At 41.4% G+C, this 139,708-nt stretch overlaps 2 protein-coding genes and 1 long non-coding RNA gene across 11 annotated transcripts; 2 read left to right on the top strand and 1 right to left on the bottom strand.

The window, feature by feature from the left end:
- The first annotated feature begins 43,874 nt into the window (after positions 1-43,874).
- LOC101167986 (uncharacterized) lies at positions 43,875-44,591 on the top strand. The gene is made up of 2 exons (XR_002875112.2): positions 43,875-44,149; positions 44,233-44,591. It is a non-coding gene; the product is annotated as an uncharacterized LOC101167986 (long non-coding RNA).
- A 14,108-nt stretch (positions 44,592-58,699) lies between these two features.
- Positions 58,700-105,270, bottom strand: glis1a (GLIS family zinc finger 1a). 3 transcript variants are annotated; one of them, XM_011485979.4, is made up of 9 exons: positions 105,181-105,270; positions 80,711-81,779; positions 74,477-74,638; positions 70,541-70,657; positions 68,788-68,908; positions 66,450-66,606; positions 60,625-60,752; positions 60,461-60,538; positions 58,700-60,374 (listed from the first exon to the last, which is right to left on the bottom strand). In XM_011485979.4, the coding sequence occupies exons 2-9, from the start codon at positions 81,590-81,592 to the stop codon at positions 60,235-60,237; spliced, it is 1,785 nt and encodes a 594-aa protein (XP_011484281.1). In that variant the 5' UTR covers positions 81,593-81,779; positions 105,181-105,270; the 3' UTR covers positions 58,700-60,234. The 3 variants fall into 3 exon arrangements, with proteins under 3 accessions (XP_011484281.1, XP_011484282.1, NP_001158351.1); XM_011485980.4 differs by having other exon boundaries at positions 60,625-60,749; NM_001164879.1 differs by lacking the exons at positions 58,700-60,374; positions 60,461-60,538; positions 60,625-60,752; positions 70,541-70,657; positions 105,181-105,270 and having other exon boundaries at positions 66,064-66,606; positions 80,711-81,744.
- Positions 105,271-108,683: 3,413 nt separating this feature from the next.
- Positions 108,684-117,932, top strand: hnrnpca (heterogeneous nuclear ribonucleoprotein C a). Of its 7 annotated transcripts, none has more exons than XM_078935622.1 (9): positions 108,684-108,866; positions 111,594-111,697; positions 112,751-113,019; positions 114,045-114,117; positions 114,205-114,258; positions 114,340-114,509; positions 116,891-117,004; positions 117,094-117,254; positions 117,386-117,932. In XM_078935622.1, exons 2-9 carry the CDS (start codon positions 111,693-111,695, stop codon positions 117,509-117,511), a joined length of 972 nt encoding a protein of 323 aa, XP_078791748.1. In that variant the 5' UTR covers positions 108,684-108,866; positions 111,594-111,692; the 3' UTR covers positions 117,512-117,932. The 7 variants fall into 7 exon arrangements, with proteins under 7 accessions (XP_078791748.1, XP_004078643.1, XP_078791749.1 ...); XM_004078595.5 differs by having other exon boundaries at positions 117,091-117,254; XM_078935623.1 differs by having other exon boundaries at positions 108,726-108,866; positions 114,208-114,258.
- The last annotated feature ends 21,776 nt before the right edge of the window (positions 117,933-139,708 follow it).

Below are 139,708 nucleotides of genomic sequence, written 5' to 3'. Positions count from 1 at the left end.
GGATGCTGTTCAATCCCTGGACCCAGAAGTCATGGCTGCCATATCAGCCATCCCAGCCACATCCCAATTGCTTCTGAATGCAGTCCAAACCCCAGGAGCGTTCTTTTCTGAATCTGAAGTGGCAATAGCTTTACTGGAGTTAGCTCATGTCATACCAGATTTAGAATTCGGAAAACAAAATGACATTGCTGACTTCATCAATCCTTTGTTGTGCTGGCTGAAAGACTGTGGAGTCCAAGCAAATCTCCACATGCACCAGGAAAGTAGATGTCACAAGTGCCAGAACATCTCATGTGGGTTCAGTGATTTGGGTAACATGTTCTTCCTTCCACCGCAACCAGGAAACACAGATTCCATCGCCTCACTTCTTGGCAGCAACGCTGAAAATATCTGCTCCAACATAAAGTGTCAGTTTTGCTCATCAAATGTAGAAACGGGAATCTCTTTTGGGGACTGTGACATATTTCCCTTGTATGTGCCAAGACAGTCTGCAGTCAGGGAAAAAGTCAGACCAAATAGTTCCATCTATGTTCCTATCAATGGCAAGAAGGAACAATTCAACCTGTCCTCTGTCATTTGCCACAGAAGCAATCACTTTTACACCTACGTTGTCAAAGATGGTGTCATTCTGAAAGCAAACGACAGTCGGATATCTGTCGGAGATGAGACCAGTCTGGCTGACATTAGCTTACATGGAATCATCTTCCTCTATGAAAAATGCAAAGGCACAACTGCTGTCAATCAGATGGACGTGTCTGCTAAATATGAGGAAAATGTTGCTCAGCAAGACACCACGAGGCCACAAGAAGAGATGTCCAGCAGCAAGTATGAACACAAAGTAGATTATGTGGAATTGTTCAGAAGGAAAACAGCAAGGAATAAAGGAAAAAAGAAAATCCTCGGACAATTAAAAACTGCTGGAGGAGGTTCAGAACATAAAGGACGAACCAATCTTAAAAAAGCCAGAAGTGGGAAAGGTGGATGTTGGACCTGAAGAAACTAAGGTCAATTAGGAACAAAAGACTTTGACATGATCAATGTCATGCTTTTCCAACGTTTATGTGGATCTTCTAGATAAAGGTTTTAGTCCTTTTTCCACAAACGTTATGATTGATAGACATTACTGAACACACAGGAGGAATTTAAGGGCAAAAAGAAAAAAAACAGTCTAAAAGTCTTTAAATAGATGTCATGCATCTATTCTTACCGTCTTTATTAGCTGTTTAAAGTTTCATATGGGGATCTTTTCTACCAGGGCTTGCTGGTTTGGTCTGGGGTTGTTGCCGCGGTGCTCGCCCTTACTGGGGCGGCTGGGGGCCAATGTCGCAGCCTCACGGCTGTGAGGTGGACTCTGTGTCTGTCCGCTGTGGGTGGGCGCCGTAGCGATGATCTGTGGCTGAGTTGCTCCTGGTATGAGATCCCCAAGCCTTCAATTCTTCAATTTATTTATTTAATTAATTAATTTATTTTATTTATTCATTTATTCATTTATTCATTTATTCATTTATTCATTTATTCATTTATTCATTTATTCATTTATTTATTTATTTCTTATTTTGTTTATTTATTTATTTATTTATTCATTTATTTATAGTCATTTCTATGCATGTGTGTATGGTGGGGGTCAAAGGGGTTGGTTGGTTTTCTTTTATTTTTGTAATTTGTTGTTTTTGACTGTAAAGCTCTTTATCTAAAAAGAGCTTTTGTATAAATAAAGCTGTGTTGACAGACCCCCCCCAAACACACAATTTTTTAGGGGTTTTCTCCGGGATGCTCCGGTTTCCCCCCGCATGAACTGCACAACAAAAAAAATATGTTACCAAAGACACACAAGTGAAAGAAAGAAAGCTGAAAACATTCTACTCATAATCTCCACGCCTCCTGCAAAGTTTCTGCAGATTTAAGCTTTATTTTTTTTATTTTTTTTTTGCTTTACCATAAGTCCCCCTGACCCAAACACACACAATTTTTTAGGGGTTTTCTCCGGGATGCTCCGGTTTCCCCCCTATAAAAAAAAAACCTTTCAATGCAAAGAAGAATTAGGAGTGTGCAGATGTGTCTGACCATAATATTCTACATGTAAATAAATATATCAAATCAGAAGAAACAAGCCAAACTGAGATTGAATGTTGGGATTTTGAATCATAAAGCAATTAGAAAAGACACTGATATAAAGCAATATTTGGGGGAAAATGATAATGGAGCGGTATGGGATACTCCTTAAGCAGTAATTAGGTAAAACTAACAGTAAAAACAACATGGTTAAGGTAAAATAGCAATAAAAACTATTTAAAAAAAACACCAGTTCATAAAAAGAAATACAACATAGAAAGTTTGGCCTGGATTACAAAAGGGGTTTAATCAGACAGAAGATTCCTATCCCCTGTTGTTAAAGTAAAATATGTCCAACACAAGAGGCCTTCAGCTCTCATCTGTTTGCTCAGCTGTTGGACAGGACAAGTAAAAAAAAACAACAACAAAAATACAAGAAATTCAAATTCAAATTCAACTTTATTTATGTAGCGCTTTTCATGCTTCATAGCATCTCAAAGTGCTTCCCAAAGAAAGAATAAAAACAAATAAGACAAAAATATATATATAATAGTTAAAATAATAAACAAAGTAAAAAGAATGCAATAAAAATAAATGCAAATAATAATAAAATAAATGAATTAATAAAACACACAAAAACCCAACACATACACGTCCCTCCATTAAAATAAAAACAAATAAAATTAGCTGTTAAAATTTTATAAAATCAAGTAAAAACATGTGGACAAGTAAAAACTACGTAAAAGCTTTACTAAAAAGATGTGCCTTAAGTTTTTTCTTAAAAACCTCCACAGTGGCTGAAGCCCTCACTTCCTCAGGCAAGCTGTTCCACAGGCGAGGCCCACAGTGTTGAAAGGAAGCCTCGCCGTGGGTTTTAGTTCTGACCTTTGGGACCACTAGCAAACCTGCACCTGTGGACCTGAGGGCTCGGGGAGGGTCATATACTACAAGTAAATCTGATAAAAATGAGGGTCCAGTTCCATGTAAACTTTTATAAACTAATAAAAGAACCTTAAAATCGATCCTAAAGCTGACTGGGAGCCAGTGCAAAGACTTCAAAATTGGAGTAATGTGCTCCTTCTTTCTGGTTCTGGTTAAAAGGCGTGCAGCTGAGTTTTGAACAAGCTGCAGCCGGTTTATAGTATTTCTCTTAGCACCAGAAAGAAGAGCATTACAATAGTCTATCCTAGAAGTTATAAAAGCATGGATTAATATTTCAGCACTGGCTTGTGAGAGAAAGGGTCTCACTCTGGCAATATTTCTAAGATGATAAAATGCAGTCTTTGTAACTTGATTTGCGTGTGCTTCAAAGTTAAGATCTGCATCTAAAATCACACCGAGGTTTTTTACTTTATTGCACACATTCAGATTACAAGTTGATACATAGGATTGGACCCTTTCTCTCTCAGCTTCAGGACCAACAATTAAAATGTCAGTTTTGCCTTGATTGAGCTTTAAGAAGTTCTCTCCCATCCATGTTTCAATATCTAAAACACAACTTAAAGGGTCATCAATGGGTCCCATGTCATCAGGAGACACAGCCACATATAACTGGGTGTCATCAGCATAACTATGAAAGTTTATGCCATGTCTCCTGATGACACCACCTAGTGGTAGCATGTAGAGGTTAAAAAGTGTGGGGCCAAGGACCGAACCTTGTGGCACACCACATGTCAGTCCGGGCCTCCCAGATGATGCATCATTTGCGCTGACAATAAAATCTCTTCCTGTGAGGTAGGATTCAAACCAGCTGTACACAGTTCCAGTGATCCCAACCATGTCATGCAGTCTGTTTAGAAGAATGGAGTGGTCAACTGTGTCGAAGGCTGCACTCAGGTCCAGCAATACTAAAACAGATGTTTTCTTTTCATCAAAATTGGACCTGAGATCATTTATAACCTTGACCAGCGTTGTCTCTGTGGAGTGATTTGATCTAAAACCAGACTGAAATTTTTCTAAAATATTATTTTTATTAATAAAATCATTTAGTTGGATAAAAACTAGTTTTTCTAAAATCTTACTTAAAAATGGCAGGTTTGACACTGGTTGGTAATTATCTAGATTTGAAGCATCTAAACCACTCTTCTTCAGAGTGGGTCTCACTATAGCAGTCTTTAAGGATGTGGGAAAGATCCCAGTCTGAAGAGAGCGATTGACGATGTTCAGGAGTTCCTCCTCACAGGATGAAGACACAGACTTAAAAAGAAAGGTGGGGATGGGATCCAGAGAACAGGTTTTACTCTTAAGTTGGGAAATCACTTTACGAAGCTTTACAGCATCAATCAAGGCAAAACTCTCTAGTGTGTTCTTAAAAGGCAAACAGAATGCTACAGACTGAACTGTTAGTGGCCGTTGGGTGATATTAAATCTAATGTTATTTATCTAATCAGTGAAGTGGACTGCAAGGTGTAACCCTGACATGCTTTGCAGCTTCGCCCCATCCGCAGCTATGACATAAAGCTCTCGCGAGAGTTTGCGCGATTCTCGCAGTAGGATTTATAAAGGGGCATGAGCAGTCAGTTTTGTTGAAAAATGAAGTTAAAAAAATGATTTGACTCTAATCATATCATACAAAATTATTATAAAATACATCAAATCCAATGAAAAAAACAATTGGAAACATGCCATTTCCAAAACTTAATGCAGCCACATGAGAGCACAATCCAGTGCTTTTGTATGCCGGTCCCAAGTCCGGGTAAATGCAGAGGGTCGTTTTAGAAAGGGCATCTGATGTCAGGCCAGATATGCAAATCCCAAACAGGACGACAGCTGAAACAGTCTCAGTCCATTAGCCTGGGGCTGCCTAGCCCTGCGTCTCTGAGGGTCACACAGTCCCCCAAGACCAGGGATGTGGATGTTGTGTGGAAGAAACAACAGCATGAAAAAATGAAGCTGATTTAAAAGTCAGGAAAATACTTCTAGAAACCAATCATCCCTTTGGATACTCTCCTTCCTTCCAGGACAGGAAGAGTTCTTCCCCTCTGTGGCCTTAAAACGTCCAACAGGCTTCCTCTCCTTGTGCCTGGCGAGGTAAACGACCCTCTGTTTCTGTCTGGCAGGAGTTCCCAGAGTGTGACTATTCCATCCACCCTGCTATAGAAATAGGTTTTGATTGCTTTTTGCTTGTCAGAATTGCAAATACCATTAATATACTGATTTAACTCTGAAAAGAATACAATGATACAGGGTTTTCGACCAGAGAATTTAAGAATATAACACTTAGCCAAAATGAGCAAGAGATTTAAAAGTAAACCGGAGTCCCCTTGTATATTTTATCACATTAGACATCTTTGATAATAGACATCTTTCCAGACTAAAACAAAAGAAGAATCTATTTGATCATTAATGAAATCGAACATCTTCTGCCAAACACTGCCCCCCCTTCCATACAAGAGCCCTTTAAAATATTTTTATTATTACAGATTATTGGAGATAAAGACTTTTTGTAAAAAAAAAAATATAAACAAATAAATAAATAATTTCTAAAAACATAGCCAGACATCCCCCCACAGCCGGACCACTGATGTCATCAATGGTGATGTCATCAAATGTGATGTCACCAATGGTCATGTCATCAATGGTGATGTCATCAATGATGAGGCTGTTCATTGTTGACTTTCAGAATATAGACTGATGTCATTTGAGGTCCTAAATGATGTCATTTGAGGTATTTTTTGCAAATCATGTCATTTGACATCATCTGGAAAAAAGGTATAAATAGACCTAAATTTGTTCTTTAAGACATCTTAGCGTGGATCTGGACAGAGACATCTGGAAAGAAATACCTGAAAGATGTTTGTGAAAAGTTTTGCAATGCAAAGATTTCTGCTCAGGACAGCAAGAAAACTAGTCAAACGTAGTGTCATGATGAAGTCCCAAATCCTTAAAAGGAGAAAGAAAATGTTTTTCTTAAGACCAATTAAGCCGTCCTCCATGGAACAGCCCATGACATCTACACCCTTTACGACAAACATTGACGAACAACACAAGATGAACACTAAAGTCGGAATGACAAGTGCAGCACCCAAACAGACTGCAAACAACGGCTTTGTGAAATCTTCAACACTTAATAGTCACAACTTAACAAAGGACTTCTGCAGGTTTTCTAATGACTTCAACAACTGTTGGTTGAACGCCACCCTCCAAGCTATAATCAATATAAACACTGTGAGGGATGCTGTTCAATCCCTGGACCCAGAAGTCATGGCTGCCATATCAGCCATCCCAGCCACATCCCAATTGCTTCTGAATGCAGTCCAAACCCCAGGAGCGTTCTTTTCTGAATCTGAAGTGGCAATAGCTTTACTGGAGTTAGCTCATGTCATACCAGATTTAGAATTCGGAAAACAAAATGACATTGCTGACTTCATCAATCCTTTGTTGTGCTGGCTGAAAGACTGTGGAGTCCAAGCAAATCTCCACATGCACCAGGAAAGTAGATGTCACAAGTGCCAGAACATCTCATGTGGGTTCAGTGATTTGGGTAACATGTTCTTCCTTCCACCGCAACCAGGAAACACAGATTCCATCGCCTCACTTCTTGGCAGCAACGCTGAAAATATCTGCTCCAACATAAAGTGTCAGTTTTGCTCATCAAATGTAGAAACGGGAATCTCTTTTGGGGACTGTGACATATTTCCCTTGTATGTGCCAAGACAGTCTGCAGTCAGGGAAAAAGTCAGACCAAATAGTTCCATCTATGTTCCTATCAATGGCAAGAAGGAACAATTCAACCTGTCCTCTGTCATTTGCCACAGAAGCAATCACTTTTACACCTACGTTGTCAAAGATGGTGTCATTCTGAAAGCAAACGACAGTCGGATATCTGTCGGAGATGAGACCAGTCTGGCTGACATTAGCTTACATGGAATCATCTTCCTCTATGAAAAATGCAAAGGCACAACTGCTGTCAATCAGATGGACGTGTCTGCTAAATATGAGGAAAATGTTGCTCAGCAAGACACCACGAGGCCACAAGAAGAGATGTCCAGCCGCAAGCCTGAACACAAGGTGGAATTGTTCAGAAGGAAAACAGCAAGGAATAAAGGAAAAAAGAAAATCCTCGGACAATTAAAAACTGCTGGAGGAGGTTCAGAACATAAAGGACGAACCAATCTTAAAAAAGCCAGAAGTGGGAAAGGTGGATGTTGGACCTGAAGAAACTAAGGTCAATTAGGAACAAAAGACTTTGACATGATCAATGTCATGCTTTTCCAACGTTTATGTGGATCTTCTAGATAAAGGTTTTAGTCCTTTTTCCACAAACGTTATGATTGATAGACATTACTGAACACACAGGAGGAATTTAAGGGTAAAAAGAAAAAAAACAGTCTAAAAGTCTTTAAATAGATGTCATGCATCTATTCTTACCGTCTTTATTAGCTGTTTAAAGTTTCATATGGGGATCTTTTCTACCAGGGCTTGCTGGTTTGGTCTGGGGTTGTTGCCGCGGTGCTCGCCCTTACTGGGGCGGCTGGGGGCCAATGTCGCAGCCTCACGGCTGTGAGGTGGACTCTGTGTCTGTCCGCTGTGGGTGGGCGCCGTAGCGATGATCTGTGGCTGAGCTGCTCCTGGTATGAGATCCCCAAGCCTTCAATTCTTCTATTTATTTATTTAATTAATTAATTTATTTTATTTATTCATTTATTCATTTATTCATTTATTCATTTATTTATTTATTTATTTATTTATTTATTTATTTATTTCTCATTTTATTTATTTATTTATTTATTCATTTATTTATAGTCATTTCTATGCATGTGTGTATGGTGGGGGTCAAAGGGGTTGGTTGGTTTTCTTTTATTTTTGTAATTTGTTGTTTTTGACTGTAAAGCTCTTTATCTAAAAAGAGCTTTTGTATAAATAAAGCTGTGTTGACAGACCCCCCCCAAACACACAATTTTTTAGGGGTTTTCTCCGGGATGCTCCGGTTTCCCCCCGCATGAACTGCACAACAAAAAAAATATGTTACCAAAGACACACAAGTGAAAGAAAGAAAGCTGAAAACATTCTACTCATAATCTCCACGCCTCCTGCAAAGTTTCTGCAGATTTAAGCTTTATTTTTTTTATTTTTTTTTTGCTTTACCATAAGTCCCCCTGACCCAAACACACACAATTTTTTAGGGGTTTTCTCCGGGATGCTCCGGTTTCCCCCCTATAAAAAAAAAACCTTTCAATGCAAAGAAGAATTAGGAGTGTGCAGATGTGTCTGACCATAATATTCTACATGTAAATAAATATATCAAATCAGAAGAAACAAGCCAAACTGAGATTGAATGTTGGGATTTTGAATCATAAAGCAATTAGAAAAGACACTGATATAAAGCAATATTTGGGGGAAAATGATAATGGAGCGGTATGGGATACTCCTTAAGCAGTAATTAGGTAAAACTAACAGTAAAAACAACATGGTTAAGGTAAAATAGCAATAAAAACTATTTAAAAAAAACACCAGTTCATAAAAAGAAATACAACATAGAAAGTTTGGCCTGGATTACAAAAGGGGTTTAATCAGACAGAAGATTCCTATCCCCTGTTGTTAAAGTAAAATATGTCCAACACAAGAGGCCTTCAGCTCTCATCTGTTTGCTCAGCTGTTGGACAGGACAAGTAAAAAAAAACAACAACAAAAATACAAGAAATTCAAATTCAAATTCAACTTTATTTATGTAGCGCTTTTCATGCTTCATAGCATCTCAAAGTGCTTCCCAAAGAAAGAATAAAAACAAATAAGACAAAAATATATATATAATAGTTAAAATAATAAACAAAGTAAAAAGAATGCAATAAAAATAAATGCAAATAATAATAAAATAAATGAATTAATAAAACACACAAAAACCCAACACATACACGTCCCTCCATTAAAATAAAAACAAATAAAATTAGCTGTTAAAATTTTATAAAATCAAGTAAAAACATGTGGACAAGTAAAAACTACGTAAAAGCTTTACTAAAAAGATGTGCCTTAAGTTTTTTCTTAAAAACCTCCACAGTGGCTGAAGCCCTCACTTCCTCAGGCAAGCTGTTCCACAGGCGAGGCCCACAGTGTTGAAAGGAAGCCTCGCCGTGGGTTTTAGTTCTGACCTTTGGGACCACTAGCAAACCTGCACCTGTGGACCTGAGGGCTCGGGGAGGGTCATATACTACAAGTAAATCTGATAAAAATGAGGGTCCAGTTCCATGTAAACTTTTATAAACTAATAAAAGAACCTTAAAATCGATCCTAAAGCTGACTGGGAGCCAGTGCAAAGACTTCAAAATTGGAGTAATGTGCTCCTTCTTTCTGGTTCTGGTTAAAAGGCGTGCAGCTGAGTTTTGAACAAGCTGCAGCCGGTTTATAGTATTTCTCTTAGCACCAGAAAGAAGAGCATTACAATAGTCTATCCTAGAAGTTATAAAAGCATGGATTAATATTTCAGCACTGGCTTGTGAGAGAAAGGGTCTCACTCTGGCAATATTTCTAAGATGATAAAATGCAGTCTTTGTAACTTGATTTGCGTGTGCTTCAAAGTTAAGATCTGCATCTAAAATCACACCGAGGTTTTTTACTTTATTGCACACATTCAGATTACAAGTTGATACATAGGATTGGACCCTTTCTCTCTCAGCTTCAGGACCAACAATTAAAATGTCAGTTTTGCCTTGATTGAGCTTTAAGAAGTTCTCTCCCATCCATGTTTCAATATCTAAAACACAACTTAAAGGGTCATCAATGGGTCCCATGTCATCAGGAGACACAGCCACATATAACTGGGTGTCATCAGCATAACTATGAAAGTTTATGCCATGTCTCCTGATGACACCACCTAGTGGTAGCATGTAGAGGTTAAAAAGTGTGGGGCCAAGGACCGAACCTTGTGGCACACCACATGTCAGTCCGGGCCTCCCAGATGATGCATCATTTGCGCTGACAATAAAATCTCTTCCTGTGAGGTAGGATTCAAACCAGCTGTACACAGTTCCAGTGATCCCAACCATGTCATGCAGTCTGTTTAGAAGAATGGAGTGGTCAACTGTGTCGAAGGCTGCACTCAGGTCCAGCAATACTAAAACAGATGTTTTCTTTTCATCAAAATTGGACCTGAGATCATTTATAACCTTGACCAGCGTTGTCTCTGTGGAGTGATTTGATCTAAAACCAGACTGAAATTTTTCTAAAATATTATTTTTATTAATAAAATCATTTAGTTGGATAAAAACTAGTTTTTCTAAAATCTTACTTAAAAATGGCAGGTTTGACACTGGTTGGTAATTATCTAGATTTGAAGCATCTAAACCACTCTTCTTCAGAGTGGGTCTCACTATAGCAGTCTTTAAGGATGTGGGAAAGATCCCAGTCTGAAGAGAGCGATTGACGATGTTCAGGAGTTCCTCCTCACAGGATGAAGACACAGACTTAAAAAGAAAGGTGGGGATGGGATCCAGAGAACAGGTTTTACTCTTAAGTTGGGAAATCACTTTACGAAGCTTTACAGCATCAATCAAGGCAAAACTCTCTAGTGTGTTCTTAAAAGGCAAACAGAATGCTACAGACTGAACTGTTAGTGGCCGTTGGGTGATATTAAATCTAATGTTATTTATCTAATCAGTGAAGTGGACTGCAAGGTGTAACCCTGACATGCTTTGCAGCTTCGCCCCATCCGCAGCTATGACATAAAGCTCTCGCGAGAGTTTGCGCGATTCTCGCAGTAGGATTTATAAAGGGGCATGAGCAGTCAGTTTTGTTGAAAAATGAAGTTAAAAAAATGATTTGACTCTAATCATATCATACAAAATTATTATAAAATACATCAAATCCAATGAAAAAAACAATTGGAAACATGCCATTTCCAAAACTTAATGCAGCCACATGAGAGCACAATCCAGTGCTTTTGTATGCCGGTCCCAAGTCCGGGTAAATGCAGAGGGTCGTTTTAGAAAGGGCATCTGATGTCAGGCCAGATATGCAAATCCCAAACAGGACGACAGCTGAAACAGTCTCAGTCCATTAGCCTGGGGCTGCCTAGCCCTGCGTCTCTGAGGGTCACACAGTCCCCCAAGACCAGGGATGTGGATGTTGTGTGGAAGAAACAACAGCATGAAAAAATGAAGCTGATTTAAAAGTCAGGAAAATACTTCTAGAAACCAATCATCCCTTTGGATACTCTCCTTCCTTCCAGGACAGGAAGAGTTCTTCCCCTCTGTGGCCTTAAAACGTCCAACAGGCTTCCTCTCCTTGTGCCTGGCGAGGTAAACGACCCTCTGTTTCTGTCTGGCAGGAGTTCCCAGAGTGTGACTATTCCATCCACCCTGCTATAGAAATAGGTTTTGATTGCTTTTTGCTTGTCAGAATTGCAAATACCATTAATATACTGATTTAACTCTGAAAAGAATACAATGATACAGGGTTTTCGACCAGAGAATTTAAGAATATAACACTTAGCCAAAATGAGCAAGAGATTTAAAAGTAAACCGGAGTCCCCTTGTATATTTTATCACATTAGACATCTTTGATAATAGACATCTTTCCAGACTAAAACAAAAGAAGAATCTATTTGATCATTAATGAAATCGAACATCTTCTGCCAAACACTGCCCCCCCTTCCATACAAGAGCCCTTTAAAATATTTTTATTATTACAGATTATTGGAGATAAAGACTTTTTGTAAAAAAAAAAATATAAACAAATAAATAAATAATTTCTAAAAACATAGCCAGACATCCCCCCACAGCCGGACCACTGATGTCATCAATGGTGATGTCATCAAATGTGATGTCACCAATGGTCATGTCATCAATGGTGATGTCATCAATGATGAGGCTGTTCATTGTTGACTTTCAGAATATAGACTGATGTCATTTGAGGTCCTAAATGATGTCATTTGAGGTATTTTTTGCAAATCATGTCATTTGACATCATCTGGAAAAAAGGTATAAATAGACCTAAATTTGTTCTTTAAGACATCTTAGCGTGGATCTGGACAGAGACATCTGGAAAGAAATACCTGAAAGATGTTTGTGAAAAGTTTTGCAATGCAAAGATTTCTGCTCAGGACAGCAAGAAAACTAGTCAAACGTAGTGTCATGATGAAGTCCCAAATCCTTAAAAGGAGAAAGAAAATGTTTTTCTTAAGACCAATTAAGCCGTCCTCCATGGAACAGCCCATGACATCTACACCCTTTACGACAAACATTGACGAACAACACAAGATGAACACTAAAGTCGGAATGACAAGTGCAGCACCCAAACAGACTGCAAACAACGGCTTTGTGAAATCTTCAACACTTAATAGTCACAACTTAACAAAGGACTTCTGCAGGTTTTCTAATGACTTCAACAACTGTTGGTTGAACGCCACCCTCCAAGCTATAATCAATATAAACACTGTGAGGGATGCTGTTCAATCCCTGGACCCAGAAGTCATGGCTGCCATATCAGCCATCCCAGCCACATCCCAATTGCTTCTGAATGCAGTCCAAACCCCAGGAGCGTTCTTTTCTGAATCTGAAGTGGCAATAGCTTTACTGGAGTTAGCTCATGTCATACCAGATTTAGAATTCGGAAAACAAAATGACATTGCTGACTTCATCAATCCTTTGTTGTGCTGGCTGAAAGACTGTGGAGTCCAAGCAAATCTCCACATGCACCAGGAAAGTAGATGTCACAAGTGCCAGAACATCTCATGTGGGTTCAGTGATTTGGGTAACATGTTCTTCCTTCCACCGCAACCAGGAAACACAGATTCCATCGCCTCACTTCTTGGCAGCAACGCTGAAAATATCTGCTCCAACATAAAGTGTCAGTTTTGCTCATCAAATGTAGAAACGGGAATCTCTTTTGGGGACTGTGACATATTTCCCTTGTATGTGCCAAGACAGTCTGCAGTCAGGGAAAAAGTCAGACCAAATAGTTCCATCTATGTTCCTATCAATGGCAAGAAGGAACAATTCAACCTGTCCTCTGTCATTTGCCACAGAAGCAATCACTTTTACACCTACGTTGTCAAAGATGGTGTCATTCTGAAAGCAAACGACAGTCGGATATCTGTCGGAGATGAGACCAGTCTGGCTGACATTAGCTTACATGGAATCATCTTCCTCTATGAAAAATGCAAAGGCACAACTGCTGTCAATCAGATGGACGTGTCTGCTAAATATGAGGAAAATGTTGCTCAGCAAGACACCACGAGGCCACAAGAAGAGATGTCCAGCAGCAAGTATGAACACAAAGTAGATTATGTGGAATTGTTCAGAAGGAAAACAGCAAGGAATAAAGGAAAAAAGAAAATCCTCGGACAATTAAAAACTGCTGGAGGAGGTTCAGAACATAAAGGACGAACCAATCTTAAAAAAGCCAGAAGTGGGAAAGGTGGATGTTGGACCTGAAGAAACTAAGGTCAATTAGGAACAAAAGACTTTGACATGATCAATGTCATGCTTTTCCAACGTTTATGTGGATCTTCTAGATAAAGGTTTTAGTCCTTTTTCCACAAACGTTATGATTGATAGACATTACTGAACACACAGGAGGAATTTAAGGGCAAAAAGAAAAAAAACAGTCTAAAAGTCTTTAAATAGATGTCATGCATCTATTCTTACCGTCTTTATTAGCTGTTTAAAGTTTCATATGGGGATCTTTTCTACCAGGGCTTGCTGGTTTGGTCTGGGGTTGTTGCCGCGGTGCTCGCCCTTACTGGGGCGGCTGGGGGCCAATGTCGCAGCCTCACGGCTGTGAGGTGGACTCTGTGTCTGTCCGCTGTGGGTGGGCGCCGTAGCGATGATCTGTGGCTGAGTTGCTCCTGGTATGAGATCCCCAAGCCTTCAATTCTTCAATTTATTTATTTAATTAATTAATTTATTTTATTTATTCATTTATTCATTTATTCATTTATTCATTTATTCATTTATTCATTTATTCATTTATTCATTTATTCATTTATTCATTTATTTATTTATTTCTTATTTTGTTTATTTATTTATTTATTTATTCATTTATTTATAGTCATTTCTATGCATGTGTGTATGGTGGGGGTCAAAGGGGTTGGTTGGTTTTCTTTTATTTTTGTAATTTGTTGTTTTTGACTGTAAAGCTCTTTATCTAAAAAGAGCTTTTGTATAAATAAAGCTGTGTTGACAGACCCCCCCAAACACACAATTTTTTAGGGGTTTTCTCCGGGATGCTCCGGTTTCCCCCCGCATGAACTGCACAACAAAAAAAATATGTTACCAAAGACACACAAGTGAAAGAAAGAAAGCTGAAAACATTCTACTCATAATCTCCACGCCTCCTGCAAAGTTTCTGCAGATTTAAGCTTTATTTCTTTTTTCTTTTTACCCAAACACACACAATTTCTTAGGGTATTTTTCCGGGATGCTCCGGTTTCCCCCCTATAAAAAAAACAAAACCTTTCCACGCACAGAAGAATTAGGTGTGTGACGATGTGTCTGACCATAATATTCTACATGTAAATAAAAATATCAAATCAGAAGAAACAAGCCAAATGGAGAATGAATGTTGGGATTTTGAATGATAAAGCAATTAGAAAAGACACTGATATAAAGCAATATTTGGGGGAAAATGATAATGGAGCGGTATGGGATACTCCTTAAGCAGTAATTAGGTGAAAACTAACAGCAAAAACAACATGGTTAAGGTAAAATAGCAATAAAAACTATTTAAAAAAAACAACAGTTCATAAAAAGAAATACAACATAAAAAGATCAACAAATAGAAAACACAGAGAAAAGAAAATCAATCAAAACATGATTAAGATGAATAAAGTTTGGCCTGGATTACAAAAGGGGTTTATTCAGACAGAAGATTCCTAACCCCTGTTGTTAAAGTAAAATATGTCCAACACAAGAGGCCTTCAGCTGTCATCTGTTTGCTCAGCTGTTGGACAGGACAAGTAAAAAAAAGCAACAACAACAAAGCACTTACTAGTTAGAAGAAGAAATAAAAGAAAAAGCTGATTTATTTTAAGAAAAGTTATCAGCTATTATTAGAAACATTTGAAAATGTATCTGGATGTAAAAAAACATTCTCAAATTTTGAAATTCAACTATGGCCCCTCTGAATTTATTAGAAACAACTTGAAATTCAACTGGAATATAAAAGGTAAGAAATTTCAAGGTGTGGAAATAACATTAGACTTTGAAAATATAAAAATTAAAAATGATTTAGAAATAAATGAAAAATGGGTAGCATTTGATAGGCAAATTAAACCAGCAGAATATGATCATACCTATAAATATTGGACGACAAAAGGAATAACAGCATGGTGCTTGTTGGAAAAGAAGGTCTGAAAGCTGGAGAGTTTGGAGAACTTGGCTAAGCAATTTTACCTTGAAAAACTGGATTATTTAGAGATTAACAAATGAGATACTATTATAAGACTACAATACAGAGTGATTCTTCTGGGGATGAGGCTGGGATCGTTCAAACAATGATAAAGACAGTAATACTAAATTGATTAGTACACTATACAAATCTTTAACTGAGTATGACAAAAAAAATGTTAAAAGTAAAAGATAACTTGGAAAAAGAATTCAACATAAAGAGAACTGAGCAGGATTGGTTAGACATGTGGAGACACCAGAATCCCACCACTGGATCCCGAACATGGAGAGAGTTTGCCTGAAAGAACCTTAAAAGATTTTTCATAACACCTAAACTGAAGAACAAACCGTTCAAAACAAATCAGAGCTGTTTGTGTGAATGTGGAGAAGTAAATGTAGACCATTCACATGTGTTTTCGAAGTATCTGAATGTGACAGGATTTTGGAAGATGATGGGTGGTATAACATACAAAGTGTTGGGAAATACAATTCCTTTGGGACCAGAACGGTTTTATTTCTACATGTTTTGGCAGCACACCGCTCTCCCAGGAGATGGTCAGCTGAGGAGAATAAATATCCCACACCTTCATGCGTGACAGCTAACGGGGCTTGAACATTAAACACGTGCGAGCGACAACAAGATTTAGTCTTAGACGCACTGAAAATACGTGTGGAAAAGCAACGATGGATCTTTTTAAGATGAACCAGCACCTCGCCTGGATCGTTGGGGGACCGGGGGGGGGGGGATACAAAGCACTTTTTCATTCTGAATGTATGGTATTTTGTTTACTGTCTGTACTGTCATGACGGCGATGGTGCTGTTAGTTTACCTTGTTCTGCATCTTCAAAAGTGCAGAAAACATTGTGACACCGAATTTGTAACAGAACATTGTAATTTCTTCATCTATTATTAATAATAGTGTGGAAATTAGTAGATTTGGTTAGCATGTTGATTTATGGAATGCGACCCTAAATTTTCTGGTTGTGCCCCTAAAGTTTTCAGTTGGGGGCCACAGTGCTCCTAGTGAAAAAAGTTAGTCTGGAGCCCTGAAGACAGTAATACTAAATTCATTAGTACACTATACAAATCTTTAATTCGTGACAAAATGTGACAAAAACACAACGTTAAAAGTAAAAGATAAGATGGAAAAAGAATTCAACATAAAGAGAACTGAGCAGATTTTGGTTGTGTTTTGTTCTCATATGACAAAAACTAATAAAAATGAAGTTAAAAAAATGATTTGACTCTAATTATATCATACAAAATTATTATAAAATACATCAAATCAAATGAAAAAAACAATTGGAAACATGCCATTTCCAAAACTTAATGCAACCACACGAGGGCACAATCCAGTGCTTTTGTGTGCCGGTCCCAAGTCCGGGTAAATGCAGAGGGTCGTTTAAGAAAGGACATCTGATGTCAGGCTAGATATGCAAATCCCAAACAGGACGACAGCTGAAACAGTCTCAGTCCATTAGCCTGGGGCTGCCTAGCCCTGCGTCTCTGAGGGTCACACAGTCCCCCAAGACCAGGGATGTGGATGTTGTGTGGAAGAAACAACAGCATGAAAAAATGAAGCTGATTTCAAACTCAGGAAAAGACTTCTAGAAACCAATCATCCCGTTGGACACTCTCCTTCCTTCCAGGACAGGAAGAGTTCTTCCCCTTTGTGGCCTTAAAACGTCCAACAGGCTTCCTCTCCTTGTGCCTGGCGAGGTAAACGACCCTCTGTTTGTGTCTGGCAGGAGTTCCCAGAGTGTGACTATTCCATCCACCCTGCTATAGAAATAGGTTGTGATTGCTTTTTGCTTCTCAGAATTGCAAATACCATTAATATACTGATTTAACTCAGAAAAGAATACAATGATACAGGGTTTTCGACCAGAGAAGTTAAGAATATAACAAGTGAGCCAAAATGAGCAAGAGATTTAAAAGTTAACCGGAGTCCTTTTGTATATTTTATCACATTAGACATCTTTGATAATAGACATCTTTCCAGACTAAAACAAAAGAAGAATCTATTTGATCATTAATGAAATCGAACATCTTCTGCCAAACACTGCCCCCCTTCCATACAAGATTCCTTTAAAATATTTTTATTATTACAGATTATTGGAGATAGACTTTTTGTAAAAAAAAAAAATATATATATATATATATATATATAAATAACTTCTAAAAACATAGCCAGACATCCCCCCACAGCCGCACCACTGATGTCATCGATGGTGATGTCATCAAATGTGATGTCATGGTGATGTTATCAATGGTGATGTCATCGATAATGAGGCTGTGCATTGTTGACTTTCAGAATATAGACTGATGTCATTTGAGATCATAAATGATGTCATTTGAGGTATTTTTTGCAAATCATGTCATTTGACATCATCTGGAAAAAAGGTATAAATAGACCTAAATTTGTTCTTTAAGACATTTTAGCGTGGATCTGGACAGAGACATCTGGAAAGAAATACCTGAAAGATGTTTGTGAAAAGTTTTGCAATGCAAAGATTTCTGCTCAGGACAGCAAGAAAACTAGTCAAACGTAGTGTCATGATGAAGTCCCAAATCCTTAAAAGGAGAAAGAAAATGTTCTTCTTAAGACCAATTAAGCCTTCCTCCATGGAACAGCCCATGACATCTAAACCCTTTACGACAAACATTTACGAACAACACAAGATGAACACTAAAGTCGGAATGACAAGTGCAGCACCCAAACAGACTGCAAACAACGGCTTTGTGAAATCTTCAACACTTAATAGTCACAACTTAACAAAGGACTTCTGCAGGTTTTCTAATGACTTCAACAACTGTTGGTTGAACGCCACCCTGCAAGCTATAATCAATATAAACACTGTGAGGGATGCCGTTCAATCCCTGGACCCAGAAGTCATGGCTGCCATATCAGCCATCCCAGCCACATCCCAATTGCTTCTGAATGCAGTCCAAACCCCAGGAGCGTTCTTTTCTGAATCTGAAGTGGCAATAGCTTTACTGGAGTTAGCTCATGTCATACCAGATTTAGAATTCGGAAAACAAAATGACATTGCTGACTTCATCAATCCTTTGTTGTGCTGGCTGAAAGACTGTGGAGTCCAAGCAAATCTCCACATGCACCAGGAAAGTAGATGTCACAAGTGCCAGAACATCTCATGTGGGTTCAGTGATTTGGGTAACATGTTCTTCCTTCCACCGCAACCAGGAAACACAGATTCCATCGCCTCACTTCTTGGCAGCAACGCTGAAAATATCTGCTCCAACATAAAGTGTCAGTTTTGCTCATCAAATGTAGAAACGGGAATCTCTTTTGGGGACTGTGACATATTTCCCTTGTATGTGCCAAGACAGTCTGCAGTCAGGGAAAAAGTCAGACCAAATAGTTCCATCTATGTTCCTATCAATGGCAAGAAGGAACAATTCAACCTGTCCTCTGTCATTTGCCACAGAAGCAATCACTTTTACACCTACGTTGTCAAAGATGGTGTCATTCTGAAAGCAAACGACAGTCGGATATCTGTCGGAGATGAGACCAGTCTGGCTGACATTAGCTTACATGGAATCATCTTCCTCTATGAAAAATGCAAAGGCACAACTGCTGTCAATCAGATGGACGTGTCTGCTAAATATGAGGAAAATGTTGCTCAGCAAGACACCACGAGGCCACAAGAAGAGATGTCCAGCCGCAAGCCTGAACACAAGGTGGATTATGTGGAATTGTTCAGAAGGAAAACAGCAAGGAATAAAGGAAAAAAGAAAATCCTCGGACAATTAAAAACTGCTGGAGGAGGTTCAGAACATAAAGGACGAACCAATCTTAAAAAAGCCAGAAGTGGGAAAGGTGGATGTTGGACCTGAAGAAACTAAGGTCAATTAGGAACAAAAGACTTTGACATGATCAATGTCATGCTTTTCCAACGTTTATGTGGATCTTCTAGATAAAGGTTTTAGTCCTTTTTCCACAAACGTTATGATTGATAGACATTACTGAACACACAGGAGGAATTTAAGGGCAAAAAGAAAAAAAACAGTCTAAAAGTCTTTAAATAGATGTCATGTATCTATTCTTACCGTCTTTATTAGCTGTTTAAAGTTTAATATGGGGATCTTTTCTACCAGGGCTAGCTGGTTTGGTCTGGGGTTGTTGCTGCGGTGCTCCCCCTTGCTGGGGCGGCTGGGGGCCAATGTCGCAGCCTCACGGCTGTGAGGTGGACTCTGTGTCTGTCTGCTGAGGGTGGGCGCCGTAGCGATGATCTGTGGCTGAGTTGCTCCTGGTATGAGATCCCCAACCCTTCAATTCTTCTATTTATTTATCTAATTTATTTATTTATTTATTTATAGTCATTTCTATGCATGTGTGTATGGTGGGGGTCAAAGGGGTTGGTTGCTTTTCTTTTATTTTTGTATTTTGTTGTTTTTGACTGTAAAGCTCTTTACCTAAAAATAGCTTTTGTATAAATAAAGCTGTGTTGACAGACCCCCCCCCAAACACACAATTTTTTAGGGGTTTTCTCCGGGATGCTCCGGTTTCCCCCCCGCATGAACTGCACAACAAAAAAATATGTTACCAAAGACACACAAGTGAAAGAAAGAAAGCTGAAAAACATTCTACTCATAATCTCCACGCCTCCTGCAAAGTTTCTGCAGATTTAAGCTTTATTTCTTTTTTCTTTTTACCCAAACACACACAATTTCTTAGGGTATTTTTCCGGGGTGCTCCGGTTTCCCCCCTATAAAAAAAACAAAACCTTTCCACGCACAGAAGAATTAGGTGTGTGACGATGTGTCTGACCATAATATTCTACATGTAAATAATTATATCAAATCAGAAGAAACAAGCCAAATGGAGACTGAATGTTGGGATCTTGAATGATAAAGCAATTAGAAAAGACACTGATATGAAGCAATATTTGGGGGAAAATGATAATGGAGCGGTATGGGATACTCCTTAAGCAGTAATTAGGTGAAAACTAACAGCAAAAACAACATGGTTAAGGTAAAATAGCAATAAAAACTATTTAAAAAAAACAACAGTTCATAAAAAGAAATAAAACATAAAAAGATCAACAAATAGAAAACACAGAGAAAAGAAAATCAATCAAAACATGATTAAGATGAATAAAGTTTGGCCTGGATTACAAAAGGGGTTTATTCAGACAGAAGATTCCTAACCCCTGTTGTTAAAGTAAAATATGTCCAACACAAGAGGCCTTCAGCTGTCATCTGTTTGCTCAGCTGTTGGACAGGACAAGTAAAAAAAAGCAACAACAACAAAGCACTTACTCGTTAGAAGAAGAAATAAAAGAAAAAGCTGATTTATTTTAAGCAAAGTTATCAGCTATTATTAGAAACATTTGAAAATGTATCTGGATGTAAAAAAAACATTTTCAAATTTTGAAATTCAACTATGGCCCCTCTGAATTTATTAGAAACAACTTGAAATTCAACTGGAATATAAAAGGTAAGAAATTTCAAGGTGTGGAAATAACATTAGACTTTGAAAATATTAAAATTAAAAATGATTTAGAAATAAATGAAAAATGGGTAGCATTTGATAGGCAAATTAAACCAGCAGAATATGATCATACCTATAAATATTGGACGACAAAAGGAATAACAGCATGGTGCTTGTTAGAAAAGAAGGTCTGAAAGCTGGAGAGTTTGGATACTTGGCTAAGCAATTTCACGGGATTATTTAGAGATTAACAAATGAGATACTATTATAAGACTACAATACAGAGTGATTCTTCTGGGGATGAGGCTGGGATCGTTCAAACAATGATAAAGACAGTAATACTAAATTGACAACTGTGTGTGTGCTGACGATCCGAGCTGTGCTCAGACACACACTTTTAGACCCGGTTCTGAGTTCGGTAGCTCGTTCCCGTAGAGCTGCGGAACAGATCACAGTCCTAAATCTCCCACACATACCGCTCATGTAACAAAGCACCCCCCCCCCCTTCCCCTCAAACACAAAGCTGCAAGTCCGCGCTCCACCGGCCCACTTGAATAGTTAAGTGCGGGAGCAGAGTACTTCTTGTCTATTTTGTTTGTTACTTTTTTTGTTAAAGTCACTTCCCTCAGTTTATACTGGATCATCGTGGATGAGTCATTAGTTGGGAAATGAAATAAATAAAGTAATAAAGTAAATTAACGAATAGCAATTATATAAGACCAAAAAATTAAAAATAGCCCCCCCCACGACGATATCATCGTCCATCCCGATGGTTGACAGCAAACATCGTCAACTGCCAATTTAAGGGAGATCGCCCAACCCTAATCAACAATAAACCACGTCTATTCAACGGAAACAATAACATACAGACTGAGACTGCAAGAGGCACAATTACACCGAAAGTGGAAAACAATGGACACTTTACAACAAATTGACCCACAAAGCACCAAGAATCGACCTCTGTTTTGATTTTGGTTGTGTTTTGTTATCATATGACAAAAACTAATAAAAAATTAAGTAACAAAAATGATTTGACTCTAATTATATCATACAAAATTATTATAAAATACATCAAATCAAGTTATAAAAAACAATTGGAAACATGCCATTTCCAAAACTTAATGCAGCCACACGAGGGCACAATCCAGTGCTTTTGTGTGCCGGTCCCAAGTCCGGGTAAATGCAGAGGGTCGTTTTAGAAAGGACATCTGATGTCAGGCTAGATATGCAAATCCCAAACGGGACGACAGCTGAAACAGTCTCAGTCCATTAGCCTGGGGCTGCCTAGCCCTGCGTCTCTGAGGGTCACACAGTCCCCCGAGACCAGGGATGTGGATGTTGTGTGGAAGAAACAACAGCATGAAAAAATGAAGCTGATTTCAAAGTCAGGAAAAGACTTCTAGAAACCAATCATCCTGTTGGACACTCTCCTTCCTTCCAGGACAGGAAGAGTTCTTCCCCTTTGTGGCCTTAAAACGTCCAACAGGCTTCCTCTCCTTGTGCCTGGCGAGGTAAACGACCCTCTGTTTGTGTCTGGCAGGAGTTCCCAGAGTGTGACTATTCCATCCACCCTGCTATAGAAATAGGTTGTGATTGCTTTTTGCTTCTCAGAATTGCAAATACCATTAATATACTGATTTAACTCAGAAAAGAATACAATGATACAGGGTTTTCGACCAGAGAATTTAAGAATATAACATTTAGCCAAAATGAGCAAAAGATTTAAAAGTAAACCGGAGTCCTTTTGTACACTGACCAAAAATAAAAACACAACACTTTTGTTATTGCTCCCATTTTTTATGGTATGAACTCAAAGATGTGAAACATTTTCCACATACACAAAATAACCAGTCCTCTGAAATATTGTTCACAAATCTGTCTAAATCTGTGATAGCGAGCACTTCTCCTTTGCCAAGACAATCCATGCCACCTTGCAGGTGTGCCATATCAAGATGCTGATTAGACAGCATGATTATTGCACAGGTGTGCCTTAGACTGGCCACAAGAAAAGGCCACTCTGAAATCTTCAGTTGTATCACACAGCACAATGCCACAGATGTCACAAGTTTTGAGGGAGCGTGCAATTGGCATGCTGATAGCAGGAATGTCCACCAGAGCTGTTGCTAGGGAATTGAATGTCCATTTCTCCACCATAAGCCGTCTCCAAAGGCGTTTCCGAGAATTTGGCAGCACATCCAAGCAGCCTCACAACCGCAGACCACGTGTAACCACACCAGCCCAAACCTCCACATCCAGCATGTCCACCTCCAAGATCGTCTGAGACCAGCCACTCGGACAGCTGCTGAAACAATCGGTTTACATAACCACAGAATTTCTGCACAAACTGTCAGAAACCGTCTCAGGGAAGCTCATCTGCATGCTCGTCATCCTCATCGAGGTCTCGACCTCACTCCAGTTCGTCGTCGTAACCAAATTGAATGGGCAAATGCTCACATGCGATGGCATCTGGCACGTTGGAGAGGTGTTCTCTTCACGGATGAATCCCGGTTTACACTGTTCAGGGCAGATGGCAGACAGCGTGTGTGGCGTTGTGTGGGTGAGCGGTTTTCTGATGTCAATGTTGTGGATCGAGTAGCCCATGGTGGTGGTGGGGTTATGGTATGGGCAGGCATATGTTATGGGCGAAGAACACAGGTGCATTTCATTGATGGCATTTTGAATGCACAGAGATACCGTAACGAGATCCTGGGGCCCATTGTTGTGCTGTACATCCAACAACATCACCTCATGTTGCAGCATGATAATGCACAGCCCCATGTTGCAAGGATCTGTACACAATTCTTAGAAGCTGTAAACATCCCAGTTCTTGCATGGCCAGCATACTCACCGGACATGTCACCCTTTGAGCATGTTTGGGATGCTGTGGGTCGGCGTATACGACAGCGTGTTCCAGTTCCTGCCAATATCCATCAACTTTGCACAGCCATTGAAGAAGAGTGGACCAACATTCCACAGGCCACAATAGAAAACCTGATCAACTCTATGCGAAGGAGATGTGTCGCACTTCATGAGGCAAATGGTGGTCACACCAGATACTGACTGGTTGTCTGAGTCCCCTGACCCCCTCAATAAAACAAAACTGAAGATTTCAAAGTGGCCTTTTCTTGTGGCCAGTCTAAGGCACACCTCTGCAATAATCATGCTGTCTAATCAGCATCCTCATATGGCACTCCTGTGAGGTGGGATGGATTGTCTTGGCAAAGGAGAAGTGCTCACTATCACAGATTTAGACAGATTTGTGAACAATATTTCAGAGAACTGGTTATTTTGTGTATGTGGAAAATGTTTCACATCTTTGAGTTCATACCATAAAAAATGGGATCAATAACAAAAGTGTTGCGATTATATTTTTGGACAGTGCAGTTTCCTACGCGGAGGGATACAGAGTTTGCCTTTTCACCTGAGCCTACGTTCTACATGTATGGCTGATAAGTTCGAAGTGAATAAAGCTGCAAGGTCCCTCTATGGGTTATTGCCGGTCTTCATTAATACAATAACACTTCATGGTGGCAGTGGAAAACTGAGATTGACCAAAACAAAAAAACAGAAGAGAGAGGAATTTGCCCGACGCGAACTGAAGCTGCAACTTGTCCGTGGATAAGTGACGTGCTGCTGCTAGCTAACTGCACGTGTAGCCTGCTGGTTCGAGATGGCGTCGCATCTTCCTACTATGAACTGGTCCGACCCGGATCTGGGTGAGGCAATTTCATTATTCAAGCAAAAAATGTACCTGTACCTAGAGGATGAGGAAATCTCAGATGGAGAAAAACAAGCTAGGAAAATATGCCGAGGCATCGGAGATGAGGGGCTAAAGGGGCTAAATGCTAGCGGCCTAACGGCAGATGAAAAGAAAGTCCCGGCAAATCTGTGGAAGTGTTTTGAAGGACAATCAAAGCTGGATGTTAACTTCAGAATTCACAGACTGCATCTTATGCAATATAGACAGAAACCAGGCGAAAGTATTGATGATTTTATAACCAGAGCGAGAACTCTTGCACTAACATATCAATTCACAGATGAAGAACTCCATGAACGCCTGATTGAGCTTATCATAGTCAGCACGCCACATGAAGCTTTCAGAAATGAGCTCTACAGCAAGCCTCAAGGTTTTCTCTGGCTGAAGTATTGACCGAAGGACGAAAAAATGAAGCGCTCACAAATCTCCAACTTCACCCACTTGAGGTATGCAAAACAGAGCAAAAGGAAAGAGTGGATGTTATCACCAAAGGTAGGGGAAGGTTCTACCAAAGATGTGGATCAGATCATAAGCCACGACAATGTCCTGCTTATAATGACACATGTCACCTTTGTGGCTACACTGGGCCAAGTGCTGCAGAAAAAGAAAACAGAAAAAAACACAATACCCCAACGAACACCAGCGAGATAAACCTCAGCCACAGTCAATGAGCAGATACCACAGAAAAAATTATCTGAGACAGTCTTACAAGAATGATCGAAAAAAGCCAAACAAAGGTAAAATAGATGCCATACAAACCACAGACTCGAGCGAAGAAAACCAATATCAAAGAGAGTTTCACTCTGTCATAGCCAGCAAAAAATGCATGCACAGCATTGATGCAAATATGCCAAGGGAAGAGGCTTACACAATTTTAAATGTAAAACCACCCGACTTATCTGGCCAGAAACACACACTTCGCTTGAAAATTGACACAGGTGAATCCCTATGACATCGCTATTGATCTGCTCTCGGGCGCCACCCTGCCCACATCGAAACTGTGCAGTCTCTCCAAACCAGAGCTAACTGCCATGGAACAGTACATGAAAGAGTCCCTAGCAGCAGGCATCATCAGTCCATCCTCTTCCCCTCTGACAGCTGTTTTTTTTTCTTTGTGGCAAAGAAGGACAAGACTCTCCATCCATGTATTGATTACCGTCTACTTAACAATATCACAATCAAGAATAAATACCCCTTACCTTTATTAAATTCGGCTTTTGAATATCTCCAAGGGGCTTCAGTTTTTACTAAATTGGACCTCTGTAACGCATATCATCTCGTGTGTGTACGGGAGGGAGACGAGTGGAAGACCGCATTCAACACCCCTTTAGGCCACTTTCAATATCTTGTGATCCCATTTGGGTTAACTAATGCTCCAGCAGTTTTTCTGGCACTAGTGAACGACGTTCTACGAGACTTCCTTAACCGGTTCGTGTTCGTCTACCTGGACGATATTCTGATCTATTCCCTTTCACTTGAATCCCATGTCCAACATGTTCATCAGGTCCTCCAACGTCTCCTTGAAAAAAAACTTTATGTCAAGGCTGGCAAGTGTGAATTTCATGTCCCCAAGATCTCATTCCTTGGCTTCATTGTTGAAAAAGGTCAGGTTAACATGGATCCTACCAAAGTCGCTGCCATTTAGGAATGGTCCAGATCGACCTCACGTAAGGATCTACAGCGTTTCCTTGGTTTTGCCAAATTTTATCATTGTTTCATGCGTAACTTCAGCAGTATTGTATGCCCCCTAACTAGCCTAACATCTCCCCAAACCCCTTTTCTGTGGAGCCCAGAGACCGAGGATGCCTTCAACCTCCTTAAGGACCGGTTCACTTCAACATCAGTCTTAGCCCAAGCTGATCCTTCCTGACAGTTTGTGGTAGAGGTTAATGCCTTTGACACTGGGGTGTGGGTGGTCCTCTCCCAACGCACTGAGGACGGGAAGCTTCATCCATATGCATTCTTCTCACGCCGGCTGTCTCCCCCTGAACGTAACTATCACGTTGGAAATAGGAAATTGTTGGCCATCAAATTGGCCCTGGAAGAATGGCGTCATTGGCTGGAGGGTGCTGAACATCCTTTCTTAGTCTGGACCGATCACAAAAATCTAGAATTCATCAGTTCAGCTAAAATACTCAATCCTCATCAGGCCCATTGGGCTTTGGTTTTCAGCAGATTTAATTTCACAGTTTCTATTTGCCCAGGGTCGCGCAACCTCAAGCCTCAGAAGACCCTGACACCTCCTCAAGTCCTAGTCTTCCTCCCTCCTCTGTACTAGCTAGTCTCTCCTGGGAGATCGAGACCGCCATCCAGCATGCTCTGGCCATTGATCCAGACCCCGGAAACGGACCTCCAAACCATCAATATGTCCCAGCTTCGGTCCGGTAACAAGTGTTGACCTGGGTCCGTGCATCTCAGTTCTCTTGCCATCCGGGTTTCCGTCGGACACTGCTCCAAGTCCAACGTCACTTCTAGTGGCCTTCCCTTGTCTCTGACACTAGGTCTTATGTTGCAGCCTGCACGATTTGCGCCACCAGTAAATCAGCCCATCAAGCTCCTGCTGGCCTTCTAAATCCACTGCCAATCCCTTCCCGACCTTGGACTCACATCGCAGTGGATTTTGTCTCTGGACTCCCTGCCTCTAAAGGCAACACAGTTATCCTGACCATCGTGGATCGCTTCTGTAAAGCAGCCCAATTTGTGGCTTTGCCTTAGCTGCCCACTGCCACTGAGATTGCCAGAAGAGTCATTGACAATGTATTTTGTCTTCATGGGATTCCCTCTGACATTGTTTCCGACCGTGGTCCGCAGTTCGTTTCCCAGGTCTGGAAGTCTTTTTACCAGGGGTTGGGTGCTACTGCCAGCTTATCATCAGGTTTCCCCCCTCAGACAAATGGCCAGACTGAACGCACGAATCAAGATTTGGTGTCTGCTCGTCGTTGTGTGTGTTCCCAGAACCCCACCTCATGGTCTTACCATCTCAGCTAGGTAGAGTACTCACATACAGTGAGGTCAATAAGTATTTGATCACCCTGTGATTTAGCAAGTTCTCCCACTTAGAAAACATGGAGGGGTATAAAGTTTTCATCATAGGTGCATTTCCACAGTGAGAGACAGAATCTGAAGAAACATTCAGAAATCATGTTGTATGATTTAAAAAAAAAATGTATTTGTATATTACTGTGACAAATAAGTATTTGATCACTTGATTGTCAGATAGATTTTTGACCAGCAAAGACCTGCTGTTCTGCTTGTAAATAGTCCAACTCCACTCTGCTCATGATTCTAAATTAGTTGCACCTGTTTGAGGTCATTAGCTTGCATAAAGGCACCTGTGCACCCCACAATCAGTCAGAAGTCTAACTACCAACATAGGCAAAACCAAAGAGCTGTCAAAATACACAAGAGACAAAATTGTAGACCTTCACAAAGCTGGAAGTGGCTACGGGCCAATGCCAAGCAGCTTGGTGATAAAAGAACAATTGGAGCAATTGTCAGAAAATGCTAATGATGACTGTCAATGTCCCTCGGACTGGGGCCCCTCGCAAGATCTCACCTCGTGGGGTATCGATGGTGCTAAGGAAGGTGAAGAATCAGCCCAGGACTACACGGGAGGAGCTGGTCAATGACCTGAAGAGAGCTGGGACCACCGTTTCCAAGGCTACTATAAGTAATACATTAAAACGTAATGGTTTAAAATCATGTATCGCACAGAAGGTTCCCCTGCTGAAGTCAGCCCTTGTCAAGGCCCGTCTGAAGTTTGTCAATGGCCATCTTGATGATCCAGAGGAGTCATGGGAGAAAGTCTTGTGGTCAGATGAGACCAATTCGGCGTGTTTGGAGGAGGAAGAGGGAGGAGCATCATCCCAAGAACACCATACCTACAGTGAAGCACGGGGTGGAAACATCATGCTCTGTGGGTGTTTTTCTGCACAGGGGACAGGACGACTGCACTGTATTAAGGAGAGGATGAAGGGAGCTTTGTATTGTGAGATTTTGGGCAAAAACCTCCTTACCTCAGTCAGAGCGTTGAAGATGGGTTGTGGCTGGGTCTTTCAGCATGACAATGACCCGAAGCACACAGCCAAGAAAACCAAGGAGTGGCTCCGTAAGAAGCATATCAAGGTTCTAGAGTGGCCTAGCCATTCTCCAGACCAATAGAGAATCTTTGGAGGGAGCTGAAACTCCGTGTTGCTCAGCGACAGCCCCGAACCCTGACAGATCAAGAGAAGATCTGTATGGAGGAGTGGGCCAAAATCCCTGCTGCAGTGTGTAGAAACCTAGTGAAGAACTACAGCAACCGTTTGACCTCTGAAATTGTTAACAAAGGCTTCTTTACCAAATATTAAAATTGTTTAATTCAAGTGATCAAATACTTATTTTTCACAGTAATATACAAATAAATTGTTATTAAAAATCGTACAACGTAATTTCTGAATGTTTCTTCAGATTCTGTCTCTCACTGTGGAAATGCACCTATGATGAAAATTTTAGACCCCTCCATGTTTTCTAAGTGGGAGAACTTGCTAAATCAAAGGTTGATCAAATACTTATTGACCTCACTGTATGTGACACAACAAAACAGTGCTTTGGACAGACAACTTTGACCGCGCTAGAACGGTGTTTTGGACGCCCGGTTTGTGCGAGATAAAAGGCTGCTTTTCCCGCCGGCCTTTGGACAACACAAGACAGCATAAACTACATGCTACTTTTAAAACGGGCATAAAAGGCGGTGTTTTAGATGGCCAAAATGTCGTTCTTTATGACGCTTTTCCGGATTAATTGTGACCCTTTTCACTTGCCACACTGAGGCGTCATGCCTGACGCTCAAATCGGGCTGCAGGACCTCTCACACTAAACGAATGTGTCAGAAGTCAGAGCTCTGTCTCCCTCCTGATCACCGGTGTGAGCCGTCCCCAGACTTCTAGCCACACTACAGCTCCCAGCGACCCCAGCGCACACTTCCTGGATGCCGCACACCTGACTCTCATTCAATCAATTAACCACAGCATACTTGAGCTCTGCACTGAACAAAGCAGGGGGGTATTCCAGAAAGCAGGTTATGCTAGCTCCCACGATAAGTTTGAGGCTAAGGAAGTTGATAACCTCAGTTTTCGGTTCCAGAAATGGAGGTATGTTTCAGGGTATGTCAAGTTGCCATGGCAACTCATGCTCTGAACATAACCTGGTCTGGAGCAGGTTTAGTTGAAGGTTATTTTGTTTTCAGAGAGGTGAAGCAGCATGGCGTGTCCATTTGAAGATGATTTAGTGGATGAAGAAGCTCAGATAATACTTTTTCCGCCATGAGAGGGTGATAAGACCACGTATGGATGTTGGAAAAATAAACTTTTTACTTTGATCTAACTTAGTTATTTGCTTCAGTTAAGATAAATCATTTGTTTGTTAAGTCAGTTTAAAAATAACACGCAGTTTTCAGACAGTTATTTTACTTTCATTCAAATTAATTCAATTAAGTAGGTGTAACTTTGGTGCTGATGTTAGATTGGCACCGCAAGGGATTGTGGGATACCATTTCCTTTGCCTGTCTGGATGGATTTGGGTTTAATTGTGCCTTTTTGACCAAATGTGTTTAGTTGTTTAGCTGTTTTACTGTGTTTTGCCATGTTTTGCTGAGTTATTTAGTCATACTGTGCTTATGTCTCTGCACCATGAGTGAGAGTGAAGGAGAGGATGATGAGTTTATATAGCACCGCTCCCTAGTGTAATAACATTGATGGCTAATTCTTTAATGAATTTGTGCGCAACGTGCATCTTTTTCCCGTCCTTTTTATTGTTATAAAAATGAGCATATCTGCTGGCTCAAACTTAGACATATGAGAAATCAAGAAATATAATTAATTAAGATGGAAAAAATATTAATTGAATTGGAGTAATATGACATTTAGTTAGATAAATACATACATTTGAGTTGTATAAACAATTATTGAGTTTTATAGACGTAAGAAATTAGGTTTATTAAATTTAACTCAATTATGTGTTTCCAATAGAAGTAATTCATTCATTTAAGGTGGCAAAATTGGATAAGTTATTTATATATATATATATATATATATATATATATATATATATATATATATATATATATATATATATATATATATATATATATATATGCGTCACATGAAAATGGAATTAAGATCAGAAACTTGTGCGTTTACTTTGTCTGTTCTTACTACAAGCAGAAACTGTTTCTTTTGATGATGCAGCCATATTACTTTTTTGATGGACGTATATTCTTCATACGCCATCATTAAAACCTCAGACTCCGTCTCAACGAAGTATAGCGCTTTCTTTTTTCCACGCGTTTCCATGGTGACTCCAGAAATCGGCGATCCATTGAGAATGTCTTTATGTACCTGCTGTGCACGCCCATTAACCCAGGGTTATCAAGTCGAGCGTAATTACGCCAACTCATATCCGGTCTTTTGGAACCGACATATCCAGAGTAAGCAAGTTCAGGCGGATTTCAGCCAGAGTTCAGGCTTAAAGCCAAGCTAGTTTAAACATGCTTCCTGGAATACCCCCCAGGACTGTTTGTCCCACTCTGCCTTTCTTAAAGAGCGTTATATGTATGGAGTCCTATACTGTTCATAATTAAATAAATAAATATTTGATTAAATAAATAAATATCACCTCACGCAAATACACATTCAACCAATAAATCTCTCATAAATATATAAAAAGATTATGAAATGGTGAAAAACCTGCACACAGATTTTAAATTAGCCATTGTGTTATTCAATATATTTCATTTTGCTTTAAAAACCTGTTCATTATTTTAAAATAGTGTGGCAAGTAGGACACGCCCACTAATTGTGAGGCAGCAGAACACACTTGTGTTAATTTGGTGGCGGTGCTTTAAAAGCTCTCCTCCTCTTCGTTCAGACATGAATTTGTGCTGTGCCACCAAGGCATCGGGAAGTAGAGCGGGGGTTGACAGGCAGGTAAGCCGGGCCTTGAGTTCTCTGAACCGAATAGGGAGTGGGAGCTGACAAGTAAACTTGTTCACAGCTCCATGCACACAAGAAACCGGCCAGACTTTGGCGCATCTGCAACGTAGCGGCAATGATCTGCAAGCGTGACGTGACTCTGTTTACCTAGATCTCTCAGTGACCGGTATGTTTAACTGGCTTCCACCTGCACATACAAGTAAGGCTCCTGCAAACTATTTTTCTTTTCCTTCAGGAACGTGTTTGAGGCTGCACGCCCTGCACGCCCTTCTCACCCCGCTGCTTTGCTTTTATTGTTTTTATTGTGATTTCTGTCCGGGTCCCACCCCCGCCACGACGGAACCGGTTGGAGCGAACGCCCAGCTCACGGAGACGTCGTTGTGGCATCTCACCTGACTGTGGACGACTCCCACCAGCTGATCGGCGGTGGTTGGGCGGCTTACCAGCGCCCCGGAACACTAATCATCTTTTTAATCTTTACTTTTAATTGTGTGTCTTTTATTGATATCGTCAATTTTATTCTTGTTTCAGGAGGTAGGAGGCCGAGGTGGTGGACTGCTGTACCTCGTGGTGGGTCCCAGTGTGCTGTGTGGTTTCCATCACGTGTGCAGTGATTCACAAAGGGGTGTTTGCATTGTTTTTATGCTGTTTTTAGCCACCTCGGTAAGCTCCTCCTCCAGAACATTTTTAACTGACTTTTATCAAGGATTGTTTTATTAAAAGGTTTCTTAACATTGTTTTTTTTTTTTAACTTGTCCTGTCCAACAGCTGGGCAGACAGACGAGAGCTGAGGGCCTCTTGTGTTGGACATATTTTGCTTTAACAAGAGGGGTTATTAATCTTCAGACAAACCAAAGGTATGTCTGAATAAACCCCTTTTGTAATTGAGGCCAAACTTTATTAATTTCAATCATGTCTGAAAATCTTTGGTGTTGGACCGGACGGAAAAGGAAAGAGGGGAAGAAGAGAGAGGGACTCTAGAGAGAGGGGGGGGGTAGGAGGGTGATAATAGGAGGGGAAGGGGGATAAGACCATGAAGCAGCATACAGCAACAAGTTTACTGGTTGTTAATCATTATGGTAAGGTTCAAATGCAGTACAAAAAGGGCGGGGCCCGTCCACACACACACTCAAATGTTATAAACACACCTGCTAGCTGCAAAAATGTCCACCTGTCGACATGTACACAAAACAGATAGTGTTCATACACGCATACTTATGCCTTAAAACCAACTAGTGTGAAATATTTCAGTCATGCAAGCTATTAGTGCAGGGGTCGGCAACCTTTTTTACTCAAAGAGCCATTTGGGACCGCCCCTAATAAAAAAGAAAGCACTCGGAGCCACAACCTGTTTTGACAACATTATATATATTATGCATGTATATATTATTCAAAGGTGCTCATTACGTCGATCGCGATCTACCGGTCGACCTTCAATGACATGAGTGTAGATCGCGGGCCAGAAAAGATATAAAAAAAAAAGTACTTCTTTAAAATCCACCAGCCAATCAAAATCCTCACTGAGAAGTAAGGGACTTGATTGACATGTAGATTGGCCAATCGGACATCGTCAGAAGCATACGTCGCTGCAAATGCACATTATGTTCTTTAAAGGATGATACCGCGGCCGCGTGTGGGAGGAGCTACTGGTTCTGGTCTGATGGCTGCATGGAGCGATGGGTTTATCAATGCATGGTAGACACTGAGAATGTGGAGAGATCAGGTTTATTATTTTGAAGAGTTCTACTTGGTAATCATGTTTCCATGTGTGAGATCATAAAATCATCCCAGAGAAAGTCTCTGCTTCAACTCCCGCAGGGAAAGCTGCGTCTCAATCTGACGCCCGTGTTTGCATCTCTCTGACAGAGTTTGAAGCCAAAGCCCCTCCTCCGCCTCTTTACCTGCTTTTCCTCTCTACCTGTTCACCTGTTCACATCCTCTGCAGCTGAGAGTGGTTTCCCCCGCGCTCCTCAGTGTGTCCGACACAGAGAGCGCAAAATACAATAGTCGGGGCGCTCCTGCGCAGCACAAGGATGAAAGAGCAGGACGCAGGTTATAGCGGGGATAGAGCGGGTTAAGCAAATGAATGGGAAGAAGGCGGCCCGCTGAAGAAATATTCAATATTGTACACATTTTATTATTAGTCTGAACTATCTTTTATTTAGAAAAAATTTTCATTTTATCAGTCCAGTACGGGAAAAAAACATAATCAAAACTTGTGCTGGGCGGTTTTTGGCTGGGTCTGGCGGTTTTCAGATGACTTTTGGGCTGGAAAACTGACTATCTGGCAACGCTGGCGCGAACTCTCAGTCTGTCATCAGTCTCTGCCCCACGGCACGTCAAGTTCCCGGCAGAAGATCGGAGTGTTTATCGAAGCCGCCCCGCGTGTCTCTTCCTGCTATCAGCTCTGCAGGTCTTGCCCGATAAATACGAGATCATTACGAAGCTGTTTTTTACGTGGCTCGCGCTTCGTGCGGAGCCATCAGCGCCTTTGAAATGCCATGAAAAATGAACAAACTAAAATAAAATTTAATTATTATAAAATACTCATTATTTTCCTTTTTTTTTTTTTTTTTTTTTTTTTTTAACTTGTCCTGTCCAACAGCTAGGCAAACAGATGAGAGCTGAGGGCCTCTTGTGTTGGACATATTTTATTTTAACAAGAGGGGTTATTCATCTTCAGACAAACCAAAGGTATGTCTGAATAAACCCCTTTTGTAATTGAGGCCAAAATTTATTAATTTCAATCATGTTTGAAAATCTTTGGTGTTGGACCGGACGGAAAAGGAAAGAGGGGAAGAAGAGAGAGGGACGTTACAGAGAGGGGGGGGTAGGAGGGTGATAATAGGAGGGGAAGGGGGGTAAGACCATGAAGCAGCATAGAGCAGACAGGTTTACTGGTTGTTTATCGTTACGGTACGGTTCAATTGTAGTACAAAAAGGGCGGGGCCTGTTCACACACACTCAAATATTATCAACACACCTGCTAGCCGCAAAAATGTCCACATGTCAACATGCACACAAAACAGATAGTGTTCACGAACGCATACCTATGCCTTTAAACCAACTAGTGTGAAATCTTTCATTCATTCAATCATGCAAACTATTAGTGCAAAGGTGAGCTAACACCTGTGCTCAGGTGAGTGTTTATGTTCTTCTAAAATGGATGGTGGAATGTGGAAAGAAGGAGGAGGAGCGCCCAGCCACCCCCACACCCATACCCCCGCCGCAGCAGCAGCGGCAGCCGGAATTCCCCCAACGCCACACGGGAACAGGCAGGGAACAACCGCCCCCCGGGCGACCAAGCCCGCCACCCAGGCCAGGGCCAGCCGGACCGCCGCGAGGCCCCCAGAGCCAGAGAGCAGGGAGGCGCAGAGGGAAAGAGAGCGCCGCCCCAGCCCAGCCAGGAAAGCAGCCCCCCGCCGCGCCGGAAGAGCCCAACGCAGGGCCCCACCGGAGAGGGACGCCCACAGCCCCAGACGAGCACCCCACCACCACCCAGGAGTTCCGGGCATCCCCCCGCCCCGACCCCAGGTACGAGCCAGGACCCCCCAAGGGAGACCCGCTCCGCACTCCAGGCAGCCACCCACCCGGCCCACGGTTGGTCCAGGTAGGAGCAAGGCAGGGGCCCGCCGCCCCCGCCCAGGAGGGGGGAACCCCGGGGAAAAAAGGGCGGCCCACAAGGGATGTTATAAATATGGCCCGACCAGGCTCGGCCATGTTGGAAGTTTGGCGGGGCTCAGCGCCCAGGGGCAAGGACCAGGACCCACCCCCCAGGGACACGAACACCCCCGGCTCAGGTGTAATATGAACCCCCCCACCGTGCGGAGAGAGCACCGCCGGGCCCAGGGAGCCGGCACCCAAGGGACACGGCCGCCATCGCCAAGGGGCCCGCACCCCCCACCAGGGAAGGGGTAGGGGACAGATGGACCCAGGTCCCACCTTCCTTGTAAAATGTGTGTGCGTGTATGGGTGTTTGAGAGGGTGTTTGTGTGCATGTGTGTGTGTTTATGTTTGAATGTATATATTGAAGGGGGAGGGGTGTGTGTACTAAGGGGGGTGCAGTTAAAATTGGCGAGTAGGGCACTAAGGGGACATCTCCTGATTACTCACAGTGATGTCCCCTCACCCTCCACACCAAGGGGCCCTAAATGTCTAAGGTGCGGTTAAAATTGGCGGGTAGGGTGCCAGGAGGACATCTGCTGCTTGCTTGCAGTGATGTCCAAGCACCCCCCCTACCAAGGACCCTACATGTCTAAGGTGCAAATAAAACCGAAAGAGGGGGGGCCCACTCCATACGGCAACCATAGGAGGGGGGCCACTCCCAAGTAGCCCCCCCCCCAAGGCGCATCGCAGGCTAGACCCCCCACCCCCTCACCCTAATATGAGGTTATATAAGGAAGGGGGTAAGTTGGGGACAGCTGGTAGACTGTCCCCCGGTGGTCAAACAGCCGTCCCCCAGCCCACCCCCAGCAAAGGGGCCAGGGCCACCCAGCCCAGGGGCCCACCCCCGGAGGCGCCGACACCCCAGGCCCGGCACCACCCACCCCACACAGAGAGAGAGGAGCCAGAAAGCGTCGCCCCCCCCCCGGAGCAAGCCCAGGCCCCCACCCCCAGACGCCGGCCCTAGAAGAGCTCTGGTCAGGCCTCGACGGGACCGAGGAGGCCAACCGGCCGAGGCAACCACTGATTGCCTCAGCGGAGACCCCGACCCGCTAGCCCCCCCGACCCGTACTAATAATGGGCCCCCCCTCCCCCCCAGAACGCCCCCCCCACAGGACAGGGCCGACAAGCCCCCCACCCCACCCCACACCAGACCCCGCAGCCGAAGCGGGTGACACCCAGAGCGACCCGGGGCCCCGAGAGGGCGGTCCCGTCCCGTCCCAGAGCCAGGGAAGGGCCGATCCCAGCCCCAGGTGCAGATGGGCAGCCCATCCGGCGCCGCTGGGCCCCCCCCACCCGAGCAGGGCCCCCCGCCAACCCCCCCCAGCACAGGCAAAGGGACCACCCCCCCAAGCCAAGCCAGACCACCACCCCACCCCCCCACCACGCACCCCCACACCCAAGCCCAGAGGACCACGCAGCGCCCCAGCCCGCCCCACCCAGGCACCGGACCCGACCCCCCGACCAACGGAGCCCCCCACCGCCCCCGCCAGGCACCGGAAGCCCCGACCCCCACCCCAAACCACGGCAGAAGGGCAAGGAGCAGCGACGACCAAGCCCCCCACCCCCTAAGTCATGGAGTCAACCACAGGAGACCAGAGAGACTGAATTCTTTCAAAGTTACTTGAGCTTTGGACTGACATTTTTTCCAAGCTGATATGATCAAACAGCAGATTTCTGTGTTGACTTATGTTTATATTTTTCTTGTTTTTCCAATTTATTAAAATAGTTTTTTTGGCAATACAAAGAGTTATGAAAATGATAGATGCTAATCCTTCTTCTATATCGATGGCACTCATGTCACCAAGCACACAAAGTGACGGTGAGGCAGTGATTGAAACCTTAAGCCAGACTGATAAATCGGCACATACCTGCTGCCAGAGAGCCTGGACAGGAGTGCAGAACCACAGTGCGTGCATGTAGCTGTCGGGTAGATTATTATCACAGTGCTCGCAAATGTCTGAGTTACTGAGACCCATCTTGAACATCCTCTGTCCAGTGTAGTAAATTCTGTGAAGAGTTTTGAGATGGATTAGCTGCAGATTTGGACTTTTTGTCAGTTTAAAGGTGTTTAGACAAAGTTCTGACCAGAAGCTTTCATCTGTGCTGATGCTCAAATCTGCATCCCATTTTTTTGTTGGAAGGGCAATATTGTTATCTAAATTACATAAAAGTTTGTATATTTTGGAGAGAGTTCTATTCATTGAAAAATTAATCAGAGTAGTAACTACATCTGGTAGCTTTAAATCGTCGTCTTTAATTTTATACTTTTTAGTAATACTTGATTTAAGTTGCTGATATTCCAAGAAGTTATTTATTCCATGTTTGTCTTGAAGTTCCTGGGGGGTTATGAATCTTCTATCAATAATTACGTGCTCTAGTTGTTTTATGCCCCCTGCATGCCAAGCTGGGAAGTGAATCATTTTTTTGTTAATAAGGATGTCCGGGTTGTTCCAGATGGGTGTCATTTTGCACGGTTGAATTGATGATTTTGATATTTTGAGAAATTCCCACCAGGCTGTTAAGGTGGCATTTATATTAATGCTTTTGAAACAATCCTGTTTTTTAACTGTTTGGCTAATAAATGGTAGCTGTGACAGGTTGATCTTTCCACATAACGCCTGTTCCAAGTCTAACCATGAGTTGGTTTCTGGATTATTTTTTAACCATTTTAAGATGTATTGTAATCTATTTGCAAGAAAGTATTTGTGGAAATTAGGTAGTTCTAATCCTCCACAGCTTTTTGCAGATTTTAAAGTTTTTAGACTAATTCTTGCAGGTTTGTTGTTCCATAGAAAGCTTGATATGGATGAGTCTAATGTTTTGAACCATTTTAATGGCGGTTGTGTGGGAATCATTGAGAAGAGATAATTAACCTTGGGTAAGATTTTCATTTTAACCGTGGCTACCTTGCCCATAAGGGACAAAGGCAGGTTGGTCCAGCGTGTTAGATCGTCCTGTATGCTTTTCAGTAATGGGGTGTGGTTTAGCTGCACCAGTTCTGATAGTTTGGGGGAAAAGTAGATACCCAGATATTTGATATTTCCTGTTTTAACTGGAATTGTGAGTCTTTGTTCCATATTCCTGTTGAGTGGTAATAAAACAGACTTATTCCAATTAATGGAATAGTCTGATATGGAGGAGAATTCATTTATGATCATTGCTGTTTCATTTACAGAATGTAAATTCCTTAAAAACAGTAATATGTCATCCGCATAAAGACTAATTTTATGATGGCTGTGTTTGGTTTTTATTCCTATAATGCTCTCATTCTGTCTTATTGCTGCAGCTAAAGGCTCAATGAATATAGCAAAAAGAGAAGGAGAGAGTGGGCAGCCCTGTCTGGTTCCTCTTCCAAGAAAAAACCTGTTTGAGGTCTGTTTATTAGTTCTAACTGATACTCATTATTTTCCAAAGTCACAGGGAGCCACAACAGATGGATGAAAGAGCCACATGTGGCTCCGAAACGATGGGTTGCCGACCCCTGTATTAGTGCAAAGGTGAGCTAACACCAGTGCTCAGGTGAGTGTTTATGTTCTTCTAAAATGGATGGTGGAACGTGAAAAGAAGGAGGGAGAGTGCCCAGCCATCCCCACCCCAAGACCCCCACCGCAGCAGCAGCGGCAGCCGGAATCCCCCCAACGCCACACGGGAACCGGCAGGGAACAACCGCCGCCCGGGCGACCAAGCCCGCCACCCAGGCCAGGGCCAGCAGGGCCGCCGCAAGGCCCCCAGAGCCAGAGGCCAGGGAAGCACGGAGGCCGCCCCAGCCCAACCAGGAGAGCAGCCCCCCCGCCGCGCCGGGAGAACCCAACGCAGAGCCCCACCGGAGAAGGACGCCCACAGCCCCAAACGAGCACCCCACCACCACCCAGGAGTTCCGGGCATCCCCCCGCCCCAACCCCAGGTACGAGCCAGGACCCCCCAAGGGAGACCCGCTCCGCACTCCAGGCAGCCATCCGCCCGGCCCACGGTTGGTCCAGGGAGGAGCGAGGCAGGGGGCCCGCCGCCCCCGCCCAGGAGGGGGGAACCCCGGGGAAAAAAAGAGGGCCCACAAGGGGTGTTATAAACATGGCCCGACCAGGCTCGGCCACAGTTGGAAATTTGGCGGGGCCCAGCACTCAGGAGCAAGGACCAGAACCCACCCCCCAGGGACCAGACACCCCCGGCTCAGATGTAATGTGAACTCCCCCACCGCGCGGAGAGAACACCGCCGGGCCCGGGAAGCCGGCACCCCGGGGACACGGCCGCCGTTGCAAAGGGGCCCGCACCCCCCACCAGGGAAGAGGCAGGGGACAGACGGACCCAGGTCCCACCTTCCTTGCAAAATGTGTGTGCGTGTATGTGTGTTTGAGAGGGTGTGTGTGTGCATGTGTGTGTGTTTATGTTGGGATGTATATATTGAGGGGGGAGGGGTGTGTGTACTAAGGGGGGTGCAGTTAAAATTGGCGGGTAGGGCACTAAGGGGACATCTCCTGATTACTCACAGTGACGTCCCCTCACCCTCCCCACCAAGGGGCCCTAAATGTCTAAGGTGCGGTTAAAATTGGCGGGTAGGGTGCTAGGAGGACATCCGCTGCTTGCTGGCAGTGATGTCCAAGCACCCCCCCTACCAAGGGCCCTACATGTCTAAGGTGCAAATAAAACCGAAAGAGGGGGGGCCCACTCCATACGGCAACCATAGGAGGGGGGCCACTGCCTAGTAAACCCCCCCCCCCAAGGCTCATCGCAGGCTAAGCCCCCCACCCCCTCACCCTATTATGAGGTTATATGAGGAAGGGGGTAAGTTGGGGACAGCTGATAGACTGTCCCCCGGTGGTCAAACAGCTGTCCCCCCCCCCCCCCCCCCCCCCCCCAGCAAGGGGGCCAGGCCCACCCAAGGATTGTTTTATTAAAAGGTTTCTTAACATTGTTTTTAACTGAATTCTAATAAATTATATTTTAAAACAAAACCACAGCCTCTGCCTTGGTTTAGAGCAGGACCTGCACCTGCCTTACTTTAAAATCTTTTCCTGGGGCTCAGCAGCCCCATGTGGCGTTGTCAACCCGTTTTCTCGTGCTGCCACAATAGCATTTTAAAATATTCCTTTTAATCATGTGGAATATTATTATAATTCTACGTCTTTTTTCAGAACCTCAGATTTCAAAATCAATATTTTCCAAGTAGTTTTGTTTTTATTTCATCTTGCTGTTTTTCAGAATGACTTATTTATTTCATGAAGGGGTTTTTCAGGACAATGACTCTGAGTCAAATCCAACCAGAGGCGGAGACACTTCTATGATTGGTTACCCCCATTACTCAGACATAAGCAGCAGCACCCTGACCACAGCAATGGAAGATGCTTCAGCGAACGTGACGGCGCAATGCACACTCCTCAACACTAGGGGGAGTATGCACCTCAAACACATCCACAGTGTTACCAGAAATTGGGCAGTTTTGGTTCTAAGTTTAAAAGTGGCTTTGGGCGATTATGCATAATTCGGGTGATTCTGTGGTTGGTTCGGCGGTTTTCATCTTCTCATGAACATATAGTAGTGGTCTAAGTTAGGCTGGGTGGCTGTTGGAGTTCCACTACGCTTCTATGAACTGGAGTTCCATGAACGCACCATGCCGCGTGTGGGAGGAGCTACCAGCAAATGTTTTAGCCTGATAGCCCCATGGAGCTGTGGCTGTGTTTATCTGACTTACAATGCATGGATGCACAATACACACAGAGAATGTCAAAATATCAGGTTTATTTATTTATTTTGAATAGTTCTAAATGATGTTTCCATGTTTGAGTTCATGACATCATCCCAGAGAGAGGCTCTGCTTCAACTCCTGCAGTCAAACCATGTCTTAAATTACATGTAATCAGAGCGTACTGCGTAAGAATGTGTGTGCTTGTGTATGTGAGCGCATGTTAAGGGTGTGTAGCTCAGTTCCGGAAAAGTAATAATAAAAAAAGGTTTCCTCCAAAGTATAGAGACTGGTTATTTTATTAACCCGCTCTGGAGGTGTCCGAACTGGGAAGTGATCCCTAAATCAAACCCCAGATCTCCGCTGCGTTTTCAGACCACGGTCAGAAACGTCAGGAAGGTTCAACATTTTCCCTGAGAGAGAAAAATAAAATCCGAGGACCTGATTTATAATCATTGTCTGAATAAAAATAGAAAAATATCATGAGGTTCAGGAGGCCTCCCGCGAGCCGACACAGTGTAAGGCACGATGTGACGTCAGACTGGATCTGTGAGCACAGATGGACAGCAGAGCTGTGAGCTGCAGAGCAGAGAGGAGCTCTGAGTGAATGGCGTGAGAACGAGAGTCAGAAGTGTTTCAACGGGGTACTTGAAGATGTGGACCACCGGAGCTCCTCTGTGGTTTGGTCCACACAAACCCTCAAACTACAAAAACAGAGTCGTCCATGTTTGCATCTTCTGCTGCAGACAGATTGTTTGTCTCTATTTTATACTCTAATGTCAACAAAGCTATGCAGATATCGCTGAAATGTGTCATGTCTCTGACTGAAACACTGCAGAGCGGGTATCGAGGAATATGAGTCGATCTCCAGGGATCGCCAATGAGCGTTTAGATCCCGCCCACTTTCTCTGATTGACAGACTCATTCAACTGAAAAAGCTCTTCATGAAATAAATAAGTCTTTCTGAAAAACAGCAACATGAAATAAAAACACAGCTACTTTGGAAAATAATGATTTTGAAATCTGAGGTTCTGAAAAAAGACAGAATTATAATAATATTCAACATGATTAAAATGAATATTTTAAAATGCTATTCTAAAATAATGAACAGGTTTTTAAAGCAAAATGAAATATATTGAATAATATAATGGCTAATTTTAATTTGGTGTGCAGGTTTTTCACCATTTCATGATCTTTTTATATATTTATGAGAGATTTATTGTTTATTTTGTATTTGCATGAGGTCATATTTATTTATTTAATCAAACATTTATTTCTTTAATTATGAACAGTATAGGACTCCATATACATGGGACCTGATCTTCTATTTCCTGATCTTTTGTTTGACTCAGTTTGCCTGCTGCCTGCCCCGACTCTTGCCTGGATCCTGTCTAACATGTCTCTCCTCTGATGAACTTATGCCTGCTATCAACTCCTGCCTGCATGCCCCTGATTTGGTTTTGTGGACTTTTAGCTGAGCTAATAAAGCTGCTGCATTTGCATCCAACTGTCTGCCTGCTCTTGTGACATATTAAAGGAGGAAGCAGGGGCATAGAGTGACAAAAAGACCCTCCTAATTTGTTTTTTATCGTCTTCTCACAACTGAGGTCGCGACCACGCTCAATAATGACGATGCCTGCCATTATTTTAACAAAAATTTCATCGCAAACTCTTCAGTTTTGTTTGTAAAAGTTTAGCGTGGGTCCACCATTTTTGGTCTCTATGGAATCCGTCGCGCTGACCACGTGGTACAGACAGAGCCAATCAGAGCCGTCGACGCATCCGAAAGCAACTAAAACGTCCCGTCATTGGTAAATTAGGCCAGAAGAACGAAGACAAGATGGTCAAGAAAAATAAAAAATAAAGTTAAAATTTGCCGATTTCAGACAATTTTTTTCTCCGGAAAGCGATTTGTCCTAGAGATCAGGTCTTTATTTCCCTGAAGGTACGATCGGTTTGCTCAAAAACCTGGATTTCCGGGAATACCCGGAAGACTTTTATCACTGAAGAGATTTTTTTTAGCAATCTTATGGCAGCTTGCAGGTCACCATTTATTACAATATTCGCCGTCTTTTGCAATAGGCATATTGCACAGCTTGATATCCCAATTACGATAAATTTGCAATTTATTCTGCAGGCCTATGGTTTATTTAAATATTTGTTAGTCTCTTCAATTTCCCTAGCCATGACTTTTTCTAACTAGACTAACTCCAATGAAAATAGTGTTTGTGTTGTTTTTACTTTGTTCTTGTGGCATTTTTCTGATTGTAGGGGACATATGTAAAGAAACTTGAGCTTTGAAATATCCAAAAATACCATTTCTGGGTGTTTCTTTATATAAATACAATATTCTATGTATATGGCTGGATAGATCTTATATCTATATATTTAGGTTGTGAGAGGCTGTAAGCTTGTGAGAGAGAGAGTGTAAAAAGATGGATGATGGAATGTGAGGGTAGAGTTGCTTTACGCCAGCAGTCACAACTCAGAGGTGAATTTCTAGCGACTTCCTGCGGCTCTGCAGACACTATGTCTTAGAAAGTTTATTGATTTTGGTCAAAATGGCATAATTTTAAAAGGCCCACAGGGAACTCTGAAAATTAATCACAAGATGATTGGAGTGAACTTAAAAGCAAGGAACAAATGTGTTTTTCAAGTATAAGTCATTTAACATTCAATTATACACATAATAAATGCATAAGCAAAAAGTAGAAAACAAAAATTAAGAAACAAATTCTACAAAAAAACAAAACAAAGATACTGAGGTGAAACATTTGAGAGCTTGGCCAGTAAGTCGTACTGAAATCTGTTTTTTAAAGAAATACTCGTGATAGAATATTACATAAATATAATTTTTCACTAAAATGTAAGTTCACATAAAATTCCGGAAGGATTTTTGAATCAAAGCACTCCTCAGCTGCCTAGCACAATGATCTCAAACTCAATCTGCTTTGGCAACACCAACTTCAATACACTTTAAAAAACAACATCCACTCATCCACAACACTCATATGCATCCTGCCTGGAAAAAAAAGAGCAAGTGCAAGAGGTGAGAGCAACACTTAAACAACAGAATGTCTGTGGAGTCCCTCTTGTCAGAAAGCCTGTCAGAAGAAAGTTATGACAGCGCTGAAGAGAAGTGTACGGATGAAGAGGAGGCTGAGGACAGTGAGGAATACTTTCTTTTATTCTTGGACCTGATGTCCTTTGAGCACATCCATTACAACAACGCAGTTATAGATCATGAGGTAGGGCGTCTAAGTACAGTTCAAAATGCACGCTCCACGAAATCCTGATCAATTTCCATGGTGATCAAAGGCCGTCTTTACAGGTGCAGATGGAGAGGGACGCACACATGGAATGGTGTTCAGAGGATTTGTGGATGGCAGCTGAAGTTGACTCAACCTTTTCGTTGTCCTCCTCGGAGGACAGCTGCCAATACTCTGATGCCTCACCTCTGAACCAACGTGAGCAGTTCAATGACTCCTCCTCCTCCTCCTTCTCTTCCTCCCCCTCATATACAAACAGTTCATCCCAAGACTGAAGGAAGTGAGGAATTGAAAAGCACGGACAAAAGTGGAGAAACATCCGACTCGAGTTAAAAGAAGTCTGATGAAAATCTCTAAGTGACATTACAATGAACCAGGGTGCTAGGAAAAAAGGGAATTGAATAAAAAAATTGTTTCTTTATGTTTTTAACTTTTTATCTGAATATAGTTAAGCAAAAGCTGTTACTTTCAACAAATTAAAGCAGAATTGCTTTAAAAATATCTCCATAATGCATTTGACCGTTAAAAAGTTAGTCTTGTTGATGGTGGAACGAGTAGGAGAGAAACAAGGAGCTGGAGTCTGCTGTCTAGCTTTTGCAGACTTGCTGTATTTTTTCCTTTGAACAAGCGGTTCAATCGCCTCGCTCCCCATTGTGCCAAGTTTAAATGTCTTTCAGCAAACCATAAAGTTTGCTTCATGAGGATTTCCACTTAAATTTCTCCATGTATTGACATTTTCACGCACTGACTAGCATGAGCTGAATGGCTTAGCTGAGGTTAAACAGTTTATGATGTGATCAGGTCCAACGCATCCAGGAAATTGTTTTTTTCTTCTTTTTTTATGATAGGTTGCGTGGTACATTGCGTGGACAAGAAAAAACTTTGCGTGTATTCAAAATGGACACATTTGGTCCGCTTAAAGCGAGTTTGTTTCCCCGATAATCCGGAACAATTTTTCAGTCTGAAAACACCCAAGCGGACCCTTATGGCGTTTCCTAGCTGCCATAAAGTTAATGGGCGTAAGGACAACTGAGCGGGCGTATTCAGGAACTCAGTGAGCGAACCTTGCAACCGCGCATGTGTATTTTGAAACTGCACGGCCGCAATTCTCACTGAGCGGGGATACCGCGGGAATCCCGCTCAGTTCCTCTTTGCGCCCTCACCAGGATTTAAGCTCAGTGTTAAGGGGGCGTGTTTGTCACTTGGGGGGCGGTAACCTTTGTGGTTGATCTGATTGGCCGGAAATTTGCATGTCAAGTGCCATTGAGGATTTTTGACCCAATCTAATCCATTTGTAAATATGAAAAATTCCTCAAAATAAACAAAGTAAAATATTGACATATTCTTTAATTTAGTATGAAAATTAAGTCATGATTAGTCCGTACAGAAGGTTTGGTGAAAATACCTTCAGTATCTTCATAACGATAACTTTAGTCATGTCCATATCTATTAAAATTTGAAAAAGTATATGCAACAAGATAAAATAAAGATGGAATGTCCTACAAATTTTTATTGTAACATGAATTTGCTGAAGAGTCTTCATTACCGTTCATATAAATACAGACATTTATTCTTTTTTGTGAGACTATTGATTTTTACAGAATGGTTCACAGAGTTTACACTTTGTTGACGGTCCCTTGACAGCCGGCTCGCTGCATGTCTGCATTCACAGCTTGAAGTGAACAATTCTGATTAAAAGGCAAAAAAACTATCTTTTTTTTTTAGATTTGCATTTATGGTTCACTCTCTGTGTTAATACAAAAGGATTGAGATACATTTGAACGTTTCTCGGAAGAGTTATTGAGGCCGGAAGTCCGAATCTGTGAAGATCTTTTTACCTTTACTGAACCTCAGCTGCCAGAGAATTTAAAATAATGAATCCATAGCTTGCAAGTAAGGAGGCTGGAAAAACAAATCCGACAAGACAAGAAGAGCAGCAGCAGCTGAGTTTCCGAGGAAACTGAGGTTGCCTGCTTTGGAAGATTGACTCGAGGCTGAGCGCAGGAACTTCCAGCAGATGACAGTGGAAAAACTGTCCATCCTCCGCTCCATTTTGATTTTTTTTATTGAACAATTGCAACATACAGAACAAAAAAATGCAACATTTATGCACATATAATGTACATTACAATTCTGAATACAGAATAAACGTGTTACATCCTTAGGAAGATTCTTATTATTAGTAACAAGCACAAAAGGGAATAAAAAACAAAAATAAATAAAGAAAATAGAACTAAACATAGAAAAAAATAGATAGAATAAAAAATAAAAAGAGAAAATACGAGAGTAAACTTATGTCATTATTCCAAAAGACTTACAAATGTTAATTGTTTTTTGAGCTTTGATATTTTTCGAAGCTGAAATTAAGTTTAAATATTGTTGCAGTTCCAGTTTGAACACAAAGAAATCAGGTTTTTTATTGGAAAATTAGCTTTTGTGAACATAAAATTTGGCCATAAATAACAACATGTTTTTACAAAAGAAAGCATCACGGTCTTTGAGATCAAAACTATGAAAACCAAATAGTACGTTTTTATAATAAAGTTGTATATCAGCAAAGATAGTCTGTGATAAATTTCTGAATGTTTTTCCAAAATTCATATGTGAATTCACAAGACCAGAATAAATGAGAGCAGGTTTCAGGTTGTTTCTGGCAGAAAGTACAGTTGGTGTTTATGTCATCTTTAAATTTAGTTAAATAATGTTTTGCTGGATAAAATCCGTGTAGGAGTTTAAACGACATTTCTTTGACTTTATTTGTTAAGAAGTATTTTTGTGGTAAAGACCAGACTTTTTTCCATTCAACATTAGAAGTGAAATTAGCCCAATAAGAGGTAGCTGATGGAACAGAAACCAAATTATCTTGGAACAAAGCTCTGATTTTTGAGTTCAACTGTTTAGCAGGAGTGAAGCAGAAACTACCCAGAGGGGATTTGAGCACATCAGGAGGATTAAGAGTCACAGGATGAGCGCTTTGGAAACCCCTGAATAACATACAAAGAAAGCCCAGACGGTACGGCATCAAACACTAATGCAAATTCTTTGGGAGTTATTGGTATTTTATACAGCATTGTGAATTCTGAGTAGTTATATAATAATCCTGGTTCTTTGAATAATTGATTGAGGAAAATTATACCATTTATAAACCAGTTACTTAAAAACAGAAATTTCTTTTTGTAGACAATAGTACAATTATTCCAAATAATACAACTCTGTGGAGAAAAGTTGTGTTTGTAGATCAGTGCCCAGACTAAGAGAACCTGCTGATGAAAATTTGACAGTGACGCAGCGCCGAGCGAGTAACGCCACACTTTTGGACTGTAGGACTTAAACTTGATCTTTGGAGCCGCACAGGAACGAGACAAACTCTCATGATGACAAAGGGAAAGCTGACGTGTTTGATAGAAATGTAGCCCAGCTGTTCATTTCAGATCCAGAAGATGAAGACTTTGATGGATTTTTTGGTGCTGATTGATGACTGGAAAAATAAATCACAACCAACTCAGTTTTGCGCTCGCTGCCTTTTTAAAACACACACTAGAGTGCATGTTTTACCGGTATGTGTTAACGTGAAATACAGAAAAAAAAAAACCTATTAGTGTCAGTTTAGGCTTTAATAAAAAAAAAAACGTCAGATGTGATGTGGATTCAACCGTTAACTAACGATCCAAAACCAAAGTAAGGAAGTGCAGCGGGTTTTTCTGTGCTTTAAGTTTTTCTCATGTGAAAATCACTGCATTTGTTCCCGTTTTAATCCACGTTACAGCTGGCGTTTTTTTTCTGTTAAAGCCTCTAAATCAGGGGTGTCAAACTTGTTTTGGTTCTGGGGCCACATTCAACCCGTTTGATCTCTAGTGGGCCGGACCAGGGACAATAACAGCCTTATTTTTGTTTTTTTACTCAATTAGAAAACATGCCTCAACCAACATGGTAGCCTAATCATTTATTATTAAAAATTAATTCACAGAGGCCAATGGATCTTACATAAAATTAATTTCACACAAAAAAGTCTATTCAATTTTATATAGACTGAATATTTTACATCTGACACTGAAGCAATCCCGATAATAAACTCAAGAGGGGCTACAGAAAAAATGAAACACCTGCCTCAAATGTTAATGTCCAAACCATTAAAAAATTACACTAAATGAAACTTGCAAACATTTGTGAACATAAGAGTTTGGAGTTAACCTCCTTTCTCTCCTGAAACTTCACCTGGCCATCAATGTCAGGATTCAAATCCTGTGCAGAAACAAATTTACTGTCATTCAAGTGTGCAAAACACAACAAAATGTCCAAGAATCTTTTCCTGGTTTCTGCCTGGGCGCCATCAGTGACCAGACTGTCATCACATGACCAGTGTCAGGCGCCACGCGGAAGGCCAGCCTGTGCGTGAAATGTTTATAGAAATGTCACGGAGGAACCACATTAAAACTCGGAACAAGTACACATAACCACGCAAGGTACGCGTAAATCTGCTTCATTGAATTTCTTCATTTTGACCTTCAGAGCACTGAGCAGAGATCACATCAGCACCATGGTCAGCGCCCTCTGAGGCTCCTTCCAATGTTTTGACCATTATGACCAGTTTTCCTCCAGGGTCAATGTGCAAATTGTACGTAGTGGCAGTGTGACACGGCCTGAACCTCAGGAAATAGTAGATCTTGGTGTCCTCAAAGTGTTGGAGCCTATCCTGTCCACTGCGATGGGTTCCACCTGAGTTTGAGGTATAGATATATTAACTACTAGTAAAGATTTTAAGAGTGGAGGATGTAAGGATAGGTGAGTAACTTTAATGTTTGTCTTACTTTTCTTCGGGCACAAACATTTTCAATCGATCCAAATAGTCGATCTTGGTGTCTTCAAAGTTCTGGAGCCTATCCTGTCCACTGCGATGGGTTCCTCCTGAGTTTGAGGTATAGATATATTAACTACTAGTAAAGATTTTAAGAGCGGAGGATATAAGGATAGGTGAGTAACTAAAAGGTTTTTCTTACTTTTTTGTCGGGCAAAACATTTCCAATCCATCCAAATACTCAATCTTGGTGTCTTCAAAGTTCTGGAGTTTGAGGTAAAGATACATTAACGGAAGCAAATTATTAAGTTAGATTAATGTAAAAAATGTTATCTATACAACATCAATATGTGGTCTAATCACCCTCTCCTGGCGTAAAAGAGCTTCTTCATCCACTAAATCATTTTCATATGGTCACGCCATGCTTCTTCTCTATATGACACCAACTAACCTTCAACTAACCTGCTCCAGACCAGGTTATGTTCAGGGCATGAGTTGCTATGGCAACTTAACATATCCTGAAACATACCTCTGTTTTTGGAACCGAAAGCTGAGGTTATCTGCTTCAATACCTTCAAACTTACCGAGGTAACTCACAAACGTTCTTTCAGGAACAGGGCACAAAATTATCACAAATCTAACACACATCATAAATCACAATTTATTTATTTTATTTCAATCAGACAATGTGGTTTTCTGTTTTTTTCTATGTGCTTGTCATAGTTGAGGTAAACATATAAGGGAAAATGACAGGCCTCTCTCATCTTTTTATGTGGGAGAACTTGCACAATTGGTGGCTGACTGAACACTTTTTTGCCCCACTCTAGGTGTTATGACCCTCTAGACACCAAAATGACATCACCAATGTCCCCATGGCAACCAAAAACAGTTTTAACCACAAAAACCACACTTTATACAAAAATAATGATCCTTTTTTCACAAAAACCCATTAATGAATTACAAAAGCTATTTCTTATTTTCATGTAAACATCTTTTACCAAATAAAAAAGTTTTTTTTCAACTTATTTTAATGAAAATAAACAAATGTCTCATTATGTTGCATAATACTCTTCAAACTTTTGAGATGTAACCAGATTCTGCACTTATATTTTTCTTAAACATAGAGGCATCAGATAGTTCAATAAACAATATAGTAGTTTAACCATCTTTACATTTTAGGGATCAGGCCACGTTCCCCTGGGAGGGCGCTGCTTACATCACACGGTCAAAGAAAATTAACTTGCCTGAGTTTTTTTGGATCTAAGCTTCCCTCAAATTAGAAGCTTCTAAAAAAACATTGCCTCCTGTTCATTTTGTTTTTTTCTTGATTTTTTTCAACTTACCTTTACATAGAAATGCAGGACAGAGATCAGCTGAGTTTTCCTTCATGGTTTTGTCAAGTCATTCTTGAACTTGAACTCTTGAAACCTTAAAATGACAGACAGCAGTTCTCACAAGCAGAATTATGATGTCATTAAATGCGGATTATTAAACATTCGATCCATTTCCTCCAAGTCCCTCTTAGTCAACGAGTTAATTACTGATAACAACCTCAGTCTTCTAGCCTTAACAGAAACTTGGCTCCATCAGGATGACTATGTTAGATTGAATGAAGCACCCCCCCCCACTTATGCTAACTATCAGAAATCCAGGATTTCAGGGAAAGGAGGTGGTTTGGCAGTAATATCACAGTCTAGCTTACTTCTCAGCCCTAAAGTTAAAAATGCTTATAATTCATTTGAAAGCATCATATTGTCTTTAAGTCACCCAAACAGGAAAACTCGAAAACCTGTTTTACTCATAATTATTTATCGCCCCCCCGGCCCATATTCAGAATTTTTAACTGAGTTTTCCGACTTCCTATCGACTATTGTCTTAGATTCTGATCAAATTATAATATTAGGGGATTTTAATATTCATGTTGATGACCCCAGTGACTGCCTAGGAAAGGCTTTTGCAGCTTTATTAGATGATGTTGGTTTCACCCAAAGTGTGAATGAACCCACTCACTGTCATAAGCACACCCTGGATCTTGTTCTAACCCATGGTATAGAGATCAGCCAGCTGAGTGTCCTTCCTCTTAACCCCATCATTTCTGATCACTTTATGATTACCTTCCAGCTTACACTGGAACATCCTTCTGCCCCAGTGAATAATAAACAACTTAGAAGAACCTTAACTGACCGTTCTGTGTCTGGAAACATAGCCTATTAAATTATAAAAAAGCTCTGCGTAGAGCTAGAAGCCAGTACTATTCAACCTTAATATCAGAGAATGGAAACAATCCAAGATTTCTTTTTAGCACTATAGCTAAATTAACTCGCAGTCAGAGCTCAGTAGAACCACATGTTCCTGTTTCTCTCAGCTCTGATGATTTTCTTACATTTTTCGATAGTAAAATCTCAAATATGAGACATAAGTTAAATCAAGTTATTCCTACTATCAGCCCAGAACAGGCTGAAGCGGTAGAAATGGAGGCATCCATAGAAACCTCTGTAACATTGGACTGCTTCACTGCTGTGGATCAAGCGGAAATAACATCAATTATTACGTCCTCCAAATCCTCAACGTGTCTGTTAGACCCAATTCCCACTAGACTTTTTAAAGAAACTTTTCCCCTAATTAATGATCCCATATTAACAATGATAAATGCCTCTCTGGAAACGGGTTACGTGCCACAGTCTTTTAAATATGCAGTTGTTAAACCTCTTCTGAAAAAGCCCAGTTTGGATCCTAGCATCTTGGCCAACTATAGACCGATATCAAACCTCCCCTTTATTTCTAAAATCCTAGAAAGAGTTGTAGTTAAGCAGCTTTACTGCCACCTACAGGACAACAGCCACTTTGAAGACTTTCAGTCGGGGTTTAGACCCCACCACAGTACGGAAACTGCACTAGTTAGAGTCTCTAATGACTTGTTATTGGCCTCAGAAAAGGGACTACTTTCTATTCTGGTCCTGTTGGACCTCAGTGCAGCCTTTGACACTATCGACCACGGTATTTTACTCCATAGATTAGAGCAGGACATAGGGATCAGAGGATCTGCTCTCCAGTGGTTTAAATCCTATCTGTCTGATAGGTATCAGTTCGTTAATGTAAATGGCCATTCCTCTCAGTGCACTCGAGTCAACTATGGAGTCCCACAGGGCTCAGTCTTGGGACCGATCCTGTTTACGCTTTATATGCTACCCCTAGGAAACATAATCAGGAAACACAGCATTCATTTTCATTCTTATGCCGACGATACGCAGTTGTATTTATCCATGAAGCCTGACCAGAATGACCAGATAGAGAAACTGAACGCCTGCATCAGTGACATCAAGACCTGGATGACAATTAATTACCTCCTCTTGAACCCAGAAAAAACTGAGGTCATTATACTTGGTCCTAAAAACCTTAGAGATGCTCTGTCTGCTCAGATAGTCTCCCTGGATGGTATAAGTATAGCCCCCAATTCTACAGTTAGAAACCTTGGGGTTTTACTTGACCAGGATTTATCATTTAAGGCTCACATATCTCAGGCATGTAGAACTGCCTTTTTTCACCTGCGGAATATTGCCAAGATCAGAAATATACTTTCTAAGAGTGATGCTGAAAAACTCATCCATGCATTTGTTACGTCGAGGCTGGATTACTGTAACTCCTTGTTAGCAGCGTGTCCTAAGAGTTCCTTAAGAAGTCTCCAGCTTGTTCAGAACGCAGCAGCTAGATTGTTAGCTGGAACCAGCAGAAGAGATCACATCACTCCTGTGTTAGTTTTGCTCCATTGGCTCCCAGTTGATTCTAGAATTAAGTTCAAGATCCTCCTGTTAACCTATAAGGCCTTACATGGAATGGCCCCATCCTATATTAAGGACCTCATAGTCCCTTACCAACCAATCAGAACACTTCGCTCGCAAAATGCAGGACTGCTTGTGGTTCCTAGAATTAGTAAAAGTACGGTTGGAGGTAGAGCGTTTAGCCACCAAGCCCCTGTTTTATGGAATAAACTCCCAGCTCATGTAAGAGAGGCCGACTCAGTTTCTACATTCAAAGCTAGACTGAAAACATTCCTCTTTGGACAGGCTTATTGTCAGACTAGTTAGTATTCAGAGATTATTTAACTTAATGTTAGTTTGTTTAAATTAAACTTAATAATAACTATTTCTTTTAAAAGGCTGCTAGAAGTTGAAGCTGGGGTAACTATGGTGCACTGGGGTTCTGTCCTCTTTCCTTTTTTACTTCTACCCTTCCTCTCCTCTATTCTTGATCATAATTCATCATTTAGTTATCCATGCCTCTGTTTGGTGCAGTGCGATTCATGTATTGTCCCTCTTTTCCTCTCCCCTCCTGGGGAGTGGGAGTGCTTCCAGACTCCAGTTGGCTCATCCGTGCTCCAGTTCCTGACCGTTTACCTCGCCTTTGCTCCTGCTCCTACACCTGGCTGTGGATCCTGCCTCTGGCTCATCTCTGGCTCGTCTCTGCTCTGTACCTGACCGTGTACCTCGTCTCTGTTCCTGCTCCTACACCTGGCTGTGGTTCCTGTCTCCGGCTCGACTCGCGCCTTTGACTGTCCCCACAACCACGGCTGGATGAAGCTCGTCTGCTGGACTTTTATATATGTAGTTGTAGATTTAGATAAGTTAATTCTTCTCTAAGAGTTCTGGTAAATCGCCTGTCCGTCCTGGGGGAGGATCCCTCCTTCATGTGGGCACCCCTGAGGTTTCTTCGTTTTTTCCGGAATCCGTTTTTTTTGGGAGTTTTTCCTTACCGCGAAGGGGGGTCTAAGGGCAGGGATGCCAGTATAGCTTAGTCAGTTTGTTAGTTCATTTTAGTATTTTTCTATTGAACTCTTTGTATTCGTGATCCTTCTGATTTCATGTTTTACTTCGAAGCCCATCGAGACGACTGTTGTTGTGATTTTGGGCTATACAAATAAAATTGAATTGAATTGAATTGAACTTGACGGATGAAGACGCTTTTCTAAAAAAATGTCCTCTGAAGAGAAGCAGAAGGTCCATGTTAACTTCTCTGTGTTGTTCTTGGCCCTGAGGACAATTTGACCGATCTTCTTTACATTTTATTCTTTTGGATATGTATTTTTCCAAAATCAAGAGGATGTTTACAAACGTTGTTGTCTGTTGACAGTTGTGAAAAAGCTGCCAGAGTCTTTGGATCACTCAACATGAATAAAACAGGTGTGTGATTGCCTCTCAGGCTGTATGACAAAAATCACACGCATCAACCTCAAAGCCAAATCTACTCCTCAACATCTCTGCTGGTGGATAATAGTTTCTAATTTTGAATTGCATTTCTTTAATTTCATGAATTCCATTATTGAGCACCCGATGTGACAGCTGCCTCAATTATTTTATAATTAACTTTTCATGGCAAATGGTAATGTTCATGGTAATTGTTTATTTATTTATTTATTTAATTATTTATCAAATTTTTTCCGGTAAGTTTAGTTTCACCTATTACTAAATTTGGTTGTTTAACTTGAACATTGGGAGACTATATTGTATTTTTTATTAAATGTATTAAAGCTATTGGAATTGATCTGCAGGTTTTCTGAAGTTCCTTGATTGAACATTCAACATATTTGCTTTTGAAGTCGCTGAATTGAATTTCTCCAAATCGAGAATATCCCTTGCAAAAATATTCTTGTAGTCAAACCACTTCTGATTAAACATTGTCTTCCTGTTTGTGGTGATTACTCTGTTGTTCAACAGGGTGGCGCCGTGAGGGGTAAAAGACTAAATATCATTTTCCAATGGAAAAGTATAGTTTGCAAAATTCTAAAATCTTTATAGGAAGTTTGGAAATTTCAAAGTCACATCTCAAAAAAGTCTGACGACATCCTTTTTTGGAAGATGTTTTTGGGAATATAATGATAAAGTCTTAACCATTTTATCCTAAAAGTTTCAACCAATGATGCAAGATCAATTGTTAAATTAAATTTCTTATTTGAGATTTATTTTCTCCATTGTAATGAGCAGTCTGTGCTGGTGAGTTATTTTTTCTTCAGTCTCCCAAAATTTCAAGTTAGCTGTTGCAAAATTGATATTAGCTTCTTTTTCTTTGATGTCATGATCAGCAAGGCTGAGCAAACCCAGATGATGGAACCAGGAAGGATCACGCAAGACTGAAATGGATTTAAAGATTTATTGTCCCAGTAGGTTGAAAAGGCTTGGGTGGTGTCAACCAAAGGTGATTGGCTGAGGACCAGTAGGTGAGTACGGATGTCAAAGATGAATGATGGTGATGACGAGGAAGCCAAGCTTGGATGCTGATTATCCAACGGTGTGGTAAATCTTGTGGAGAGGCTGGGAGTCTTGGCGTGGTGGCGGGGCTAGAGGCTTTGGATCTCAGGTGGTTTTCAGTCAGCTCGTGTGAGGATAAGACCCAGGTCAGCACTCGTGGATACTGTCCCGTAGATGAGGTGGAGAACTTAGGAGTGTAGCCATAGAGAGGATGAACTAGATTACTAGATTAGTGACCACGTACTGCACCATTGAGGGGCAATCAACTGGCAAAGAATGCTGGGAAAGGACACCATGACATTGTATATATTAAAATGTGATGCTATTGACATGAAACTGTATCTTCTTATGTGCTTTTAAGTGCCAGCTTTTATTGCACTTTTTTCCTTTTTATCATGTAAAGAGCTGTACTTGTGCCGTCCACTATTGCCACGTTTTCTTGCGCCGTTTTGAAGGCATTAAAAATGCAGTAACCAGATCTGAGCGTCTCGTCCTCCTGATTGTGCATCAGTGACCATACTGAACCTGTTACATCTGCAGCTTTCTGGTGGAAAAGAACAGGATGTCACAGGTGGTCTCTGTATTAGCAGTGGGTGGGAGGTAGGTGGGATGGGGGACATAAACAGCAATAACAATCTCACGTCCAAGGAAAAGTCTTGAGGCAGGTGGCAAGTAGTATGGCTTTATTCCAACCGCAAACAGTGGGATGTGTCAGCTGTAAAGCCGCTCATTCACTGTACACCAACTCAGTTTCAGGCCAAAAAAATTGAAACACTAGAATCCCTAGAAACAGCAAACTTGAAAACTCGTAAGTGAATGTACCTGAAAGTTTCTGGAGGTGCTCCTGTTGTTTGATGGTGGAGTAGAGAAAGGTGTCTCGTTAGAGCTGGGAGCCGGTCCGGGGCATTGATGGATATCACCGGACAGCATAAGGTGGCGATTACCAATGCAAGGCTTTGTTGCGGGTTTAACCCTTGTGCTATCTTAGATGACCCCAGCCTTACATTGACGTGTTCTCCCTACTATGAAAAAGGTGGATAAAGGTGGAAAGATTTCATGTAATCCATGGACACCAGTGAATATCACAAATCATTGAAGAAAAAAGGTTCAGAGCACTGTTTGGTGGGTCTAGATGACCCAACTCCCAATGGTAAAGTGCCTAGGATAGCAAAAGGGATACTTTAATTTCGGGGACCCAAAGTAAAACTCACTACAATAAGAAACAGGAAACCCTACAAAATAAAAAAGGAAGTTGAACTCAAAACATCACAGAACAAAAAACAACTGGAACACAAAAGCAGAAAAACCTAAAACCGTGACACTTGATAGCTGTACTCACATCTTAAAATGACCACACTTAGTAGAATAACTACTAGTCTTGCTAGTCATAGATATTAGTTTTTCAAATGATTTAAACAACAAAAATTTCTTGCACCGTTTTATTACAAATATCTGTCCAGAGATTTTGGCTAGAAATCAAAGACAATCTTTCTCCCATTTTCATTATGGTGTCCATCTTCAATGTGAATTCATACACCAGATTCTAAGTGACAAAACCACAATCCCTCTGGGAGAATGTACTATGGACAGATGAGAGAAAAGTAGAGCTTCCTTGCAAAAGAGATTATGGCACCACAGACAGAAAAAGAAAGAGGGCCATCCAAGAAAAGAACACATTCCCTGCAGTCAAAGATGGTGGAGGTTCAGAGATGTTTTGGATTGCTGTGTTGCTTCTAGCACTGGATTCATTCAATGTGTAGACAGGCTGATAAAATTCTGGGATCTTGGGGCACCAAGTAGTGGCCAGAGAATAGACAGAGTAAATGAGACTTGGACTGAGAAACCCCTCCCCCCCACGTTCCAAATAGGAAGTCCAAAAAGCTGTGATAGACAATTGCAACAGACTTCTACTGAGAAATAAAATTAAAGCTATTACTCTGTGATTATGTTTTTCAGAATAACCACCTCTACTATCTTTTATCAACATGTTCTAGCTCAGTGGTTCCCAAACTTTTTCTGCACGGCCCCCCTTTCTGAAGATTAGAATATTTTCGAGCCCCCCCACACTGACACAAACATACAAATCCTTCGTTTCTAAACTCCACCGCACCCCCCCCCTGCAATACCTCCCCAGAGCCCACTTATAGTGGAAGGGGTGTGGCCGTCTCCTGTGATCACTCGTGATTGGAGAGAGTGGTTGCCATAGAAATGTGAAAGGGCCAATGACGGCTTACTGAGGACGTCTGGTTCCAACACGGCGACAGACATATCCCAGAAAAATGGCAACTGAATTGACTGCATTTGGTTGGAACCAATCCAATCCAATCCACTTTATTTATATAGGACATTTCTCAAACAGGCAGTTTGCTGTACAGTGACCAAAAACCAGAAGCAAGGAATTTTCTATGGGTGATGTCACACGAGATCCTTCCAGTTATATATTAAACAGTCAATGGGCCAGAGTCAGAAAGCTGTGTGTCCATATTAGTATTCCATCAGGGCAATGAACTGAAAGAAATGTTGTCAAAACTGCCCTGTGGATATGGGTTGTCTGCAGGCAAACATGGGCAGACCTGTACAGGGCACACAGATGATCAGCATGAACTATCAATGTCGTAGACCGCTGGGTGAGCCCATAGAATAGGGGTTAATTGACTTAACCCAAATATTCAATTAACAATTGAATGAATTGAATTATTTGATTTAATAAACTAAATTATTATTTCTATACTATCCAACCAGATCGATCTGTCTAAGGCAAGTTTTTCATCTAATCAACTTATGCCATTCTAAAAAAAATTAAAACGACATAAATTAATTATATTGATGTTGGAAATTACCATTTGTATTCATGCACAGTGGGTTTATTTTACTAAAATGTAAAAACGACCAAATACCATCAAAGTGGACAACACATGTATGATGCCAGCAAAATTGGATCAAGGCATCATTGTATAGAATGTACAGATTCATCCTTCAAATGTGAATGGCCAAGAGTAACAGTAGACCAATTCGAAATGTAGTAGGGTGGTGTGTAAATTTATTAACAGCTGATGGAGGGGATTGATTGTAGTTCTTTTTTTCCCCTTCAAAATGGCGTGCTATCCAGCCCCCCCCCGGCTGTGTTGTTAGAATGCCAACAAAAACGATAAACAGGTGAATACAAAAACATGTCTGTTTAACTAAAAAAGAAAGGGGGGGGTGTCTTTCAGTTGCAGGATCATTCTAGATATTCTAAGCCAGTGCAAACAAAGTCACTCAAACACAGACTGACAGGGGTTTGCTTGCTTTTGCCACTTCTGACTTATTAATCAAGAGAACAAATGGCAGCACTGAATTAGATCCCTTTTAAACAGGAACAAAAGAATGCTCACATGTTGCAACCACAATGTTTACTTTCTTCTGTCTTTTAATATAAAAGTACCGAAATTTGGCAAATGTAATAGATTTATAGGAATTTACAATAATAAATGACAGATCAGTGACCAAATATCAGAAGAATACTGATCTTTATTTAGATATGAAAACAATGCATTTTTATGTAATCCATACAAAATAATAGTAGGAAATTTATAAAATGCTACAAAATCAGTGTAAACTTTTCCCATTATTACTAGAATCTTCACTTGAAGATGGAGTGTAGAAAAGTTACTTGTAAACGGTCCACTCTTCCTTTTTAATGAAAATAATACTGAAAATGTAGCCATAAAGTCAAAACAATACACCGAAATAAGGAACATAAAATAAGATTAGTTTAAAAACTTTAAAAAAATGGTAGTGCATTTTTCATTTGAAATAGTTTAGTTTAGTTTTGAAATATTTATTTTGAGAACTTTTTCGTTTACAGCCCTTGAAACACTAGAGGGCAGTGTTGACTAGCCTTACTGCTGCACGGTCAAATCCTAAACCATAAATGTTTTTCTAATGTCTGCTTATTCAGATGTTAAACTTCTTTAAGCATTACAGAAACTGACATCTAAAAAACCAGGTTTGAGACCTAAAACAAGTTAAAATCCTCTACTTTCCTACTCATCGTCTTGACGTTGAGTCATGGCATCTGGACCTAAAAATCTTCCTTCTTGGAAAAAGCCACTTGGGTGAGTAGTGAAACATTTCAACAAAAAAGATTTGAGGTCCGGGTGCTGTGACTCAACTTAACCTTTGGTGACATATTTAAGCGCATGACAAACCTGTTCATTTCAATTTTAGACTGGTAAACAGTTTCGACAGCTTTACGTTCATCAATTGTTGTTGAAGTTAATTCAAGACAGAACATATTTTCTCCAAAGACATTTTGGGGATCTCATTCAAATCTATTATTATTTTTTTCACCCAAGGACACTTTGACTTTAGCACTGAAAAAGCTGGAGAATGAACCAGGCCTTTTGACAAGAGAATACGACATTTAGGCCTCAAATGTCTTTTTTATGCAGACAACACTGCTGACCCAATTGTCCTGTATTACAACACTGCAAAGAACATTCTTTAATGTTTAACTTTGGCAGTGTAAGAGATGGAGAAAGTTAAAAAGTGTAAAGCTTTTTCTATTGAGTTCATAAATGCTGCAATCATTACTGTATTTTCTATTATTTACATAAATATTCTTATCATTTCTCCAGTTTGGGTCATTCATGTTTACTTGTTTTCTGTAGCCTCCAATAATTTTCTAAAGTGTCCACTGCCACTATAAATTTTCAAACAATATTGTAGTCCCATTATTTATCACGCACCTAGGTGTGAGATATTTGTTCTCCACATTTGACCCACGCCTGGGGGAGGGAAGGGCTGCAGACACAGCTGCATTGAGGAATCAGTTGGTAGTTCAACTCCCACAATCCAACCCCTTGAGTCCCATTTTAAGAGTCTTTAATATGCCCCAACTGTGGATTTGAACCCACAACCTTCCAGTCTCAGAGCGGATATCTTATCACTAGGTCTGAAGAAGTAAGGCTGAATAGGTGTCAGTTGGTGTAGGATTTTGTCCAGTTCTTCCAAAACATTTGTGCTTGGTCTTTGGACTACCATTATCAGTCCAGATAGATGGAGAAGATCTGACTGAGGCAGCGGTCGACCCCTCCGGCCTGGAAGAAGAAGCTGTCCTCCGGACAGGCAGACACGGGGTACCTGCCTCCTGCCTGTCCCTGCAGGTCATGCAGCAAGTCGAATCCTGTCCGGTTAAAACAAACACCTGGTTTGTTTTGTCTTAGTCATTTAGTCCTATAAAGGGTTTACTTTCCTGTGTTGCTAACCTACCTGCAGAGTGAGTCGTGGAGTTTTCAAAGCTCCCATCACGGGCGGCTGGAACCACCTTTCCCTCTGCGTACAGACAGTCTTGGAAGTACAGAGGAGGAAATGATGAGAGACAAAGGCATTAGAACAGTCAGAACTTGTTACTCCTTTCATCCAACTGTTTGTACCTTGCTGCTGTGAAAACACAGACTGCTGGTGGCTGTAGACTTTCTGCGGCTGGACGTCACCTCTGTCCAAGGGGGGGCTCAGCAGACTCACATCAGTGGACTCAAACAAAGATGCTGGTCTGTACCTGCTGATAAATCAAGTTGAAAGTCCCACTCTGATACTCTGTTGATCTATTCTCAAAGCGTTCCCAGTGGTTTTTAAATTAGGATTAGGCTGTTTTTAGCCAATGTCAAATACCTGTCTTTTTTTAAGACATAGCTTCTGCAGAGCAGCAGGAGTTCCTTAGAAATTCACCTCTGAGTTGTGGTGAGACTGTTGGCACGGAGTACTTCCAGTCACCAATCTGTTTATGCTCTCCCCCTAACTTAAAGCCCCTCACACCCCCTACCTAACTTTCCTGGTGCAAAAATATTGTTGCTATCCAATGGATGCATCAGAATGGAGCAGAGCAGGGAGCTTCTGGCTCGCCATAGTAGCTTTTACATCACAGCTATAAGTGTCTGCTCCTGAATCACAATGATCTGAATAAAGAAATACTCAGAAATGCAATGTTAAGAATGATTTTCCTCATATATGTCCATCATCATGAGGGAAGTGCTACAAAAACATGTCAAAAACACCAAAAACACTTTTTTTTTATCAAAGTTGGTCTTCAAGGGTCATATTTGAAGGTGAAATATTTTTTCTGAAACTTTTTACCGTATTTTCCGGACTATAAGTCGCACCAGCCCAAAAATGCATTATAAAGTAGAAAAAAACACAGATAAGTCGCACTGGACTATAAGTCGCATTTTAACTTTCACAACCTTATATGACACAATCATAGCAGACTGTTTATCTCATAATTTCACAGTAATTTTTTCTCAAACTTATTTATTTATTCTTTTCATGAAGCATCATTGGCTAACTAATACTCTGTTTTCATCCTGTATTTGTAGAAACAGTTTTCACTTTTATTGCATTTCTGAATCTATGAAATCATTGGAAAATAGAATATTATGTTTTTAGCCTTCAAGATCTTACTGTAAAAAAAGTTTGCTGATTCTCTGAGTCACTTAACATACTCTTAACACTTAACATACCTCATACATCAAATTGACCCAGGAACATCATCTCTGTTCCTCACAAATGAACATAACAGGAGGGTTAACAATGTATTTATTTCAATTTATTTCTAATATAAGTCGCTGCGGAGTATAAGTCGCACCCCTTGCCAAACTATGAAAAAAAGGGCGACTTATAGTCCGGAAAATACGGTAATTCTTCAGGATGAATGGTAAGAGGTAAAGGTAAGGTGAGGTAAGGTAAAAGGTAAAATATGAATTGTTTCTTACTACAAGCCTAGCAGCATTTTTCTCTCATGTTTTCTTGAAAAATTGTTAAATTACTTTTATCTTTTATGTTTTGTTGTATGATAGAAACATGTTTCTATCCAAAACTTAAAATTGAACTCAGTAAATTGCCTATAAGTGCTCAAAATACAAATTAAAATGTAGTTAAAAATCGACTTCTGCAACAGCCCTACTTCAATAATTTTTTTCAACCATGAAGAGCTTTCTGATTTTATGATTTAAAATCAAAACTGAAAAAATCAGTAACTTTTCTGGTGTTTTTTCTGCTCCAATAAAGTACTTAAAGCAGTAAAATTCAATCGAACCAAGCAGAAACTCAAGGATCAAATTCAAACTCAGACCAGACATTTTCTTTTGTAGTTAAATAAACATTAGCCACTCAGTTTTCTTAGAAATATAAATACGAATGATCTTCAAGCAGCACACATTATATAAAGAAGCATTTCAGCCTCTGAGGTTTTTTTTTCCCAGAGCTGAATCAGTTGCCATGCTCAAGGAATGTGCTGACTTTGCACAAACACTCTGACTCAACATGGAAACCAATGAGTCAGTGTGCAAGAAGAAAGAAAGGCAGCCGGATCTCTCTGAGGAGATATGTAGCTGGATGGTATTTGAGACACCCCCGCCTCAGCATTTTATGTGGCCTGAAGCTCTCCTGGATGATGTACTGGAGCATATTGGTCCCCTGTGAGCTTGGGAGGATTTTAGAGGGCTTCATAAACAAGCCAGACTGTCAGAGATGTGGCGGCTGTTGGCTAAAGTGGAGTCTGTGTTCATTTCAGAGAAGCTATGAAAAAAAGAGACACCAAATTCCCATGTCAAATGCTATCCATGTAACTTAACTGTCCTTGCTTTTAGTGCAGAAACATAATAAAAGCCTAAATTGATCACAAGGACTTTTTTGAATTCCAAATTAATATAACTTACAGATGGTTGTGGCTTCCCAAGGTAATAAAGACCAGACTTCGTGTGGATTATGTAAACAAAGGGGACTTTGATACAGTGTGACCATTGAATGTGCTGTGATGACTGCGGCCCGAAATATTCAACAAGTCTTTCGATTCCCTCCACGCAGCCCCCTGTAGCATCTTAGCAATTAACAACGTTGCAACAACATAGCTAAGATGTCTGATGGCTGCCGTCGCCTGAGTGGCCCAAACCGCTCAGACGCCTGCCCTTACCAAAGCGCGAGTCGACGCCTGAGGGAGCGGATGTCAGCATGGGCTCAGGAAACTATTTCTCTGATCATATATTAACAGCTAGCCACCCCCCATGCTCACTTTTTTCATGCTAACTAACAACCGCCAGCTGCTTTCCTCGTTTTTGTCTGGAATCAGGAGACTGTACAAGATCTAAAGCTCATATATTTATTCTCTCAGCATGACAGAGGAGCTGCGAGAGCTCCATGTGAGAAAGATCAACACAAAACTCATTGCATGTTGGAGCTGCACGTACACGAAAACATGCAGAGGTCTCTGACAGTTTGACTGTCTGACTGGGTCAAGATTCACTCTGTTTCTACAATGTAAACTTGCAAATTTTAAAAGTGAAAGTAGTGTTTCTTTGTGAGAGCTATCCTGGCTGGTGTGTCTGTGTGTGATGGACAAGCTGCTCTGAGAAGTCAAGCCTCCAGCCTCCCCTCCCTGATGACCACAAAATATACACAAATGCTTTCTCAAGGGCATTCCTCAGTGCTGCAACATCTATCCATTTAAAGGGGGTCAAGATGGCCTGTTCCAGCGAAGAGCAGACTCCAGCCTGGCTAAGAGCTGAAAGAAGGCTGCCAGCTGGGCTGTGAAGCAAAGATAATTTACTTTCACGTGTTTGAAGTTATTTGAAGAAAAACAAGTGCTTGACTGGTGTTGGCTTTGGCACGTCGTGGCGTACTGCGGCACCAGCGGGATTCAGTGACATTCTCCACCTCCAGAAAGGAGACGTCAGTGGACAAACGGCATAACTGCATAGCAGCTCTGGCTGCAGGCTGTGTAGCTGTTTGCTGTGCAGAAATTCTGCACCTTTACTACATTTATTTGTACAAGTGTAGAATATCTTTTGGTAAAGTATACTTTTTGCTTTCCAAACATACTATTTTAGAGTCTTTAAAGCCCTTCTCTGATGAAACGGGTATTTTTAAAATGTTCCCTCATTTATCGCAGGGGATACATTCCATTAATGACCTACAATAGGTCAAACTTGCTCAGTAGCATGATGAGGTTTGAATACAGTACTCCTCATAACACACTTTATCCACTTTTCTAAGACAGACATGACAATTTTCACACTCTCTTGTTTAAATTCACAAAGTTCGAACCTTCAAAGAAAAATACGTCCAGGATTACAGAATGAAAACAAAGCTCTGCTCACGAAGAAGATTTATGTAACTCTGACAAGCTAACTGACAAGGTCAATGGCCAATCAGGACTCAGAACACAGTGTGCTGTTAAAATACTAAAATAAAAAGCATGCAACGTTGCACTGAAAACAATCCACAAAACAGCAAGAGTGTGAGAGGTGGACCCTTTAAATCCTTGTGAAACAGGAGCAGACACAAAAATGCCATTTGAAAAAGAGCTTCTTTGTGGGCAGGGCACAAGCTCCCTGCTCTGCTCCATTCTGATGCATCCACCAGCAAACAAATACATCCATGTACGTCTTTGCTTTCCTCGTCTGAGCTGGAATCTGAATCTGAATTGTACTGCTGGATAGCTGCAACAGTGCTCACCATTTTTCACTAATGTTAGGTTGGGGGTATGAGGGGCTGTAAGCTAGCTGGGGAGCATGTAAACAGATGGGAACCGCAAGTGGGAATGGGCTTACTCTGCACTAACAGCCCGCCTCAACTCAGAGGTGAATTTCTGATGAACTCCTGCCGCTCTGCAGAAACTATGTCCTAGAAAACATCTTTTTGTATTTTGGCAAAAACAGCGTCAACATAAATAAAAGACCACTGGAAACGCTTTAAAAATAGATCAAAAGATGATCAGAGTGGGACTTTGAATGAAATAGTTTTAGATCTTTTCACAAGCTAAACATGCTTTTTATCAATCTAGAGATAAAACGGAAAAGAAGCAGAGAGTGTGGCCTACACTAAACGACTGAAGGCCAGCTTGCCAAGACGTTCAGTCATTTCTTTCAGTGCAGACCTTCAGCAGATGATAAAAAACAACTTTGTCCGAGTTACTAAAGCCCAGTGAGGTTTAAGTGATTGGCAGGCAGCTGGAAGAATGTGGGCAACAAAGATGCACTACTGCTCCGTTTACAGCCAGCAGACTCCCTCATCTGAACTAAAAGATATGTGGGCTGTTGAAGAAAACAAATGGACAACGAATGTTAAATCTTTATTTTGGAAAACACTCAAACCTCTTGCAGAAGTGCAAATTTTCAACATTGTGTAATTAAGTGATTACTGGTAATTTCCTTGTCTATTATTTTGCCAAATATGATCCTTATTGGTTAAAATGTTATTCAAACACATTCAATCCAGTGTTAATAAACACCAGTATGTTTCATTTGAAATAACCTGTTATTTAAATGGTTATGATAACTCTAAATCACAAATGTCTTTGTCTTTCTGAGCTTCACTAAATGAAGCAGTTTCCACTTCCTGCTCCTCATTGGGTCAGTAACAGACAGTTTACAAGAAAATCTTTAATAGCCAAACATTTTGGGCCATAATGTCCAGAAATTACGACCCCGCAGGTTCTGAGGTTAATGACATTCACTTCAGTTTACAGCAGACATAAGCTCTGTGGTCTCAGACTACTCAATCAGTGCAACCCTAAAGCCATTGAGAGATTCCCAAAGAGGAGAAGAAAGCAAAGTGAGAGTGAATTTGTGTTGAATCAAAATATCTGATGGTGCCCAAGCCCTGCAAAGCCAGAGAACGCTCAAGAAATGATTCAACACATGCGCGGTTTGTTTGTAAAACAGAAAAATATTCACGCAAACGTTATGGGATCATTCTTAACCTTCATCCAAGAGTAGATCCAAAGTGAAGTGAAAAGCTGGGGTCTGTTTGTTTTTACTATTTTTATCTTTGGCAGGAAATCGTTCCGAATGAAAGCTGCCAAAAATAAAATCTCCTTCAGCGTTGCTGTATCGGGTTGGCAGCAGAAATCCCCGCAGCAGATAACTTGAAGCGCTGCCACACACCACAAGTGGTAAGTGAGGAAATGTGTTTTTGCGTTGATTTAGTGAATTGGATGAACGGACTGTTTGACTTTGCTTCTGGGTACATAATTAAATATCATTAAAGTGCTCCGTTTCCCAAAAGGGGTTTAATGTTAAAATACTTGACAGTGATCGAGTGCATCTTTTGCCTCCCTTTTTTGTATTATTTAGTAGAACAACCATGGGAATGACAATTAAACTTCTGCTGCTCACAGGGAAGGCACACATCATCATCAAGTCGCTGTAATTTCCCCAAACAAGCGTCGCCACATGAATAAACACAAAACTGCTCTCACACTCACCCGTCCCTCATGCTTCCTGGGCTGGCTAAGGAAGATATGGGACTGTTGGCATCAAAGTTCCTCTCTGGGCCGGAATACTGGGAGCAGGTGTCTGCTGAAGGAGCCAGGAAGTCTGGATTCATCCTGTTTTGAGTCGCACTGCTGTCGGAGAAAACACCTGAAAGAAAGACGCAGTTTACCTCAAAATTCATCCGATGACAAGGGGTGTGAAGGCAGCAGTGGAGGATAGGTCATATCATCATCATCATCATCATCATCATCATCATCATCATCATCACTTTGAAATTATTGAGAGAAACTTAACTTTGATCAAAATAGAAAAATGGCAACAAAACCAAATATTGCACTGACTGTCAGCTTTTACACAAACTACTGCTACCCTCAGACATTCAATGACCTTTTCCTAATTTCTGCTGCTCTCCGGTTCCTGAATATTCTGGTCCCAAACCTTAGAAGAAGAATACTGAGAAGATCAGGTTGGTAGAAGAGGAACTGAATCTGTGCCTGCTTGCTATTTAGCTCTGTCAGGTGTGTGCAGTCAGTGTCTTTGCAGCAGGAAGTATTTGAAACTCTGTCAGACGAAAGCTCCATTTCTCTGGCAGGCTCAGGACCTGAGCCTGCCAGAGAAATACCTTTCAATGCCTTTCAGTAAAAGTAACACATCTGTAGTTTGGTGCTCAAATTACAGAGTTACCCTTAGACAATTACACTCAGACAGATTACCCTTATACAGATTACATTTATTTAGATTACATTTATACATTCAGTCAGAGTTACACTCAGACATACTTAGGCCAAATCCGTATTCTTCCTCTACCACTACATTTGGTTACTTAATTGGAGAGTTATGTAGAAAAATAGTGTCTTCAAATCAGGACATTACTCCCACTCAATGATGTCATCAATAGTCGCCAGTGAGCTACGTTTGCGTATAGCTGCCAGCGCTTAGAAATACAAAACAACGTCAGTTTTTAGACTGAGTTCCATTCAGACAGAAGGAACAACAGGGAACCTGCTCCAACTCTGTCTCCCTACCTTGTGACTCCTGAGTTTGAATCGAGGTCTGATATTTTCATCCAAATATTTCTCAAGATTTTGGTGAGGATGGAATACGTTTAATGTCATCATTTAAAGATAAATTATAAAACCCAACATGTAGTTCATTTCTGTTCAAATGGAAAGAAAAAAGTTACAAAAATAAGTACAAAAACATGGTGTCTTTAAAAATGTCAAGGTAATTCTCACTAGAAAATATATTTTTTGACACAGAGTGATCATAACCACTATTGTAAAATAATTAAAAATCAAGAAACACGCAGAGTAATCTGTTGTTTTTTTTTCGTTTAAAGGCTTGTGTTCACATCTGAGGTCTCAAAACAGTCCCTTGATGAACACATTTAAAGTCAACAAACATTTCTGCTCTAAACTCCAAAGTAAAAATCAAGAAATTAGAATTTTTAGTTAACAATTTATTTACACATTTCTTAGTTGTGAAGATCTGATACCAGGAGAAACACACAAATGATGACATGATGGCATGAATAATTATGCCACAAAGATTCTGCAGTTATTGTCTGCAGGTTTTAGCTTTCCACTGGAAACAGCAGAACAGCACCACTTTTAGAAAAGGAGCAAGAGTCAAGCCTGAGAGCCAACTGTGGAGCCAGCAAAAGCTCTTCACACCAAAAACTAATCATTCAAAGCTGCAGCTCCATGTCACAAAAGTGGGGCTCTCTCTGAGTTTATCCTGACGATGATGACAGCATGTTATGTTAAAACCTCTAACATTTATATACATTTTGGTCATAAAATGTGCTTTAAACTGAGATATTCGCCTTTTTCCTTGATAAGTCAAGAGTCCTCTTGGGATATTTTCAAAATTACACACCGACATGCTTGTTTCACCACAAGTAAACGCAGCTCCCAGTGTGCCGTTCGAGGCTTTTCCGTCTCGGTCCTTTGGGTACAACTGCAAGTAGTCTGAAGTAATACACATGGACAGCTCTTTCAGATACTCTCCTCTCTCCTTTGCCAACGGAACCTCAGCGTACCTGACAGCTTCTTGAATCCAATTCAGCCATTGAGGGAAAAGAAAAAACCTTTGGCTGGAAAACCTGTGTTGGAGAAGTTAAAGGACAGGCAGAGTAAAGGCGACTAGCCCACAGTTGGTGCCCAATAATTGGACAAGGTAAACACGGACATGGTGAGCTGCAGCAGAAGGGATGAGGAGGGAGTAAAGGAGCAAATGAGGCCATGGAAGAAAATAACAACAGTCCAGGTGTTGAGCCGATTATCCATGTTAAAGGCTGATTTTTGCTACCGTTTCATCTGCACATACCTGTGAACTCATCTACAAACGGCAAGGTGCTTTCTCGACAGGAGGACACGGAACTGTGGAGATGCTGCCTTGCCAGGAAATCACTCAAGATCTCTGATTCCAGGATTGCGTGGACCTGAACCTGCCAGCAAGACGAAAAACAGACACTCACTTCAGTTTTACCAGTACATTAGATTCCTGAATGAGAATAATTACATGAAAGCTGCAGGTTGGTTGCTTTCCAGTGGAGTGCTGAAGCTCCAATAAAACATGTCGAAAGGCTTGATTGCACGAGGAAACTTGTTGATTGCTTTGTGCAGATCAGTAAAAATCCCAACTGTTTTTCTGCAGGTGGTCTGTGTTTTTTTCAGCTTCTTTTCAGCTTCTTGAGAAATAAAATCCCCAAATTTTGTTAAGCAATATTATTCCATTACACACAAAGTTAAGGCGAGCGCATTAACTTAATAATCCTCTTTTGAAATAGCTTCCCTCAGGACTCTTAAATAGAATTAATGGACAGAAGATTGTTGGAGAGCAAATCCAGACCTGTGAGCAGAAGCTCTTCAAGAAGACTGAAGGATTATAGCTTCATTAAAGCCTCAAAAGGGCGTTTCTCAGGTGGCACATTTGTGCCATTCTTGTTTCCTGGAGGTCTATTTGTAGCATCCAAGGGCTGCTGGGATAACACCCCCCCCCACCACCACCACCACACACACACACACGCAGAGCACTGAACATTGCGAAATTGCCCCCAAAAATTGGATAGATGGGAGTTTCTGAAGTGCATGTTTAGTATTTCAAAGTCTTAGTGAGCCCCACAGGGCGTGCTGGCCTTCTCACAGCTCACAGGCACACGTGGTTCTGTTTAAATGAACAGTGCATTTAAACATACACAAAATCCAGTGTCATTTACGGTCCACAGAAAACAAACAAGGCCCAGATAACACAGAACAATGGACTGGCTATTCTGACTTCCATGGAGTGTGTGCAATCACAGTTTTGCTGTATTTCATCTGGTGAATAACAAACACGCTCACTCGTTCCCCCTGCTGCTGCTGCCGCTGCTGCTCTCCAAGCTCCTTTTTCTCGGAAACAGGACATTTAACCACTGACCTCTGAGGACTCTTGCTTTTCTTTGCTCATATGAAAAATAGAAAAAGCTAGCCTGTTTTTGAACAATGTGATAAACAATGTATTTTTTTAGGCTCAACATGTGAGGGAACAAGTTCTGCTTTCCTGTTCTCCTGGAAATCATTATTTCTGTTGATGCTCTTCTTAGAGTTGAAAACACTAGTCAATTTTTGGTAAAGATTCTCCTTAGAAATGGACATTTCTTCAGTAATGTGTTTTGTTTCGAAGAATCCGCCTCATTTCACAAGTTTATGTACACTCTGAAGTGTCACTTTAATTTAGCTAATTTAAACAAAAATGAACAAAATCAATACCACTTATGAAACATCAAACATATACTATCAAAGGTTTTAATAATCACTTGGTAAAAACATGCACCAAATATTATGAAACAATCTCAAATATGGGAAATATTTACCTTAGATTGAAGTACTAGTACTATTCTCTTGTTTACCTATGATGGCCAAAGTAGCACTCTTTATCAATAATAATCATAGCTCTCTAAACATTACTAAAAATAATGTCTTCCATCAGAAAATCTGCTTTAATTTTTTTTCAGGGATGTGAAACCGTTCAGTCACATGGTTCTTCTGAAGAAGTTTAAGGAAGTACTCAAAGAATAATATGTAGTATAGTTTAGTACCTTGACCTCCTTCTCCTGCAGACCTTTCGTATGAGCATGAGCTTTGACATGCTTCCTTAGCGAGCTGGGATCGGTGTAACGCTTGGTGCATCCTGGGATCTGACAGGCGTACGGCTTCTGCGGACAAACGAGCGAGAAAGGTGAGGTTGTCTTGCTTCATTTGATCTCCTAAGGAACTCCAGCAGGCGCTGGCAATGCATTAGGAACTGTGATATCAATAAATTAAGACTATGAACTGTGTTTTCCTTTAAACACATTTTTTTGTGGGATTTTTTACGTGTGAAAAATAATTTTTATTAGCACTATGTATATATATTATTTTTAATTAATGAAATCAGTTTTTGTTGCTGTTTATGTGAGAAGTGTCTTTTATAACCAAAACAATGAGCTTTGAATAGAAATGCAAACAAAAAAATCAACATTAAATCAAATCAAATTCATGTGATTTGAAACTAAACTGCTTCAGGGCCTTTTGGTAGTCACAGTCAGGATAATAAATACAACAGTACATAATACACGAGTACTCCAAATAAACTTTGATGTATTTTGTTCATCTTCTTCTGTTTATTCCCTATCGGGGTCACGGGCTGCAGGAGCCTATGGCAAGGTCAGGGGGGGCACCCTGGACAGGTCGCCAGTCTGTCGCAGGGTAGAGTGTCCACAATCACACACCCACACACTCACACATTCACACCTAGGGACAATTTAGATTAACCAATTAACCTATGAAGCATGTTTTTGGATGGTGGGAGGAGAAAACCCACGCATGCACGGGGAGAACATGCAAACTCAAACTCAAAGAAACGTCCCCCCATTGATGTTCGGGTTCAGGTCCCCCAGCCGGGACTTGAACCAGAGGCCTTCTTGCTGTAGGCAAGAGCGCCAACCACTGCGCCACCGTGCAGCCCAAATAAAAATCTATTTGGAAATCTTGTCCTAATATATATGATAAAAATTTGATATTTCTTAAAATAAATATAAGTTTTTAAAATCTCTGTAGCTAAACTTTATGCTTATCCATGCAAAATAAAAAAATGTATAGGTGACTCTGCATAGAAAGAAAAGGTAATGTAGTCAGAAAAAAGATTTTTATGTCTAAAATGTTCTTGTACTTTTTATTATTTTAGCTGGAGTGAACGATTAAGTAGGCGATCAATATGAAATTACACATTCTCCATCATGAACCTAAAAATCGTCATGCTTTAGAAGCTGAAGTTTGGGGAAAATAAAAATTAAGTAACTCATCAAAGATGAAAATGTTAAAGCATTTCTTGACTGTTACGCTTTACTCAGCTGTCATTTACATCCAGACAGGGGGCCTCTTTAATGGCGCCAGATGGGTTGAATTCTTGATTTGTGATGCAACTGCAAAACTGCCATTAGCCAGCATAAAACCGCAGAGGGGGAAAAAAAACGTACTGCTCCTGTTGAAATAACAGCAGATTGCAACGTGCAGGTTCATCTCATCCGTGTAATGGAGATCTGATTTGCTAGATTACTGCTAAGTCTTCACTGCATGTCAGCAGGAGTAAAAATATCAGAGGGATGTGGAATGAATTCATGGAAGGTATGCAATTTAACGGTCCCACCAAAATCAGGTCACATATCCGGATTGAGCTAAGATTAAAACAGATTGATGTGGGTGTTTAGGAACGAACACACGGCCTCCGGACTATTGGAATGTAAACAAAGGTTTGAGAAATCCTCATTTTGTCCTTTGAGGACGTTCTATCCTTGGTCTTTCCCTATTTGCCACAAATGTGTCCACTTTTTTGGAATCCACATTTCCATAATTTAAACTTATTTTTTAGTTAAAACTTCCTACAGGAAAGCTATAATTTTTACAATTTATATAGGCCAGTGTTTTTCAACCAGTGTGCCGTGGGAAATTATCCATTCACTGATCTAAAAACATTTTCATCTCCAGGATTTCAGCTCTGTGTTCATCCAAACAGGCCCTGATAAAACCCTGAGTAGTTAGGAATATGAAAGATCATAAAATACTTTTTTCTTTGTGTTTATTTGATTCTATTAAAGACATTTGATAAGAATGACAGTACCACGATTTAGCCGCAGCTTCAGCTCTGTTTTCGAAAAAGTCCCGCCCCTTTACCTGTCTCCACCAATCATTCTTGGAGGCTTAATCATACGTCATCAGTCTGACCAATCAGAAGTAGTTAAAGTCTTCACTTCCTTGTTCCGATTTAACTCATAAAGTCTCTCAGTTCCAACAAAAATACCAGCTAAAGCTCGTCTTTAGCGGTGTAGCTTTCCACAGAATCCGTTATCAGACCGTGGAACAAGTGAACAAAACCATGAAGCTCGGAGAAGAGAGTCTGTCTGCCAACTGCGTCAGTTTTTGCACTACATCTCCCATGATGCATTGTGGTAAAGTGACTCTGCGTCCCTGTTAAAAGTCTTGAAACAACAACGCACACACATCAAACAGTTTTTAAATCTTCTTGATGAAATCAGAGGTCAACAGTTTAGTTCTCCTTCAAGGTTTGTGTTTATTAACAGCCAAACATCCCAGAGTTTGGTCCAAGTCATCTTTCTAACTGAAACACTTTTCTGATAACGTCTGGATTAAACAACAAATTCACTTTCAGACTTCAGTCACTTTTACAAAAAGAAAAGTTAAGCTTAAATAGAAGTAATAACAACATTTTAGAAACAGGATTAAGGTGAAGTGGCCAACAGACACAATTAAATTAAACTGAAACAATTTAATAATCTAAAAAGAAATAAAAAGTTTTTGTTAAAGTTTTAAATACTTCATTTTTGATTAAAACTAAAGAAAAACTAATGAAACTTCAACATGTTCACTTTTTGTGTAGCTACAATAAACATCAATATAAGGTTACTTTTTTGTGTAAAATGTATCAAACATATTGTAATCATATTGTTCAAAAATTATAGTTGCCTATGCACCAACATTTAAAAAAATAGGGGTAAAAAAAGAGTTTCTCCTTTTTTCAATTTTTGTATGCTGGTGTGTAGCAGGGTTTTTGTCAAGGATAAAGGTTCAAAAAAGGTTAAAAAACACCGATATAGGTGTATATATTGCTTAGCAAATATTTTTTGACACGTACTCTATAAGCCATGTGGCTTTACAAATTATATTTTTTGAATTCTTAAAAGCTATAAAAACTTTTCCCTATGAGGAAATCAGTAGTACCATAGTGCAGGAAATTTCTAGAAATTCTGTCAAAGAGAAATGTGATTTTCAAGAGAAAACCATATCTGAGAGTTACATGAAACAAACACCGTCTGTAACACAGCAGGAGAAAAACTATTATAGAGTAGACAGGAGAATAAGGTCTGCCCTTTTGCTCAGATCAATTGTTTTTTTAATCCTTGAAATGAAGCAAACTAGTTTTTGGAGCAGAGTAACCATAACTAAAGCTGTTCCTCCTACAGCGGAAGAAAGGAAAAATATTATCAATAATATTCTTCTTTGCACTGTTTGGTTGGAGCTGTGGCACTAAAATATTTCAAATATATGATTAAATTGTAACGTTTTTAGAAACTGCAGGAAAAAGTAAATTGTTGCCATTAAACTCAGCATGTTCACTGGTAAAGCTGCTTTTCTAAAAACAGAGCTTTCTTCATGGAATGTTTCATAACCATTGTTTTGTTCCTATTTTCCCTTAAAGAAGTATAGAAATGAAAACTCTGCACAACTGCTGCATCACCACCCTAAAGCCTGCGGATGCCATTCTCAGGGGTTCAGCTTTACAATTGATCAAATGTGTCGATTCTGGGATAAGGTTTATAAATACATTTTGTTTATGTATGTGACATAACCACTGACACAGATTTTCAGATTCCCTCTTTAACTCAAAAAAGCTCAAATAACTTTAAAGAATAATAGTGGCATCCTTCTGTGCCACAATCAGGCAAACGTGAGGGGCAGTGCGTCGGGTGTCCACTGACCGTGTCCAGGTGTGTCCGCTGGTGTTTGGCCCGATCGCTGGAGTTACTGAAGGCTTTTAGGCAGCCGGGATGCTGGCAGATGTAGGGTTTCTCCCCTGTGTGGCTCCTCAGGTGGATTTTCAGATTCTCCAGACGGGAGAAGGCCTTGGAGCATCCCTCAAACTAAGAAGACAAGGAGGAGACATCCAATGATTGGTACAAGGCCCTGTCCAAGACACAAACTCTTTTTAGGCAAAAATTACTTTTAGATTTGATGCACATTTCAGAACATACTAAACACATGTTTATGCCATGGTGTTCACACTGGACAAGCAGGAAGGGACTTCTCCTTCTTTTTTCTTTTACTACTGTTTATTAGCGCATGTCCGCCACCTACAGTTGTTGTTGGAAGAGACTTGGCGCTGAATGTCGAAACAGTGCAAATCCGGTAGTCTTGCTCCAGGCTTTTTCTTTCACAGCACTATTCCCATATGTGAAAAGCTTTCATATAATTACGGCCGGACAAAAACCCCAGTTATTAATTTCTCCTTTGTGATTACTTTTCAAATAGTTGGCACTTCTGTGAATTAAAAAGGACACCATCCATGCATCACAACTAAATCCGAGTCCCTGATTGGTCAAAGTTCGACCCGGTTTGACTTGCAACGCACGTTTATTGGCCGCACGTTTTGTGCGTAGAGCCTAATAATGTGGTGTGACCATATTAAAATGTAAAAAAAAGTGTTGCTTTCATGTCAGAGTTGTTGGTTGTTCATAAAAGGCATAGAGAGAAAATATTTCATTCTGTTTCCAACCGGAATAATTTGTGGTATTTTGCATTTCAGAGAGTTTCTGTTGGATCCATACAGCAAGTCATTATCCAGGACAGTGGTCAAAACTGCACAGTAACTTTACAAAAACCACTTTAGAGTTTGGACCATTGCCTACGACAATTTCCTGCTAAAACTTTAGGAGCAATAATTGAAAGAAGCAGAATTCTAAGGCCTGATTTTGATCTCCTTAAACAGGGTTCCTATATGACAACATGAAAATTACAAGACCTGTAGCTCCAAACATTATAAACTTAAAAGTGCATTCGCTTTGAATACTCGTAATGTTTAAGGAGGTCTTCGGCATCACTGAGGCCTGATTTGACGAGCTCATAGAGTGGCTGTTTTTCTTCCTAATGTTAATTCTAGGTTTTACTGCTCTAACTAATGAACCTATAAATGTCACTCACCTCATTTATTTTAATAACTTGGTGCATGAAAAAAAGTCCCACTACATCACGATGATTAACACCTTTTTTGTCAGCTGAGCTGTGAAAACAAACTTTGACTCAGCAGCGAGTATTATTAGAGGAAAAAGATGCACATTCTGGCCGTTAAAAAAACACCCGACAGACGTTACAAACTGGGAAAAGGGGTTGAATTCATTCAAAACACTGACCACATTGATGGGAGATACTCATTTTCCGACCCAGCGACAGGAATGATTTCATTCTCCTGTTTGGCTCTGAGCGCTTTATGAAAAAGCTGAACAAAAAAGTTTGTCAAGGAGTTCAAGTGTGACGGGTAATTCATTCTCATGTGTTGATGTTGATCTAATTTTAATCCATTTGCAGGGTGACATTTATGAGCAGCAGCATAAACCATTACAAATAAGTAATTAAGGAAAGTACATGAATGAAAGGCTTCTGAATGAATTATTAATCAGTCATGGCTGATGAAAGCAGGGAATAACAAGGTTTGGGGAAATGGGCTCCAAAAACTGAAAGCCATCACAGATGTGAGCTTCAGAGAAGGACTGCAGCTGACTGACCATCACTGTCGCAAACAAAATGCTTTGTACAGTCTGTAGGATTCTGTTACTAAAAAAAGTTTTTTTATTTTATTTCTTTATGCTTGTTTAAAATGGACATTTCTTTATCATATATAGAGAGATCAACTTTTTGTTTTGACCCCAGCGTGGTGGGTTATGTCCTTGTAGAGTAAAGCCATAGTCACAACTGCCCTTACAGGTGGTCTGCGGAGGAAAAATGGTTCAACTTGCGCAGGTGCCACGCACAAAATTTTAAGATTGTAAACAACCTGCTGTGCCCCGCAGGTGAAAGTGCTCATGCACATTTTTTCTATGGGCATGCTGCGAGCGACAGGTCAGAGCAATCACTTAAAAAAACACAAAAGGGTCAGTAGAGGTGAAGTAGGTGAGACGCATGCGTATCAAACAGATTTTTCTTTTTGTCTTGATCTTAGTTTTTTTTATTCTAAATTGTGTTATTTAAGTGAAACTGCTTTTCTTTGTGTTTCGGTTTTTCTTTGCGCAGTGCACAAGGAGTATGTTAGTACTGTGCAAGGGATAAGTGCACGCTCCTTGCATGCAGCCTGACTGTTAGTGTAGTTTGTGTGGGTATCCTACGAGCATCCTACAAGGACTTACACATCACCTGCCCCCCCTAATGCATGCAGCATTTGCTTGAGGTCAATGAGGAGCTAGTGCTCGCATCCAACCAATGACAAGAGTGCGGCGTATGACACAGACATTGGCTGGTTTTTGTGGCACATTTGTAACATGGTTCCCTGCTCTGCTTCCAGCGCGGAAGAGAGAGAATTTCTCTCGAGTGAAAATTGTTTTGATTGCACATAGTTTTGAGTTTCAAGTGCATTTTTCTGTGTCATGTGCAAAAGAATTTTTTTACCACAAAACGTTTTTAGGTTTTACGCTCAAACAGTGAGTGTTGCACTTGGGCTACTACTACTTTCTGTAATGAAAAAAACTGTTTGTGTTTTTGCAAGTGAAGATTGCATTGTAATCTTTTTAATTTTTCATGAGCTTTTTACATGTTTTACTAAAATTAGGGAGGTCCTACAGCTGCTCATGTGGGAAACTACAAAATCCTTATTGAGACTATACTGACAATATTCATCTAAAAAGCACCAACCAGGCCAGAAATGTGAGTGTAGTGACGGACACAAACCAACAATTTGATAAACAGATGAATGCAGTCACAGTCAGCCTATATCATCCTAAAAAGATTTCAAGGATGAAAGGTCTGATGTCTAAGCAGGACCTTAAATTCAGTTCTTTTTCACTTTTTATTTAATTTTCTTTTAATAAACAATTGCAATTTCTGTTAAAATGTTTCTTTTAATGTTTAATTCAAACCACTTTGAGTACATGACATGTCGTATACTAGTAGACGTGCCAGTGTGAGCAAACCCTGCAGTGTCATTCATATTTCTGTGTGATGAGCTGGGGTTGCCCTCCTATTTTGTGACCAGGAGCTGAAATAAAGATAACTGATGTAAAAAAAACTTGTTTATTGTTTCGTTTTGACATTTGTACCAGCACAAGCAAAGGGTCTATGTGACAGACAAAAGCTTTAAATTCGTTTTTCGATTCAACTATTGTCAGAAAACATAAGAACGGATGAAATGAAGGACAAAGTCACAGTGTAGCAGAATGATGAGCACAGAAGTGCTGGGAAGTAAACTCACAGCAACAATTTATGTGTCCTCACGTCTTCACATTAAACATGTTCAGTATTATAGTAACATAACTTGTAGTTAGTAACTGGTAGTTTGCTTGTATTTCCTAAAACAAAGGTGTTAGAGGTCTCACTATATTTCTTCTTATTAACTCACAAAGCTCAGATTTTTTTATTTTTTTTGTCAGGAATCTCTTGATGACAAAAATAAGTTTTTCCTGTTTGTGTTTCCTCCAGCGCAAACACATTCGGAGTTTGTGGTCCAGACACCATTTGAGTCTTGGAAAGTTCAGTGACTTTGGTTATTTATGAAGTTCAAATTTGGCCTTGACTGTCAGAATAAACAGAAGTTGATCATCAAAAAACATCTTGAAGTCATCGCTCATCTTAGTTTCTTCTGCTGTAAATTCAAGTGGAGAAAACGTAAAAGTTCAAAAAAGCGTTGATCATTTTTGTGCCCATCAGAGTGATGTTTAGCAAGTCCAGACATACTCGCGTCGTAAACTCATCAAGAAAGTAAATGTCTCATTTGAAGCCGAAAAAGTTTTTTATAGTTAACGTGTTTGATTTTAGCAAGTTCAATATAAATCTGTCTGCATGAGAAATGAGAGGATACTTATCATAGCAGCTGTAAAGTAAAGCTCATTCTGAACTACGGTGAGACAAAAAAACATTTTCCGGTCAATGAAAAACGGAGTTTGGCCTGCAATGCTTACCACTGATAAATGTTAAAGTCAGGGGCAAAATGTCAAACAAAGAAAATCCACGAATCACATAGTTTGATTTTTAAAGAATGTATTTCTATGATGGAGCAGAAAATAAGTATTTGTTTAATAACAAAAGTTCAGCTCAATACTTTAGGTTAGTAATAATAGAGCTGAAATGTTTCCTGCAGGTCTGCAGCAGGTTTGCTTTGAAGCTGCTATTTTGGTCTATTCTTCCACACAGATCTTCTCCAGAGTTGAGATGTTTTGGCTCTGATGCTGGGCAACACAGACTTTCAACTCCCTCCACAGATTCTCTACTAGAATGAGGTCCAGAGACTGGCTAGAACCCTCCAGAACACTGAGATGCTTTCTACCTAGACAATTCTTCGTCACTCGGGCGATGTGTTTTGGATCTTTGTCTAGCTCTAGTTTATAGTGGCTGGGTGGCTCGGTTGGTAAGGTGACAAGCTACCATGCAGGAATCCAGGGTTCGATTCCCGGAGGGGAGTAAGCAATGGTACTGGGGGGCAATTACCATATCAATGGCGAGCAGTTAACATCACCCAGTGGGGGTCCTTAGGCAAGACCCTTAACACTACTGCCTCCCGAGCGCGGTTCAGCTGCAGCTCACCGCTCCCCCAGGGGATGGGTCAAATGTGGAGAAGAATTTCCCCATTGAGGGATGAATACAGTATAAATTTATTTATTTAGCTGGAAGATCCAGCCACGTTTCATCCTCACTGATGAAAGAAGGTTTTGGTCCAGGTCCAAGGTTTTGCAGAAAATCATCTCTGAGCATGATGTTTCCAACCCCATGCTTGTCAATAGGTTTGGTATTCTTGGGTTGTACCTCAGCATCCCTCTGCTCCAACACGCCAAGTGGAGTTTGTACCAAACTATGGTTTCATCTGATCACATGACATTTTCCCAATCCTCCTCTGCATTATCCAGATGGTCTCCGGAGAACTTCAGATGGGCCTCGACACGTCCTGGCTCAAGCAGGGGGATCTTTGGAGCTCTGCAGGATTTGAATCCATTAGGACATAATATGTTACTATGGTAACCTTTGTTACTGTGGCACCAGTTCTCTCCAGGTCATTGACCAGTTCCCCTGTGTATTTTGGTCACCGTACTAAAGTTCTTTTGTACCCTACCAGGTGAGATCTTTCATGGAGCTCCAGGTGGAGGGAGATGGTCAGTAATCTTGCGTTTCTTCCCTTTTCTAATAATTGTTTCCAACAGTTGGTCTCATCAAGCTGCTTGTTTATCATAGATTGGTTCATTCCTGTCTGGTTCAGGTCTACAACCTTGTCCCTGGTGTGCTTCGACAGCTATTTGGTCTCTTTCAGGGCTGGAGAAGTCGCAGTCTGACTGTTTTGGGGTGTGGACAGGTGTCTTTTCTACAGATGATCAGTTCAAACAGGTGACATTAATACAGGTAGCCTGTTACTTCTTCCTAAAGAAGTCTGTGAGGAACACAATTCTTGTTTGTTTGTAGGAGATAAATACTTAATTTTTTGCACCTTTATCCTAAACACAATGGGATTTCCTGGATTCTATTTTTAACTTTCTGTCTCTCACAGTTGATGTGATGTTATGATGAACATTATAGACCAAACTCTGCTTTTTAAGTGAAACTTGCACATTCAGCGGCCGACAAACACGTTTTTGTCTCACTGTGTGTCCAAATAAAAATGTTGTGAAAAATACGTATGAATCTTAAAGTTATTCAACTCTCACAAAGTGGCTAAATTGTCATCTTTGTCTTCTTGAAAACTTCAGAATCAGAAAAGAAACAAAGAAAATATTAATTTTTTAATAATTAAGATCTGGACAAAGCACAAAATTGACACTACAACGAAGCACTTGTGAATGAAGGCAGCAATATTGTTCCTTTACTCGACGTGACTTTTCCAAATGAAAAAAATATCACCAATTTAAAAAAGTGAAGGAAAGCTTCCTTCCTTTAGCACCTAATCCTAAAAGAATTTGTCAAAATGTTCTTACTTTGCCTAAAAGGAGGAAGAACAAAGAGGGAAACAAATAGAAAGACAGACTCACCATGCATTTGTTGGGCTTTTCTCCAGAATGGACCCTCATGTGGATGAGCAGTTTGTAGCGCGCGTTGAAAGGTTTGTGTCGCCGCACACAACCAGCCCAGAAACAGGCAAACTCTTCTCCTTTACGCTGGTCGATGTGAACCTTCTCGATGTGCCTCACCAGCTCCTCCTGGCTGCTGTAGGCGGCGCTGCAGTCAATCCAGTGACAGGACTGCTCCAGCTGCTCCAGGGTGAGGTCTTGCCCTGGACTTGCATTGTGCCTGGGGGAGTGAAGAGGGCTTTGGGTGCTGTCCTGACCCCTCTGACCTTTCATAGCATGGCACAGATGAAACAGCTCCCCCTGCTGGCTGCTAAACTGAAACCGTTCCCCTTTGCATGGTGGGAAATCATCTGAATGTTCTTGTTTGATGGAGTTCAACTCTTTTTGAAGAGCGTGTTGCCGTTGGTGATCAGAAACTGGCAAGCAAGAGGTAGGATAGAAAGATGAAGAAGAGGAGACGGTGGAAGGAGGAGAGCCAACGGACGCTGTTTTGGCACAGCTGGAGAGCATGTGAGAAACTGGATGGGGGGATGGAGGGTAGCTGCTGAACCTTTGGGAGCTGCTTTTGGTCTCTGTCTGAGCTGTGGATGGGAGGTTTCGCCCAGTCTTTTCTACACAGGGTCCAGCTGTCTTACAGCTGAGAATGGAGCTGAGGTCACATCCCAGCGAAGACAGGGCCAGCGAGGTCCTGGAGAGGCAGCACAGGCCTCCAGGGTGGTCTGCTGGCTGGCATAATCCCCCAGAGGACAGTGGAGACTGGAGATCCTCTGCATCTTCAAACACGCTTCCGAAACAAGGAAGAGTCAGCTGCACATCTGGAGGCCCAACATCAGGGGGCCACATGCTACTCACTCACTACTGTGAAAAAAGGTGCACAGTAACAATAATAATTCTGAATGGATTAAAGAACTCCTCAAGAGAATGAAATGTCCACAGCATATTCAGAGGCGTTCAGGTGTGTTGAACAAGCAGCTGTTGGCGGCTTCGGGTCGTCCCGGGTCACGTCCCGTGATCAGTCATCACAGGAAACCTGTGAAATAAAACACATTTTAGAGTTTCTCCAAAAGTATGTCATCACCTCCTGATCTCACAGACCTTCTTGACTTTAATTTAACACATTTAAAGGGCCTATATCATGCAAAATATATTTTTTCAGCTTTTAAGTGTGTTATAATGTTCATTCCTTCTGAAACAAAAACCCAAAGTGGTATTTTGATCAATTTTTGAGCATTCCTCTAAAAACCTACGCTCTGAGCACCAGCCCCTCCCAGTCCTCGAAAACGAGCGGGTTCTCATATTGTGATACAGACAGACAAGTGAGGAACCGCCCCTTCCAGGAAGAGTCTGCACTGCCAGCTCCGCCCCCAGGCTAACACACACACCCACTTTCTCCGTGGAGCTAGCGGTGATCGGCTAAACATTTTGTTTTTATCTGCACAATATCCACATCCATCTTTGCAAAAGTTCAGATGTTGTTTGTTTTTGTGGGAGAAACGTAGACATGCTGCCAAGGCCGACTTCAGGATGACGTCATGGAATGGGTGGCACCCACAAAGAGCCAAAGGCGGAGCCCCAGAGAGCGAAGCGTCCTACTTACAGGTTGGAAAAGAGCTGTGAAGATAACTTATATTTCATGAAAAAAATCGCTCTTTTCTTTGCCAAAGCTAATAATGGAAATTGTTTACCACAAAAGGCCAATCCATTCCTCAACCAGAGTAGGATCACATGGATGCTGGGGCCTATCCCAGCTGTCATTGAGCATTAGGAGGAGCACATCCTGATTTCAATCACTATCCCTTTTTGCCTTAAAAAGGCATAATCAGGATTAAAATACCACTGGAAATGCTTTTAACACATGAAAAGATGATCAAAGTGGGATTTAATAAACCCACACAGCTGCCTGCCTAATTCCCCCTTCATCTCACCTTTACAAGTTTCCTCAGAAACAACTTCCACAAATAAGCTACTTTATTTGATAGAATCTTCATTCTCTGTAAAATGTTTGCGGCTGGTTTAAACATAGACTTTGTGATGAAGATGTCAAAGTGGATGCTAAGAGCAGATGATAAATTTAGCTGCGACCGACTTTTAAGGGTGACGGATAGATAAAAGGATACAACCGTTGATATTTTCTAAACGTGAATCCATCGTGTCTGCATCTTTATTATCTGTGTTGTGAAACCTTTCGAGAATCAGTCGCCGTGTATCGGGCAGAGCGGCTTCTGGTTCGTGGAAACAACTGTCTACATAAATCTAAAAGTCAAGGACAGCTCCTGGTTTTGTCTGTAAATAGTAACTTCTTTTCTCTTTGAAGTTGAAGACCATTATTCAATTTTTCTCACTCACTCTTTTCTCCCCAAAGAAACTTTCCAAATACTTTTTTGTTTGTTTCTTTTTTATGAGCTTTTCAGCTTTGGGCTTTTAACTTAGCAACAGAAGAAGCCGCTTAAAGTAACGTAACGCGTCAAGACAGACGGATGTGGTGAACAGAATCCCAGAGTTTTCCAAAATAAAACTTCCTTCAGTATCAGAACATGAACAAAACCTAAAAAATCAAAGTTAGTGTAATTGTGCTTTTTTTTCTGTCTGCGGCCCGGTACCAAAAGGCCCACGGCCCAGACCGGTCCACACGGCCCGGGGGTCGGGGACCCCTGTCCTAAAAGAAGAGAGTGAATTTATCTTAAGGATTTCTCTTTTTTAAGCAGAACATTCCAACACTTTGACATTTTCAGCCTCAAACTGTTCATATGTCATCGCTCAGTTATTAGGAGCAAATGGACCATGGTGACCAACAGGGAAGGTTCTGGTTCTGGAGGCAGCTGCAAATGTTTTTTCAGAGTTTTTTCTGAGCAGCAGTGACAGTTTGAAATAATTCACTTAACAGGAATGAAGGCCACCCTTACAGCAAACAGGCAGGGGCTGCATGGAAACCATTGGCCTGGAACCTGCTCCACACGCCTGGTGACAGAGTAGAATCATTAAAGCACTTTCCTTTTCTGCTGTTCATGCAGGACAGAAACTCGAATAAACTGGAAGTCTAAAACTTTGCTTTCTCCACCCTGAAGACCTGCATTAGCTCTTCTTGTAAATGGTCGTTCATAAGTTGCTGGACTTAACTTCCACAGTTTTCTGCTATAATTTGACTTAATCTGCAGCCGGATTCCTGCCACATGTAAGTCATCAGAGAGCACCGCTGTGATCTCATCGAGATGGTAATTTTACGAGTCAGAAGGAAAGAAACTGCAATGAGGATGAGTAAGCTCATTTTTCTGCAGCTACATTAGGTGATGAGAGAGTCAGTAAATGTAAGTTCAGGCCCATAGTTTCCTGGTACCGTCGGCGGGTTTGCAGTTTTATGGCCCTTACCGTAAATCGCAGCAGTTCCCTGCAGAATAGTCATGACTGTGGTTAAATCTTAATTAGAGACGCTGCAAGTGTGTCAATGAACTCATCCGGATTATACATTGCCAAGCAGAAAAGTGGTTAGCTCTTAATAAAATACAACTGCAGTTCAATACACTTTGGTTTTGACGACTCAAACCGCTATTTGAGCTTTGATAGCAAATTAAACAGACTCCAAATGATTTTAGTGTTCATCATTTTCTCTATTGTTCAGTAATTAGAGGCTGGATCCAGCAGCTGTGTCTGCTGACAATAAACACGCTGGGCCTGATCCAGAGAGAAGAGGCAGACAGAGAAACTATGAAAAGTGTCCCACAAAGCCTGAACTCAGCCAGCCAACGTTACTAAACAGCAGCTTCATCTGATGTGGTGCCTTCTTGAGACACACTTGCTGAGGTTAGCTAAACACAGCTGTGACATTTCAGGACAGGAAAATGTGTACTTTCCTCAAATCCAGGCACTTTGGTTCTGGACTTGTCCTAGCAGGTTAAACTGAACAAACTTTTAATAAACGTGACATGAAACCGCAACAGCAGGGATTTATAACTGCATTTTGTAAAAGAAAAAGCTATCTTAAAGTAGATCACAGATTGCATCACAGGAGTTTGTCATTCAAAGCTTTCCCTTTTAGAACTGACCAGGACTTTAACTGTAATCTACTTGCTTTACAAAAATCCAATTTTTATGACAAGTTATAGTGGAAACTGTTGGTGTGTGCAGCCAGACCCCTGCTGCTTTTACAGCCTGTTTCCATTTTTTTTTTGCATCGTAATAAAGACGGATTGTTATCACCCCATTCTGCAGAGATTTAGTGATTTTCAGCTCGTTGTTTAGAGTAAACAGAAACTAAACACTGACATTAGTTATGCATCCATGAGACGAGCAGCTGCATCGGTGGAAAAACTTGAATAAATCTATCTTGTGCACAACCTAAAAAAAAAAAAAACTGCAGACAGAAAACATTCAGAACCAGCTGTTGAACATAGCAAAACTATTAGCGTCTGCAAATCATTTTTATGCCTTTTAGTGTTTCAGTCACATTAAAATAATCCCGGCCCCTTTAAAAATAGTCTCTTCTGCAGCTTTGTGACTCTAGGCGAAGGTCCAGTTCAGCGTTCAGACATGCAGCTTGGACGCTGCTGATCATTCTTCATCGCTCCCATTTTTCTGCTGAGAGCTGTCACTGTTAAACAGAAAAATGGCAAAAAGCCCTTAAAAAGTTCAAGTGTGTAGGATTTATGGCTATCTACTGGCAGAGGTGGGACATTATATTTATAACCTACCCTAGTTCCTTTTAAACCAAGCATTTAAATCTGTGTACAGAGCTGGTCCTTCCAGACTCGATTACATTGAACTGGCATGCAGCCTCCACATCCCAGTGCCTTCACACTGAACCTTCACCACTCTATTAGACTGTGGCATTTAACTTTAATGCCTAAAGCACTTGGATAACTGTGACCTAAATTATGTTTTTTATTTGACTTTAAAACTTTCAGAACTTCCAGTAATAAGCTACATTTCTTGGGTTTCTGTTTTTAAAATCTCTGTAAAAGATGAACCATTAAATAAAAAGGTTTATAATGTTAACAGAATATCATGGTGTCTGTATGTGAAGTGTAGTTTAGAGATAATTTCTGAATTATTACCGTTAAGTCTTCAGGTACAACATGTACCTGACCTTTAACCCAAGCATAAAACTTTACTACATTTTCTTCGTGAGTTTTGAGAGATTCCTGCTTTGAACGATTAAGTATGTGCCAACAAATCCAGCTTTGAAACGAAACACCAGTATTTTCCAGTACGTTTCAGTTTTTCACGTTACGTTTGTAATAACATAAAAACTCCCAACACCTAGCCGACTCCACGTAAAAGAAAACATTCCAATTCCTGCTACTCCTTTCCCAACTTTGACTCACTTCCCTATAAAAGATAAAAGAGGCCAGAGCCCAAAATCTGAATAAATAAGAAGAAACGGAGTTTAAACTTTCACAAACAATTTGTACTTCAAGTGAAATGTTTGAAATCTTTATTATTGTGAAGAAACCACACAGATGATCAAGCTAAAGCTCAGAGCCTCAAGAATCAGTGAGACTAAAACCTTTATTCATACCTTTTGTTACACTCTTTTCCTTTTCCCAATTAGTTCCTGCAAATGTCTTTTTCATGCCTCCTTCAGTCTCTACTCCAATTCCTTTTAACAGCCTCGCCATCCTTCTGCTGCTGAGTTTAAAACCAAAGTGTTTGTTACAGAATTGAACCAAATTGTGAGGAAAGTGATTTGTTGCATCTCTCCTGCATGTTAGCACATGTTTACGTTAAAGGAGTCAAACACGTGCAGAATTTAAGGATTGATTTTTTTTAATTGTTTTATTACATAACACATCACTGCAAAATCAGACTCCCTAGAAATAAGTCAAATTATCCTAAAATTTGAAAAATGTTCTTTAAAAAAATATCTGCCATTGGGGTTAGAAAAGAGGTCGAATTCTTACTTAAATAAAAAATTCTAGTCACCAAGACGTTGTTTTCTTGAGCTAAGAATTATTTGGATTCTGAAAACTGTCTTAAGATTTTCTTCTTGCAAGACAGAAAATAAGACATTTTTCCTGAAATAAGGGTCATTTTGACTTTTGTCAAGATTCCGTTTTTGCAGTGTCGGCTTAGTAAAAGCCAACTGAAAGGTTTTTCTTCATTGCTGTTCATTACTTGCTAATTAGTAAATTAAAAAAAAAAAATTCTGAGATTTTAGTTTTTGTTGTTGTTTTGTATTACACAAATCATACATTAAGCCTAAACAAACCGTGATCCAAAAATCAAGGTTTGAATCAAATTGTGGGGAAATGAATTGTGGCTCCCTGCTGCTGAGCCACATTTATTTCAATAAATAGTTACAATTACCTTACTATCATTTCTAAGTCAGTGAATGCGTTCCCATCACACACATGCACAAAACGTTATCGAAATTCTAGAAATGTTGAAAAAACACAATTTTGCAACTACACTCTTTCCATTAAATCATAATTATGCACAAAAAAGACCCAACTCACGCGATAAGTCAATCAGAAACACGGCGACGGATGTGAACAATCTGAATGACAGCAGATACATTCACATTTCTGCCACGGCACTAGCACTCATCATCATCTTGTAAACCTTGTGCTATCCTAGGCACTTTAACATTGGGAGTTGGGTCATCTAGACCCACTAGACAGTGCTCTGAACCTTTTTTCTTCAATGATTTGTGATCTTCTCTGGTGTACATGGATTACATGAAATCTTTCCACCTTCATCCACCTTTGTCATGGTAGGGAGAACACGTCAGTGTAAGGGTGGGGTCATCTAAGATAGCACAAGGGTTAAAGGAGACGTCGGCGTCCTCTTCAGGCCGTGGAGCGGCGAGCTCCTGACACAAGGTGGGAGGGGCTACAGATGAAAGCCATTTTGGGAAATGGTGGTTGGTGATTTTACAGAGGAGCTGTGGATCCAACAATTCCACATGACACGCTCCAGTTTTGATGATCTGCATGACGCTGTGGGACTTCCTGTGGCGCCCGCTGCGCAGCACCCAAGGCCGCCAGTTCCTACCAAGAAGCGCATCGCCATCCGGTTGTTGGTCACATTGCAGTTTTGAGGAATATGTCAATTTGACACGCATTAAAAACCATCTGTTCTAAGCGCAAAAACCTTTTTCAATAAATGCAATTTTTTAAAAGTTGAATTGTCGTAATTCCATTAGGCAGATTTATCATCGTAAATCCAATTTGCATACTTTCACAGTCAATGGAAATGCAGAACAAAATTGTTTACAGTAGATTCAATAGAACTTTGTTTTGGGGGTTTTGTTTATGGAAAATCTTTGCAACTGCAACAACAAACTCATCCAGTAAAAAACAGAAATGGTGCAGATCCACCCGGACACAGCAGAAGAAATGAGAGTTTGGAGATATTGATGGAAAACCTAAAGAGAGCGTGGCTGAAAGCTCCTGTGATGATTCTGTAGCTGCTGCTCTGTGCTAGTCTGCTGCTAAATGTGCTGCAAATGCAAGCTGAAGAAAAAAACACACAAAAAAAACACATCGTGAGGCAACATTCTAAAAAAAAAACGGGCTGTGTACAACAGAAGGGACTCTAGAGACAGACACAAGCACAAGTTTGCCTTTTACACAACGTCAATGTCAGGGGACAAAACATCTGTAGAAGCAGTCCTGCAGCTAAAACAAGGACTGCAAAGATGCTTTTTTTAAAAGCAGCACAGGAAGTGACGGGAAGAAAGAAAACAGGCCGAGCAATCAGTCACACAACGTGTTCTTTACATTACAAATAACCTTAAGGTCCAGGTGGTTACAGATCTAATTTCTCTGCTTGACAAAACAAGCAAACACAACCAAATACATAAGCAGCACAAATTACAGAGGAGATTTAGAGTCTCTGTGGGGTTAATGCAGAGTATGGACGATTTGATTCAAATCACAATTTGTGGTTACCGGTCAGATTCATATTAGTCCATATTAGTTCATGTTGTTCAATCCAATTTACTGACCGAGAATGGATCCAGAACATCTTTAGCCAAAACCTCTTCCAGTGAGATTCAGACAGAAATTCCTGCTACTGAACAGTGAAGTTTGCTAGATTCTTGGATTTCTTCCAGATCATCAAGGGTAAATGAAATCTGTGTCCAAACTAACAAGTAAACTAGAATTAATATCAAATTATTTCACATTTTAGTTTCCTAAAGTTCAGTCCACTGTTGTTTTTCCACATCCAGAGAATCCAAAGGGAACATTCTTAGAACATTCTAGAACTCTGGATGGTCACATGACTTTATTCAAACTCTTTCCACACTTTGGACTGGAATGATGGACTGGTCCGTTTTTGCGACATCATCACATGTCTGTTGTTTGATGTGATGCACTTGGTCGTTTTTACCTTATAGTCAAATGAACCAACACCACTTCAATCCAAATGGTATTTTCCAAGATCGAGACAATCGATTTATAATTTTGGAACAGTTTTTTTTTTCCAACTTGTCCTGTCCAACAGCTAGGCAGGCAGATGAGAGCTGAGGGCCTCTTGTGTTGGACATATTTTACTTTAACAAGAGGGGTTATTAATCTTCAGACAAACCAAAGGTATGACTGAACAAACCCCTTTTGTAATTGAGGCCAAACTTTTATTCATTTCAACCATGATTGAAAATCTTTGGTGTTGGACCGGACGGAAAAGGAAAGAAGGGAAGAAGAGGGAGGGATGTCAGAGGGGGGGGGGGGGGGTGATAGTGAGAGGGGGGGGTTAAGACCATGAAGCAGCATAAAGCAGACAGGTTTACTGGTTGTTTATCATTACGGTACAGTTCAAATGTAGTACAAAAAGGGCGGGGCCTGTTCACACGCACTCAAATATTATCAACACTCCTGCTAGCTGCAAAAAAATGTTCACATGTCGACATGTACACAAAACAGATAGTGTTCACGAACGCATACCTATGCCTTTAAACCAACTAGTGTGAAATCTTTCATTCATTCAATCATGCAAACTATAAGTGCAAAGTGAGCTAACACCTGTGCTCAGGTGAGTGTTTATGTTCTTCTAAAATGGATGGTGGAATGTGAAAAGAAGGAGGAGGAGCGCCCAGCCATTCCCACACCCAGACCCCCGCCACAGCAGCAGCGGCAGCCGGAATTCCCCCAACGCCACACGGGAACAGGCAGGGAACGACCGCCCCCCGGGCGACCAAGACCGCCACCCAGGCCAGGGCCAGCAGGACCGCCGCGAGGCCCCCAGAGCCAGAGAGCAGGGAGGCGCGGAGGGAAAGAGAGCGCCGCCCCAGCCCAGCCAGGAAAGCAGCCCCCCCGCCGTGCCGGAAGAGCCCAACGCAGGGCCCCACCGGAGAAGGACGCCCACAGCCCCAGACGAGCACCCCACCACCACCCAGGAGTTCCGGGCATCCCCCCGCCCCAACCCCAGGTACGAGCCAGGACCCCCCAAGGGAGACCCGCTCCGCACTCCAGGCAGCCACCCACCCGGCCCACGGTTGGTCCAGGGAGGAGCAAGGCAGGAGGGGGGAACCCCGGGGAAAAAAGGGTGGCCCACAAGGGGTGTTATAAATATGGCCCGACCAGGCTCGGCCATGTTGGAAGTTTGGCGGGGCCCAGCGCCCAGGGGCAAGGACCAGGACCCACCCCTCAGGGACACGAACACCCCCGGCTCAGGTGTAATATGAACCCCCCCACCGTGCGGAGAGAGCACCGCCGGGCCCAGGGAGCCGGCACCCAAGGGACACGGCCACCATCGCCAAGGGGCCCGCACCCCCCACCAGGGAAGGGGTAGGGGACAGATGGACCCAGGTCCCACCTTCCTTGCAAAATGTGTGTGCGTGTATGAGAGGGTGTGTGTGTGCATGTGTGTGTGTTTATGTTGGAATGTATATATTGAAGGGGGAGGGGTGTGTGTACTAAGGAGGGTGCAGTTAAAATTGGCGAGTAGGGCACTAAGGGGACATCTCCTGATTACTCACAGTGATGTCCCCTCACCCTCCCCACCAAGGGGCCCTAAATGTCTAAGGTGCGGTTAAAATTGGCGGGTAGGGTGCCAGGAGGACATCTGCTGCTTGCTTGCAGTGATGTCCAAGCACCCCCCCTACCAAGGACCCTTCATGTCTAAGGTGCAAATAAAACCGAAAGAAGGGGGGCCCACTCCATACGGCAACCATAGGAGGGGGGCCACTGCCAAGTAGCCCCCCCCCAAGGCGCATCGCAGGCTAGACCCCCCACCCCCTCACCCTAATACGAGGTTATATGAGGAAGGGGGTAAGTTGGGGACAGCTGGTAGACTGTTGGAACAGTTTTTTAATGGTAGACGTCAATTCGATTTGATTCAACAGCTTGCCTCAGAGAACTGTTAGGGGTGTAACGGCACACGTAGTTGATGCGATCACGTTTCTTTTTTTTTACTTTTTTTTTCACTTTTGTACCGTTTTGGTTTTTCTTTTTTGGTTTTGTTTATTTTTTTCCCCCCAAATGTATTAACTTTGGGCCGAGGCGGAACTAATGTTAACCAGTTAATGGTAAAAGAACAGAGACTGGTTCTTTTATTAACCCACACGGAGGCACTGAGGGTCTAACGGGGAAGTGAACCCCAAAGGAAGATCCGCCTTCGGCGGAGAGGATCTCCCCTGCGTTTTCCGACCACAGTCAGAAACCTCATTGCAGGAGTTTCAGCAGTTATTTGGTGACGGAGGTGACAGTTAGCATGTCAACAGTATCATGCGGACACGAGTGTCATGATGCCTCTGGGAGTCCTCTCCTCCCCCCTCCCTTCTCTGCTCTGCTTTCCAGATTGGACCCAGTTGGTGGCACTCACCTCATCAACCTGCCAGCTCTTCTTAAGAGGATCTTTCTCCAGCATTCAGCACCAGTTCGTTGCCCCTCTATGGTGCATTACCTGGTCTCTAGTCTTGTTTTCTGGTTCACGGTTTCCATGCTTTGTATTAATTTTAAATTCTCCACCTCATCTACAGAACAGTTTCCACGAGTGCCGACCTTGGTCCTACACGAGCAGACTAAACGTCACCAAAGATCCAAAGCCTCCAGCTACGCTACAACTCCCCTCCATGCCTTGACTCAACTCCACGCCACAGCTCCCAGTCGCTTCACCAGAATCACCACCCCATTGGATATATAACCTACATACTCACCCTCTAGTCCCCGTCCCATCATCACAACTTACTGGAACAATAAATCTGTTAATTATCCATTTCGTTCTCCTGTGGTCCTTCCGGGTTCCAGCATCTGGGTCTGCTCAGCCTAGCTGATCATGACAGCCAGGCTAGAGCTGGAGGACCCCCCCCCCCCCCCCCCCCCCCCATCTCCTTACGCTGTCCTGTGTGGGAACACTTTGGATTTGTTTGGATGAACATTAAAGAGAATTGAATAAGTCAAATGCTGTGTTTCAACATTTTATTGTTACTTGAAGATAGCGTATGCCACAGTTAACACATCTAATCTGTTAACGGACTTAAAACGGCATCACGGACTGTAAAAATTGGGTCTAGGCCAGTGTTAAGTATCCAAATAGTTAATAGCTAATAGTTGTATTGTATATAGCAGATCACCTACATAGGTCAATTTTCTTATTGTTATATAAAACAAATAAATGCATTTTGGAAGAATTTTTTTTTTACCTTTTTTGTACCGAAAAAATACCCAAATTGTATGGAACCGAGCCCTATGAAATTCTGAACCTAACTGAATCGAGATTTTAGTGAACCGTTACACCCATACATTTCAACTGTTACCCGTTTGACCGATTATCCATTGCTTTCTTGTTCTTCCTTTGAATAAGAAAAAGATTAAATCACATTAATATTAAATATAAAAACAATATACAGATGTATGGATTTAAACTTAACTTGCATTCCTTTAAGCAAAACTAACTAGAAATATTCTAGAAAATAACAAGTTTGGGGATTTGGGCTCAAACAGTGATTGGAGTGTTGACCTTGACATCCTTGAAGTTTGAAGCAGAAGGGGTTTGATGCACATTTGCATCACTAGGTGTCATGGGGTGACCCTCTGCTTTCAACGTCTTCACACAGAGAAAACATGACAAAGATGCCAGCTAGCTGTGGACTTCTATATAGGCTTTTATAGGTTTTATTGTCTTTTATTTTGTTAGTTATTCCTCTCTAAATGTTTTTTTGTTGGATCAAGCATCCATACTGATCCAATAACTCCAATTTTTCAGGATCACTAAATCCACAGTAAATGCAGAGGATTTTTCGTGTCCACTCAGAACTATTATGCGTCGGCCTGGTCTCACTGGAAAACATGTAATAGATACTTTTCTCTGTATTTCCAAAACAGTGTCAAAATCAATGATTGTAACAGAGTGCGATTCCAGAGGATCTTGAGGCTGTTTTCTTTAGGGCAGCGTCCACATGACATGATGGAACGAGCGAGTCAGAGTCAGTAAAAAATTGAGCCCTGTTTTTTGTAACTTTAACTGTGCTTTTTTTTTTTGCTTAAAAGCTGATCATTTAAGAGCAAAAGTGAAGTGGAAAAGGTAAAAATGCATGGAGGGACACAGAACAAAGGCTGCATTCCAAGATTCAAAATTGTATTTGTCAAATATATTTTAACATACGACACAAATTACTGTCCTCACAGTCCCCCCAATCTTTTCTTTTTTTTTTGGGAACACATTTACCCAAAATGTAAGCTTACTTTGTGAGGAGTTAGTGAAAGAAAATATATACTACAATGTTTAGTTTATTGTTTTTTAGGCAGTTTTTGTGTTGTGATCTAAGATGAAGAAACTAAAGGTTTCGTGATAAATATTTATTTATTATAAACTTTAATGTTCAAGGCTTAGTGTAACAGGAGATTTGTTTTAATGATACACTTTCAACTTGTGTCAGAACTTCACAACAGAGTAAAAACTCCAAAGAAAAATGTGTTTTTGTTGATAAAGTTCTCTTTCACACTAGACTAGTCCACACCAGTTTCTTTCCTTTGATAGTTTAGTTGGTTTGGCAGGTGAGACAGCACATCCTACTCAGGTATGGACCAAAGTTATCTGATTTACCCCTAGACCAAGAATCTTTATTTGGTTGCAAATGAACCCAGTGGTGGTTTAGAAACAAAGAGAATAGGAGTTTCCAACATAAAGCAGATTTAAACCAGACAAAGACAAGCAAGTCTATATTAACCTGAAGCTCAAATTCTGAATAAAACATGTAACCATCAACCATCTTATCTAGAAAAGGCCAATTTTTTATTAAATTAGACTTTACTCAAAATACTCAAGGATTTAAAGGGTCAATATCATGCTTTTCTTAATACATATGATAATATTTTACCTTTGGCACATTAAAGAACAATTTTTTAAATAAAATATGAGTTATTTTGGCAGAAAATTGTCCTATCCTCGATCTCAGCCTTTCGCTCCTTGCGGTTGCCGCCCATTTCATGACGTCAGCATAGAGCCGGGGCCTCAGCAGCGTGTCTACGTTTCACCCATGAAAGTAAAAAACATCCAAACTTTTGCAAAGATGGATGTGCATATTGCTTATATAAAAGGAAAGCGTCACCGCCAGCTCCAAGGAGAAAGTGGGTGTGTCTGTTAGACTGGGGGGGGAGCTGGCAACACAGACTCTACCTGGAAGGGGTGCCCCCCCCGGTCATTCTTGGAGAGTGTTTTAGGGGAATGCTCAGAGATGCGGGAACGGATCAAAATACTGCTTTGAGGTTGTTTTTTGTGATGAGTTAACATTACACGTGATACACTTAAAAGCTCAAAAAAGTTGATTTTCCATGATATAAGCCCTTTAAAGAAATGTTTTTCTTGTGATAAGAAACTATTTTATGATTTCACCCTTTATGGTGTTGGGCATTAAGTCGGTAAGGAATGGCTCTAACTTTTAGAGTCTCCAGTATCATGAAGAATTCATCCACAATCTTCCAATCCCAGAACAGAAACTCGACAAACTTTTTCTTCCTCCTGGTCAGAGATCAGTTCAGATCTTCAGCACCACCTGAAGTGAGTGCCTGTTGTAACTGCATGATGCTTCCCAGCAGTTTTATTCCGTTTACTTGAAAGTGCACTAAACCAAATCAAGGTATTACATTTTTCAGCACTTATTCAAATCAAGTCCACTAGACTGTTCAAGTCTGAGATACAATGATGTCTTCTGCAAAAACAGAAGCAGCAAAGCTACTCCTTATGCTTTCAGATGACGGTAAAAGTACAACCTTGTTTGAATGTTCCTTTTTGAGTATTAGGTATTCTTAAATTTACAGCCATAGCTCAAAGAGTCCCAGTTCAGTCATAATAATTGGTGTTTTTAGCTGTGTAAAATGTTCAAACAAGCATTAAATGATAAACTTGTGCTCTATTGCATAAGTAAAGATGACTTTAAGGAAGTCCTTTAATTTTGCTAATTGATTTTGGAAGAGACACTGACACAAGAGGAGGAAATAGTGGTGTAAAAATAAAAAAGCAAAGATAATCCCTCAGGAATGAACGTTTTTATATTCAGCACGGGGTCTCTTTTGTAATCTAAAATGCAGGAATTTCAGCAAACTACCACTAGATATTAGTGCCAAAAATATCATCCAAACCCTGAAGCCGCCGGGGAGAAAGGGGGGGGGGGGGGGGGAATTTTAGGTTATGAGCCATTTTTCTGATAACCAGGTTTAAAGGAATACTTTTACAAATGTGCTGAGAGTCACTCCAAATTTAGAAGTTTGATTACCCACAGGCAGAGTAACATGAACTAAATCATTCCGGAATAGAAAACAGATTCTTCATTCACAGCTTTATGCATTCTGCTGCTCCCCAGCTTTCTAAAGAGCACTCCTGACTTTAGTGCAGCCAATTCTCCTGCACATTGATAGAGTAAATCCAAATTTCTTTAAAAAACAACCTTGTAATTAGGAGAAAAGGCTGGGCTGCAGATAAATCATTCCTACCTGAGAGAACATTTACAAGCAGGTGTGAATTTGTGAGGACCTTTGATGCCAGCTCCAAGATGGCAGGAAATTCCAGTGAAATGAATGTGACTCAGTCAAAACCACAAAACAGAGTCTTTGGCTCAGATACATCGGCAGCACCTATAGAAATGGGAGCAGCTTCCTGCTAAAGTCTGCCGAAGATCCAGATCCTGGTGACTGGCTGTCTGTCCAAGCGCCTTTGGCTGTTTTGTTAGTAAAAATCACCAAAAAAAGACATCACTCACATCTGTGGCTTATTAAAACCAATCTGTGGTGAACCATCGATATATTTTAGGATAAGTCAGAATCTCCAACAGTTTCCAGACATTTTCTGCATGACATCACAGGATAGCTTTTAAATGAACAAAACCTTTATTGCTTTGGATTCAAAAGCATTTTAATAGGATCCAGTATAAACACAAAACCTAATGCTAGTGCATGTTAGGAACTCTGGGTTTTTAAATATTATTGCTAACAACTAAGAATAAACTCACCGGATGCCAAAATTCAATGCTTTAGATAGTGCTACAATGGGATTTTTAAAGTTAAATAGAAAACAGTTCAAAAGTTTTACTCACATTAAGGTTACTAAAGTTAAGTTTTAATGTTATTATATTCTTTCATTTTGGTGACTTGGATTTTTACAGGGCAGCCTCCTTTATTTTGTGTTTGATGAGCAGAAGGTACATTTTTTAGAGGCCAACGATTTCCATGAACTCTAAATCCTATTCTATTTCTAAATGTTTCTAAATCCAAATAAATTCTAGAGTTTAAAAAGTTTGCTTGTGAAATGTTTTCAAAACGTCTTATTTTTATGACTTTAATTTGATGAGACTCAAAACAGTTTTCGCTGTCGTAGCGAGCACGCTCGCCCCAAAATGGAGCAGAGCAGGGAGACTGTGGACCGCCCAGCGTCTTTTCTACGTCGCAAATATGATCTTTTTACGAAATCATTTTTTCACCTGCTCCTGATTCTCAACGACTTGTATGAAAAAAAAAGACTCAGAAATGCAAATTTATTCTCAATTTTCTTTATAAATGCCCTCAATTGAAATGATCAGAAAGAGCATGTTAAAAACAGCCTGTTTTAGGATTTTTGTGGGTCTTTAAGGAGAATGATCTACTTCTTCTGTTATGTAGCAGGGAACGTGAGGTCAAGGTAAAAAAGAAATTCCACTGCGACCTAGAGGACTAAAATAACAACGTCATTTCAGCAAAAACCACTTGTTAATTAATACAGACTGGTTTAAGGTCATGTTTTAATTTTTATGGTGCTGTGATATAAAAACAGGATGACCTCATTCCTGTTTGAAGGAATCTATTTTCTGTCTTTTCTTCCACTTTCCTCATTTGTTTTTTTCTGGCAGAGGGGAGTCTGTCTGCTTTGCATGCTCTTCTAGGTGGCATCATTAGTCTTGACAGATTTCTTTTACATTTAGAGCTGCATGTTTTATAATTGTATGTTAGTTTTAGATGACTCCCAGTAAAAATACTTCAGCTTTATTGCAACAGCTCTCCCCACACTGACTCTAGTTCTGTCTTCATGGTATAAATGTACCAAAACAAACAAGAGCTAAAACGGCGTTGTGTTTTTACTGGCTGTGCTCTATAAGAGTTAAGCTATATTTTAATTTCCCCAAACAAATGAGGTCAGCTTCTTAAAAAACTTTCTGTTTTCAAATTTATTTAGAAAAAGTTTTAAATGTCAAACTTTTTCATCTTTAAAGACATGTGACACTCAGTCCCTGATTTTATCTATTAAAGGAACCAATTCATATTTATTGATGTGGTTCTGCAATGAAGGATGGTTAAGACTTTATGCCCTGCAAATTTCAATTATTTATCTCACCACAAAGAGTTGTTTTTGGTTACAGCACATTAACACATGGTTTTAATTAAAAGAATATCGAAGCATAAAACAAAATAGAGGCAAAAAAAAACGTGTTTAAAGGAGAGTGAGTTTAGTGCAACATAAAGAAGATTTGGCAGACGCTGATCACATTAATAAATACGCACTACTAAAACCATGTCTAACAAACAGGAATCTCTCAATTTATTTCATGTTAAGGTTTCATTTCCCATAAAAAAATTGAAACACCTCACATGAGAGTGCTTGGATTTCAGAATAACATGACCTGAAACAATTGAAAGAGCAGAAAAGAGGTGAATACTGGTCAGCCCTGGTCCTCATGAGCCACAATCCTGCATGGTTTCTACCTCTACTCAACCATCTTTCTGCTGATTGGCTGCCTCCACATCCTGAGTGACTGAACACACCTGGGTTGTGTCCGAATTCCTTCTCTACTCACTATACAGTGCACTATGTAGGACGTTCACTATTTTGTTGTGCTGTCTGAATCTACAATTCCAAAATGCAGTTCCCCTAAAATTTCCCAGAAGTCTCTGCGAAAAACCAGTGTGTATCTAGGCTCACTAGATCAGCAAGTATAGACCACAATGCGTTGCATTTGAACAATTTTTGCCCCAAAAATGTATTTTTTTAAATAAACCCTTAACATTTTCATCTTCAGAAGACATTGGACTCATAAATCATCGTCGCAAAATGCTCATATCAATTATATTTTAACCTTGTGAAATTAATGACGTCATAACCGCCATTAGAAAGAAAAAAAGTACTGAGCATGTCCGATTTGCTTTTAAAATTAAGGGCACTACACAGTGCTGCACTATATAGTTTTTACACAGGTATCAACTCACCTTCAGAACAGAATTGAGTAATGGTTTTTTTCAACAGTAAACAAATTCCCTATACATTTACATTTGGAGTCATGTTTCCTGCACCTGGTGTGCTTCCATATTTCCCACCGGCACAATGACTTTTTTCATCCCATATTCACTTGTAAGATGGCCAGTGGGTTGTCAGTTAAATTCCCACAGATGAAACGAAAGCTGGTTTCACCTGGAGCTCTCTGATGCTTCTAGCGTTTACCTTGATCTGAATATTTCCAGTTTAGAAACCATTTGTTCCTCAAATGCAGTCACTGAATTTTCCTTTAAGAAAATCCTGTCTGTATCAACTTATCACTGCTAAACCATGCATGGGCATGAAAAAAGGCACTGTGCTGAAGGCTCCTCCTCTGTTTGGGAAACCATTGCCTGTATTTGAGAACTGGAGTGAGGGAGTGTGACATCACCCTTTGAGAATGGTTCACTTCGAGCTCCAGGAGTCAATGCTGTCCCAATTTTTTCATGATACGGATGCCGCCACATTGGAGCCAGAAGTTGTCAGTAAGCCCTGATTGGTCGGTCTGAGTCGTCAATTTTATGGCAGCCAATCTGGCCAATCAGGAGTGAGCTTGTTGGAAAGCCACACCTCTACCACGTGAAGGCGTGCCCAAGAGACTCATGAGACCACCTACTTTTATTGAGACATCTGATTGGTCAGTTTATTACTTGAATCACTTGCAAGCCCAACAGAAAATGTGAGGAATATCAAGAAGATGTTAAAAAATATGTATCAGACTCAGAATTATTCTGACTGAGTAACAGCTGTTCATTTCTCAATAGATGTCTTTGGGATTTTGGCTTCTTGAAACCAGTAGTTACTTCCTGTTTGGAACACCAAGGGGGAGGGGTCACTCTGTCCAGTTCTCAGATGTAGTCAATGGGAAAAATACACAAGATTTAAGAAACAAATCTAAAAAAAAGGTGGTTTGCAAGTCAAATTTCAAACCCATCAAAACTGTATTTGGCCCTTCTCTGGATGAGAGCAGACACGCATCTTGAACCTAGAGGAGGCTTTAAGGCCAACAAAGTTTAGATAGTTTAGCACTATCCAAGCAAACATATAAACTCAACTTCTGCAAAGCAATAGAAATTGTCTGCTTGTTCAAATAAAAGAATAAAAAGCAAACTGTGTGCCTGTGTTGCTGAAACTTCTAGGTAATCAAAGACTCATCACATGTAAGCCCCAGCTTAACCCAAAACAGCAGGTACCAAATGTTGCGGTTCCTCAAAAGACCACTAGCTGGTTTCAGGAGACCCTTTTACACTCTTGCTTTCATATCTGCACTCTGTGCAGCCTGTTGTGTTATATGCAAGCCTAGGGTTGAATGAGTTAGTTTAATTGAAAAGTGGCTGAGTGCCATTGCCTTACATGATGATTTTCTAAATGTGAAAGAAACTTTTTCTAAGTTTCTGCATGGCCAAGAGTCTGATCTGTGGAGGTCTGAACACTCTTAGGTGCAGATTATTATAGACAAAAGCAACAGAAGGACAGACTATATTTTTTAATCAAATATCTGACGGCTGTTGCTATTAAATATCAAACATTTGTGTGATATTTCCACAAATGTTTGAAAGTTAATCAATAAATCATTTAGCCAAGGTGTAGACAAAGGGCTGCATGTGCTTTCAAATATAAACTTTGGAGTATAAACAAATACATGTTTCTGTAATAAGTGTGATTTTCATTCATGTGTTTTTGAAAATGTCCTGCAGCAATAATAACGTGGCATCAACATGTACAGATAAAGTACCCTCCATTAACTGGGATTTCTTTACTCTAATTAACTCCCTAGACAGTTCCAAGAAGAAAAATGTTGATTTAAATAGTTTACCAAGTAAACAAAAGTCATGAAAGTGTTGGCCTCGGGCTAATACACACCAGAAACCATGTTGAAATAGTTTCCTCTGATTCTTGTTGCAGGCAGCATTACCCAGCCTGTCACCCATGGGTGTTGCTAAAGCGCAAGCACCTCCAGCCAGGAATAACATCTCAAACCAAGCTGAGCTCTGCCTGTTGGGTTATCACTGTCAATGTTTTTGAAAAGTACCGCATGCAGCTGTTTCGTTAGCATGCAAAGCAGTTGTCAGAAAGCAACACTTCCAACAGGATCTACATGGAAAGTGACAAAGTCCGGCTGCAAGCTGTTATTTAAAGAACTGTAACAAATATGAGTGTGTGAGGAGGTAAATGCACCTATTGCCCAACACTAATGAATGTCATACGATCAGAGGTGTTTTCTGCAACTTTAAACCCTGATGAAATACATGAGGTCATCATGTTCTATGTAATGTAAACACGTGAGTTAAAGGAAGCCTCGAAACAAAGCCGTGACTTTCACTGACCTCTTCCACAGACTGGAGGGAATTGCAGTAATGAGTTGATTCCATCCAAATGTTGCTCAAACTTCTATCAAATTTGCAAAATACTTTCAGCAAAGAAGATAAATGAACAGGCTTTTCCACAAACTTCATTCATTTCCTCATGTGAACATGACAGCGTTATGCATTGAAGTAAGAGAACACAAAACAGCTGTCATCATTGCATTTGCATTCTGCAGGACTTTTTCTACACACTCAGCATTTCTGTTTCTACTTCCATCCACTCCATTTTTACCACTCGTGTTGGGTTTGGGTGGTGGGGAGGAACCCCAGACCTCATTCCCACATTTAACTCTTCCAGGAGGATCTCGAGGTTTTTTTTCAAGGCAGCTGAGGGAAATACAGCATGTCCTGGGTTTCCCATGAGGCCTCTCTCTTCCTGCTTAGGCCTCAGTCTCAACTGCCTTTAATTGGTGGATATGGGCTGTCTGCAGGCAAAAAATTGGTCAAACTTGTACGGGCCATGCAGGTCACCCACACAAAATTTCAAAATCATAAGACCACTCGATGGTGAGCGTGTAGAGTAAAAATGTTCATGCTCAGATTTTCTACGGGCGACAGGTTGTCATGAGCATGTAAGTGTAAGTAAGGGTAAAGTAGACGAAACGAGGGCACGCTGCACACATTTTTCATGTTTTCAACCCTTCCGAGACCTGTGCCCTGCCCAAAGGGCCCATCAGACAACCAGAGAGTATTTTATCTGGATACTTTTCATGGACGTCTGGGGCCATCCTACAGCCACTTAAGTATCACATGCACACCCCGTGCGTGCAACATTTTCCCGCAGTTAGTAAGAAAGCAAGAGTATACGGGTCCCTTGCTAATGACTGAAGAGCAGCGTAAAGACAACTGTATGATTGCATCACCCTTATGTTGGAACGTCCATTATCCTTACAAAAAACACACTTACCACACGCACAACAATGGTACAATCTATTTCCATGACACCCTTTAAGGTGGCCGCACAAGCCACTAGGGAACTGCAAGACACACCTGCGCTCGCCTTAAGAAGCAGCCGCTCTTTTCTACAACCCTCCACGGGCCCGGGCAACCTAAAACCCGCAGGACGCAAACAGGTCAGCCCCCATATGGGCGCATGTGACTAGACTTTAGACAAACCTCTACTTAAAACAAGAGGACCTGGCTCCAGACACCAAGATGGCGCCCAGATATCATTAGCAGGAACCGGTAGTTCACGTTCTGCCCCCCCTCTCCCTTTCGGTCCAAAAAAAACGTTGTTTTTTGTCGAAAAAGCTTAATTTAAGTGCCGACCCTAACAGTTACTTTTTTTATTTTTTTATTTAAACTTTTTACATCGGAGATGTCTCTGTCTAAACTTACTTTACTCTTTGACGTGACGTAACTGCTTCAGTGGTCAACGTTAATCAGCTGATCGACAGAGAAGAGCGGTTTTTGGCTGGTAAGCAACGCTTTAAAGCAGCTTTTCTCCAATATGCAACACAAAACTCATACAAAGTGTTGCATACCGGCGCTAAGCCGCTTTCCTCCACAACTTAATAGGCTGATTCAAGTTGATCACGTCAAGGGTTGAAAAGTTACGCTTGTTGAAGGAATGTAAACACTGGAGCTAAAGCTCTGGTGTAAAAGTTTTAAATCCTTTTTGAAAGGAATCAAATGACTGACGTTTTTGCCCCATTCGAAGCTCATTTTGCACACTTTACTGTTTGTTAACATTAAAACATTTTGATAAAAGTGCTGCAATTCTGAAACCAAATAGAATTTCCGACAAATGATGTCTGGACGCCATCTTGTCTGCAGCCAGGTCAACCTCACTAAAAAAGCATCCAGGTGCATTTTCACCAGATGGCCAAACCACCAAGAATGGGTCTTCTAGATGTGTGTGGGTTTTTTTTTCTACAGGCATGCTGCCGGCGACAGGTCATAGTGAACACTTAACACCCACGTTAGGTTGAGTGAGGGTGAAGTACGTGAGGCACAGGCATGTCGTACAGATTATTCATTTTTTTCAACTCCCCAAAAGTCTGCAAACCCTTAAGATACGGCCGCTCCTCTCTACGACCCTCTACAGCTCTGGACATCCCAAGAACATGCAGCACCTGTACAGGTGCATGCGACTAAGGCTTGAGTGGATTTGCGTTTACCTTTTTGCAACCACAGCACATAGGCAGAACAATGGAATCCAGAGGGACCACACACCCTTTAGTGACTCTCTCATCTACTATTTCAACATTGCCGGAGCAAGTCAGGGTGCTACAAGTAGTCCCACAACTGCTTTTCATCTCCTACCCTGAATAACTCCCAAAAAAAGTCCAACTTCTCAAGATTTCTGGTCACAGAGCCCAGGCTGGGATGTCAGGTGAGGTTACGAGTAATCAATAAATCATTTAGCCAAGCATCACAAGCATCCACAAGCTAAAGCTCCTTTACCACCAGAGATGTTCCAACAGCCAGTTTCAGTAATCGAGGTTCAGAACCACAAGGCCTCTGCCTTCAGCCATTGTTCAATGTTAAACGTTTAGGATTTTCTCTTACAAATGATACATGGCGTGCACTTATGTAGCACTTTTCTACCTTCCTCAAAGTGCTTTGCAGTCACAGTCCCATTCACACACTGATGGTGGCTCCACTGCCGAACACTGGCACCAACCCATAGCCTATTCACCAGGAGCAATGTGGGGTTCAGTGTCTTGCCCACGGACACTTTGACACATGGCAGCAGCCGAACCTGCGTTCCTCTGACCAGGGGTCGACTGCTCTACCTCTTCACCACGGTCGCCCCACAAAAACCAAGACGTAGAAATACTCAGTTAGCTTTTCACAGATGTTTGGTCATCTACAGTGGTTTTTAAATCCTGTTCAGATCGTATTTAAACCTAAATACTAAGAGGACTGTGCAAGCTCATCAGACCACAGAGCGTCGCTCGGGATCACTACACTAAACTTCCAAACAAGCTCAACGAAAACAAAAGTTCAAGAATAAATAGGATTCTCCAGAGCCGCTTAGAGCTTAACTTCAAGCAGAAAATGAACTTAATGAATGAAAATCTTTTCTTTTTTATTATTATTTAGCTCCAACTGCAGTAAATACCCAGCCTGTTGAAAAACTCTGCAAATTTCTTTGGCACAAGAAATAAAAACTTTTTGATGGACTATTATTTTCATAAACCTGAACATTTAACGAAAAGAAACAAAACTACTTCTTTTTTTTTTAGATAAATTATTAAATTAGACTTGATAGAATAACCACAGGGGGTGCAGCCGTAAGTGGTTGGACAACATTCCCAGTTTTGATGCCAGCTGGAGTATTTCTATGTGGAGATTTAGGAAAAGACATTATTGATTACAAAAGAAAAATGAAGCATTATTCTTTGCAGGGGATTCTCCTATTACTCCAGTTTGCACCTCTCACTCTGGATTAGACAAAGTTCCTCCCCAAACCTGAAAATTGCAAGTGGGAATTGAACACAGAATTGATCAATGTAAAGAGAAGTTGGCACATTTTTTAAACAAAAGTGTGTGGAATTTTTAAATATGGACAACTTTAGATCAGTAGTTCAGCTCAGAGGGAGCTGGACTGGATTTGCCCAGGAACATAAGAGGAAGTTTGTCAAGAGAAATCTGCCTTTCATAAAAACAAACTGAAATGCTTTTGTTATTCTCTTCCCCTGGTGTGAGACTGGAACAAACATCTAGAACAGCTGCCAATCCAAACAAACCATCTAGGCTGAGCTGGACTCACTGCTGTTTCACACTTATAGGTATATGACCCACGTGACCAAACCTCCTGAGCCTGAGGGGAACATCAGCCATGATCAGGAATTAGATGAATGTAACAAACCCAGTAATGATTGTAAATAACCTTTTAATGACCACATGCCTGAGATAACCTGTGTTTGCTCACACATTTGTTTTACAGCACTGTAAGCACGAGCCATAACCTTTGTGCACAAGCTCTATTCCAGAGACATCATGACACTAATGATTAAAACAAGTCTTTTGGATTTTCAGTAAGCCAGATTTCCACCCCCTGCGCAGCACTTTTCATTCCAGCTCCATTACATAAATCAGTGGACAGCAGAGGAGTGGAAAAGAAGAGTCCCAAAAGTAATAACAGGGGGAAAAAATATCACAGGGAACCTTTTGGGTATGAACATCCAGCATCACCCACTGCATTATCCATCTAATCTTTCTTGCACAATCGAAACAACTTATTGAGTAACTCCCTGTATGAAAGTAAAGTATAGCTGTTTTTTATATTCTTCCATTTTAGTTCAGTTATATCAAGCAAACAAGTTCAGCAAACACTGGAGCTCGTTCAGAATCTCTCCTCATTAAATTCATATCAGCACCGGCATGACAGTCATTGAAAACATCACCTTCTCTACAGAAAGCCTTGTTTTAGCGCGCATGTGCACGGCGAGCAGCTCTTACCTGCTGTCTGAATCCCACTCATTCAACTTTCAGCCGCTCTTCGTCTCGCGCTCGCGCTGAATGCGCGCGCGGGCGGTTCTTCCCACTGTGCTAACGTGGGGGCGTTAACCCCCGCCCCCCACCATTGAAGAGGGTTTGATACGCTACAAATGTTTGTGCAGAAAGCTGCCTGAAGTGCTTCAAGATGTGAAGTTCATTTTTTACATTTTTAAAATAAAAACGATGAGATAAAAATGATCAAATGACGAGTTAAAAAAAAAGAAAAACCGTTTATACATTTAGTTTGGGGCTTAAAGCTCTGTTGTTTTCCGTCTTTAATCCACAAGTTTCACAGACACAGAAAGACAGATGACATCAACCTACATCTGTGCCCTTAGCAAAAAGTACTCTATTTATGTGTATAAGTATACTTTCTCTGTCTTAAAAGTCAGACAGTATACTTGAAGCTCATTTTTTAAACATTATTTACATATTGTAAGGGAAAAAGTGCCAGCTTATTCTCAAGAAGTATTCAGCTAGTTTACATCCTACACTACACGTCCGCGGTCTATAGTATACTTGCTGTACTCATACTCAAGAATACTTAATACAATGGACTTCAAGTGTACTACTTTTTGCTGAGAGTCTCCTGGTAATTAATACATCTGGATGGGAGCTGCTCCCAGCAAAAACATTGTCTATTTAGGTGTACTACAGGTTTACTTACTCTATACTAAAAGTGATGTAGTATACTTGAAGTTTAATTTTTTAACATACATTCTAAATATTGTAAACTTAAAATGTGGCAGTTTAGTCTGAAGAACTATTTAATTGTTATAAGTCGTACTTATACTTGCTGTGCTCATACTCAAGTATACTTTATACAATTTACTCTACGTGTACTACTTTAAGTGTGACTATTAGACACCATTGATGGGTTTGACTTACTATGAAGTTAAAAAGAAACACCACACACACACAATACTTCACTTCTTTCATTTATTTAGATCTTTCAGTTAAGCTTTATTGTTACATTTTTATTTTATCGTTTGTTCTGTGCACAGTCCTTGCCAGGAACGTTTGCACTCTTCTTTGTTGTATAATGAAAAATGTTGAAGCCTTTGGTTATTGAGTCCAGAAACTGTGAAAGGAGAATTTGTCCAGAGTGTCCCTGCATTTTTGGCCTTTTGAAAGAGCTTAATTGTTTCCAAAAAAGAAAAAAGTAAAGGGGAAATTAAACTTTATTCATCTCAGTTTAATAAAAACATAGATTATAAACATGGGATGTAAACAACAGTTCTATTGGAACAAGTGTTAAGTCTTGTTTTGGCTCCACTGAACAAACTGAATATTTTCATTCAGTCATCATTTGTCAAACATAAATGAATCCAACCTTCAGCACTTCCTGTAAAATTTTGGCCACATTTATGTACAATAGAGTTTTCTCTCCACTTCATCATCAGTCCTCAAAAACAACAGTTTGGACGGTTTTCCTGCACTCTGTTTTGGTTCAGTGTGTGTGAGGAGCTCACCTCTGACCTCACAGAGACCGCGCTCTTGTTTCTAGTGGGTACAGTTTGCGTGGTCTTTTTGCCATCCTCCCGCATGTTACATGTGGACGTTAACAAAACTCCCACTTCAGTTCAGTTCTGGTGTAAGAAAAAGTTGTTTTTTTACTGACCCATTTTGAAAATAAGTGGTCTTGGACCGATCATCTGCTAGATAGTCATAGATCAGCCTGTTATCACTCTGTTCAGAATGAGGGATGCACGAAAAGAGGCAAATGAGCACAGAAACTGTTTCCCAGAAACACGTCAGCATATCTGCAGCTCAGCACTACAGTCCTGAGTCCTGGGATAATGCACAGAGTGGTAAACAAGTCCACTGGGATGGTGCTCCAAACAAAACCAGATGGAAAAAAAACAATCCACAAAAGAATATATTCTTCATAAAAATTGGAACATAAGAGTTTCACTGTTAGCTAGAAACAGAAAACAGCTGGTCCCAGTCTGTTTGTTTGCAGGGCCTTTTCACTGAAGTGGCAACAGGAGAACTTAAACAAAGGGTTACATAAAGCGTTAATATAAACTAAAACACAGCTGTTTCACAAATCTGCAGCTAATTTTCATAGAAGTCAATCTATGATAGGAGACACAGCCAAGGGGGAATGACTGATCAATGACTGTTTGTTCATTATTTCAGTTTATGAAACTAAACAACTTTTCTCCCCTTTCGTATTTAAAGGATTTCAGCTCGCATGAAACACCTGTACAGATGTGTACAGCTGATGAATGGGAAAAAATGAAAGGGATGAGTAAAATAAATTCAGAAAATTATTTGACATACCTGATGTGATTTAAATTCTACTCGTAAGATAAAACAACTGATTAAAAAAAAAACTATGAGATTTTTACTTCTTTGTTTTAATCTCCAACAAAAATAGATTTGGCTACCTGTTTCAAAGCTTTCTATTGTTTGGTTATTCTGCATTCATGCTTTTAGATGAATTAAAACAAATATCCTACAGGAATTGCAGCAACAAATGCATAAAAAGACAGGAGCAAATATCCATTTGTTGCTGTATAACCGAGAAAAATGTTTACCATTTTATTAATGGTCAATCCTCAGCGCCACTTTGTTCTGTCGCCACCTTGCGGCAGGAGAAGGAAACAACTTAAAGTCTGCTGCGGCAGAATGTTGACCATTTTTTCCATTTAGAAAGAATGTACCTTGTTATGTTCTTGTAAGCTATAAACCAGAGAACCACTGATTTTTATCCGATAATAATCACCTAAATCAGTCAGAATAAAAAAGTTTGTCAATAACAGTTTCCCTAAATATGTGATTTACATTTTAAATATGTTTAGTAATTTCACAAAGCATTGAAGCATGTTTCATGTTTTGTTTTTATTATCTAACAAAGGAAGAACAGAAAAAAGTACAACTGCACATTTGTAAATGACACACTTATTTTTTTAAAATGGTGTAAAAATAAATCAGCTAATTATTTCAACATGCTGTGGAATTTTTTCTAAACAATCTCAAAAATGTATAATATTGCGCAGCTATGTGTTTATTTTTGTCTCTCAATTTGTCTCTTTTCAAATAAAAAATCTTCGTTGATGAACTGCTCTAATCTTTCTTAAGCTTTGACATGATATGTTAACCATTCAGCAAAATGTGTTTCGAATTCAAAACAAATTTCCATATTTTTGACTACTTTCACAAATAGAGTTGAAAAATAAAACGACAAATAAGCAGCACCAATTCAATTTAATTGTTTTTAAGTGATGATATTTCTCTGTGTTCCTGTTCTGGATATTTTTTTTTAGAAAGAATTATCAGTAAACAGTTTTTAGTTCCAGTCTTAAGAACAAAGAAAAAGAAAATACATCCTACATCTTTTAAGTTTCTTTTCCTTTTCCTAATGTTCTCGGAGGGAAAGGGTAACTGGTTTTATAAACCAGATTGCCTCGGTGTGTGGGCGGTAACCATTCTTAAAGCCCGATTGAAGCCTTTACGTCATCGAGCTGCCCTGTGATTGAAAACAAGCAGCTTTGCAGCATTGTCAGATCCGTTAGCCGCTTTGCTAGAAGAACGCTAGCTCACTGCTCAGGGGGGCGAACCGCTTGCGCACCAAAGGACGACCTAAATTTCAAATTGACACATTTTAAAGAAAGCAAGACATTTTACTCGTTAAGGTCGTGGTGAGTATTTTGTCCCCAACATTTTTTTTTATTTTTCCTTCCTTTTTCTTTTCTTTTTGGATTTTTTCCTCGACGATGTTTTTTCTATTTTCGAGTGGACAGACATGATGCGCTGGCTAGCGGGGTGGCTAGCTTTGCTAATGGGAATCATCCCCCTCAAAGGCAGAGATGCTGATTGTGGTTTTAAAGACACTTCGCTTTGGATGCATTTTAGTTTCAGTTTCAACTATTTTTGAAAGCTTGTTTAGTTCTAATTTTTCTTAGATCTTTGGAGATTTTTCCTTGCTTGGACTGATTTGTTTTTGGCTCGCTTTTCGGCCAGTTAGCATTAGCTAACACAGCGTCAGAAACTCCGTTGCCCTGGTGGCTACAGCGTCATCCTGACCCATGATTCGTTGCAGATTGTCGACTGCCTTTCAGACTTTTTCAGGTTTTGGTTTTTGCAAGGAAAGGAGCTGCTATTCTGGTTGCCGTATCATTTTTGTACAGGTGGTTGGCTAATGTTAGTTATGCTAGCTGGCTTGGAGCCCCGCGCAAGGCCTGTGTTCTGAACTATAGCCTGGCGGGGGCGCTGTTGCCGTCCAGGCGAGTGTTTTGTAGAGGTCTAGTTTTTTTCCCCATAGTAGACTGTTTTCCTGAATTGTTGAGTGTTTTCTTCTTCTTTTTTTAAAGGATTTTTCTATTTCTTTTTCCCGTTGCAAGATGAGGCATTTTTTTCCGATTTTGAATGCTGTGAACTGAAAGTGGCTTGTGTTTTGTCATCTGACGTCACAAACATATTAAACACTTTGTATTAAAGATTCATAATGGTTGTTGTATGTTTATCAAACTCATATAATCTCTTGAAGGCTTTTCCTCGGTTCTTTATGAAGGCTATTTTCCATTATTCCCACAGAAATTCAAGGATATCCACAAGTTGATCAGGACTAAAAACACTGAATCAGTTTTATCATGAACTCTAAGTTCACCATTTTATTTGATTTTTTTATATGATAAAAAAAATGTTTTAATCAAAACTAGCTTTCACATTATTTAAACTACACAAAAGTTATCAAATTCTGAGTTTGTACATAAAAAAGAACCTTCTTCTGCCTAAAAGCTCACTTGCATTATCATTGAAAAGGCTTTAAGATTCATCAGGAGGAAGAACAATAAAGCAGTGTTTTTCAACCAGTGTGCCGCGGCACACTAGTGTGCCGTGGGAGATGGTCAAGTGTGCCGTGGAAAATTGCCCTCATTAACTGATCTAAAAACATTTCCCATCTCCAGGATTTCAGCTCTGTGTTCATCCAAACAGGCCCTGATAAAACACTGAGGAGTTAGGAATATGAAAGATCGTAAAATACTTTTTCTTTGCGTTTATTTTATTTTATTAAAGACATTTTGATAAGAATGACGGCAGCGCGATTCAGCTGCAGCTCCGGCTATATTTGGGAAAAGTCCCGTCCCTTTAACTGTCTCCACCAATCATTCTTGAAGGCTTAATCACATGTCATCAGTCTGACCAATCAGAAGTGCTTAAAGTCTTCACTTCCTTGTCTCGATTTAGCTCGTAAAGTCGCTCAGTTCTAACAAACTACCAGCTAAAGCTCGTCTTTAGCGGTGTAGCTTTCCACAGAATCCGGTATCAGACCGTGGAACAAGTGAACAAAACAATGAAGCTCCGAAAAGCGATCTCCGGCCGTTTTATGCACTACATCTCCCATGATGCATTGGGTTGTGAGAGTGACAGGGCACAAGGAGATCTGTCGTTAGACGTCTTGAAACCAACGAACACACATCAAACTATTTTTTAAATCTTCTAACTTAACTTTTATTGAATCTTTTAGAGAAAAAAACAGCTGCAGTTTGCAGCTTTTTCTGCAACAATTATCTCAAAAATGCATGTGAGATTGTGGAGGGGCTGTAGATCAATACAGACTATGAGTTTCTCCTTCTTTTTTTAAATTTTTGGATGCTGGTGTGCCGCGGGATTTTTTTTAAGGTAAAAGTGTGCCGTGGCTCAGAAAAGGTTGAAAAACACTGCAATAAAGGATGCTTTTTACTTTAAAGTGCAACACATTACTATCAAATTGGAACAAAATCTGAGCAGGGCTGGTTTTAAAGTTTCTCATTTTTTTATATATTTAAACATTTAACCCAACAGCTTTTCTCAAAATGAAACACGGACTCCCAAACAGCAAAAATGAAGGCTAAAGTCTGACTTTATAGAGCACAACGAAGCTTATACAAGGTAATTTAAGTCATTTAACTTGTGCAGTCTTCATATTTGTCAACACTGGAATAAGAAAAGCGTCAGCTGACTGACATGTTTCATCATGAAGACATTTGCAATATTCTGAAGACCTGTTCCTGTTTGGTCGTCCGAGCTCCAAATTTACATACATTTGTTTTTTGCCAAGACTGAATAAAGCAGAGTTCTGTGGACGTGACCTCAAACAAACACATTGCTTCTAAAACTACATGTAAAGGCCCTTTGCATAAATAACTTTTAATAACGTGCTTTAAAATGAGAACATCTTAAATGTTTTTGTTTATAGTCAAGGCCATTAAACCTTCAATTAGTTTCTAGTTTGTCTCCAAATTACTTGTAGCTCCGTTACAGAAGTATAACTTTTTTTTTTTTTTTTTTTCTCAAACTGACCTCTGCACACACGCCAGCCAGGTAAGACTTGGTTCAAGATAATCCTGCCCAGCTTGACTGAGGTGTGTTTTCTGTCACCTCAGTATAAATCGAGAGGGGCGAAGGTAAAGGTCAAGACACCAGCCCAAACTGAGCCCAGCCCCAGTGTCAAACGTCAGACGACAGCCCTGCACACAGACGCTATGGAGTGAGTGATGAATGTTCAAGCCCCGCCAGCCGGGGTGGGGCGAACACTGTTGACACCTGCTGCTCTCATGGTTCACCTGCCACGCCCATGCAGGGTTTTCAGTAGTCACAAAACTGTTTTGGGTGAGAATGTAAAAACTAATGAGCTAGAGTTTCTGTCTTCCAAACAGCTCATGATAATCTGGAAGGATTTAACTGTTTGTTTGTTTGCTTTTCATCAACGCCTTACAGTTCATTTAGCTTAATAACGCTGTTCAGTCTGCAGCAGTTTTTAGGAAGATGGACCAACGGTCACATCCTGGAGTAAATATTCCCTCACAGCATGAGCAGAATTCCAGACATCGTGAAGGTGTGGAGCTGAAACACTGAGGCCGCATTTATGAATCCCTTTATTTCCCCCTTCTGGGTTGAGCCAAAGTGCATCTATCTGATGTTCAGGCCTGTAAACCTATAAATGCCAGATAAAAATAAAATAAAAAATTCTGTCAGGTGGGTTTGATTGTGCGATGAGCAGTAGAGCCAGTTTGTGACACATTATCCCTAAAAAAGAAGTCTCGTGTTTTTAAACCTCCCAGTTTGTTTCATGACTGAACTTGATGTCTGAACTGTATTCTGTTCATGTGTGACGTGGAGGTGAAAAACAGAAGCTTCTCTTTTTCACTGAGGTGTTTAAAGCAGCGGCTGATCTGTTTTGTAGATGTTTATTACTCTTTGATGTGGATGTGGTTGTTGGATTTGCTTCTATCACATTTGAATCCGATTGACTCGTATTTGAGTCGATTATGGGCATTGTGATGCTTTTCACTACTTCTTTTGTGTTTAAAAAATAAACACAATTCTAAGAAAGTTTGAATTTTCAAAATAAAAGCAGCAGATTAATCCCATAGTTTAAACAACCACTTCCACCTTTCCGGAAGTCTAAACTCTGCAGAGTCTTTCCAGCGTTCTTCTGAACACCGACTAATCAGGGCTGGCAGCAGCAGCAGGACACAGGAGCTATCCCTGTGTGGCGTCCTGCCTCTAAACTTGTCCTGTCTGTGTGTGTTTCTGTCAGTCGCTCATCCTCAGCCTCCAGCCTGATGTCCAGCAGCAATGTCACCAACAAAACCGACCCGCGCTCGCTCAACTCGCGGGTCTTTATCGGCAACCTCAACACGCTGCTGGTCACCAAAACGGACGTGGAGGCCATCTTCTCCAAATACGGCAAAATCGTAGGCTGCTCTGTCCACAAGGGCTATGCGTTCGTTCAGTACGCCAACGAGAGAAACGCCCGGGCGGCGGTCGCTGGGGAGGACGGGAGGATGATCGTCGGCCAAGTTCTCGGTGAGGACTCAGTTGCTGCAGGCGAACATTGACATCTCAGTTTGGTCCAGAAAGTAAAAGACACCGTTAGGATACTGACATCTTTATTCAAAACATGACCTGACAAACACAAGTCCCAGACTGGCCTCAGCCCGGGACAGCCCACCCCCTTTTTAGAGATGAGTGTTTGTGTCGATAACAGCTCAGGAATTCATTTATCTGATTCAGGCTTTTTTATATTGTCTATGAAGAAAACAAAGCAGTTTTGTGTCTATAATTATTACTACTTTATTAGAAGTTTTGCTAATAGTAATTCTTTTTTGCGGTAAATATGGAAACTCGTGTTTGAGAGATGGATGCACGCACATGTTGCCTTCTAAATCATCTCCCTGCAGCATCAGGAAAGCTCCTTCCAAGTTATTTTCCATACGTTTGATGCAAAGAGAGGAAGTTTGCATGCACGGTTATGAACCAGGAAGTTGTAGGACAGTCAAGGTCTGTTCTAGCAGAAAACCTGCTGGTTTCTAGGAAGAACCAACAATTACCCTTGAGAGAGATGAGCGGTTTATTGTTCCTATATTTGGAAAAGCCTCTTCTCCTCAGGGGGGGGTCCACGCCTCATAGGATCAGAGTTGTAGCAAGCATTCAACCAAAATGATCAAAGACGACGTGTGCTTGCAGCTGAAACTCTGTTATCAGGCCACTTCCACCCCTTCAATTCAAGCCTAGTTTTCATCGTTAAGGTGTGAAAAGTACCAGAAATGAAACCAAAGAATTCAAATCTAGGTTTCATCTGCACACAATGTTCTGTGTTTGGCTTGATTGTTGGCTTTAAACATAAAGAAATGATCATTTTTCTATCCACATCAAGTATTGGAGATGCTTTCAGTTTGAAAACTGTTTTGAAGCCTGATCTAAACAGTCTGTAGAAGCAATGCAATCAAGTGACTACAGGGTGCGATGAATGTGTTTTTCCTGAAAGAAAAACCTCAATTTACATCCATTTTCTTTCTTTTTTCCTCCATATGTGGCAATGTGTGCCTCAGACATCAACCTGGCTGGAGAGCCCAAACCGCACCGATCAAAAACCACCAAGCGTTCTGCTGGTGACATGTACAGGTGAGAGTTTGGAAGAGAGAAGTGCTTTCAGTGAAGGTGGGGCTGAGATCCGGCCTCCACATGCTGACTCTCTTTCTCTTCTCACAGTAGCAGCTCCTCGTTTGACCTCGATTATGATTTTCAGAGAGATTATTATGACAGGTGAGTAAAACGAAAAATCCTTTTGGTCGTCTCATGTTTCCTGTTGAGCACACAAAAATGGACTCGTTTTTTTCATACCAGAATGTATTCCTACCCGTCCCGTGTCCCTGCGCCGCCGCCTCCTCTGTCCCGAGCCGTGATCCCGTCCAAACGCCCGCGGGTCAGCCTGAGCGGAGGAAGCAGCCGGCGAACCAAGAGCAGCTTCTCCTCTTCCTCCAAAAGCAGTCAGAGGACTTCATCCTCCAGAACGAGTGAGTCTCCCCGCAACCTCGTCCCGCCACCAGAACCTCGTAGAACTTGAAGCATGGTCAGATCGCAATCAGCGCAGCAACATCATACACAAGTACTCGACTGAATTCCCATCAGACATTCAGACGCTGTTATTTGGAAAAGAACTCTGGCTTTCTTAATGTCTACATGTTTTAATAATACATGTCATTTATCAGACGCCTTGCTAGAAACTCAAGGATGCTGTGCTGGGATCAACGCACCAAAAAGAAAAGAAAAAAACAGCAGTCAAAAGAGCAGAACAGTTAAAACGGTGTACACTTAAAAAAAAGAAAAGTCTTTACCTCTATTTCATGGCTAGGGTTCAGTCATCCAGGCAGGTTGGATTCAGTTTCTGTTTTTCAGGTGGTCTGCTTCGTTTAGCAAGTGTGAAAGCTCACCTGACCTCTGGTATGGACCCAACAGGTAACCCCTGCTCTGCTTGAGAGAGGGAGGGGTCTCTGACAACAGTGCCCCTATGACAGGCGTTTGAAAAGGCTTGATTTTGTCTTTGGTTCACTTCTGAGCGCGTGGCGGCAAAAGCAAACCAGAGGAAAACCAATGGAATTAATTGGCATATTAAAGCAATCCTGAGTCTGTGGGAAATTATTATTATGGTCTCCATACAAATGAGAGGAATATTATGAGGTTCAGGAGGAGGACCATCAGATTCTCCTCCATGTTGGTTTGGGACTCCACCCGCTGATGGCGTCATTGAACACGCCACAGGCCAAAGCTGAGTTCGTCAAAAGTCAGATATCTGAACTGTCGACGTGCCACAATCCTGAGATCGCGCTCAAAACGCGCTGCTGCCAGACCGACACGCCTGATGCTCACAACGTGCCCCAGGACCTCAGATCCTGTCTCTACAGTGAGTTGACATGGAAACTGGACGTCCCTGTAGCGTGAATCGCGTTCAGTGGAGTTGACCCCTTGATCCCAGTCCAGGTGAACTTTCACGCCGGCCGGATGAGCAGATCAAGAAAAAGAAGTAAACAGCCCGGTGTGGAGGAACCAGAATCCTTTTATATCATTGTACACAAGAGGCTTGTTACAAGGAAATTACTGGTGCTCTCCAGCTGCTTGAGAAAAATAAAATAAAGTTACATACATGTTAGAATGAAATAGAAAATATGTGGAACTATAGATATATATATTGATACAACTTACATGCATGTAACTTTAATTGCACTTCCAGACTGTTAGATATTGCACATGATTGTCATACAGATGTCCGTGTTTTTATTTTGAGGTTCACATTTTGTTCAGGGTGTTGACAGCTCTGGAAGAAACGGTTTTTAGTTTATTTGGTTCGAGCTTTGTGTGTTCTGTACTGCCGGCCTGACGGTAGCAGTTGGAACAGGAACTACCAGTCCTTAGTAATACAGTAGACCTCGACGACCGTCTGTTCACTGCTCTTCACGGACATCCTGTTCATTTTAGGATACTTCTTTTTTGATTTTTGTTTTAAAAGTTCTGAATGGTTTGGCTTCTTCGTATTGATCAGAGATGCGGCACCAGAAGAAACTTTCTGCCCAGTTTTTTCTGAAGTTTCCAAAGACTTCAGTCCAGAGGAGCTTTTGCAGGAGCTGGTCTTCTCTTCACATCAGAGCTGCCTGGTCCATGGCTCTGTCTGAATTCCCACCTTAACCCCTAACTGCTAAAAAACGCTAGAGTGCGGCACTATATAGTGCCCTGAATTTTAAAAGCAATTCGGACACCATGCTCACAACTTTTTTTTTTTGGTTTTGTTTTGTTTTTGATGGCGGATATGATGTCATTGATTTCACAAAGTTGAAATCTAATTGAAATGAGCGTTTTGGGACAATTATTTATGAGTCCACTGTCTTCTGAAGATAAAAACGTTGATGGTTTATCAAAAAAATACATTTGAATAAATTTTTTTGGTCAAATTTCCAACGCAATGCATTGTGGTCTATATTCGCTGATCTAGTGAGCATTAATGGACACTGGTTTTTCGCAGAGACTTCTGGGAAATTTCTAGGGCACTGGATTTGGAATTGTAGATTCGTACAGCACTACAAAATAGCGAACACACTATATAGTGCACTATGTAGGGCTGAGGGTGGGAATTCTGACATTGCCTAGGTGTTTGCACAGTTGAGCCCAACATTAACCTCTATTATTGTTGTTTGGCTTTTATATTTTGATTGCATTGTTGCTTTTTAGCTCTTGCTTTTAGTACTTTGTTGTTTTTGTTTTTTTGTGTCATTGATCTTTGAGATTCTTTGCCTTTTTTATTGTCTTACTTCACGGCTCTTTGGTTAACAACTCGTCTGGGCTGTCGGGAATGTGTTTTAGAACTCAAATGCACTTTGACCTTTTGATCCCTCTGACCTTGCAGTGCGAGCAGATGAGCTGCAGACCATCAAACGCGAGTTAACTCAAATTAAAAGCAAAGTAGATGACCTGCTGGAGAGCCTGGAACGCATGGAGAAGGACCACTGCAAGAAGTCCGGTAGGAGCTTAACAGGAACCATAACAGAGGGTGGAGAGCCTCAGTTTCTTCATGATTGCTAAAGGATGTGTCCCCATGTTTGTCAGAAGCTAAGAGCATAAAACCCGAGCCAGGAGAGGTGACCTCCCCTCCACACTCCAGCAGCAAGAAGGGCGACGGGCTGAAGAGAGAGCGCGAGAGCCAGGACATGAACGACTCGGACGAAGAAGAGGAGGAGGAAGACGAGGGAGACCTGCTTGAGGAAGAAGAGGTGAGAAACATTGTAGACAGAGAGATGATGATGATGATATTGTTGTTTCCCCCAAAAAAAACTCAAAAGGATTTTTTTTTTAATATCAGTCTTGCACAAAAAAGTTGCTAAATCTAGTTGTCCTGCATCAGGTAAAAAGCCAAGAAAGGGAGGAAGAGGAGGAAGACGAAGAGGAGGAGGAGGAGGAAGAAGAAGGAGAGCACGTGGAAGGAGACGACGACGATGCTGACAGTTTGAATGGCGATGAGGATTCGTAGACTGCTCCCTCGCATCTTCCCGTCGGAGCACAGACTCCTTTTTAACACTCTACAAACGCAATGAAGATAGAAACTAAGACGTCAAACACAAGCATGGTGCACTGCTGTCACATTGTCCCTCTATATTCCTTATTTTCTGTTTGGTTCTCAAGTGTTACTGTAACAGAACTAGCTAGCTATACATTTGCGTTTTTATAGGAACATGGACTGGTAATGTTCTCAGAGAAGACAACTCGATGGACATGTCTTAATGCGAGGACGGCAGTTCAACCAACAAGACCGTTTTTAGCTTCTATGTAGTTGGGTTTACCTTAGTTGTGAATTGATTTGACCTTTTGTGTCTGTATGTTATCGTCTGTTATTTTTTAAAATTTTTCTGTTTAACTGTTAAGAAATAAATTGCAATAAAATATAAAATATGCATTTGTTTTTCATCATTTAGTGTTAAAAACATGAATAAAAAATGTAGTTTTCTTGTTCCAGAGCCGCTGCGGTCAGCTGCAGTTGTACAAAACATTTCCCTGCATGTACTATTTATGTTAAAGTTTAGGAATTTTAATGTTATAATTATGGAAATTTCTGGACTTTAAAAACAAGAAAATTGCTTGAAGCATCCAAGGAAAAAGGCTCAAACCGTGTCTCACTGAACTGGTTTCTGCTGAAACATCTAAAGATTTCACCTGTTTTCATAAGTCCTAAACTTCATTAGAACAGTAGTGGGTCAGAACGTGATGAGGAATATGAGGAGACTCATGGATTCTTCTGTTTTTACCAGTCAACATTTTAAATACCAGAATGTACACATGGTTACGGAGCCCGTGTCCTGACATTAAAATATATCTTGTTCCCACAGATTACCTCGTTCGCACGAAATACTATTCCGTTCCCACAAGATACTATTGCGTTCCCTCAAAATACTGTTCCGTTCCCTCAAAATGATTAACTCGTGCGAACGCAATAATTAATCCGTTCGAACGCAAGATCAGGATGATGTGAATGAACGTGAATACGATTGATGCTTTTGTGCTTTTTAAAATAAATAAATCTGATCTCTAAACTAATCTCTAGTGAGGCCCAAGTGTCAGTAGGTGGCGCTGTACCCTCTTACATTGGTGAGTAAACTGCCATCAAACAAGAAGAAAACATTTGTAGGCCGTTGTAGTCTATTTCAAGATCTTACGGTCCTGAGCCTTCAAATTTCTTTTTCTTTCCTTCTTTCCCAAATTAAAGTAAACTTTTTCATTATTATACGTTTTCACTGTTATAAACATTTCAGGAAGTTACTTTTTATATTAACATCTGAATAACTGTAAACCCATGTAGCGGAAATGACGTAACATTTGCGTATGCGCAGAATGATACTATATGTGTGTGTGACCCTGACATGATACATGCCCACTGGTTAAAGAAACTCACCGCACTCCACGAGCGCCTGGCAGCACAAATCAACCAGCTGCTGAGAGGTGGGACTCACCCGGAAGGGCTAACGGAAAGCGAACGATCCTAATCTAGAAGGATCCCTCAAAGGGTGCAGTCCCATCCAACTACCAGCCAGTAACCTGTCTCTCCACAACATAAAAGCTCATGTCAGGCATCATTGCAACCAAGATAAATAGGCACATGGATCAATACATGAGCAACACACAGAAGGATATTAGTAGACTCCAGAGGAGCCAAACACCAACTCCTGGTCGACAGAACAGTCGCTCAAGAATGCAGGTCACTACACACCAACCTGTGCACAGCCTGGATTGATTACAATAAAGCCTATGACTCAATGCCACACACGTGGATCACTGAATGCTTGGAGCTGTACAACATCAACAGGACTCTAAGAGCCTTCATAGGAAACTCAATGAAGCTGTGGAAAACCACCCTTGAAGCCAATGGGAAGCCACTTGCACAAGTGTCCATCAAATGTGGGATATACCAAGGTGATGCTCTGTCCCCACTGCTGTTCTGCATAGGTCTGAACCCCCTCAGCCAAATAATCAACAAGACTGGCTATGGATACCGACTCAGAAATGGGGCCAACATCAGTCACCTCCTCTACATGGATGACATCAAGCTATATGCTAAGAGCGAGCGTGACATTGACTCCCTGATCCACACCCATAGGATCTACAGTACTGACATTGGGATGTCATTCGGGCTCGAGAAATGCAGCCGGATGGTGACAAAGAGAGGCAAGGTAGTCCACACAGGAGGGGTCTCACTCCCAGAAGGAACAATAGCAGACATTGAGGACAGTTACAAGTACCTTGGAATTCCGCAGGCAAATGGCAACCTGGAGCAGGCAACAAGGAAAACTGCAACAGCTAAATACCTCCAACGAGTAAGGCAAGTCCTGAGAAGCCAGCTCAATGGCAAAAATAAGACCCGGGCAATAAACAGCTACGCACTGCCAGTTATCAGATACCCTGCAGGAATAATAAGATGGACAAAGGAAGAGATACAGACCACGGATGTTCAGACACGAATGCTCCTTACCATGCATGGAGGGTTCCATCCCAAATCCAGCACCCTGAGACTGTATGCTAGCCGTAAGGAAGGAGGCCGAGGACTTGTGAGTGTAGAAGCCACTATCCAGGATGAAACATCCAAGATGCATGAGTACATCAAGCTCAAGGCCCCAACTGACAGCGTGCTCAGTGAATGTCTCAGGCAATGGAGAGAAGAGAATACAGTGCTGGAGGACAGATCCTCATGGGAGGACAAACCCCTGCATGGGATGTACCACCGGACCATAACTGAAGTGGCTGATTTCAACAAGTCCTACCAATGGCTAGAAAGGGCTGGCCTACAGGACACCACTGAAGCGCTTATCCTGGCAGCTCAGGAACAAGTCCTGAGCACCAGAGCGATAAAGGCTCAGATCTACCACACCAGACAAGACTCAAGGTGTAGATCTACCACACCAGACAAGACCCAAGGTGTAGGCTGTGCAAAGAGGCGCCTGAAACAATCCAGCACATAACTGCAGGGTGTAAGATGCTGGCAGGTAAAGCATACATGGAGCGCCACAATCAAGTGGCTGGAATAATATACAGGAACATGTGTGCAGAATATGGACTGGAAACCCCAAGGTCAAAATGGGAAACACCTCAGAAGGTGGTAGAGAATGAGAGGGCAAAGATCCTGTGGGACTTCCAGATCCAGACTGATAGGATGGTAATGGCGAACCAACCAGACATTGTAGTGGTGGATAAAGAACAGAGTAAAGCCGTTGTGGTGGATGTGGCGGTGCTAAACGATGGGAACATCAGGAAGAAGGTACATGAGAAACTGGAAAAATACCAGGGACTCAGAGAAGAACTGGAGAAAGCCTGGAAAGTGAAGGTGACAGTGGTGCCTGTGGTAATTGGAGTACTCTGGGCAGCAACCCCCAAGCTGGAGGAGTGGCTACAACAGGTACCTGGAAAGACCTCAGACCTCTCACTCCAGAAAAGCGCAGTGCTAGGGACAGCTAAGATACTGCACAGAACGAGGTAGATCTTCAAGACATTGTCGACTCAAAAGTAGCTCACATGCCAAAAAAGTGTAAGCACCCCTGGCTTAGAGGTAATATGCAAATAATTTTTTTAACACATAGCTAGACTAAGTTAAATAAAGATCTTTTTTTAGATTATTAAAAGAAGAAAAAAAGAAAAAATTATTTAGGGATGATTTTAAAAAAAAGCTAATTCTCATTTGGTAATAGACTCTCTGATATCTTGGTGTTTTTGGAGGTTTCTGTTTTGTCCTTGTTGAGAAGACTCACTATACATCATTTTGAGAAGCTGAAATCTACACCAAACAAGAAAACAGCTGTTTGGGTTTGATGATAATAATAATGCATTGGATTTATTTGCGCTTTTCCAGACGCTCAAAGCACTTCCAATGTGTGCATTATTCATTCACTCCTCATTCATACTTGGTGATGGTAGCTACTGTTGTAGCCACAGCTGCCCTTGGGCAGACTGACAGAGGCGTGGCTGTCAATTCACACCTACCGTCCCTCTGACCATCACCGGGATCATTCACGCGCATTCAAGTTGGTATCTGATGCCTATTTTTGATGAATACATTAGTAAACAAAGCACATTTACTAATACAGTACATTCACCAATAATACTGCCATATTTATAGTACAGTGTAGAAGTTTGGGGAAATACTTATGAAAATAACTTATAGTATTTGTATATCTTACCAAAAAAAGCCATTGGAATAGTTCATGGTGTGGATTATGGGACACAAACAAATTCACTATGTTAAAAGTCGGGTTTAGGAAATTATGGGAACTAGTTAAACTTAAAACAGCACTGATTATGTTTAAAGCCAGAAATAACTTACTTGTCTCTGTTGCATAGGTGTTATATAGAGGGTAAATCAAATATTTTGAAAGAAAAACTGTGAATGCATATAATCACAATATAAGGTATTGTAAAACATGCAACATTTTTCTTTTACCTTCTGCCTTTTGAGCACATTGTTTGATTTTGTTTTATTTTTATATTTTTTAACTCTTGTGTTTATTTTTGTTAACTTTTAATAACTAAAAGACAAAAATATGAATTTAAAAATAAGAATAACGATCTTCTTCTTTCACTTTTGGCTTTTCCCATCAGGGGTTGCCACAGCGAAACAACCTCTCATTTGAGGATGAGTTGCATGGTAAACTTGGCAATGTTTTTAATGCTGGATGCCCTTCCTGATGCAACCCTCTCAATCAAACTGGGCTTGGGACTGGCACAGAAGCAGAGAAGGGAATAAGGAGCAGCCCGGATTTGAACCCTGGTTTCACAGATGGAGGGCGCCGCAAACCAGCACGAGCTAAACTGGCCCCAAAAATAAGAATAATGATAATTAAAAAAAAAAGAAGACAGGAATGCAAGTAAAAGAGACTACTACGATTTTTTCCCATTTTCTTTGATGAGAATCTGCTTAGCTATGATTTGCAACTATGAATTTAACTATGAATTTAACTGTGGGATTTTCCTTTTGTGTGCTTTATTTTTCCTGGTTCTTTTGTGGAAACTCAAAGAAGCAAAGATAAGTTTTGAATAAACAGCTGACATTTGAATTTTTCATAATGCTAACATCTTTTTATTTACAACTGTGTCACTTGGTGAGGTCATACTCCAATACACCTGATAACATCAGTTGTTTGATAAAAAATAAGAGGTTACTAGATTTTAGATAAGAAAAATCGCCTTTTGATCCATTTAACGTCACACATCCGAGTTTACTGAACTGAAACACCAGTCTATTTCTAGTCAGCTTTAGTGTTTTGTGTTGGGTTAAAACAACCTACAACATCATAACAATTCAAAAAGGAAAGAAAGACAAACAGACAAAGATACCTTTATGAGGAGAGCAGACAGACATCTACCCAGTAAACAATCTCTCTCCACCCTGGTGCATATTCTGCTCCCTCCTCTTTCAATAAATTGTTTTGGGTTGTTCCTAAGTTACACATGTGCTGAGCTCTAAGGAGGGGAAACAGATAAAAACACAGCTGCAGCGCTATCAGAAACATTAATTGCAACATGTCCATACTTCCACATTCTTCTCACATCATCTCCGACCCTGCAAAGCTTTGTCTCACGGATAAACTAACACAGAGCATCCTTCGATTCATTTTAGACACAGCTATATAGGTTCTCAGGAGAATGCTAAAAAGACGCAAAGAGAAACATTTTCTCCCAAGGGTGTCACCTCCACCTTACTGTGAAACAGATTCGGACACACACACACACTTCTGCAAACATGATTTAATCACCTATATATAGAGCTAGGTGATGCATAAAATAAGCAAATATGGGATAACCTATATACATTATTCCAACATAATTCCCCCCTGTATATCACATATTTGCGCAAACCTCACATCACTCTTAGTCAGCCACTTCACGAAGATTTCCAGCTGTAAGATCATGTTTACGAGCACAAACACATTTACAGGGTGTGTGTTGGAGACACTTACACAGAGGGAACGCAGCTGGGTCTCTTCAGGTGTAATAGCTGTGGAGATGAGACGATTGCACAAAGAACGCAGGCAAGGAATACAACAGCATCCACATAAGGTCAAGATGGCCATAAATATAGCTATGGAAACTAAAGCGGAAGCTACCAGTGAGCGGTACTTCCCAAACACACTCAGCCAGGAGTCCCGCATGGTGGAATCAACACCGGAATGGTCCTACATCTTACCATTTAGAGTGCGAAGGCCCTCTATGCCCTTGGTCAGACTACCGTCTGCAGCGGTGTTGTTAGGAATGAACATGCAACACTGTTCACTGAACATGGTGCACACGCCACTCTTTTCAGCCATCAGCATGTCGAGAGCGATCCTGTTCTGGAATGCCATTATAGATGTAACAGAAAGCTGTTCATGAACAGCTTCAAACCCTTTTCGTGTCCAGTAACCTAATTTTTTGGACGTTGTAGTGCAGGGGTCACCAACCTTTTTGAGACCGAGGGCTATTTCATTCGCAGTAAGTGGTATGAAGGGCGCCACTAAAAACCTCCTAGCCCCCCCCCCCCACACAATTTGAGGACTTCCTTTTGTGTGCCCTATTTTTATTTGCTCATTTTACACACAAAAACATGCATGAATTTTTTAGACTCGTATTACAGGGGGGTCAAAGTCAGTTGCAGAGGGGGCCTAAATCCAAAACAGACTTTAAGTTGCAGCCACACAAGATAAATATTTATTGAACACACTAAAGCTAAAGTTTTAAACCTTTAAAAACGTTAACTTCATTTTAACTTTTTAAACATAAATGTGAATAAAAACAGACAGGAATATTAATCCAGAATAATAAATATATTATGTCAAATTATGCAAATATGAACAAACAAAGCCAGGATATAATAATAATTAGAAATAATAAATCAAATTATTCCGTTTTCTTTGCTCTTTTGTCATTTTCTTAGAGCTCAACTCCTGACATCATTTTTTAGCAATAAGTTCATTTCTGCTTGGTGTGTGATGATCTGTGTGTGCCTCTGGTCCTGTGTGTGTGTTTTTGGTCCTGTGTGTGTCTTTGTGAAATGTATCAGACGGATTTGATTATTTAAAAACCTGTTATTGTGAAAATCATGTTTAGGTCTCATAAAACATTAAAAACTAAATCATAGAGCTCATCACTGGGATTATTCCAAAAATATTTAGCATTTTTCTAATTTTGTGCAACACCAACATTAAAAATCCTCCAAAATCCTCAATACTTTCATAAACAAATTATTTATTGTTTATTCATGGTCTGAAAAAATGCAGCTGTTTTCCAGCCTGCATTACCTGCTGTCTTTATTTATAAGTAACTATCACCAACTAAACAACCGTAAAAATAAATTTATATGGAAAATACAGACAAGTATTGAAAATGTCCGCAATAATTAGTAAAGACTGACATTATTAAAATGAGCTGAGTCATAAGCTACCCCATGATCCAGGTGTAGCGCAATGGTCTCCATGCGACGTTTCACCTCGCAAGCTGCGCCCACTACCCCTCCCCTTCTCCTCCTCACACACACACACGCGCCTTTTTCTCAAAGGCGGGAACACTGATTCGTAAGTTTCAGGCCGTTCCATACTCTGCCATATATTTCACGATAGCAGAACTAAAGTGCATCAATTACCAATAGAAAGCACTGAATCACTACCCTCTAATATCCAGGCCGGTACCGTTGCGCTCAAGTCTTGATTCACTATCTTCTTACTTAGAAGCAGCTCCACTGGACATGTCTGAATCAGCTACCTGTGCCTCATGCAAAGCACAACCCCCGTTTGTCAAAAATGACACTCACATAAGTTAGCGGACAATCATATCTGTCTGTTTATTTTGAACACCCCCACCACCAGCCAAACAGCATTAACCTCAATTCTGCTCACAGCTCCCTCACTTATGGTGAGCAATTTAACACACCAAGATTCCCCACTTCCCATGAGTCAAGCTGAAGGCGGGGCTAACCCCCAGATCACCACAATATATTGATTTGCTATGTGAGCAGTGCTATTTTTGGAGCATTCCCGTTAAATTATATTTAGCCTTCCAATCATTTTTTTACATTCTCGCTTTAACTGGGACAGTGATCTTTGTGTCTTTTGTGGAAATGATCTAGAAACTGTGGAACATCTTTTCTTTGAATGTTTGCATGTAAAGAAGTTTTGGTCTTCTTTTCATAATTGGCTTAAAGCCAAAGATATCATCATAAACCCTTTAAATTGGAATATAATTAAAATTTGATTACAATTAATTGACAAAAATCTTAACTTTCTGATTAATGTACTGATTGTAATTTCAAAGCATTTTATTCATACTTGTAAATTCTTAAAGGTAAAACCTCACATTAATGGATGTCTCAACCTAATCTCTAAATCTTTACATTACATGAATCACAAGAACGCCCAGATATTGTGTAATTTATTTGATCTATTTAAACTTTTATAATAGACCCTTACTTTATTATTTTTTAAGTTATATTTGTTTTTTTTTTGTCTACCTTTATCTCAGAATTGATATTGTTGTCATTGATAGACATGCCGTGGTTGTTTGTTGAATATTTGCTTCAATTAAAAAAAAAAAAAAAAATTGGGGTGCATTCCCTGCGGGCGCCACAAGGGGTGCTCGCAGGCGCACTGGCGCCCGCGGGCACAGGGTTGGTGACCCCTGTTGTAGTGGATGTAGTTGATCCTGTCCACGCTTTTGTCAATCGTACACCACCAACAGAGTAAAGATTCCCAGCTGGCAGCCACCCGAATAACTAATGTACATTCATCTGGTACTCCACGAGGAACCCCTATGGCGTCTATATAAGTAGGGTCAGCTTCTGTCAGCCACACTTCTCGCTTATGTCTAGGTCTCCATCTGTGAGGATAAATATTAGAAATTGTAGCAACCAAAACGTCAACCGTTATAGGAGACACAGAAAAAGGCAACAGAATTTAGATTTAAAAGTTGTAAGTTAAAAATAGTAGTAGTATTCTCTGGGTTAAGTGGATTTCCTGTAGCCATTCGTCATTTGGGCAAACATGAGTGGGTGGACTTACAGTTATCTCAGTCGAAATGGTTGTTCCATTTTCATACCCAGGGGGGTGCCAATACTGCCAAGTATGCAAATTTATAAAAATGGTTACAATCACAACAACAATACATTTCACACAATTTTGAAAACCTTGGTTTGCCATCTCAACCACTTTTTTCTTTCTTTTTTTTTTTTTTCTTCCGTCTAAATGGGTCGGTGGTTTTACAGGAGGCTTCACTGACTTTTGAGTCTACCCAGACTTTAAGCGACTTTAGCTCACCTTCCACCTTGGAGTTTCCAGTCGAGATTACCTTTGTACAATATATACAATATGTCAGGTGAATCCAGGTGGATCTTTCAGCGAATTTGACAGCAGTAGTAGTGGCCAGCAGTGCCTGGTATGGCCTCTCCCACTTGGGTGAGTACAAGTGTTTTTTCTTGATGCTTCTTATCAGAACCCAATCACCTGCTTCTAATTTTCGATTCATTTTAGACACAGCTAACACAGGTTCTCAGGAGAATGCTAAAAAGACGCAAAGAGAAACATTTTCTCCCAAGGGTGTCACCTCCACCTTCCTGTGAAACAGATTCGGACACACACACACTTCTGCAAACATGATTAAATCACCTATATATATAGCTAGGTGATGCATAAAATAAGCAAATTTGAGATAACCTTTATACATTATTCCAACAATTTGTCCTTCCTTTGACATGACAACTGTCGGCTGCCTTGCTCTAAAAGTTCTGTGTGACTGCAAGAGTCTCAAAAATTAATAAATAAATTAGTTGGCCAACTGGGTCACTGTTGGAGATTCAGGAAGAACATGGAACAATTTGTAAAGGTGGATTGCAACTGCTCTGAGTGGTTAGACCAGTGTTTTTTGAGCCAAGGTACACTTTTCCTTGATAAAAGTCCTGCGGCACACCAGCATCCAAAAAAGAAAAAAGGAGACTCCATAGTCTGTACTGATGTAGTCCCTCCAAGATCTCACGTGCATTCTTTGTAATAATCGAGGCAGAAAAAAGCAGGATGTTGCAGATGTTTTTCCTATATGTTGTAATGAAAGTTCTGATAGTTTTGTAATAATTAACTGAGGCACGGCCGCTGCTCCATCTCTGCTCATCCTTTGTGGGTCTTGCTCACTCATGACTGTCTTGTTTCACTTCTGACACCATGTTATGTTATCTGCGTTAGCTTAACACTAGACTAACATAAACTAGACCACACATTACTCTCAAGTTAGTGGTTTATTCTGTGTTCACTTAATTTCCGTCCAACTGGATACAGCACAAGTAACAATAGTTCCACTTTGCTTTATCCAACAGAACTTTTATTAGTTTTTCTTTAGTCTTAATCACAAATGTAACTTTACCAAAAATGTTTTCTTTTTGGGTAAACAAATTGTTTCAGTTTAGTTTAAATATGTCTGTTGGCCACTTAGCGTTAATCTTGTTTTTTTTTTTTATTTAGTTATTGCTTATATTTAAGCTTAAGTCTTCAAAAGTGAAGCTGAATTTCTCCTTGATTACAGATATTATTAGAAAACTGATTTTGTTAGAAACATGACATGGACCAAACACTAGGATGTCCGGCTGTTAATGATAAACACAAACCATGAAGGAGAACCGAACTGTTTACCTCTGATTTCATCAAGAAGATGTGAAAACTGTTAAAACAGACTAATGTGTGCATTCGTTGTGCTTGATGACATTGCAGAGAGGCTATCACCCAATCCATCATGGGAGATGTATTGCAAAACTGACACAGATGCCAGACGGACTTACTTCTCTGAGCTTCATTGTTTTGTTCACTTGTTCCATGATCTGACACTGGATTCTGCAGGGAGCTTGTCAGTTGAATGCATCTAGACATTAAAGAAAAACACAATTAGAAACAACAGACCACAAGTCATATCCTCATTAGTGCATATTTCTGCATCTTTTGTTGCAGCTTGCTTTGCTGTTGCATCTGCAAAGGCATTTCCTTTAGAAATAGGATCAGTTTTTCGTGTGTGTGCCTCACATTTACATATTGCCACTTTAGATGGTAACATTACAGCAGTCAATAATTCTTTCAGTAAATCTACATGCGTTACTGGTTTTCCTGTTGATGTTTTAAACCCTCTGTTCTTCCACTGTTGACAAAATAAATGCACTGTAGCAAATGCATATTGGCTATCAGTGTAGATCGTAACTGGCTTATCTTTAAACAGTTTGCATGCTTCAGTTAAGGCTGTCAACTCTGCTGATTGTGCTGAGGAATTTCCAGGCAGGGGTCCCTCCTTCAGAACTTTATCTTGAGTTACAACAGCATAGCCTACTTTGTTTTTGCCTGTTTCATCCTTCTTTGCTGACCCATCAACAAAAACTATTTCTCCTTCAGTGAGATCTAAAAATTCATCACTAATTGGTTGAATTTCTAGTTCAGATTCATCTTTTATCTTTTAATTTTTTCTACCATCTAGTCAATCTGATTTCTTCCTTCAATCACAATCTCTCACCCAATGATCTCTCTGTCCACAAATCCAACATCCATCATCAACCTGCTCGGACCCTCTGTTGCCACTTCCTCTAAACCTTCCTCTAAAATGTCAGCCCAAAGTTCAAGTAACTTTGAAAGAATTCGGTCTCTCTGGTCTCCCATAGCTAACTCCGTGACTTAGGGGGTGGGGGGGGCATGGTCGTCGCTGCTCCTTGCCCTTCTGCCGTGGGCCGGGGTGGGGGTCGGGGCCTCCGGTGCCTGGCCGGGGGTGGTGGGGGCTCCGTTGGTCGGGGGGTCGGGTCCGGCGCCTGGGTGGGGCGGCCTGGGGCGCTGCGTGGTCCTCTGGGCTTGGGTGTGGGGCTGCGTGGTGGGGGGGTGGGGTGGTGGTCTGGCTTGGCTTGGGGGGGTGGTCCCTTTGCCTGTGCTGGGGGGGGTTGGCGGGGGGCGCTGCTCGGGGGGGGGGCCCAGCGGCGCTGGATGGGCTTCCCGTCTACACCTGGGGCTGGGATCGGCCCTTCCCTGGCTCTGGGGCGGGACGGGACAACCCTCTTGGGGCCCCCGGTCGCTCTGGGTGTCATCCGCTTCGGCTGCGGGGTCTGGGGGTGGGGTGGGGTGGGGGTCTTGTCGGCCCTGTGGGGGGGCATTCTGGGGGAGGGGGGGGGGCCACTATTGGTACGGGGCAGGGGGGGTTGACGGGTCGGGGTCTCCGCTGAGGCCATCGGCGGTTTCCCCGGCCGGTTGGCTGCCTCGGTCCCGTCGAGGCCTGACCAGAGCTCTTCTAGGGCCGGCGTTTGGGGGTGGGGGCCTGGGCTTGCTCCGGGGGGGGCCGGCGCTTTCTGGCTCCCCTCTCTCTGTGTGGGGGTGGTGGTGCTGGGCCTGGGGTGTCTGCGCCTCCGGGGGTGGGGCCCCGGGGCTGGGTGGGCCTGGCCCCCTTGCTGGGGGGGGGGGGGGGGGCGGGGGACGGCTGTTTGACCACCGGGGGACAGTCTATCATCTGTCCCCAACTTACCCCCTTCCTCATATAACCTCATAATAGGGTGAGGGGGTGGGGGGCTTAGCCTGCGATGAGCCTTGGGGGGGGGGGGGTTTACTAGGCAGTGGCCCCCCTCCTGTGGTTGCCGTATGGAGTGGGACCCCCCTCTTTCGGTTTTATTTGCACCTTAGACATGTAGGGCCCTTGGTAGGGGGGGTGCTTGGACATCACTGCCAGCAAGCAGCGGATGTCCTCCTAGCACCCTACCCCCCAATTTTAACCGCACCTTAGACATTTAGGGCCCCTTGGTGGGGAGGGTGAGGGGACGTCACTGTGAGTAATCAGGAGATGTCCCCTTAGTGCCCTACCCGCCAATTTTAACCGCACCCCCCTTAGTACACACACCCCTCCCCCCTCAATATATACATCCCAACATAAACACACACACATGCACACACACACTCTCTCAAACACACATACACGCACACACATTTTGCAAGGAAGGTGGGACCTAGGACCATCTGTCCCCTGCCTCTTCCCTGGGGGGGGGTACGGGCCCCTTTGCAACGGCGGCTGTGTCCCCGGGGTGCCGGCTTCCTGGGCCCGGCGGTGCTCTCTCCGCGCGGTGGGGGGGTTCACATTACATCTGAGCCGGGGGTGTTCGTGTCCCTGGGGGGTGGGTTCTGGTCCTTGCTCCTGAGTGCTGGGCCCCAGCCCAAATTTCCAACTGTGGCCGAGCCTGGTCGGGCCATATTTACAACACCCCTTGTGGGCCCTCTTTTTTTCCCGGGGTTCCCCCCTCCTGGGCGGGGGCGGCGGGCCCCTGCCTCGCTCCTCCCTGGACCAACCGTGGGCCGGGCGGATGGCTGCCTGGAGTGCGGAGTGGGTCTCCCTTGGGGGGTCCTGGCTCGTACCTGGGGTTGGGGCGGGGGGATGCCCGGAACTCCTGGGTGGTGGTGGGGTGCTCGTCTGGGGCTGTGGGCGTCCTTCTCCGGTGGGGCCCTGCGTTGGGTTCTCCCGACGCGGCGGGGGGGCTGCTCTCCTGGTTGGGCTGGGGCGGCGCCCTCTTTCCCTCCGTGCCTCCCTGCTCTCTGGCTCTGGGGGCCTTGCGGCGGCCCTGCTGGCCCTGGCCTGGGTGGCGGGCTTGGTCGCCCGGGCGGCGGTTGTTCCCTGCCGGTTCCCGTGTTGGGGGGATTCCGGCTGCCGCTGCTGCTGCGGTGGGGGTCTTGGGGTGGGGATGGCTGGGCACTCTCCCCTCCTTCTTTTCACGTTCCACCATCCATTTTAGAAGAACATAAACACTCACCTGAGCACAGGTGTTAGCTCAACAGACTGAATGACTGAAATATTTCACACTAGTTGGTTTTAAGGCATAAGTATGCGTGTGAACACTATCTGTTTTGTGTACATGTCGACAGGTGGACATTTTTGCAACTAACAGGTGTGTTTATAACATTTGAGTGTGTGTGTGGACAGGCTCCGCCCTTTTTTTTTTTCTTTTTTTTTTTTTTTTTTTACATTTAAACCTTACCATAATGATTAACAACCAGTAAACTTGTTGCTTTATGCTGCTTCATGGTCTTATCCCCCTTCCCCTCCTATTATCACCCCCTACCCCCCCTCTCTCTAACGTCCCTCTCTCTTCTTCCCCTCTTTCCTTTTCCGTCCGGTCCAACACCAAAGATTTTCAGACATGTTTGAAATTAATAAAGTTTGGCCTCAATTACAAAAGGGGTTTATTCAGACATACCTTTGGTTTGTCTGAAGATTAATAACCCCTCTTGTTAAAGTAAAATATGTCCAACCCAAGAGGCCCTCAGCTCTCATCTGTCTGCCTAGCTGTTGGACAGGACAAGTTAAAAAAAAAAAAAAATAAAATAAAAAAAAAATAAACCTTCCTCTAAAATTTCCCTTTCCACGACCACGCCCTTGGCCACGTCCACGATTTCTTCCTCTGTTCATATTCCTTCCAAAAAACACATCACTACTTTCCTCCTGCCAAAATGTATCTGCACTTTGATTCCGAAATTTATTTTTTATTCACCTTCACTTTTTCTGCATGAACAGCAAAATTCATAAATTGTTGCAGCGCTCCTGTAGGCAGATCAATGTAATGCTTCCTTATCCAATCTGTAATCTCTGGTCTCATAGCTTGCAGTAAGGCTTGTTTCAGATGCTGTCTATAGGGACCATCATCATTATCATCATCTCTGAGTCCACTATTCGCTTTAAAAACTTCTTCAAATCTGACTCTAAAATCAGACACTAACTCCATCTTTTTGCTTAGTTTGACCAATCTTTCCATAATCAGGTCTCATTGGAAATGCTTCTCTAATTCTTTGTCCTAAAAGTGTAAGAATTTGAATCAACTCTAGACTGTTATGTGGAAGAGGTCTGGGTGGATAGTCATCATCCATAGGGTTCCAATTTCCCTTTACTTTTGCCCAATCTGCTGTCATAGCAGTCATCCATGCTTGTTGACATTCAATGCCATTCAGATGATAAGCTCTTTGACCTTCCATCATTTGCTAATGAAAATCCTGTGGATTTTCCCTGTGAGGGATAACTCCCTCCACTGCCTTCCTAACATCATCTACTATCCAGGTCCTAAACACAAGAAGTGTAGGCCTCTGACCATCTTCTCAAGCTCTGAGCGCATTAGGGGGTGTCGTATAATGACTTTGGTGGATTCTAAGTTCAAACAGTATTCCTTATCAGCTCAGGACAGTGTGTCGTAAAACCCCCTCTTCCTAGCTTGGGATGAGAAGCAGATGAACAAACACACAACTGTTTTCAGAAAAGGTAAAAAGGTCAATCTGAGTTAACATTTAAACAAATACATTTAAACAATGATATTAATAAAACAATTTCTCTAACAGAGCTACACCGCTAAAGACGAGCTTTAGCTGTTATTTTTGGTGGAACGGAGAAACTTTATGAGCTAAATCAGAACAAGGAAGTAAGGACTTTAATCACTTCTGATTGGTCAGACTGATGACGTATGATTAGGCCTCCAAGAATGATTGGTGGAGACAGTTAAAGGGGTGGGACTTTTCCAAAAACAAAGCTACCGGTGTCTGCTAAAACTGCGGCTAAATAGAAGTACCGTCATTCTTACCAAAGTGTCTTTAATAGAATCAAATAAACACAAATAGTAAAGTATTTTATGATCTTTCACTTTCCCAACTACTCTGTGTTTTATCAGGGGCTGTTTTGGATGAACACAGAGCTAATATCCTGTTGATGGTAAATCTTTATAGATCAGTGAAAATTAATTTTCCACGGGACACCTGACCATTTCTCATGGCACGGTACACCGGTTTAAAAACACTGGTTTAGACATTGGTCTCCCAAAGGAGTGTGTATTGGGCCCATAGCTGCTTCTTGTTGCAGATTGTACAAATGTTTCCCTCTGGTGTTGATTTGGGTAGCCCACAGGAATAGATTGCTTATTTTTTCACACATCCCCTCAGAGGTCGCCACAGCGAATCAGTTTTCACTGAGCTGCACAGGCCGCTTGGTTGGAAGTTTTGTGCTGGATCCCCTTTTTGACACAACCCTGTATTTTAGCCGGGCTGGGGACCAGCACAGGGGAACCCAGACTTTGGCTCCCTTTTGGCTACATAGTTAGAATGTAGCGCAAAGGGTCTTGCCCAAGGACCCACACTGGATGGAGTATATGGGTTGTTGCACCCCCTTGGAATCAAACCCTGAAGCACCTGTAGGGGCAACCTCCTGTATGTATGCATGTGACTATGGCATTAAATTAACAATCCCAATTCCCCTTCTTCCTCTGTCTATGGTGGCTGGGTCCTACCAATGAAAATTGGCATAAAAAGCAATATTTGATTAGCTTTTTATTTGTTAGATGTACAAATACTACACATTTGTTTTATAAGTATTTCCTTAAATTTTTATACTGTACTGTAAAAATGGTAGTATTGTCAATGACAAACATTCTGTTTTCGTGCTCAGCCTATTTTCTCATTGTCTTTCCCCATCAGTTAGGGGGTACGAGGTGGGAGAAATGTGGGTTGTGTGTAGGTATGGGAGGGGGCTCTTTTAATTTTCGTGCTTTTTTTTAACATTATTTATTTTGTTTTAATGTAAAGCACTTTGTGTTATGCTTTCATAGGAAAAGTGCTATATAAATAAAGTTTGATTTGATTTGATTTGATTTGAAGAGATCAGGCTCATTGAATCCCTACCAGTTTTTGAATCTCTTTTAAAAACTTACCTCTATATTTTACTGGTTCTTAAATTTAAACTTATGATATTATTGATTTTAGTGATTTGAACCACTATCACTGTTTAGTGTGTGTGCTGTGTTTTATTTGTTTTACTGTATACTGTTTTAAAAGGTGGTATTTTGTCTTGTGTTAATTGAAAAGCACTTTGCAATTTTGACTTCGAAAAGTGCTTTATAATAAAGTATATCATCATTGTTTATTATAATTATAATGAAACCAACATAAGTAAAAATAGCAACAACAATAATGATGATAGTAATAATATTAATTGAACATGGATTGTATATTAATGTATTAATTGATATGAAAATAAAGCAAAAATAAATAAATACAACCAAAAAGTAAAAGAATGGAAATGGACACATGTATATGCATGTACAATAAGTTACATACAGGCATACGGCTGTCAACATGGAACATTAAAGTATAATAAAACCCACAATATTAATAATAGCAACAACAACACTAATAATAATAACAATGGTAATAAAAAAACAAAAACAAATAAATGAAAAAATAAAAAAATAAAACATGTTTGAAAGGGACCAGGCAGAGACTTAGCTTACTGTAGCCTTCCCTTTAAAAATAAAATGAAACAAAAATAAATAAATACGATGATCTCACACCTAGGCGCTACATTTGGTTGTGCATCTGGGCCTGTCCTTGGACCGGCCCCCCACTTGGGTGATGCATTTGATCAGATGCATGCCTTTGATTTTATTAATTAATTTATTGATTGATTTATTTTTAAAAAGGCTATTTGATCTATCAAGTCCTCAACTGTTTGTGGGGACTTTATTTGGCAAGCGGCTTGTGTTTGAATCTGGTCCTGCCTTTGATAGGATTGCTTTCTTTGAAAGGTATTCCATCTTTGACTATGTTCCTGTCTTTGGACAGAGGCCTGTGTTTGGATGAAGGCCTGTTCCTGAACAGGGTGCTGTATTTGGACAGGGTCATTAACTATGCAGAAATAGATTTTGTGCAAATTCTAAATGTGCAAGAACATTAATAATAAACAATAATGAACAATGAAGGTGTGCAAAGTGCAGTTTGTTGTTCCAGACTCCTGTCAGCTGTTAAGGAGTTTGATAGCAGAGGGAGCCGGGGATCACATCACATCTGAGCCTGGGGGTGTCCGAGTCCCTGTGGTGTGGGGTCTAGTCCCTGCCCCTGAGCGCTGGGCCTCGCCAAATTTCCAACTGTGGGTGTGCCTGGTGCCATGTTTTACAACACTTCCTGTGGACCCCCTCTTCCCCTGGGTGTCCTCCACCTGGGCTGGGATGGCTGGCCCCTGCCTTGCTCCTTCGTGGACCAACCATGGGCTGGGTGGGTGGCTGCCTGGAGCGTGGGACAAGTCTCCCTTGGGGGGTCCTGACTCCTACCTGGGGTTGGGGCGGGGGGATGCCCAGAACTCCTAGGTGGTGGTGAGGTACTCGTCTGGGGCTGTGGGCGTTCTTCTGGGGCGGGGTCCCTTGTTGGGCCCTCCCGGCGTGGCGGGGGAGCTGCTCTCCTGGTCTGGCTGGAGCTGCCCTCTCTGCCCCCCTATGCCTCCATGCTCTCTGGCTCTGGGGACCCGCTTGTGGTCCTTCTGGCCCTGGCCTGGGTGGCGGATGTGATAGCCCGGGGTGCGGTTGTTCTCAATCTGCTGCCATGCGGGTGTTGGGGGTTTCTGGCTGCCGCTGCGACGGGGGTCTTGGTGTGGGGATGACTGGGCACTCTCCCTCCTTCTTTTTACATTCCATCATCCATTTTAGAAGAACATAAACACTCACTTGAGCACAGGTGTTAGCTCACCTTTGCACTAATATTTTGCGTGATTGAATGAAATGTTACACACTATTTGGTTTGAAGGCATAGGTATGCGTGTGTGAACATTGTTTGTATTGTGTACATGTTGACATGTGAACATTGATTGAGCCAAAAGGTGTGTTTATAACATTTGAGTGTGTGTGTGGACAGGCCCCGCCCTTATAGACTTGTATTACATCTGAACCTCACTGTAATGAGTATAACCATCCAGAAACTTGTTGCTTTATGCTGTTTTAGCCCCCCCCCCCTTTCTATATTCACCCTCCAACCCCCCCCCCCCCCCCCCCCCAATATCCCTCTCTCTTCTTCCCTCCTTTCCTTTTCTGTCCGGTCCAACACAAAATGACTAAAATGAATAAAGTTTGGCCTTGATTACAAAAGGGGTTAATTCAGACATACCTCTAGTTTGTCAGAAGATTCATAACCCCTGTTGTTCAAGTAAAATATGTCCAACACAAGAGGCCTTCAGCTCTCATCTGTCTGCCCAGCTGTTGGACAGGACAAGGTAAAAAAAAAAAGATTCAAAAGGTTTGGTGTCATATGCACAGTAAGAAACGGGTTTCCCTGCACAATGAAATTCTTACCTTGCTTTCTGCTCCGAATGCCAAGGTTAGGTTAAAGAAAATACAATAATATGATATATAAAGGAAACTGAAAATTCACACATAACATAAATAAAAACATAAAAATGCAAAAAAAGTCTGATGGCAAAGGGAAAGAAAGAGTTTGGTGAGTCTGGTGGTCCTGCACTTCACACTCCTGTACCTCTGTCCCAAGGGGAGGAGACTGAACAGACTTCGCTGCGGGTGGGTGGGGTCCTTGATGATGGAAGCAGATATCTTGCGGACCCTGCGTTTGTAGATGCTCTGCAGCGAGGGCAAAGGAGTCCTGGTGATCTTGGGGGCAGTCTTCACCACTGTCTGCTGGCGTTTGCGGCCCATGGCACACTGTGGTGCAGCTGGTCAAGATGACACAGGGTGGTGTGATCCACTTTCCAACCTGGACAGAGGGTCTGGCCCTCAGCTCAGAACATTCCCATCCATCTACCTCTCGGAAACTGGCTCCTCGGTTCATCGGACCCTACGTCATCGACAGGATTATCAATCTGCGTCTGTCTCCGTTTGCCCAAGGCCCTCAAGGTACACCCATCTTTCCATATCTCTCAAATAAAGCCAGTCGGCGACCTTGGGTTCCTTGAAAGGCGCCTAACAAATAAAATTTATTATTATTATTATTATTAGTTCTGGACAGTCCTCTGTGCCCGCCGTTCGCTTCCCTGCCACCCACCCGTATCATCGACGGCGCCCCTGCCTTCACGGTTAGCCGGGTTTTGGATGTCTGGCGTCGGGGTCGTGGATTCCAGTTCCTGGTCGATTGGGTGGGTTACGGTCCTGAGGAGCAGTCCTGGATCTCCCGCTCTCTCATTCTGGACCCATCCATCATCAAGGATTTCTACTGAGCCCACCCAGATCGCCGTCCTGGACCGCCCGGAGGCAGACGTTGGGGGGGGGGGGGGGGGGGGTACTGTCATGGTGCCTCTGTCAGCTCTCCTCCCTCTCCCCTCTCTGCTTGGCCTCTGATTCGACACAGCTGCGACCACTCATCTCATCACCAGCCTGCCTTCAAAAGAAGATCCTGCTCCAGTATTCATTGCCAGTTCCTTGCCCCTGATGGTGCATAGTTTGGTCGCTAAGTTTTTCTAGTTCATGTATTTATGCCTTTGCCTAAGCCACGCTCTTTGCCTTTTTCCCAGGATATCATTAAAAAATAAAATAAAATAGAATAAAATAACTATACAGTCGAAAACTCTAGAACTCTCAAAAAATCTTCTGTACATCCAAGTCTGCCAGATGAATTGTGTAGTCTAATGGCTGATGGCAGGAGTGACTTCCTGTGTCATTCTCTGGCACAGCAGGGGTGTATAGGTCTGCCGCTGAAACTGCTTCTCAGTTTGTCCACCTCCCTGAAGAGGGGATGGGAGGGATTGTCCATGATGGTCCCCAGTTTAGCCAGTAGTCTGTCCCCCACTACCTCCTCCAAATTGGCAAGCTTGGAGCCAATAACAGACCCTGCTTTTCTAATGAGTTTATTCAGTCTGTTGGCGTCCTTTGCTTTGATGCCAGCACCCCAGTTCACTGCAGCAAAGAAAATGGTGCTCGCCATGACAGACTGGTAGAACATGTGGAGCATCCTACTGCAAACATTAAAGGACCCGAGTCTCCTCAGGAAGTAAAGTCTGCTTGTGCCCTTCTTGTGAACCGCCTCAGTGTTAGTGGACCAGTCCAGTTTGTTGTCCAGATGTACATCCAGGAACTTGTAGGACGAGATAATTTCTACATCCGTCCCAACGATAGTTGGAAGGATATTCATACATTAATGATGGAAGATTTATCTCACAAGACTTCTGCACACAGACAGCTACACACAAAATTTACATTACACGATTTGCACTGGTTCTGTACACCTGTCCAGGCTCTCTGGCAGCAGGTATGTGCTGATCTATCAGTCTAGCTTAAGGTTTCAATCACAGCTTCACCGTCACTTTGCGTGCTTGGTGGCATGAGTGCAGTTTTTCTAGTTCATGTATTTATGCCTTTGCCTAAGCCACGCTCTTTGCCTTTTTCCCAGGATATCATTAAAAAATAAAATAAAATAGAATAAAATAACTATACAGTCGAAAACTCTAGAACTCTCAAAAAATCTTCTGTACATCCAAGTCTGCCAGATGAATTGTGTAGTCTAATGGCTGATGGCAGGAGTGACTTCCTGTGTCATTCTCTGGCACAGCAGGGGTGTATAGGTCTGCCGCTGAAACTGCTTCTCAGTTTGTCCACCTCCCTGAAGAGGGGATGGGAGGGATTGTCCATGATGGTCCCCAGTTTAGCCAGTAGTCTGTCCCCCACTACCTCCTCCAAATTGGCAAGCTTGGAGCCAATAACAGACCCTGCTTTTCTAATGAGTTTATTCAGTCTGTTGGCGTCCTTTGCTTTGATGCCAGCACCCCAGTTCACTGCAGCAAAGAAAATGGTGCTCGCCATGACAGACTGGTAGAACATGTGGAGCATCCTACTGCAAACATTAAAGGACCCGAGTCTCCTCAGGAAGTAAAGTCTGCTTGTGCCCTTCTTGTGAACCGCCTCAGTGTTAGTGGACCAGTCCAGTTTGTTGTCCAGATGTACATCCAGGAACTTGTAGGACGAGATAATTTCTACATCCGTCCCAACGATAGTTGGAAGGATATTCATACATTAATGATGGAAGATTTATCTCACAAGACTTCTGCACACAGACAGCTACACACAAAATTTACATTACACGATTTGCACTGGTTCTGTACACCTGTCCAGGCTCTCTGGCAGCAGGTATGTGCTGATCTATCAGTCTAGCTTAAGGTTTCAATCACAGCTTCACCGTCACTTTGCGTGCTTGGTGGCATGAGTGCCATCGATATAGAAGGAGGATTAGCATCTATCACTTTCATAACTCTTTGTATTGCTAAAAAATCAATTTTGATAAACTGGAAAAACAAGAAAAATATTAATGTAAGTCAATACAGAAATCTGCTGTTTGATCATATCAGCTTGGAAAAAATGTCAGCCCAAAGTTTAAGTAACTTTGAATGAATTCAGTCCCTCTGGTCTCCCATAGCTAACTCCATGACTTAGGGGAGC

This window comes from Oryzias latipes, chromosome 17, assembly GCF_053564925.1.
Source record: "Oryzias latipes strain Hd-rR chromosome 17, Olatipes_Hd-rR_3.1".
Lineage (NCBI taxonomy): Eukaryota > Metazoa > Chordata > Actinopteri > Beloniformes > Adrianichthyidae > Oryzias > Oryzias latipes.
This window is presented reverse-complemented; position numbering and strand designations above follow the sequence as displayed.

What these genes read in the sequence shown, in the direction of transcription:
- glis1a (XM_011485979.4), bottom strand. Translation starts at nt 81,592, where the DNA reads ATGTGGCCCCCTGATGTTGGGCCTCCAGATGTGCAGCTGACTCTTCCT. An exon ending in AAAAGCCCAACAAATGCATG is followed by an intron (nt 74,639 to 80,710) that starts GTGAGTCTGTCT and finishes TTGTCTTCTTAG; the next exon opens with TTTGAGGGATGCTCCAAGGC. An exon ending in AGCGGACACACCTGGACACG is followed by an intron (nt 70,658 to 74,476) that starts GTCAGTGGACAC and finishes GTTTGTCCGCAG; the next exon opens with AAGCCGTACGCCTGTCAGAT.
- hnrnpca (XM_020710683.3), top strand. An exon ending in TCTGCTGGTGACATGTACAG is followed by an intron (nt 114,118 to 114,204) that starts GTGAGAGTTTGG and finishes CTCTTCTCACAG; the next exon opens with TAGCAGCTCCTCGTTTGACC. An exon ending in CAGAGAGATTATTATGACAG is followed by an intron (nt 114,259 to 114,339) that starts GTGAGTAAAACG and finishes TTTTCATACCAG; the next exon opens with AATGTATTCCTACCCGTCCC.